We start from the raw sequence: 144,179 nt of genomic DNA on the forward strand, positions 1-144,179 counted from the left end.
ACTGCTTGCTTTAACTAAAGCGGCTCAGTTACGAGTATTCAGATTTAACGTATTGTGAAGTTAAGATTTAAGATGTACCTATGCTCAAGGTTACGCTAAACTTCAATTTCTAGATTAACAGAACAACAAAACGTCCAGGTGTCTTTTTTGTCCAGTGACTGCAATACGTGCTGTCAATGCTTTCTATGATATATTATTTAGTGTTATGTGTTTATTGTACTTTTGTCTTATGTAGCTAGTTGATACCGATACGGTATTGCAAAAATGATCATCATGTCAAACTAAGTCTAATGTATACCAAAAATAATAAATATATTTTCCGTGTCACATCTAAATGTTTCTCTTGGTGGGACCCTATTATATTTAAATTCATTATATTTTTCCGCTATTCATTTATGTTTTGGCGCTTTATCGTCATTAATAATATAATTTCAGTCAGTATTTTGATCGCGTAATTTTCTCGCGACCGAATCCTGAAATCAATTTACTCGGCATTTGTATAGGATTTTGGCCCCTGTTCATTATATACCTATTCGTTTAAATTGACATACACAGTAAGCTATAAATTCGTTAACTCGCTCTCAATACAAATTCGTAAATCGTTTAAAAGACAATGAAGTTTTACGATTTTCATTAACCGAACTTAATGGTATAATTATGTATTTACTTATTATAAACTACAAATATTTTTCCTAGCTAGTCGGTGCAGATGCTAGACTGCACGTTGGAAGTTATTTACCGCAAGTATTTTTAAAATACCTCTGTGTAGAAATAGTTAAAAAGATAAAATATGACTTCCCATTTTACGTACAAACCACACTACTTTTTTCACTGTCATTGAGATAACCATCGGATAGAACGGCCAGGCACAAGACGGACGGCAATGTAGGATGAAATTGTAATGGCTCTTTGTTGACTACGGAACCCTAAAAATGTTCTAATATAACACGCTCAATCAATCAAAAAGTTCATAATTATAGCTAATAATTAATGGATTCGAGCTTATGAGATAGTATTTATAAAGGTGGTGGAGCCTTGAGGCATCTCTGTAGGCAATATCGGGCACCCAGATATCACGCGTGATATTTATGATTTACATCCCTACATGGGTCCCTCACTGCTGCCATCAATGTTTCACTCACTCTTTGTTATGTTGTTTTAGTCATAATTATAAACTCTAAAGATATTATTATGCCTTTAAATAGCAAAAAATTAAATGCGGAATCTCCTCAGTTACGAGCATTGTACCTTTCTCAAATGATTGTTTATTTGAATGCGATAAATATCATATTTTCAAAATCGCAGTTATCTTTGGTTTACAAAACCAAGTATTTAAAATAGTAATGAACTATATAAATAGACCCACAAAAGAGATTGTATCCAAATTAAAACGTTGCACGTTCTCTTTCCCAGCTTAAATTAATGAGCCATCGAAATACAAGTCTCTCAGTACTGCACGAAGCTTAAATCCTGTTTAAGTTTAAACGGTATTTATTGTTTATAAAACAATGGGTTTGTTTGTTGTGTACCTATATGTTAACGATAAAGTGTATACCTAAGTATAATGCAGGCATTGTTTAGAATGCCGGGCTAATTTAGGCAATGACCAAAATATTAAGTCTTTCGTTGATGCTAAATGGCTTGTACACTTTTCGACAATGTATCGTAGTCATTATATGTATGTATTAAAAATTAAAGATATCTAATATTGATACAGTTTTGACACCCCCTGGCAATGACTAAAATAACCCACTTGTTATCACATTATTCATCATCATCATCATCATCATCATGTTAGCCGATAGACGTCCACTGCTGGACATAGGCCTCCCCCAAGGCTCGCCACTCCGACCGATCCTGTGCCGCTCGCAACCACCGAATTCCCGCGACCTTCACCAGGTCGTCGCTCCATCTCGTTGGAGGCCTACCGCCAGTTCGTCTTCCGGTACGCGGACGCCACTCCAGAACCTTCCGGCCCCACCGGCCATCAGTTCTGCGAGCAATATGCCCCGCTCACTGCCACTGCCACTGTTATCACATTATTATACATCTCAAAACTTTTTTGTAGTAGAAGAATTGCGTTGCAAGACTTGCATTTTTAGGGTTCCGTACCAAAAAGGTACAAAAGAAACCCTTATGGTGCGACTCTGTCCGTCTGTCTGTCTGTCACATTGCTAAATATCTCGAGAACTATTGAAGCTATCGATTTGAAATTTGGAATAGTTATGAATAACACTAACCTTAACACATTGGAAGTGTAATTTTTTTTTAATTATGAAAAATGCCTAATACAAAGAGGGAGAAAAAAGTCAAAGTCTAAGTTACTAGGTCGAGTGGGATATCATTTGAAAGAGCTCGAATTGAACATTACAAAACAATTTTTTATTTAGAATAAATCTAAAAATGGAAAAATTACTGCCATGGGTGATACTTGAACTCACGGCCTCTGTAATTTTTCCACTTTAAACTTTATTCTACTTAATAGCATCGTTCGCAGACGTTTCTGCTTGTTAATTTTTTTTTAAATTTGTTTTTCATAGTGAAAAAAAATTGACTTATGAAGGAAAATGTAAAAAAAATACAATTCGCTCCCCGCCCCCTTCCTTATCTCCGAAGTTTACCAAAGAAATTTTTTGAAATTTTTACATACTAAAAACATTATCCTACATATTACAGGAAAAATATAATCACACCTCTATCTTAAATTTTTTTTTTAATTATCAAAAAACATTTAAAACATTTGAAATAAATTAAATTAAATTGAATTTGCAATTTAAGCCCATTTGTGGGTGTTTGTTATACTTGAAATGTATGTCTATGAGATTACACTAAAAATACCTTCTTTCAAATAAAACAAAAATTGTTGAAATCGGTTCACATGATACAAAATTAAGTATCCTTGAAAAACAAACATACATACAGGTCGCGCAAATTAGTTAGTCAATTTGCCGATAGATGGCGCTGTACACAATTACGCTTAGTATACTTCTGGTCAAGTCTTTCGTGATTCGATTTACATGAGAAAATTGAACGGAAAGTTTGTACGGAACCCTCGGGGTGCGAGTTAAACGAACTCGCACTTGACCGGTTTTTTTACATGTAATGTTTTTGGTGGGATCTCATCTCTTTTTGTAGGTAGTCCTTCTTTTCGGGTACTACTTCGTGTACGTCAGCTACCACTCTTCAAACCTCATACTTATGCTCATCTATACTCGTACTCATACCTATACAATACTCATGCATGGGCATACCAAACTATACTTATACGTACTCATACAATACTCATACCTACGTAAGTACCCATCCCACACCACACCATACCCGCACTCATAGGTACCTATACCATATTCATATGCTTACCATACTCATACTATACTATTATAACTAATCTTCATACTCGTACAATTCGAACATTTTAGACCTTAACTTTACCCACTATTTGTAGTAACTACAAAAGTAACTTTGTAATAGCATATACTTATATGGGACTACAAACTTACTTATGCAGTTTATAAATCACTAAAACGTGACTGATATTGCAATATGTTTAGATTTTTTATGGCTAGATAAGCTAAAACCTACATATGTTTAAAGTTTGAAGCTTTGTAGTTCTGCTAGATGTACCGTAAAATTATGATGATCTTAAGTGAGTGAGTGTGTCAGTGACAAAACTTAGGAAATTCGACGTGCAATAATTCTTAAACTACGAGTTCAAATTGAATGTTCTTTGGAATATATTTAAACCATATTATTCCCTATATGGCACTAAAAATTCAGCGTTCTAGCTTTAGCCAGCACAAAATTACAGGACGTTGAAAATGGCCTGAATGGCTTCGAGAAAGAGGCCGTGCCTCTTTGTTTTGCTCGACTTGGCGGGGGCACTCCCTTTGCCCCCAGAAAAACAGACGGCTTTATCGCTAAAGACCAATCTCTTTCAGACAATCTTTAAGTAGTGGAGAAATAAATGATAACTTTATTGTTATACGGTTAATGATGATGGTTTTATCGGTTTTTCTCATAAAATTCAATAGGGAGCAACATCTGTATTCTCAATGCCTCTCGTTCGTCGAAATCAGAACATACCGAATTATTTTAATTGTACCTCTTCCCACACGTATTTTAATTACAATCAACGTCCTCGTAACGCAATATCCACTCCAATTCTTAAATTAAGCTTTATTGGAGCTAGACCGTAATGGATTTAATTTCCTTCGAACGCCGGGTCAAATTAACTGAGAACCAACATGTTTATCATCGATCGTGTCCATTGTGAGCATTCAAATAGAACACAATTGTGGCATCAGGTATTTCCACGTCGGGCCCGAGATCGCACTAAATTGTGAAGGCGTTTTGGCCTCTCGCAATCGGCCGAGTCACCCAGGTGGAATTAAACGATTTATCGTAGTCACGGACTCCGATTTCTGCGAAACCTTGTCACGGGTGGCAATATTGTTGTAACATGGGCTCATTCCGAATGTGTAATATCGTATTTGCGCACCTTTGAACCACCATGGGATCTAATGGGAGTACGTCTATTATGCCTGCGATTTTTATCGTTTTCAGTGATGCTTAAATAAACTAATATAAGGTAGGTATAACTATACTAACTTTTCGAACTATTTCGTACACGTAAGTTAATGATCAGCAGATATTTTAAAACTCCAAGATTATTAAAAAAACCCTAATATTTTCTACATAAATACCATACTGATTTATTATACAGCTAAAATTTATTTTATTATGATAACAACGGTTTATAGCTCTTCATGTAAAACATATTAGTAGAAATATAGGATCCCTTGAGTTCTTTCAACTGATTACACACTCGTTCTAATAACTACGAGTAAATATTTTAACATAAATAAAAATAAATTGTTTTAGCAAAGCGTCGGGAGGCACCCGCGTCACCATGCCCTGAACGACATGGTCCAGAGGGCGCTCAGGTCAGCTGGTGTTCCATCCGTGCTTGAGCCTCCACATTAAGTCGCACAGACGGCAAGCGGCCTGAAGGCCTAACTTTGGTGCCGTGCGAGAGAGGACGATGCTTGGTCTGGGACGCTACGTGCGTCAGCACCTTCGCCACGTCTCATATCAGTCGCACAGCACGCGCGGCCGGGGCGGCGGCAGAGTCTCAGGCGGCGGTGAAGCGCCAAAAGTACGCTCCATTGGGCTCGGGGTATATTTTCGTCCCTTTTGCGGTGGAAACAGCGGGTGCTGACGCGAAACAATTTGTGCGTGACATAGGCCGTCGACTTAGTCAAAAGGGAGAGGACCCCCGCTCCGAATCGTTCCTGGTGCAGAGGCTGTCCATAGCCATCCAGCGGGGTAATGCCGTGAGCATTATGGGCACTTTTGCACCGGGAGCGATAACGAACGGGGTTGACTAATAGTTACCTCATGTAATTATTTGTATTCATAGATTTAATTGTTAATTTAAATAGTAATGTATATGCGTATTGTTATACTGACATTTATTGAATAAATTTAGCAATTTAGTATAATAGTATTTTATACAATCTTATTGAGTACGAGATTGAACAGCATGATTATTCACTATTGTATACAATACTTTTTCTACGGGTCAACAAAAATAATACTTTAAACTAGTACATAGAATCATATAGGTAAACATACCAAAAGTCGGGGCCCGGCGGGTTGGTCAACGACACCTTCTCGAAGTCATGAGGCCCTGGTAGTTGCTCCTTGCCAAATTCAACTTTTAGACTTTTTTTTACTCGATTTTGGCCACCATAGCCTACGGAGACTAACAACTAGCAACGCTAAGCGGTTTTCGTAGTCTATTGTCACATGCGCGTTTTTGACTTATGAAGCGATTGTTTCTACTATACAACTTAAAATAAATAATTAATTTGAGCTATCGTTTTGATTCGGCCTCTTGACCGTGGCGAGCTGAGATTGGTCAATTTCATTAAAGTGAACTAAACCGTTTCGAAACGAATATTATAGGTAAGTTGAGAGCCCATACGTGAAAACCCAATTACAGTTTAGTATACGAAATCTTAATTCAACCATTACAGTCGACGAGTAGAAAAACAACATTTTGCTACGTCGGCAATTATAATTATGTAAGCATTGTCTCATTCATATTATTATACAGTATGTAACCAAACGTAAGGAAAAGAAATGTACCACACAATAGGGATGATGACACATGTTGAATTTTATAACAAAATCTAGTAACATAGATAGCAAATGAGCAATTTATCACAATAATGTAGATATTAAAATAATATATGGAAATTATACAGAAATACAGGACTTGAAAGTTTCAAAATTTTAGTAATTTTTCAACTTCCAAAAAGGAAAAAAGTAAGGGTACCATTCGATTCCTTACATTTTATCCAACGCAATATTTCACCGACAAAAACGCAATTTTCTTATTTTGTCCATACATTCAAAATGGGCTCTCAGTGAACTTGACGACACGTTCACTTATCGTTTTGTTAGAAGCGTTTCGCAAGTGAAGTACGACTGTCGGGGTCTGACTATCATTTCTGACTTTTGTATTGCTTTAATGCAATGGGTCCCATATAGACATTTGATCCTAAAAATAACACTGATCGATTGATACCATTAATAAAAATTTGTCATCTAGCCTATTGTTAGATCATAAATAAGAAAACGGTACCTGATTTATTGAAATCCACTTACTTTTACCGTCGGTCAAAAAAACACAATTTAATTATTTTTCAACACACTTGCTCAAAACGACGTTTTTATTCCACCGATTTTTGGCTCATAATCCTAGATATTAAACACGCGTGCTCTTTCAGTGTATTATTCCACTCGTGCTTTTTAATTATATTATCCGACTGAGTTAAGAAGGTAACTGATTGCTAGTAATATGCATGGAAAGGGAGCCTTCTTTAATTGGTCGGACTGGCGGGCACCGGCGCGCCCGACCGCCTGCGCAGTGCGCGGCCCGGCCGGCCCGCCCGCCGCCCGCGGCCGGGGCGAGCGAGTAAGTACGGGTATGACAGATGAAACACACAATACTAACTGTTTTAGCTATTAAAATTTGATTAATATGAGTTTTTTTTTTCTCGCAAGTGTATTGAAAAACGTCGTATGAAACGCGTGTGCATTGGTCATTACACACATCGGCTTTCTTATTGCGCACTCGCTTACAGCTCGCGCGCACAATATCGCCTCGTGTGTAATGACCAACTTAGCACACTTGTATCATAATGTACTATTTCAACACACTTGCTCAAAACGACGTTTTTATTCCTTCAATTTTGGCTCATAAACACGCGTGCTTTTTCAGTATATTAAACACACGTGCTTTTTCATTAGGTATATTATCTAACTGAGTTAAGAAGGTAACTGATTGCTAATAATATGCATGGAAACGGAGCCTTCTTTAATTGGTCGGACTGCCGCCCGCGGCAGGGGCGAGGGGCGGTCGGCAGTATGACAGATTTTAGACTTTTACTAACTGTTTTAACAATTAAAATTTGATTAATATGAAACTTTTTTTTCTCGCAAGTGTGTTGAACGTCGTATGAAACGCGTGTGCATTGGTCATTACACACATCGGCTTTCTTATTGCGCGCTCGCTTACAGCTCGCACGCATAATATCGCCTCGTGTGTAGTGACCTACTTAGCACACTTGTTTCACAATGTACTATTGTGTAACCTCTATTATTTGTTTACCATCTTATCATTACCAATGACAAGAACGATACAAACAGAAATGTCATAATAAATATATTCTATTCTATTCTATATTCATTAGAAATGTAAAGGGTTTTGCCTAGTTTTGCCGAAAACGGTTGATTTTATTAACCCTTAGGTGCATACGGTATCAAAAATGATACCTTATCTTTTTTCCACACCAACATTCATATTTTTTTTATCATCACGGTTTATTGACCGAAGTTAGATACCTTTGCTCCAATACTAATTAAAAAAAAACTGGCAACCACATAGTGCATCCATTTTTAAACTAAACGTCAAAAGTGTCAATTTGTGCGGTTACTTTTTCCGACAGTGAATTTTGTAAGTTTTAATTATTGTTTATCTGGTGAATGCCGTGATATCTTGAATAGGAAAAAACTGTACAAGTAAGGTTGGTATTCATATTTATCTTACATAATATGCATTTTTGTTTGATTTGTATTCTTTGAAATATTTTTTTTAGTTTTAAGTTGGTATCAAAAACGATACTCCATGTGATAACGTCTTTTTTCGTCGTATCAAAAACGATACTCCATGCAGTCTGCTCTATTTTTCTACTTGCACGGCTTGTGACATTTTTTGTATTTGTTTGTATTTTACTAATATTTGGCATGTAGTTTGGGTGTGTATATGAGTTTTTATTTTTTCTACAGCAAGGTTCGTCATAGAGCATTATAAGATAAGGACATAGAAGAATTATTTGGTACAGTTAGAAGGTGGAGAAATATCGGAAGACGATGCCGAGTCTGACGGAGATGATCTCGAGTTTTATCCAACTCTCGAAGAACTGCAAGCATCTCTTGAGGAAGATGAAGAAGGAACGTGACGAAGAAACATTCTACAACATATGCCTTCACGCGATATAGAGTTTGACGGAATTGGGCACATTCAAATAAAGGGAGATAAGGGGATGAAAAGTCAAAAGGGTTGCAAACTACTCAGCAGTGTACAGTGCAATAAGTGTAAGTTTTTTATGCTCGAAGAAGAATTCTGACTGTTTTAATGACTTCCATTTGTAGTTAACGTTTTTCTGATTGTTTAAATTCTTTATTTAAAGTTGATTATTAAAATATCTTTAAAATTACAAGAAGTTTTTTTTTGTGCTTACTCCATGGAGTATCAAATATGATACTAAGGAATTTTTTATAAAAAAATAATTTAAATATGACTATATATTTTTTTTACTATTTTTCCCATCATTGACGTACATTTTCTAATCACATATATTTTTTTTGCAAAAAAATATTAAATCATGCACCTAAGGGTTAAATTACTTCTTGAGTTCTTGACTCTTTTTAAAAACAAATTGCTTTACTCACCTCCAAAAGAAAAAATCAAGTAATGTCAGATCGGTTAATTGCGGGGCCACAAGGTCTGCAAATCTGCCAATCCACTGATTTTCAAACATTTCACGTAATCGATTCGCACTTGAACAGTCAGCAGCAGAAGTTGCTAAGCGGGCGAGGTGTTCAAAATGATCTCGACGCGACTTTATTGTTAAGAGAATAAGAGCGTGTCAAGGTAATTTTGAACACCTCGCCCGCTTAGCAACTTCTGCTGCTGACTGAACAGCGATATGAGGCGGTGCACCATCATTTTGGTACCAGGTCTGGACGTCGTGAGCGAAAGACGTTGTAGTTAGTGGTAATAAAAATCTGTTTATTTATTAGACGCGACACTCAACTTCAAATTTAGGTGTAAGTTTGAGGTTTGACGAAAGAAAGTAATTTATGGGCATAACTAAACCTCTTTACAAGCGTACAAGAGCTGCTCCAAAGAATAAAATACTCACTAGGAGCTGCTCTTACAAGAGCTGCTCTTAAATTATGATGATGATGATCTACATACTTGTCATGATTACAATGACAAATTCTAAATGTCAGATGTTTATTATTATCACGAAATATCCAAGTAAAATGTATTATTTACAAATCAGTAGGCGCGTAGAATTACACGCGGTTATGCTTTAAAATGGATGAATACAGAAATTAACGCCATCATAGTTGAAATGTGATAATAAACCGATAAACCGGGTCACTCACGTTTATAAAGTCGATGATTGCTCGACATGTTCTGCGTCGCGCCACCAACGCGAGCGCTCTTTGAAAATGCTACTCGTTATGGAGCGAAACATGTCGAGCAATCATCAACTTTATAAACGTGAGCGACCCGGTTTAATATATTTAATATGTCAGTGCCTCACGGAAGTTTTGTTATTAAAAGTGTTGTGTTTGTTGTTGGTAATCAATAATAATGATGGCTGTTTGTTTACCTTTAAGTACCTCATCCAATCAACCAATTGTGAAACTGGAAGTGAAGTAACCGATTATTTCTAATTTTTAAGAAAACATCTGTACTGAATGCATTATACATTTCAATAAACAATCCATATTCTGCTAAGCTAATTAGTTCCCTCGCTGTTACAGTACAATCCATGTTAAATAAAAGGCCATGCGACTTGCAATATAAAGCAATGTTGTCCAAAGATGCTTAGGTTTCTTTCAGTTGCTCAAACTCAGTTTGTCGGTGGCGGATATCAGCAGACTCGGTATTCCCGACACGCGCATCGCTGCGGGAGACGAAACACAAATCCCGAGAGACGCCGAGAGAATCTGTTCGCAGCATATACCTTCATGTTCACCTTAGCCTTATTTATATGCATCTCAAGGAAAAATATGTGCATGATCCTATGCGATACAAACATTCCACGAATATGTCTTCACGTCGAAATCGTGTTTCTATTTGAAACTAGGATTATTTTATCCAACTAACCTTATACACATGTTTAGACACCCGTATCTACTCGAGACACTGTGACTAAACTTACGCACTCTCCGCCTGTTCATCCGTATACCTGTTTTGTGTGTGTAGTTCTCAGTATATGTGTATTCTGTAGGCCAGACAGCGATTGGGGTGTAGCAAAAGGTACCCAGGACTTCGACTTCGTCCAGAAAATCGTCGGTGTGATGTCAAATTGTCAATTTTTATGATTATATCTTACGGAATACGTCAAAATAAGCAGGTTTTACTTGAGAAACTTTTTTCTAAAATTTAAAAATACCGAGATATTGCACTCGTTTTCACAAAATCGTTTTTTTTTCTTCAACATAACACCAACTTTTTATTACTTCATCTAAGAAATATTAAAATATGTATATTTTGTCATGTATCATTTTTCTCTAAGATGTTGATCTTATCATTATGGAGATAGGCGGGGTAGTAATCGACAATTTTTAAAGAAGTTAGGAACTTAGAAAATCTAAGTAATAGATGCAAGATAGGTGCGACGACGAGCGAAGCGAGGAGGAGTGTGTTGGGTTGACTGCAATCAAACAGTGCCAGAACCGACTTATGTTCTTGTAGGTACTATTGTCGGGTACAACATCACCTATCGCCATTATTATTGATCCTATTAGAGAAAAATGTTACATGACAAAATATACTTAATTTGACATTTCTTACACGACAAAATAGTAAAAAGTTGGGTTCGGAATGTACTTTTCGTCGAAAATTTTCGCTTTTTTCTTTGGGTCACCTTTGGTACACTGACCTATTTTTTACTGAACTCTGTGGTGCATGTCCCTAACACAAAAACTTACCTATTTTTTTCTCCGCGCTTTTCATATACTTAGAGCACTTTGCATATCCTTAGGGAACCGTTCATTTCTCGGGATAAAAAGTAAATTCTAGGTTATATTGTAGGTTAGGAAAAAAAAACCGAATGATATCCAATATGATTCAAATATCGATTTGATGTCAGGTGCACGTTCGAATTGGCCTGTCAGTCGATTGGCAATTTGTATGGGTGGACTTAATCTTTAAGAAATTACGTACCTATACTTCAAAACTATTTTCAATTTATTTTAGTATTTCAATTATTAATAATATTAACCCCCGAAATAATTATTAATGAGTAAAATGTGAATAGTTTCAACTTCCCCTCCATAATTGTCTGAACTTTGCAGTCGTATAATTAGCGTAGATTATATGTAGTATTGAAGAGTAACATAAATTTTCTTGTTTCGTTAATATTTAAATGATAACTATATCTAAGGTTCTATTATATTATAGTATTGACCCCATATAAATACCACACCTTATTAAAACCGAAACGTACATGCAGATCTTAAGCGTTCGTGGAAACGTACATTAACCTTATCCAATTGTTTCATTTTCTCTCGATATACTCGTATACCTGCTATACGTATCTACTCAAAAGCAGACACACAACCAACGATTTAAAACTAAATAAGTATGTATAATATATTCTTCCAAGCAGTACATGCATAAAATATCAGATAAGATTTCAAGCATAACTAAATTCCCTTTGTAAACTGTACTATAAAGAACCGACGATTGCCGTATTAAAAGGGCACGACTTTTCATGCCACAAAAAAGAGCTAAGTGCAGTTTCAATCTAAATTATTTTGTAATATTAAAAGCGAATTGTGATACGTCTATAACTGATTTAGGAAAAGTTGTTCAAACTAATTAAAACATTATAATGTTTTAACTAGCGACCCGCCCCGGCTACGCACGGGTAGTTCAACTAATTTACACAAAACCTTTACAAATTATACATACAAACCTTCCTCTTGAATCACTCATCTATTAAAAAAACCGGCCAAGTGCGAATCGGACTTTAGTGTGACTACTTAAAAAACAAATCAAAATATTTAATAAAATAATTTGATTTGTTCCCGAACTTGTTCTTTATTTTTTAATTTTCTCATTTACCCCTCAAAAGTGGCCCCCATGTCTAAAATTAATTTGTTTACGTTACATGTCCGTCTTTGGGTCACAAACTTACATATGTATACCAAATTTGAACTTAATTGGTCCAGTAGTTTCGGAGAAAAAAGGCTGTGACAGACGGACAGACAGACAGACGCACGAGTGATCCTATAAGGCAGGGGTCGGCAACCGGCCGAACTGCTCGCTTGCAGCCCGCGAGCCTCCGGGTTACATCAGTCCTACGTCACTAAAGTGATCTAGTGAAAAAGAAAAATCTTTCATTTCATTTTTTTTTTTGGAGTTGGGACCCATTATCACAAGATCTACATTAAATGTGCTGATTACTCAATATACACAGACGTGTCAATATGAGTGTCTGCCTATCGCAATGTAATTTAGGCGCGCTGAATGTCGGGTTTCGCCCGACCTGTAAGTGTGTAGCGGACGCCCTGGATGTAAATGCGCGCGGAGCGCGCTTCGCTGAATGTCGAGCTTCGCCAAGAGCGCGCGAAGGGCACTGAATAACTGTGAGGGACGCCGCAGGAGCCCTGCATGTAAGATAAGGGGCTTACTGTCAGAGGGGTATTTAAATATTTGGCGCCCCGGGTCATTGTGTATCTGCTGCCCCCCATGACCCATGAAGTAAACACAAAAGCATAATTTTTTCTCAGTGCCTTTCTGCAGAGCATGGAATCGAACATATAGCCAATTGTGAGCGAGGCCGACGGCCGAGCTCTGAATAGGCCGGAGGCCCGGAGCGTCTGATTGCGGTGTGCTGCCCTGTGAGGCTGAAAGCCGAATTACAAAGGAGCACAGCTAAAGAGGAAAGAGGACGGCCGCTTCTCCATACAAACGTAGTCCTTATTTTCCTCTCTGAATATTGACAAATGGAAAATATTTTTGCGTAATTTGATGTATAATAACCATAGCTATGCCCCTACGTTTGACGTTTTTCGATTTTTTTTTATTGTGAAAATTAGGAGCGACAAACTGATTTCATACAAATTTGTAAATGCTCCTAACTCTTAATCTTAGTAATTCAAAATTAGAAAACAAAACAAACGTAGGGGCATAGTTGTAGCTAATAGGTATACAACCAATTGTGTTAAAATATTTTCAATTATGTTAATATCCAGAGAGGAAAATGAGGACTACGTTGTATGAAAAGGCGATTTCGCGGAGGTCCTCCACTTTCGTCTTAAAGCAATGATCATGTCTAAAGCAAGGCTGAAGGGTACAAACATGATTAAAGTTTTTCTGCGGGCCAAAGGGACTCAAAGACGGAGCTTAGTGGAGTTGAACTGGGACAAAAACCTATGCGCAAGACGAGCTATGCATAGTGCTAACGTCACGGATCGTCCACTTGCGGCGCTCTTCCGTGCAAAGCCAAAGGTCAAGGTGGGAAAAAATCTATGTAACAATGACCAAGTTAAAGTCACACTAAAGGCCGAGCTCCGTATAAAGCGCTTCCATGCAAGGCCGAAGACCGAGCTGGAGGAGGAGAGAGCTTGGAATTGGCTTGGAGCTTGGAACCAATGTGATCTCGGCTCTCTTGCTACTCGGCCTTTGGCATTTGCTTAAAAGCGAAAGCGCGACTTGCTGGAATACTTCGGGTCTTCTGGAAGGCGCGACTTTTAAGCTTTTCAGGGCTCGCAACCTGACCTTTTAGTCCGCTATATTTTTTAATACCGAAGCATCAGCGAATTAAGGTCTCCGTTAAGTGTTTTAACTCGGGCATTTTGCTTTCTTAACCGATTCTCGTGAAATTTTGTGACCAGATTTTACGATCAAATAGATTTTTTTGTCGATCCACTTTTAGGAAATTTTTCAAAATGCGGATTTGCGACCCCGGTCGTGACGTGCGTTTAGTAGTAGGCGCGCGGAATGCTGACAACGCTTAAGCTGTCCTCATAACTGGCAATAATAGACAACGAACTTACTTTAAATTAGGTACTGTAGTAAATATATATAATTAATAAACAACTAACTTATAAAACTTGAAAAAACTAAAAATAAATAAAACTAATCTTAAAATAAATAACTAAAAACTATTCCCATGCGGCACGCGGCATGGTGCCGTAGATGCTGGCAGCATTTCCTCGCTGTATCGCAATGCTTACTCTTTGTGCGAGGAAGCTGCCAGAGCGCGCGAAGGGCGCTGAATAACTGTGAGGGACGCCGCAGGAGCCCTGCATGTAAGATAAGGGGCTTACATACAGGGGCGCCCTGTATGTAAGAGCGCGCGAAGCGCGCTGAATGTCGGGCATGGCCCGACTTTTGTAGTGTGAGGGGCGCCGCAGGCGCCCTTCATGTAAGAGCGAGCGAAGCGCGTTCTGAATTGCGGCACTCTGCATAAAAATGTATATTAAAAGTAGTCTTTTTTGACAAACGACCTTTTGTCTAATAAATTCACGAATTATTAACAGTGTGCGGCCCGCTGCAATTTTGCTAACCACTATGTGGCCCTTGGCTGCTAAAAGGTTGCCGACCCCTGCTATAAGGGTTCCGTTTTTTCCTTTTGAGGTACGAAACCCTATAAAACCGCATCAAAATTCGTTGCGTAGTTTTAAAGATCTAAGCATACATAGGGACAGACATGCAGACAGCGGGAAGCTACTTTGTTTTATACTATGTAGTGATAGTAATAATAAATGCACTGCTTACCTGGCACAGCAGTGAATGAAACATTTAACCTAACCTAAATAAGTAGAGTAAAAGTATAAATTTTCATTTATTATTTTACATTTCATCTTGTATAAATTCTTAAGAAGAAAAGGATCTATGCGTACTACGGGCTCAAAAGGCTAAAATTTCGCTTAAAAAAACGATTCACTCCAAACGGCTTTCACTTTTCACTCTGGTTAATATCCATTGCTTATTTTTCCCCTTCATAATGCCTCTGGGGATTCCGGTAGTATTCGTGATTTATGGCTTATGCAAAGAATGGGAGGATATTTTCTACACCATAATTCAGGCTAGTTGAGATTAGAGGCGGGCCGCGTATAGGATGATATTTCAATCTGTTTCGTAGGCCTTTTTATCCGCATTTACTCATTTCCCGATATTTTTTGCTCGTTATATGATGCTGTGGTTTGTCTTTTATTTTATGACTTCAGTCTGTGTTTCTATAATTTACTGACATTGGTTCTTGCATCCTTGTGCTCAGTTTAAATTACTGTTTACATCTGAGTGTCTTTTACTTTTTGCGTTAATTTCCTTATTTAAACAGGATTGTTGTTTGTTTCGAAACCGTTTAATCATTAAAATTAAACGTTGCGGCATCATAAAATATACTTACCACCCAAAAAGTTAGACTCATCAATCTAATCGCACAACAGCAATCTCGTTCCTGGGCGTATTGTTAAAACTTTCAACTCATCAGCCGTCTGTCCAAATTAAACGTTTTCGTGTCGGGACCGTGTTACTGATATTTGCTTCGAAGACTTAAAACGGTTTAAAGTTTTAATAGGTATAGGTTATTTAAGTAGCGACGTCGGAGCTTTTGTTAAGTATGTTTACACTATCTACAACCAGAATAAATTATTTAGAGATGAAGACTGTTAGTCAAATTACAGATTTAATTTTAGCTATAAGCACTTTCCATTATAAGTCATTCAGTGAACATGTACATCTGTCTGTCGTCTATCTGTGGTATCGTATCGTAGCCACCTGATGGATGGATTACGAATTTATGACTATTAAATAATAATAATTTTAATGTCGTTTTTAGTCACACAACAATTATATTTCTACAACAAATATCGTTTCAGGATTGTTACAATACACAAAATAAAACAAAGTACGGATTGCAGTCTCATTTATTTTCTCATTCAGGATTTATTAATTTAACTAAGATAGTTACATCAAACACACATTGCGTAACAATTTGGACTGGAAGATATGTACTTAATGATTCCGTGGCAGAATATTTATACAGGTAGGTTTATTGCTGTACCCTTCGCCCCATTCAAATTTATTTAACAAGAGGGGTCATGCAATGCCGTTCGAAGCAGTTGCTCTTAATTAGAGGATGCCAGAACAAACGACAATCATTTGAAATAATACAAAACCCTCTAAAGGCAACCGCGTAACAAATCCTCTTCTATTATTAAAGGTTAATTAATGAACTTCAGAAAAAAACTGAAAACTGTTTTGTTTTGCCGGTTGTTTTTTTTATGAATCGTAATTTTGCAGTATTTGGCTAAGTAATTAGAAACACTTAGATGAGCGTTTTCCAAAAAGAAAAAGACCTGATTCTTTCAGATCCTGATATTTGTGGATTCTTCCAACTACTAAAAAAATGTCCCAAAAATTAGTAGATATGGATGTTTATTTTCCACTACCCACGTTTCGCACATACAAGTAAAAAAAATACACTAAAAGGTGACGTAATGGAACGAACATTTTATTACTTACATGTATTTTAATTCTGAAGATTCTGAGTATAATGAGCCCAAGATTTATAAGAATCAGGTTTCAATTTTTTTTAGAAAACGTAGCGTTACGGCGATTAAAATAATGAATATCGATTTTTAGGTTTATCAGATAAAGGCTGCTCGACGGTCTGAATTGTTCTGCTTATTTTTTATAAATAGTATTAAAGAGTCCATTCATTTTTCCACATTTTATGAAGTCAGGTTATTTTTATTCACGTGGTAGTAATGGTGTGCGTACAGTTATATAAAATCGATTAATGTTATTTGCCACCAATTGTGTTACTTCTTGAACATAAATAAATTTAAATTTTCATGTTTCAGCTACACAGAAACATCAATCCTTGGACAGATTCCTACTCCAATTTTCTCATTTTGCACCCAATTATAATGGCAGTTGATAAGTTTAAGTATATATTATTTAATGGCGTTGGCTTTAGCTAAGATTTTAGACTCACGAAACGCAAGTCACGAAATCCGACGACAGTAAAACATACTATTATGTAAATAACATATCTAATTTTCTACGCTGATTATTCTGACATGACTCACTCATGAGTTTCGATACGGTCGTCCATCAAACAGCATGCATGGGCTTTGATAGTTAGCATGACAATAATTCCCAATCGTATTAAAAATATTATTTTGACTGAGGGAAGGGTTCTCTCATAATGTAATCACCTAAAATGGTATATGTTTCGTCGATCACGAAGCATATGTCTAACATGAAAAAAGTAACCCTACAATTCATGTTGATAAATATTTATAATATTGTCATCCTTTTATTTTAGTTAATTTTAGTATTTATAATACTATATAAGTATTCCAACTACATAATTATTATGTACTTAATACAAAATAATTTTGACAGTTTTACTCGTAAGGTAAACTAATTTGCATGAAATTGACAAAACATCTTTAAAAATCATCAATAATTTAACACTACACTCATTGACATGAACACACTTAATTACTAGTTGAAAAAAAAACCGTACGATATTATAATTTTTGGACATTCTAGTCTCCATTTAATCCAAAATAATATGTAACAGAAAATATTTTTGAATATCCCGTTATTAAATATTTCCATTGATCAATCCTAGGTATTTTTTTACCCCGTAGCGACTGTGCTGTGGTGTGTCTTAAAATACCTGGCGAGTAACGCCGGGTTAAATATTAAACATCTGATATAGTTAATGAATATTCAATACGATAGTAACATTACATTAAAAATATTATAAGCGGCTTGTAAAAAAATCTAATCTACGTATATACATCTATAGTACAAAATGTCCCTCATAAGTACGTAAAATAATTGCGCTATATCTATTTTTTAAATCTTAATAGCAGCAGGGTCAATCCACAGTAACTCGCGTTACTTCATACGTGACGATCTTATCGTATATTTCAAATCTAACGCTGCCTATATCGAAAACTTGGATAGGTAATAATATCACAAAGGACAAATTATTAAAATCGAAAAAAGTGAAAAATAACTCAGTAAGTCGCGTTACATGAAATGTACACGGGGTTTTTCACCTTATACGTTTATTGATTTGCCTTTGATTTTTGAATGAATGAATTACTAACAAAATAACAAAACAATGACATCAATAATCAAACTTATACATATAATATTTAACCAACTTAGATTAAAGATACACATTTATTGAATTAAACTACAAAATACTACGAACTCGCGTTACTTGCCACTAGCCAGAATATTATTGAATATTAATATTATTTCTAGCACACAAATAGATCATTTTTTTAACATTATTCATGGAATTAGGTATACTGTATAGTATAACAGCAAGTACTGTATAGGATATGGTCATCTTCACAGTCCGTTCGGTGTCATGTATAATGTTTTTTTTTCTTTGACCAGTGTTCTTGAACTATATTTTCGGGATTTCTCTCTTTCTTCCTGTATCAAATTGAACTTTTTTTTTCGAGGATACGCATCTAGCAACTTCTTTTTTTTTGCCTGGTTTTTGGCAGCTAGGTACTTACGCCTATGTTTTTCTTTATATTCCTCGTACTTCTGCCTTCGTCTTTTGCCCTTTCGGCCGCTGATAGAGGCATTGTGGCTACAAAATACATTTATATATTTAATTCCTCGGTTTACAGTTGCAGTACCGTGACTCGTGTTACAAGGATCTCAAGTCATGTATTACTTTAAATAAATACTTTTGCTGAGAAATAAAGTCGAGAATGTCAACATCTAAGCTCAATCATATACATAGTTAATTTATAATTTCACTTGTCCAAAAATTTATTGCAGAAAATGAAAATCTTGTTTTTTTGCGTAACTCGCGTTACTCAATGACACGCAATTTTGAATCACGTGTTACGTCATTTTCTTTCGCCTAATAAGGTTATAATAATAATTACAATTAAACTAAGGCATCAGGAGTTCAATTCTTAAGATAAATAAGGTTTACTTACCTCTTCTTGGAGTATAATTTAGTCTAATTTTTAATATTCGTGACCACTTCTTTTATTACGTTTTTGATTGCTTCCACAGGCAGCACGGATAATGACGAAAATATTGACAACGATTGACTGGTTATTGACTTAATGTCATAAAATTACGTTTAAAAACTTTCGAAATTCAATACTTTATTTTTTCGTTGTCGTGTCCGAGTTACGTGGATTGACCCGGCAAATTTCGACTTCTGGCAGCATTAATGAGGGCATCCATATCTAACCAATACAAATAAATGCTGAACAAAGCAAAAACCCTTGGCTGTCCCATAGAAATTAGCAGCATCACATCAGCCGGACTGTATGAAACAACCAAGTTTAGTTTTCGCGATTTTGGCATTGGTATGGCGCTGTATATGAACGTTACGCCAAAAACATATTTATATTTAAATTACAGTACTTCTCGAGAGCCTCCTTTTTAGTCCACTATAGTAGCAGACACACCAAGTAAAACAAATCAAACTAATCTATTCGTAGGATTATGTATAACTATTGTAATGGGAAATTGCTACACTGTACAAACTATGGCACTGTTCATAATAACTCACTTTAACTTAATCAGATTAATGGAATGTTATTTGTCTAATACAGGCAACATTTATATATCGCAGTGGAAATAGTATTAATTCTACAAGGACAACCGATTAAAAGAAGAAAAGTTTTAGATTATTGCTTTTTTTTGTAAAAGTAAAACTTTGTGATATTAGTCAAATATTTGTAAAAGTATATGTGACTGTAATCTTATTCGGTATTCACTCAACAAACATTTGAAATTGGAATTGCATGGAAAGTTACATTTGTCCATTTACCTATTTGCACGTTGCTAATAAATAAGCATTACTAATTTGTCAACAACATTATTGCATTGACATATCAATCTTCTGCGAAGAAAAAAAAAACAAGACATTGATTATATAGTTAGATGAATCAGTAGATATATTCAACACTACTCATCATGAATTTTACGAACTGGGTAAAAATACTAAATTCGTAAACAAAACTATTATTAATAATAGTAATTGAATGGAATGTTATTGTAAAGCCCGTATAATTTACCTACTCTGGATAAACATTTACAAATTTCAAATCTAATAATTATCGTGTTACATATTTTCAGCCCACATTCAGAAACCTATTATTACTAACTAATCTAAAAACTATTATATTAGGTATTTTTCTAAGTACCTCATAACAACAAAATATTAAGTATAATTTAGTAGGTACTTTTGCACATTCTATAAACCTATATATTTTTTCCAATATACCTCTGATGTGTTTTTCGAGCACCGATTTGATGAAGTAAGAATTGATTTAAATCTTATTATAAATATAATGCTAAATGTAACGTATTATGGCAACATATTATTTTGGTTACAGATATGAATACTCTTTTATCTCTAAACAGAGATATGATTACACTTATCCCTCGATACTCTTCAACAGGCACTCTACAAAAACAACTGCGAAAAAAGATATTGAAATCGCAGCCGGGTAGAGATCTGTATCAGAAACTACATTATTTATGACAGGTACAATAAACTGCTAGTCGACACAAAATCTAAAAAATAATACTTGTTATCTCACAGTGTTTTCCATTACGCTTCGTAATTTTAGCAAATAGAGTTACACAACTCGTGATTCGATTTCGTATCGTATATTATGTTAATCGCAATGTCGTATCGTCGTCGTCGGCCGTATTGGCGTAGCGATGTCGATTCGTCGACCATTTGCCTTCACACTAGCTACACAACCACGAAACCCGGTGTACAGAGCAGACGGCAATCCCAAGGGCAGTGATGGGGATCCCCCTGTTGAAATAAAATGAAATTCTTTGCTTTCATGGAATTTTAAAACAAAGTCACAGGTCGAGGCCCTACACGAAAACACCGTTCATGATGTGGCTTACTGCCCATTTGGAACTCAAATAAATTCGTGAGGAGGCGTAAAGTTACTTTGATGCGGTCGTAAAAAGGTTTATTTTCGTAACAGTGGGAATGAAAGTTATAGTTAAAAGAAAACGATAAACTGAATTAGTACTAACCAATCCATAGTTTAGGGTTTGATTTCGAGGGCACAAGCAAGGATTGCGAGTACCCCCTAATGGGAGCCGTGTCGTCCAGTTGTAGCATAGCTAGCCTTTTTCTTCTGCGCACCGTTGCCGTGTGCCACATGTCATCGTCTACTCGATTTTTAGATTCTATGTACTGGAACCATTCCTCGTGTGTGACAGAATTCATCTCCTTGACGTCAGTGTCCGTGTATATTAATTGTAATTTGCCGTTGTTTATGCCCAAGCCAATGAAATCTCGAACTCGTATACCAATTTTTCTCCTCCACATTAAAAGGCCGGAGTCGTTGTATGTGCGAAATTTAATTTCGTATCTAAAACCGCGATCGCCGCGTCTCCTAGAATATTTGAATGAGCATTAGACGTGTCACCTTAACTATAATATTATAAAGAACAACCTACAGAAGCACCATTAAATAAAGCGCATATTTGTTTATGTAATAATTACATACAGCTGTAAGCATTACTTACTACTAAACAGTGACTCTAAGTTGCGACGCCTATATGCAAATGCGCTAACTTTCAGACAGCAGCTATGTCGCCATTGCTAACTTGTAAAATGAGTTCACGAAATAAATACAAAAATACCTTTATACGCCGAAAAATTATAATTTTTTAACAATTACAAACTAGCAGAATTAAAATAAAACCAAAAACATTTTTTTTATTTACGCTTGACATTTAAAAATGTAATTAAAAACTCACAGCAACATAATTTACATATTAGAATACACAAAAAGCAAAGCTATTAAAAACTTATTTAAAAACGAATTATGGACAAATTGAAAGAATGTTACCTATTAAAAAATCACTGCAGTGACGTAATTATGACTAATAAATAATATTAATGGTTTTGATGTCCATTGAATGTTATCTTACATCATACAATCCTTCACCGTCATTGTTAGTACGAAAGCTATAAAATAAATAATGGGAACATGTTAGTTTTATTAGTACCTAAATACTGAAAGTTAAACAACAGTATAGGCGGCACACCTACGAGGAATGATTTTTTGTTATCGTATATTTTTCAGTTCAATTCATTGTTACAAACATTTCTTATGAAAGATAAGACAAAAAAAAAGAATTATTAAATTCAATTCATGATTGGCGGAGTAACAGCGTAACAAACGAACAAAAAAATATGATGAGTTGATAACGTTATCTTTTTTTAAGTCAGTTAAAATAGTACATTAAGATGCAAGTGCGAAAGATAGGAAATTCGAAACGAGCGACCATAAATTAAAACACGACCGAAGGGAGTGTTTTAAAAAGACACGAGTTGAGAATTACCTATTCGCACATGTATCGTTCAACGTTTTACAGTACATTTATGGCCCATTAAATTTTCGACATAGCTAGTTAATGCGCTTATTATCGCACTAGTGCGGTAAAGTAGCACCATATGTACATTAAATAGATATTTAATCCACATCAATCGGGCTTAGCGCAACGATTTATAATTTTATTCTCGACAACGTTTCAACCGTCGTCGCATACAGACTCGAAAAATATGACTAAGTATATGGCTAAAGTGCACATTAAAACGACAAGTAAATAAGACTACTTGATAAGTGATATCTGCACTTATCTATATTATGGCCGAGTGCAAAAACTAAAATATGGCATCGCCAAAATTGACTCGTAAAAGTAAACACAATTACATGAGCACCGGTTGCCACGTAAAATTTATGTCCGATTTACTGTATACATTAATAAATTTTATGTGGAAAACGTGGCCAAACCACGTAAGTTTCAAGTGTTAAATGAAATGGTTAAGTCAAAGACTGTGGATGGTGTTTTAATTACCTGCGGCTTCCTCGACTCCTGTACGAGTAGTAATTATTCCCGTCGAACTGGACTGGCGCTCCGTCCTTTAACATTTCGACGTTGAGTTGAATTTGAATTTCACAGTTTCTCCCTTGGAAGCCGTCGGAGCAAATGCACTTATATTCGTTCAGAAGTGGTATACAAGATCCATTGTTCTTGCACGGAGATATACCTGGTGATATATAATTGTATATTATATTACCTACATTCATATACCTACTGCACCAATCTATTTTATTTCCATTATTAAATTGTAAAACGTAAAACTTAAGTTGTTGATGTCAACAACAAGACCAAGTCTTCTCCGAGACCACGGGGACAACGCCGTCCTCGAAACGTCGGAGGTAAATCTTAAAACTTAAATACGCGATTAGGTCCTGCTTTACAATTTATTAATGTGTAGAAATCGTGAAAGTTTAAATCAGTGGTATTTTATTTTCGTTATACCTTTATCCGTATCATTAGTCGGTTTTCTGTTGAAATTACTTTCATTTCATTGACTAATTGTTATGCAAAAAAGTAATGATTAACACAAAAATTTTATGCTAACACCATGTAAACTCGACAAACCTACCTTTGTTTTGATATTGTGCTCAAACATAACAAATATACATAGAACCTATTAGGTAATATGTCATAGTGATTGCTCCTCAATACCAATTTAGATAATTGCACTGAATTATGAATTATGTACTCGTCATAATTTTGTCAAGGTACTTCATATATAAAACGTCTAAAATATCAAACTTACCAATTCCACAGGGGGATCCAACGTACTTAGTAACCCCGCTAGTAGCGCAAGGTAGCGTATCCTCCTCCTGTACTATAGCGCATTTCGCCGTGTCCCCATTGTACAAAGACAGCTGGTTGCCATTGACAAATACTTTTTGCACCGCGCCAATGAAACTGCTGATCACGCCTGACATTTTATGTGGACGGATGTAAGCACTGAAAGTGCAAAAAAGAAAGTAAATAGAAATTACGGGGCGATTCAGCCAAGCCTGAATAGATTAAATTAGTGAATGAAAGAGTAAAACTCAACAATTCACATTACTTACTTAACATATTCGCGCCGTTCGCGGGCAGCTTTTTTGAATTTATGTGTAGAGGTGTATAAATGGTGTATGTGTACTTACGGTAAAGAGCCAATAAAGAGCGGTAGTGTTAATTCCAAATGAGTAAGTGGCGGCAAAGATGACCCCCGTTGTGTGGGGTGGTGGTCCAACTGCAGGCTACCGTGGCGGCCGGCGCGGGTCACCCGAGCGCGGTGCCAACGACCCTTCTCTATCGGTACTGGAGACCTAAATCGAACAAATTCAATTTAAAACTCTTCAAGCACTGTAATCAAAATTAAAGTCAAAGAACACATCGCGTTAATTAAATAAGTTACATTCGGTAAGTTTTGTTCTCTTAATTAATTTCATGAGAGGCAATTTATCACCGAGTCTCTGTTTCCAAATTGAAAGTTTACTTACGTGATATTGGCAACACCACTCCCCAGATTGTACCTAAAGTGGAGGTATCCATTAACTAAGTTAATCGTTATGAAATCCCCCTTGGCTTTATTAGACTGGCCGGTGTAAAGGAGCATCCCTGAGAGTCTGTTCGTTAAAAACCAGATTTCAATGCGGAACGCTTTCCCTAGCCCTTCGAGTGGCAATAATTCGATGTAGCTCGTCCCATTAAACTGGGGAATCCACGACTCTTGTATAATGTTTACATCTGTAAATAAATAGGTTAGATGGTAAAGCCTTGTTTTACTATGTGCATATAAATAATATTTAATTGTTAATGCGTGATTCTGATTACTTATGTCAGGTTAACGTCAATCGGACGACGAACTTATACCATGCAACATTTACTCAAGTACCTAAACACGTAGATGTAAGTTATTTACAAAATTAGAATGCAATCACATTTGGTCATTCACCTTCTGCGGTCGCCGAATCAAAGTATGAAGTTAAAGGTTTTCAGTCGGCGAATGATCCTATTCCAGTGTGACTTCACCATAAGGAAATCAATTCATGTCTCACCGCATTACGAGTATCTTACGAGTCTATTCTAGATCTATGTAACTTGATATTCGTCATTCAGAATGAATCGCAAACATATTCATTTAAATAGACCAGTTTGCATTTTCTCGAAAATTGACAACTATACATACACACTAAGTAACTATGAAATCTCGTTGCAGTGATTAATAGGTCAAATTCTCGATTGTTTTATTTAACCCCTACACCATATCACAATAATATTAAAAATCCACAAAAATGTCTAGTGTTTTAAAATTTTACGTAACAGATTTTACGTAATTTTAGGTGGTAGTGGTTAAGCGTTATATATGTCAAACCGGCTAAATATGAATAGGGTTTATTCATGAAGGTATCGGAATGTATAGAATTATTGTATAAATACCGTTACTGCAAGTATTTCCGTTGGAGCCAATTTCGCCTCCAAACAAACAGCGACACACATGGCCGCCGTCAGGTCCGATGTCGCACAATAGCCCCTCATCATATCCACAGGGATTCGATTCACATGGATCTAATCTCTCGTCACAATTGGCTCCTTGAAATTCCATAGGGCAGATACAAGTATATTCCGTCGCCGATCCCTCTATAGATCTACACGTGGCCCCGTTCTTGCACGGCATACTCATACACGGATTAGATTGGCACTCTCGAACGTTCTCCATAGACACAACTAATGGGTCCGGTCTTCCCAATTTCTTTGTCACTTGATGACGTATTATTCTTAAGTATTTCACGCACCCGATAAAACCACTCCGGGTGCCGATATTATCGAAAACCCTGCAATAGTACATTACTAAAGAGGCCGTGAAGTAAGGGGTTGCAGGCCGAATAGAATAGGCATATATGGATAGTTATGAGGCTGGCAACCCCTTTTCACGCCGAGGTATATACATATACCTATACAGTACTTTTCTCAAACCTGCAACGGAATAAATAAAATAAAAACTCAACGAAATCAGTTTTACACTAGAAAAACTAACAGTACACTACACACAAAATATAACTAACACGTATCTTTATCACACGTATATTTTAGACGTGTCTTGTATTTTTATTACCCGTATATTTTTATATATCTGAGTTTTTTGCAACGAACATTATATCAATATTTTCATTGCATGCTTGAGAAAAGATATTTGTTATACGCCAATACCGCGTTACTGGTTTTTATAAAAAATATCAAAGGGATAATAAAAATAAGTAATAATTGATACAATAAACATACTTGGAGTAGTTAGAAGGTACGCTGCCCACGTAAGCGTCTTCGGCTAAGTCCAGAGCCTTTAGATGTCCGCTAGATTGTCCTACAACGTCTTCCATATCGTCAACAGATAATATGCCATCTCGATGATATCTTTTTGCAGATACTTTATGATACTCATTCAATGTAATCTTTTCCAACGAAGTCAGGACTAATGCTCCGTTTCCAAGATTGTACCTGATGATAAAATAACACAAAGTTATTTTCTTCACCTGTAAAATATTAGTTACAAATCAAATAAAACATCAATCACGATTTACTAAACTTACCTAAACTCTATATATCCATTTACCAAGGCGAGAGAAACAAAATCGCCCGTTCCATCGTATTTCTGCTGATTGTACAATATGACGCCATTCTCAGTGAAAGCCTTAAATTCGATATCGATATTCAGCTTGTGGTACGCCTTCAAAGGTTTAAGGCGGATGAAAGAAGAGCCGTCAAAGTATGGTGTCTCTATGTAAGGTGTCAGGGTATCTTTTATAAGATATTCGCAGTTCATTCCAGTATAAAGTCCGGTGCAGACGCAAGTGTAAGACGATCCTGGCAGGTCGACGCAGCTACCTAAGTTATAGCACGGATCTGATAGGCACGCGCTGTATTCCTCGGTCGTCTCTTGAGTCATTTGCTCTGGAATAAAACATTTATCTTACCGACCTCGATAACTTAGATATCACCGGGCTACCGTTAATTTTAATAGCATTTACGTCACGAACGTACATGTGCGATACAACTATTTCTATAGTAAGGCCAAACTATCATGGTAAACAACTTACTAAATAGTATTTTTCATATTATTCATTAATTTTACAATAGTTTTTATTTGCCTTACTTGATTTTATAATTCAACAAAAGATAAAAATCCCCCTTTGAAACTAGCAGCAGGTACAGGAGTATTCATGAAAAGTTAAATTCCCTGTATCTCGTCGCGGCATTTCATTTAACTTTGTCATGGCTGATCTAAAGCGAACATGCGGTTACTAAGAGCGAGTTCATTTCGGGACCAAGCGAGGCTTGAGCGGATGTGAAAATGGAACGAACGCGTCAGAGCTATGTAATGTATTATTAGTCCCCACGTAATGGGCTTCGTACACGGGAATTTTTATTCAAAACAATAAAATTCCTAGCACGCTTGAAGTACAAAATGTTTCGCTTAAAAAGCAACACAATGATATAGTTTCCAGAGTAATAACAAGTAATAAAACTCGTTACTTTTATGAGTTCTTTTTTTTTAATTTTCCCATTTCATTTGCAACATGTTTTTCGTCGTTGCCAACTTCCTTAGGAAGGTATTTTAATGAGGTGTGTATTTTAAGGAGTTACTATACATTTTATGAGAATAATTATTTGCACAACAAGAGAGTCCCGTGCAAGCGAAAGGAAGAGTGATAGAGAGAGATGACTACGATATTACGCTACGGAGCGTAAACACGATTGGCTCGTTGCCTACGCGCCCTAGTCGTCCAGCAGCGCGCCCACTGTGGCCGTGGTCGCTGTTTGTATAACATGGAACGTGACTCACCGATACACCCCTTTCGATGCTGCGCGGGCTGGTAGCCGGTGCGGCACACGCACGCGCTCCGGGTGCAGCGCGCGCCGGGCAGCGCGGCGCAGTCGCCGTCTTCGGAGCACAAGTCGCCCAGCAGCGCGCCCACCGCGCCCACCGTGGCCGTGGTGGCTGTTTGTGCACCTAACATTCAATTTAATGTTGCCTTTCGGTTCTGATATCAAATAATGAGTGGGTTAATAGAAAACGAAGCTTGTTTCCACGAACATTTAACATGTTATTATTGTCAATAGACCGACACGCAACACTCACAACATCCACGCACACATCCGAAGATAGATCCCTTGGCTTTAACTTCTGGATCACTGGTCCCCAATTCCAACTAACCAATCAAGTCCAACGTCGGTAAATAAAGGTAAGTTATAATATAGATTCGCGATAGATCCGGTTGTAAATGTGATTTAATATGTGTTCAAAACGCGAAAGTTTTAAATGTTATATTAATATATGCTTGATTACACACAATTGTCTTCTCGAAATCTAATTGAATTTCAACCCTATTGCATTGCAAATAATATTTAACTGTACATACAGCTATAGCTTCACGAATGTTTTCTCTTTCTAAATAACATTTCAGTCAAACATTAACGGACAATAATGCAACCTTTCGTAAAATGAGACGTGGGATTTGGAAGACCTTCAACTTCACAATAGTAACAGGTCGAGTTTTAGTCTGAAGTTGAATAAAGCTTGTGCCCTAATGAGGTCTTCGTTATCACGCGAGTTTTGTAACTAGGCAGAACTGGACCATTCCAATTCCCAGTTAAAAGTTTTAATATTGTAAACTAAGGAGTAAGGACTTTAAACTCTCGCGTTTTGTATACATCATTAACAGGTCTAACGCGATTAATTTTCATTATTTTCCTTCCTTTTTTCCAACGTTTCAGCCAGGTTGCACTAGCTGTAGACACGGAAGACTGACGTCCCAGCAAAATGTCAATTGAGATATTAGTAAACAACACTAAATCACCCGACATTAGTTTATATAAATATTAATTAGTTTATATAAAAGGTTTATTAGTTTAAATAAAGAAATTTAATCGCGTTAGTGGGTGTACGTACCTGGTACTAATTAATAAGTTACCACACGATTTTCACTCATAATTTATAAAAAAAGGCAGGTTGCCTATGACCACGGACGTAATGTCACGTTCGAAACGTCAAGCCATATAATAAACGTATGTGTACGCGATTGAGTCCCGATTCAGTTTTATAAATTAAGAATGGCACACATGCTAAGCCCTTTCACTCACTGCGTGTTTTTGCAGCATACAGTTACATTCCAGTGTTATTGCAGTAACGATATAATTTTTCACATAGTAGGTAAAGACTGTCGGTGTCGAGATTCAGTCGCGCGTTTTAATCGCTGCAAAAATCGCAGTGTGATTACACATTAACATTATCAACAATAAATTACCTATATTATAAGTGTTATAGTATTTTTCACATAGCTCGAGTATACGGTGACAGCTGTCATCTCCATATAATTTATTATCTTAAAACATAAAATATATATTGAGATGCAGCTTTCACAGTACCCACCCATGCTAATTGACAAATACTATAATTAATATGTTTAATAATTCAGTTGTCAAAATACACGCTATGTAAATAACTTTCTGATTGACCGACATACACACATCACATAAAATAAACGTTATTTACTTCTGGCAAGTGTTCCACAAATCTAGCTTTTAATGAGGAAATTACTTTTACTTACTTTAAATAATACATCACGTGTTTGACTGCTTAAATATGACATCACGTACCTACCTACTCGTATAATTGTTCCCTTTGTGTGTCGGTATTTAGCAATTATATTAAACTACTGATATTAATCAGGCGACAAAATTACATTCATTAAGGTACGTTCGATGACTGTGGTATGCTCGAAAATATGAAAATAAAAGTGTAATTGTGTGGTTTTATAAAACCACGATGCAAGTGAAACTTTTTTTCAAATTGTAGGTATTTAACTGAAAATTTTTGGAAAACTATTCGATTTAGGGGACCTTAACTTAATGAATTAATCCTCTTTAATTATCTTACAAAAGCTCGCCCAACGCCAATGTAATTCAGCTATTGCGCTGCGTAGCGCTGCGCAACACGGAATGGTGCTGTAATAGTACATTACGATACAAGTGCGATAAAAATAAGGAAATTCGTAACGAGTGGCGATAAATTAAAGCACGACCGAAGGGAGTGTTTTAAATCGACACGAGTTGCGAATTACCTATTCGCACATGTATTGTACAACGTTTCACAGTACATATGGCCTTATAGATTTTTGACATAATATATTGATTATATATAATAATATATTGATATATTGATTTTTGGCGTAATGTACTAATTATCGCACTAGTGCGGTAAAGTAGCACCATATGTACTGTAAAATTACTTATCCACACTAATAATTAATATTGCTTACTTATCATACGCGAGTCAAGGACTAAAGAAACCGGTATAAGACTAGTAAGTTCTCCGATTACGCATAGGTTGTTAAGGATCACGGTCACGTTACACTGCCGTTTTCGAGATGTCGATTGGTTCATCAACCGTTGGTAATTGTGACGTTCGAAAACAAAAAGTCGTATGTGACTTTAAACTTCTTATTATGATATGACATATGACCATGCATATGACTCATGGAGACTATATAAAGGAGCCAAATCTCTATGTATGAAAAGTGTCCATCAAAAAACAGTAATTCTATACGGACGGTATGACTATTCGCCATTCACCGTAGAATTTGACAGATAGAGTTTGACGTATTACCTTACCGTATTTAAGCTTAATAAGTTCTTAAAATTTTGTATGAAATTTCAAGCAAATATCAGCCTTCGTGAATTAAGTATTGTAACCTTAGTCCGTTAATGAAGATTATTTTAAAGACTATGAGCTCTAAGTACTAGAAATAAAGTAGAATTTTACTAATAATGTAATTACGTAATGCGACATGTTAAGGTGGTTCGACTAGGTTACCCAAAGCTTAAACCCCGCTAGATGGCGTCACTTTCGCAAATTTTCAGGTTTAATTTTTTTGTGGAATAGTGTTGGTATCTGTATACTTAAAAGTATGTTTAGCGCACTCTTTACATAAATACTGAACTATTATAATAAACATTGAATACTTCATTAGTGCAAAAAACACTTTTAAAGTCGACAGAGTGTTTCTGTCATGCTATTTCCTACTATTACTCACACATGCATACAGTGTTTCCGTGATGCTTGTAGTAGACAATTTCATGCAGTGTAAGTATGCTGCAATGGCGTTGCGGTATGTTCGTGGAAATACGTGCAAGAGGATTCGGGTTCGAGACTGGTACTTACGTCAGGGGTACTTTTTTTGTCCTTTTTGCGTTATCTTATGTTTCTTATACCTTTTATTCTTCGAATTCTTGTCCGATTCCGATATAACCGAAATATATTTCAGTGATATCGGAAACGGCTCTAACGATTTCGATGAAATTTTCTGTAAGGGGTTCGATCTAGCTAGGTCTTATCTCTGGGAAAACGAGCATTTTTGAGTTTTTACTTATGTTTTCTTTTTCTCCCAGATATTCAGTATTATTAATAAATTAGTTTATAACGTTTTATAAAAATATGTGACGTTTTGAACTAAAAGGTACCACATTGTCGGTTGTCGACTAGGTTGATTTCATTTTGAAGCTTTATGGAAATATGACAACAATAAGTAGGTACCCGTTTGGTTGCAAACGCCACATATATTGAAAACCTGACTTTCACAAATCTCACCTTTTTGGGTTCTTCCAACTCAGAAAGGATGGAGAATACTGACGATTCTTAGTAGCACTAGCCCAAGGAAGTCCAGGTTTGTAAGTGTTAGGTATCAGTTTTTTTTTAAAGGGCTAAATATAGTTCTACAAGTAAAGCAATCCCTTACTGCCCAGCCTCTATAGTATTTTTCAAACTGGAAGGGCACGATGATAGATTTCATCTCCATACAATTTATAACCTAATAGTGCCAAATGATTTTAAATCGACACGAGTTGCGAATTACCTATTCGCACGCGTGTCGTACAACGTTTTACAGTACATATGGCCCTTTAAACTTTCGACATATGCACGAAAAGTGCTCTTTTCCGCACTAGTGCGAGAAAGTAGCACCATATGTACTGTAAAATACTTTTTAGTACATATGGTGCTACATATACGTTACCGCCCTAGTGCGGTAATTAGTACAATACGTGCATATGTCGAAAATGTAAAGGGCCATAATTATGTACTGTAAAACGTTGTACAATACACGTGCGAAAAGGTAATTCGCAACTCGTGTCGATTAAAACACTTCCTTCGGTCGTGTTTCAATTTATCGCCACTCGTTGCCAATTTCCTACTTTTCGCACTTGTATCGTAATGTACTAATAATAAAGTAGTAATTGTAAAATAAAATTAAAACTTTTTTTATATATTTTTTTTTTTATTCAAGTAGGTACAGTGAGTAACAACATTGCATGGCCTTCTAATTATAACTATTATAGAAAACGGGATATTTATCATGTTTATTTATATTATTTATTTCTCGATATTTTGGCCGGTCTTGCAAGACCAGTCGTTGTGGAGATCCCTGGGGAGGCCTATGTCCAGCAGTGGATGTCTTGTTGGTGTAGATGGATTCACACAACAAATGAAATAACATTTTTTCATATTTATTATCCGTAGTTGTCCCTGTACCTGAAAGAAAAATAATATCATGATAGCACAAAATCTCTAATGTTATAGGAAGAAAGATGATGCAACAATATGGATTCTAATAAAGTTATCATTTACTTACCTAGTAATAATTGTGTTTTTCATTCATAGACAAAATTCCATAATTTTCATCCCCAGGAAATGTTTTATTTTACTTTATTGCAGTGAGGATGTCCTGATTTTTTCTGGCTAATGAAGGAAAACATTATTTCCAAGAATGCCTCTTCATTTTGCACAATACCTAAAAAAAACCTAGAGTTAGTGACACATTGACTATTCGGCAACCAAAACAGTAATAATTACATTATATAGGTATTGTTCACTGCTTATATTACGGAAGAAGTGAGAATTATTTTCTAAAAAGATCGGCACGAGAAAATTACAATGTACAATGAAGGAATGAAACTGTACCTACCTTACGAAACTTCACCATCATGAATTCCGCTTCAATTGAGTCTGAATTTTTCTGGATTTTCGCGGACCAGAACACCGATGATTTTTGTAACTTGATTTAGACGATTTTCAATTTATACAAACAAATTGATGTCACAATAAACATGACCCTATGTGTCAGTGTCAACACTGTCAAATAAAAATGCACTAAACATGACGGCACTGCAAATCCTGCCAGGCTGCCTGTCGGCCAGGCAACGTCGCCAACGTCATAGAGTGGCAACGCCGCACGCAACGTATTTGTACACGACATTTGTGACACACACATACGTAAAATTGATGAAAAAATTAGGTTGATTTATGTATGATTTCTGTATGAAACAAAGTTTTTCTATTAATTTAGCGCAAACGAATATTCGAAAGTAGATAAATGAGCAAATATTTGTGTAGTAATAGTGTGTAGTGCCTTAATTAAAGCAGATTGAATTTTGTATGAAAATCGAACCACCTTAAAGACGGACCAACAAATTTGAGGCGATAGTATAAAAGTTTCACTTTAAAATTACGATATGAACAAAATGAAAATAACTTCGAAAGAACGGAAGTCTGTCATCATTTAATACTATTAAGCTGGACGTTCGAGGTGACAATTAAATATTACACAGTAATTATTTAGATAGGTGCGTTGGTTTGGTAAAATTATTAATTTTCTTAACATTTAAAATATTAATATTAATCACCCGGAAAAATATAACATCGGTGATTTTGCTTTTCTAATATTAGGTAATTGTTTTTTTTTGGTTACGAATAAATACATGACTTGTTGCATCAAGCAGGCTGTGCTAGATGGTGCTAGTAGCGCCTCCTACGCAAAGCTTTGCATAATATTCCCTGACAAACAAAGTAATTAATTCATATAAGTATGTAGGTAGTTTTCTAAAGTACTCACCCTTAAACTTTTGTCCCATGAGGCTTCCGTCGAAGTCGCTGGGTGTTTCTTTTTTCGCCCAATCGTACTTGTTGTACTTGTCAGGGTTGAGCAGGTGCCTGGTGGACTTGGAGGCGGCGCCGTCGTCTTGTTGCGTGAACTGTATCGGCGAGGATGGCCTCGGCGGGCCCGCCGTGCCAGCCACCTCAGACAGCTTGCACGGCCCGAACGCTTGTACTACAATGTCCTCTTGCGTGCGACACGCTTGCAATTTCAGGTGACACTCTGATTCATAAGTTTTGCCATCGCTGCCGCATACCTGTTGGTTGACTCGGTATTAAATTTGCTTCAAGTAGTTCGCTACGAGAAGTTTAACAGCGTTTTCGTGAGTTCTTTAACGAGCGCTTTAGAAGTTCGTAAATAAACACTTCACATGCCCCGATAATAAGTGGAATATGAACAAGTTTGTTACCTACCTACACTAATTTTTAAAAAGATTTCGCAAATTGTTTAACTACCTGTAGATTTTTAGGAGGCATTTTTTATAAATTAAAGAAGCACTTTTTCCATAAGGCTATCTTACATCGACTGCCCCCAGTAACACGAACTACGTATTATGTGCGAGTTTTCTGGAGAGCAGCCAAATGCGTTTCTATTGCATCATTTATGTCAAAATGTTCATTGTAAAGAAAGTAACAAGTTTTAATTAATCCAATTTTCCCACGAAATGCTCCACGAGTTTCAGCTTGGTGGTTGTTTGGGTTACGATATTATTTTTTGAGTCAGGCTTAATATCCGAATCAAACCTGGGATAACTCGGGGCACGTTCTAGAGATTTGATGTCGATAAATAAGATGTCGAATTGTCGATACATATGTGCACACTGAAAAATCCTCGATTACTAAAAAGAGGTTCGATATCATGTCCGATATAGAGCCTCTTCAGATAATAAAAGTGTACCGATGTAATTTCCATCAAAATAACCACGTAGTAGGTAGTGTTTTGTTTTTACAGCACTTACCAGCATATTATTATCACTGTCGGGACAAGGTGCCGCAGTGCACTCGCAGAGCGCGCCGCCCGTGCGCTCGGTGCATACCGCGCCGAAATAGCACGACAGTTCCGCGCAAGACTGCGCTACGCCGCCGCTTTCCGCTGCGCGAAAATACAAAGGATCTAGGTATTAGCTATTTGAAATCACACTTAACTCTAATCAAATCGAAATCTTACAAACAATAAGTACAATGTTTATTATGAAAAAGTTGTATAAAGGTTATCTAATGCTCACTTAGTAATTCGACATTGGCTCGATATTTTAAGTTAATTAGTAGGTAAGTAGCTGTATTTTTTATTAAACTTATTTTTTCAACACTTACACAATAAAAATATCACCTACAAGTATCAATATTACAGTAACAGTATCACCTTGCTTTGATACGAGCTGCATTTGCCTAGGGCACTGTACTTCTTAAATCAAAGTTATTTACGCCGTGCCTAATACTTTTACGCGTTGATAAATAATAGTATTATTCTTTGATGAAAGGGAGGTGACGCCTTGTTATTGCTGCACTTACAAGTGTATGTACTTGCTTAGACGGTGTACTTCTGGTACTGCGGCAAACCAACTTGAACTCGGTATTACACGTGTCGTACTACTCACGGTCAGCACAGCCGTTGGGCCCCAAACGCCGGCGATGGTCGGCGCAGACGGTGCACTTCTGGCCCTGCACGCCGGTGCGGCATAGGCACGTGCAGCGCCCCGTCATCTGCTCGCATACGCAGCGCCTGTCATACCAACGCAGTCCTGCAACTCAAACTCGATGCTACCGGTGCTACTCACGGTCAGCACAGCCGTTGGGCCCCAAACGCCGGCGATGGTCGGCGCAGACGGTGCACTTCTGGCCCTGCACACCGGCGCGGCACACGCAGCGCCCCGTCATCTGCTCGCAGTCCTCACGCACGGACCCGAAAGCGGAGCAACCACATGCTAAAGCAATGATATACATACTTTATAATGGTATACTATCATAATGATATAATTCACAGTAATTTCGTCTACTCATGTAACTGATCCCTATGTAAATGTAACTGTGCAAATTATCAGATAGTAACCAACGTGCTTTCGCCGCTGTTACTAAGGAAACTAAGAAGAAAAAAAACCGGACAAGTGCGAGTCGGACTCGCGTTCCAAGGGTTCCGTACATTACACAATTTAAACAGTGTATTCTTCCCCTCACTAGCTCGGAAAGTTGTCTTATATCCTTTAAAACAAGCGGGTAAAAACGCATTTTATCCACTAGTGGGGAAAGTAATTTGACCTTGGATGGAACGTGTTTAAGTAGCTTGACAGATAACAAAACGTAAAACGCTCATGATAATGATTCGTTCGATATTAATTACCATTAAATAAATGGTTTCAGAATCTAATAAAAATACCAAATTTAGCTTTATTTAATGATTTTATGTCATAAACCTTAAAATTCCATAAGAAATGTTTGTTTTTTAATAATGCTGTTAAATATAAAGCCTGACCAGGAATATATGATCATTGTCAAGAAGGCGCTATTATTCTCATTTATATGGCAACAGTTCAGTATAGTCTGAACAATGTGGATTGGCAACTCGTTTGACTTACATCTACTTTTATTCACCGTAATCAAAATCAGAACCCAGGGGCGTATTTACCATAGGGCCAAGGGGGCCATGGCCCGGGGCGGCAGGCTCCGGGGGGCGGCGCAGGCCGCCGCTGCTTTTCAGTTGCTTTCAGTTTTGGGTGCCTCAGTGGCGCCCCAATTTTTTTTGTGGTGTTACTGGTACTAGACATAAACTACTTGTCTTATTCGTTGTCAACTTCCAGTAGCCATTACAATTTTTACAGTGCGTTTGCGCCCCTTTGCCTTCTACCATCTTTACCCACGTCGGATTGTCGTCGAGTTCTCATGATGTCGCCCTGTGACATCGCTCTTCACATCGCCTTAAGGCCGCGGGCTCCAGTTAATGCTTTTTAGCGCTGCATGCTTGACGGCATAAACGCTGTGAGCGACGTATAGGCGCCGGCCATTGCGTCAGCAGCCGCTATATCGTGTACGACGTCCGTACCGTAGTACCTCTGTGGCGCACAGCGTCCAGACGCTGTTGCCGACGTCAACCGGAAACCGAACACTATATATATTAATAAGCTTAGAAAATGTAAAATTGAAAAATACTTAGTTCGTTGAGTCGTTATCACAGTGAACTCCATATAAAAGCTTTTGGCGCTTAAGGGTCCCCCACTTTTGTCGACGCGGAATCGGCAAAATCCGATAGCAAAAAGCTTTATGCTTGCGCAATAAGAGAGAAAAAGTCGTCATTCGGCTCGGCTCGCATCGGTCGGCGCCTGCTTTTTCGCTCCTATTGCGCGGACATAAAGCTTTTTCCTATCGGCTTTTGCTCAATGCGCGTCGATATATCTGGGGAGACCCTAAGTCCTTTATGCCTATTCACGCATTTTGAAAAAAATCCTAAAACTGGATCGACAAAAAAATTATTTTATCATAGAATCTGGTCACAAAATTTCGGTTAAAATTTACGACGAGGAAAACACCTGGACATACGAAAGCAAAATACCCGAGTTGAAACGGAGACCTGCGCTGACGCTTCGGTCATAATAAGAATGGCGGACTAAAAGGCCAGGTTGCGAGTTGCGAGCCCTGAAAAGCTTAAAAGTCGCGCCTTCCAGAATACCCGAAGCATTCCAGCATTTCCAGCAAGTTGCGCCTTCGCTTTAATTTGAGCGAACGCCAAAGGTCGAGTAGCAGGAGAGCCGAGTTATATTAGTTATATTAGTTCCAAGCTCCAAACCAAAGAGGATATAATAAAATAGAGCGGTACTGTCATAGTAAATTTTGTAAGCACTGAAGATTCACTGCCATCTATCAACATACTTTAAAATTAAAAATGAAGATTTATAAAAATACGATAAAATGTATTTAAATATGGATAAATGATTTTTTTATTTGCATTAATTATTTTTATATGATTTGACCCATGTTCTTCAACGTATATGCGTTAAAATTATAAATAACAAACGAAACCATCAACGCCCTCTATACGAGAGTAGGCCAAAGCCAGTGGTGCCATCTGATCGAGAATCAAATTTTCGTGATTTTCGAGGCACGTTTTTTCTTTAGACTGTATCCATCAATTACGGAGTTGTATCTATCTTTGCTCCAAGCTTATTCCAAACTCTCCCCTCTTCCAGCTCGGTCTTCGGCCTTGCATAGCTCGGCCTTTGGTGTCACTTTAACTTTGCCATTGTTCCAATCCCAACATAGATTTTTTCCCACATCGACCTTTGGCTTTGCACGGAAGAACGCCGCAATTGGACGATCCGGGACTTTAGCACTATGCAGAACTCGTCTACTTGGACACAGGTTTTTGTCCCAGCTCAGTTCCACTGGAGCTAGCCCTTTAAGTCTCTTGGGCACGCAGAAAAGATTAATCCTATTCGTAGCCTTCAGCCTCCCTTAGACATGAACAGTGATTTAAGCTCTTTCTTCTGCAGTTAGGCCTTCAGCCTCACAGGGCAGCACACCGCAATCGGACGCTCCAGGCCTCCATCCTTATGCAGAGCTCGGCCGTCGGCCTCGCTCACAATCGGCTATAGGTTCGATTCCAAGCTCTGCAGAAAGGCACTAAGAAAAAAATATGCTTTTGGGTTTACTTCATGGGTGCTTCATGGGTCATGGGGGGCGGCAGGGACCCAATGGCCCGGGGCGCCAAATTTTTAAATACGCCTCTGTCAGAACCCTAAATGGGTTTGGTTTATTCTTGCCTTCTTATTCTCTTATTTTTGCCGTATATAATTCATGTATTTTCTTACGTATCACCACATAGGTCAAAATCGTCTAATTGCATCTTCTTTTTTATTTTTGGTTTGCATAAAACCTCAGGAGGTACAACCTTCTCTCGTAATCCGCGTAATCGATGCCTCCGATTTACCTAGAAATTTATATAAATTTACTTATATTTAATTTAGTCGTAACATACCAGATGGTGTGACTACTATTAGCCACACCATCAGCTCAGTTCAGCTCTATAGCTGAAAAAATATTTCGTCTATCAAGTTACTCCATTCAAGGGAAGATGTAGGCATCCAAGATTGGATCACCAAAAGGCCACATGATGATGATGATGGTCATGTTACTAGGTATTCCGTAACCTTACATAGGTTCTGCTACATTGTCAATTAACAAGATTGATCATCTCCAAAGCCCATAGTAAATATTTTTCAAACTCAAATTCATTTTTGTTACTGTGTTACCTCGCTTGTATAACATTATAACACAACAATAACTAAGTCGTAATAACCAGACTATAATGACATTTTGATTTGTTTACCTGTCAGCTCTGATGGTAATTTGGAAATGTTTCGTAGTGAAATAGTTTAATTTCCCGAACTGTTCTTTTCCAGCAGTTTATTATTTACATTATTAACAATGTTCCGCTCCGGACTATGTATACCTATAGTTTTGGGCATTTTTGTCATTTATTATTTAATATTCAACACTTAAGCATTATTCAAGTAAACCGCCACAATGACACTGACAACAGTGACAACCTATCATTAAAATTTTTGCCAGTGTAAGAAATTAGTTCCAATGAAATTCCGCAACATGGCGCATGATTATATATTTCGGGTCAGGCTTTAATTCTGAACGCACAAGTTGAGTCGATGCAATTTCAAAACGCATCATTGACATTTCATACGTCAGAAATGTCAACATTGTCAACAATTTTTTTATTTAAAAACTTCTCACGTAAAAATACAGAATTTCCAGAGTTGTTTGTTATAATATCGTAAAAAAATGAGTGATTCCAGTGATGAAGATGATCTAACGCCTGTGGATGTTGCACTTTCCTCGCTATAGTGAGGTGAAAAGTTTTGTGTTCCACACGGGTGCAAATGTATTTTACTTCTCGTGTGTTGAAACACTCGCGGGTAAAATACAACTTTGCACCCTTGTATAACAAATAACTATTTTATGTAAAAGGTCTTTAAAAAGCCCGTAGGGGTCGGATCAAAAACTAAGTAATTAACTTAAGTCCGACTCACGCTTGACTGCACATTTCTAATAGGTTTTCCTGTGATCTATAGGTAAAGATCTATTTGTGTATTTTTTTCAAAAATTTTGACCTACTGGGTAGATAAAGGGGGGGAATGGTCACTTTTTGCCTATTTACTTGAATAACTTATAAACTGTATATTATACAGTTTAGAAGTATATCTTAAAATTATAAAAAAAAATATATTTAAGTGGCCCCCGTGCTTAAAATTCATCTGTTTACTTTACATGTCCGTCTTTGGGTCACAAACTTACATATGTACCTATACCAAATTTCAACTTAATTGGCCCATTAGTTTCGGAGAAAATAGGCTGTGACAGACGGACAGACAGACAGACAGACGCACGAGTGATCCTATAAGGGTTCCGTTTTTTCCTTTTGAGGTACGGAACCCTAAAAACACTTTCATCACTAGTTTCTATTTCTATTATTTTGTACCATACTCTATCTCTGCCAGTGGGGACCTTTTTTTGAGGTAAGGAGTCATACTACTTTAGTCGTTTTAATAATTAATTAATTGTAGAGTAGTAAATTATTTACTTCAGTATACTCGTAAAAAAAACGCCTCTTTAATGTCTCGTTATTTTACCTACCAAAATCTAAGTATATTGTCCTAATAGGGGCCCGGATATCTTTTAAGAATTTAATATAAGGGTGACTTCAGTTAGTTCGTTAGGATCTTTTATTTAGGTACCATAAGAAAGGATACCTACACATAGTACTAGACTACTAGGCAAATTAAATTATTTTTAATAAACATTTTGATTCCAGCCGCGGTACAGGCGAGCTTGGTCACTTTTTCTTTTGTATAAATGACATCTATTTCAGTGTACCTAGTACCTTGCTACTGTTGAACTTCTATCAAGAGAAAATAATAATTCTGAACGCTGCAGCATTAATTTAAATATTGCTTATCTAAAATATGCGCAAGAAATAAACTAAATTGCTATGTATTCAGTTTCTTAATATTTTTTAACATACTTAGTTTGACAGTTACTCAAGTCGTTGATTAATTATTTCTCAAAAGTTGCGCCGTCCCAAAGGATTTCACTTTTGATGGAGATATTGCGATCATAACATTATTAACAAAATTTTAATTAAAAGTTTCTTAGAATCTGTAGTGCTTTATTATATAGGTAAGTACCTATTTTATGCAATTTATCCCCTCACTAGCTTCTGCCTGCTTCTTCGTCTGCGTGGAATAATGATGATGATTAATAAAAACAGTGTCTATCCTATGTCCTTCCCCAGGCCTCAAACTATCTCCATACCTAATTTCATTTAAATCGGTTCAGCGGTTTAAGCGTAAAGAGGTAACAGATAGACAAACGGACAGACAAAATTAGGTACTTTTGGATTTATAATATTAAGTAGGGATATAAAACAAAACAGTATCGACTTTTGTGGCAGCCCAAAACAATATCCGGTATAGGGCAAACGAAAAACCACAAGAGGGATTCCAGTCTAAAACGTTTAATTTAATTTGATGGAGCATACGTACGTATACATCCCGTGTGTCCTGAGCCGATCCTCGGTAGCCCCCAGTAGCCGGGCTCGCAGCGGTCGCATTTCAGCCCGCCCACTCCCGGCCGGCACGCACACTGCCCGCTCTCGTCGCACCGATCTGACACCGATCCGAGCCGGTTGCAGCCGCAACTAGAGCCAGTTATCGGACACCCCTCCTCGTTAGGACCCGCCGCCGCCGTTACGCCATCCGAGCAACACCCGAACCCGCTCTCCGAGCAACCCCCCTTCTTATCTTCATACTGCTTCGTGTCGTCTGTATAAAGTCATGAAAATAACTCAAATAGCTCGCATGTGTTTGCGGTGTCAACAAATAAAACACATGAATGTATAAGTCGGGGAAAAGGTACAAAGCGGTAACAGCTAGCGTGATTGTACCCTATTTACTTGCATTGCCGGTGCCGTTAGTATTTATTCCCTGACAAATCACCAGATATAAATGCAGAAAAGCAATAAATACAAGTTTGTATGTGAAAATAGTGTCTAAAGTGAACATTTGTTGCACAATAGCTAACATATATTAAAATGTATACTGAATTTGTTATTTCATTCGTTTATTCGTACCTAGTTATGCGTGCATATTATTTTTAATAAGATGATATTACATAAAATTAGCTAAGATGCTCGAACTAAAGTGGTTTTTACTTTACTGTAAGTTATCCGAACTTTCTTTGAAGTCCATTTTGATGTTTAAATGTTCAAATGTTCTGTGTCACAAGTTTAAACAAAAGTGTAGTATGCTTACTTTTCGGGCAACACCTTGCTGCAGTTAGGGTAATATGGCAATAGCTGCCGGCCGGACAATCTTGTCGGTGTGGACCGTTACCGCAATCTATCTCAAGTCCCGTGGTCGGCTCGACCATCGCCTTACTGTTACCGCAAGGCCGGACCTCCATGCCTGTAAAGCGAGCTTTAGGTAAACAGACTGTTAATATACTTATAATAGATTTAAACGAAACGTAATTAGTTTCTACGAGTTTCTAGTTCGCAATTAAACATGCAGACACAAACCTTTGCATAAATCAAGTGGCCGCAGCCGCAGCTCGAGTTGTTTTTGGCAGCCCTCTTTTCGCATTGCACACATACTAGGGTAAAGTCTGAAGTCGGAAGCGCAGACCGGGAAGTATTCGTCGTCTGGCGGACATTCGAATAGACAGGAGCAGCGCGGGTACTGGTCAGCGCCGATCTCGCAGCTGGCACCGAAGTCGCAGCGGATATCGCGGCAAGCCGACGGATCCGCCGTGCCGAACTGATCGGTCGCACCCGAGGAATCCGTCGACCCTTCGTCCGCCTCGGTCGTGGTCACCGCGGTCGTAGCTACCCACCCAAATATTTGCGTGTTAGTTGAGCGATAAAGCGGAAAGTTAGTTAATTGATCGAGGATGGGTCGCTTTATTGGAATTACTGGTAACAACTGAGTTGATGACGGTCTATGGTAAATATTTTGTCTGTGCCAACCCGTGAGCTTTTAGGAAATTGGATCATACTAGTTTTATTTAGTTAAAAATATTTTCCCATTCCTCATAGAAAGTTAATGAAGATGCGGCAGGAAAATTATGAATGTTTAATACGTACTCATTGCAATAGGCGGTACGACCGCAAGCCTATCTTTGCAGTCTCCATAGAAAATGACGTGAAGAGTGTTGGCGGGGGACAGCTGGCATGCGGCTTTTTGGAGTTCACACTCGTTGTAGTAGGTCTGCATATTGCTCCCGCAGACCGGCTCGCGCGCCGCGCCGGTGCAGTCGCTGGGGCAGATGCACTCGCCCGCGGCACAACGGGCACCAAAAGAGCATTGCACGTTCTCGCATAAAGCTATTAAAAAAAAACAATTAAAATGTAATGTATAAATACCTACGTAAACTCTCTCGTTTCAATATAAATTATAAAATTTTGTTTCTTTGTGGTGCAATAAAGAATATTTATTATTATTATTATTATTGCCCTTTGAGGCACATTTCAGTAGATTATTAGGGCTCCGTACTCGGAGGTTACACTCTGAACCCTTAAAATCATACAAACTTCTCACTGCTGGGCTCATTGTAAAAAAAGAGAACTTTTACTATTAGTCTCCAACCTAACTGTTTACGGTTTGGGTAGGTCCTAATACAAAAGGATGGAGGATATTTTATTTAATACTATTTTTATCCGCTGGTAGGTGCATAAGATACCATTGAGTTTACCTAATTATTAGTAATCTCTATCGACCAACTTGACAAAACTTTTAGCGAAACATTTTATCTTATAAAAACAAGATATCAAAGGTTTTCTCCGACGTTAAGTACACCGTCATAATAATAAAAGATTTTACAACGCTTGCGTTGCCGGGTTATTACGAATCTTTAAATTCCTTGTCGTCTAAGTTTGCGGACGGTACGACTTGAGGCAATCTATTTTGTCGGGCGATTTTTAGCATATTATGCTACTCATTCTATCTCGCATAACAAACAACTCTTCTCTTTCTAAAGCAAAGTAGCAAGGGAAGACATCCGTGCAAATTTAATAACGATTGTTTACCACTTCCCGCAAAATGAAAGCCTTGAGCAGCCGATTAATACTCGAGGAGAAAATGAAAGCGATATTTTACCAGATATTTAAAGTACGCTTCTGCTTGCTTGGAGAAAATATTTTTATGGCTGTTGATTCTATAGGTATACAGTCAGCAATACCAACTACTCGCTTAGCACCCTTGCATACAAACTTCTATGTAGGGGGTGGGGGGTAACCTTTTCAGTTCAGCTGACTGTACATTATTTAATAATGTAACTATTTATGTAATGTAAGGGGTAATTATAAAAAATAGTTTAAAGGAACCCATACAAATAATTGTAATCACAGTAGTTTCCTGAATACATTCCACAAAGGTGATGTCGTTACTCGTTAAGTTGGCTTCATTTCGGATATAGGTACGCCGCGATGGAGCACTTTAATCCAGTATCGATCTTTAATCCCCCTAGTACCTATAGTAAAACCGAGCGAGCTCTACAAGATACCTAGATAATAAAGGTTTCATTCAAATTCTCCTTGAAGATTTATCTGACTTAGACTTTTTGCCCTTCAGATTTCCTTTTTACTTTTTGCGTGAAAACGACGTTAAGTTACTACTTAGGTACCTAATATAGCAAAAATATAGGTCAAGGGAGAAAGGCCGATGGAAGCTAATTGTAGACGGCACTCTTCTAAATCCTATATATAAAAGAGAGAGAGACAAAGAAAAAGACAGATGGGTCTTTCAGGCCTTAACTAAATACAGAAACCATAATATATGTATATCAATCAAATATCGGTTTTTTTTTAACTAGGAGTATTCCAGCTTCCAGCGTAGCAAAACCGTCTCGTGTGATGCGGATACAACCAGGAGGCTTTTCTGATAAAAAAAAAATCTTTTAAATAAGGGGTTTTAACTCGAAAAACGGTTAATTGCCTTTTATAATACTCAAAAACTACTTCCCACTTCCCACCATAAAAAAAAAAAATTATGATTCATCGTTGGCAATGTCATTTTTACAGTTGCTTGCCTTTCTCAATAGGCAGATATGTAACCCACATGCCACCGACATACGGACGGACAGAGTGATAGACGAACATCGGATGGTTAGTAATAAGACTAATAAAGGTTATTGTATCTGCGAAACCGAAAAAAGAGTAAAATAATATTTAACTAACAAGTTTGGGAACAAATCAAATTATTTTATTAAATATCATGATTTGTGTTTTTTAAGTAGTCACACTACTATATATAAACTAAAAACTGTAATTGATGTCATATATTAAAGAAAAAGTGACGAAGCCCTCCAGTGGTGAAGGCCGGATTCGAACCGGCGTCTTTATATATCGAATATTTAACGAAGATAAACACCAGTTGTTTCCGTGTCACAAAGTATTGCAACAGTAGGTAATTCGTCCGTGTGATTTTGCGTTGTACCTATAGCATTTAGATGTTAATGGTGCAATATCCTCAATTGGGTAGTAACTTTGTGGTCACAGTCCGTAATTAGATTGAGCCAATCGTGATTATTTAGAGTGGTTTACAAACATTGTTTATGTTTAATTTTATAGGTAGTTTCAGTTTAGTATAACCAACCGTACCTACTAATTAAATTTTGTATATTTCTATATTATATATAAATCAAACACATCGGGGTTTTCGGTGCGGGGATGATTTTGATAAAAGTAGAGATAAACAAATACAATATAGTTTAGTCTGAGAAAACATCATATTATGCCTAATGAATAACGACATCTTTGTGAATTTTATACACAATATTATACATTTTTATTTTTACCACACAAGCTGGTAAAGACCGTCTTTATCATTCTAAAACGGAAGAGGAAGTTGCAGTTTATCCTCAAGTGTCGAAGTAATTTTGATTTGATTTCTGATGTCGGCAAGTAGAATTGACTTTTAAATGATGATTTTGGATGATAGGTATTAAATAAAGTACATTTGGACTTGATTTGTAATGTTTTACAGTTAGTATAATATATTTTAAATCTTTTGTTTAATTTATTATTCATTAGGTAGAAACCTGCTAGTGTACATTCTGTTTCTTAAGTAAATGCCTACTTTTTGGCTAATGTCAAACATTCCCGCACCAAAAACCCCGATGTATGGTATATAAGATTGGTCAGTCAAATAATTTAATCGTACGGCTTAACTCTACCTAACTATAACCTTTAGGAAAATAATATACTTAATCAACGTATAAAACTAAAGCCAATTACATACGTTGCTGTTCCAAAATAACGGCTGTTTAGTTTAATATTGTTTTTTTTTGTTTACTTCTAACCGGAAAACTCATAGGTTTTTCCCTATAACGTGATTAATGGGAAGAGAGGGGTCTTTTAAAAGTGCCCATTGAGATTGGGAAAATCTTGTGTTCGACAGGCATTACATGGAAAGGAAGCTCGTTAAAATGGCCAAAATTAGCTACTCAAACCCTTTTTTACAGGCAAGGTTTTATTTATGAAAGTCATTATGAGCTTACCAGAAGCAATTTAAAAAATGGAAGTCGTATTTCTATAGCAACCTTAAGTTAAAATTAGATAGATAGATAGATAGCGTTTATTCGTGGCGAAAAAGAGGAAACACAACATAAATAATATAAGCCACGAAATGGTCCCGACTCAGCATGGTGCTAGCCTGGCTGGGCTAGCGCTGATCTTCCGTCGGGGCCATGGACTAGTGCAGTTCTAAGAATACTAACACAATATAAAACAAATAATAAAAGACACGTCAATATTAATTAAAACAAACAAGATGCAAAAATAAAAATAAACAACAATTCGTTAAATAATAAAAATGAGAGTGAGTGGCGTAATGTCTCGGGACATTTAAAATTTGAATACAGAGAGCATTAGAACAGGAGTGTAGTAGTTAGCTTATATTGATCCAATTGTTTTTAACCAAATCAAAACTCGAACAACTTATTTTAATCTAGTAAAGTATTTGACTGCACCCCGGCCAGGCCGAAAAGGAGATGGCAGGACGACTTGGACGCATTTTATCCGGATTGGTGAGAAACTACAAACGACAGGGTTGAGTGGAGAAACGATGGGAGGCCATTGCCCAGCCATGGGACGTGGGACACTAAATTAAGCTAATATTTTTTTTTTTTTACTAATTCCTGCTACTTTATTGATGCAAAGTATTAGAGCTAACAAATAACTCACAATTTAAAAACAGGGGCACAATTCTATTAGTTACTTTCCTATCTACCAAAACTGTTCTAAAATTACATCAGTAAACAGCATAAATATTATTAGGAATATAGAAAGATTCAAAAGGCACTGCTTGTATCAAAATTTTCTAGGAAAACTATTTCTGTCTTTCTGAATCGAGAAATAGGAAAGTATCAGGATGTAAAAATATCTACACGTACTCAAAATACTGACATTTTATTAGCCAAGCTCATAAATCAATCAAACTTTCTTCAATGGGGGTTATCATGTCAAAAAGCCTTTAAACAGTTCCTTTACCTTAGCCCCTCTGGATACACTCACAAATAGGATAATTACTTACTTAAATCTACTGAGTACTATATGAAAAGTATATTATTTACGGGCGCATCTTGATTCGATATTCGCGAGAATTGTAATGGTCTAATGCTTTTATGGCACGCTTAGCCTTGTGCCAATCAAATGTAGCAATGTAGTCATGCACTCTTTTCGTACATCAACACAATTAATAGAATTATTGCAGTCGCCATAATAATGAAACGCCTATTTACCATTGTCAATAGCATGGTTTCGTCAGAATGTTTCATCAAATATGAGGTTTAAAATGTCGATGAGCCTTATCAGCCCGTTTAGCTTTAGGCCGATCTGGATAAATACAGTAATGTAGGTACACTTATTGTACAGCCAACAAAATGATAACGTCTATAAACTGTCACAAGCAATGCGAGCAAATCGTTTGTTTCGCGCACCGAAAGCGGTTCACGTAAATATCAACGGATAGGTTGTCAGACGATAATGGTTTCAAAGAGATCAAGCGGTCGTTTTGTTTTCAACTGAATAAATCGTCAAGTAAACGTGGATTTAGTTAGTAAAAGAATAACGGTTTTTGTTTCAACAGGTTGGACGCATATTATAATTATCATTTATCTAGATACATATTTATATTCAAATTAGGGGAATAAGGTGGTATTCATTGTTTGTCAGCGATAAGGTCGGACATATTCTTTGCCAGTTTTACACGGGCAAAACTGCAAATAAAATCTTGGTAGGTATATGTTATATTTCTATAGGTCTATTGTATTGTAGTCATGTTAGAAAATAAAATAGCTGGACTTACCACAATCGCCTTTGTAAGCAACCCGCAGATTGGTTTGTTCACGGCACGCCGTTGAGTCCAATTCGCATTGCGATAGGTACGTCTGGCCATCGGTTCCGCATACCAGGCTTGTGTCCTACCAACAGTTTATGACTGAGCCAATCGTTCATTCTGTAGTCACATTTACAAGCACAACAATAAATTGTATTGCTTTGAACATGTTATAAGTAATATTACAGGTTGTATTTTTTGAAAGATAATTAGCTACATTTTTTCTAAAATATATAACATAATATTTACAGGAAAACTTGTACTGCTCTTGTTTTTGTACAATATTCAGTCGAAACGATATCAAGTAAAAAAAAACTATTTATTATGTTATAAATTTGACTGACACTTGACTATACCAGCATAGTTATGAAAAAAAATCTAGTAAGACAGTTTTGCTGATCTTTGATAGTTTCAGATTACACTACCCCGGCCTAGTAAAAAAAAATACAATGTACATACACGGTGTTTCATGACCCACTGAAAAACCTAAAAACAGTTTGTTCAGAATCGATAGGAGAATCGATTGCGCTATAATGTGCTATATATATAGTGTAGGTACTGTTCTGTAACATAACATAGCCTGTAAGTTAATACTAACAACTATGGACTGTAACTGTAATGCAACAACATTAATAACTAGCATTTGACACGTTATTTGTCAATGAGCAACACCCTTAACTGGCCATTGGTAAACCTTATCTCGCTGCAGTAAGGTATGCAAATGGTCAGTTAACAGTGTTTACGATGGTAACTAGCAATTGTTTGATGTTACTAAAACGACGAAGTATCTTGTGTAGAATTACCAGCCGAATAGAATTGTTTAGAAAACTAAACAACGAATTTTTTTTTTATATTTATCGGATTAAAGAATAAATACTCAAGATGAGTTTAAAATAAAAAAATCTGTTGGGGTGTCTCAGGTTTTCAGTGGCTCAAGTAACACCGTGCATATACATATACATACAGTGGTTGAAGAATATACCCGTAACATGAAAACATTATCTATTCATTTAAAACAATGTAAACAAACATTTATTTCAGAATGGAACATTTAATTGATTTACACAACCTGTTGCCGGTTTGGGTATGTATTACGCGGATTCCCATGACAATTTATCCATTGGAAAGTATTATTAATTACCTGCGTCTCGGTGCAATTGTGGTTGCATCGGCATTCGGGACGACCGGTGTTTTCGTTCAGGATACAGTCGCCACCGCCCTGACACACCATATCAGCGCAAGTTTCTGGACAAAATTAAACAAGCGTTCCAATCATAGCTGCAAAATTAGGGAATAAAACAATTTGTAAAAAGTATATGGCACACAAAGAAGTAGTACCTATAACAAATAAATATATATTTCTTGATTTTGGGTCTCGTCTACACTAATAATAACACAAAAACAAACACCTCTTTTTATAAACCCACTAAAGCCACGGAAAATTACTTTTGACGCTTAGTCTTATACTTTAGTATTGCATTTGACTGTACTATATAAATAGGAATCAAAGCACTCAATGAAAATTTAAAGGCTTTGTTAGCAGATGAGAATTGCTAACTTTCAACTGTGTTGATTTATACGGCGTATGTATTTTCTTTCCATAGCTGCAATAACATCGATAGGTGATTACTTAAATTACCATGGTTGCGATCTAGCTATAAAGAATCTTTTTCATTATCACAGAAATACAAAAAAAAAGTTTTATTGATTGTAACAAAAGAGACAGACGAAAATAATTTTTAAATAAAAAAATAATCTTATTAGATAGTACCTACATGTAACGACGAAAAGAAAATAATCCAGAAATCACTACATAGTATAAAACAAAGTCGCTTTCCGCTCTGTATGTATGTCTGTCCCTATGTATGCTTAGATCTTTAAAACTAGGCAACGGATTTTGATGTGGTTTTGTTTTTGAATAGATAGAGTGATTCAAGAGGAAGGTTTATATATAATTTGTAAAGGTTTTGTGTCAATAAGTTGAACTACCCGTGCGAAGCCGGGGCGGGCCGCTAGTGCTTTATAAAAATCTGTCGGGTTTAGGACGTAGTACTTAGTATTTGCTAGAGGTATGGTAAATTAATAAAGAAGAGCCTTAACCTAATTCAGTTTGCATTACCTATTTGCGTTCTATATACATATAAAAGACAACCGGTCGTTCGAGTTTGTTTAACTCGCGCACCGAGGGTTCATACAAACTTTCAATTATCTCATGCAACTATAAACACGGAAGATTTTTGACCATGCAGAAGTACACTAAAGGGGCCCACAAAAAAAAATCAAGATAGAGGTGTGATGACAATTTTTCCTGTAGGTAATTTCATGATAATGGTACTTAATAATGTAGGTAATTTTATGATAATGGTATTTTTTGTTTGGTTAACTTCGAAAATAAGGGGTAGGGGGAAGAGAATGTTATATTTTGTACAACTTGCTACATAAATCACTGTAAAAAAACTCAATACCCTACTTGACTTAGTTACTAGATTTTATTTTTTTGCGCACTCTCATGTTGGGGTTAGCCTTGTTCGTAACTTTTTTTATTTTTATTTATCTATGTTGAAAGTTGTAGGTCCTCGCTTTCAGTACGGGCGGCCTACAACTCTTATTACTTTGTTTCTGTTTTACATTTACATAAATATTGATTACTGAATATAAAATATTAATTAAATATATATTTATATATAAGTACGATCGAGTACGAGTTATATATATATATATATATATATATATATATATATCTATATATATATATAAGTACGATCTATTTATGTATTATTAAATTTCTTTAGCGTGTTTATTATTTTTGTGATAAAATTTTCGAACGATGTTTTTGTTGTTTCTTTTTCTATTATTTTAGATACATCATACGGTTCAATTTTATGCAATTCGCAGAGAAACTCGTGGTCACTGCAAAAGTATGAATATTGTTCATAACTATTACTAGTTTTAAATTGATAGCGTAAGCAATTCTCGAGATATTTAGCGATGTGACAGACAGAGGGACGGACAGAGTGGCACGATAAGGGGTCCTTCTTTCTTACCTATTTGGTACGGAACCTTAAAAAAACGTCAAAAATAATTGCAAAACACAATTGAGATGGCAATATAAATCGTAAAAATAGGACACGTTTTCATTTATAACAGATGGTCCGTTAATTTTCCAATACAAATTTCAGGACCATTTTATGAAAACCGTTTCTGCGAAAAAATCTTCATTTCAAAATAAGTAATGTTTCAATATTCAATATTCTGGTACTTCTGAATAATAAAATTAATCCTTAGTCGGCTTCCATCAATCCATGTCTGGTTCAATTTATCATTGGAGCTGTTTTAATCCGTTTAATTGACATTTCAGCTCGTTATGTAAACGATAGATTCCGTGCAATTAATTACAGCCCCTCGGTAAACAGAATAAATGACCGATGCCTTCATGCGTCAGTGAAAACTGAAAATGTGCAAACAAACTTAGGAATCAAACGGATACTTAAATAAAACAAAACATTGTTCTTATGTCAACCAAGTGAAAATGAAACAAGCATGACACTTGAATATTAACATTATGAAAATTATTCTTTAATCCTTTTTAGGATTTCGTAGGTATCCAAAGGGTGATAGACGAAAACTTACATCAGCAAATACATAGTGAAATTTTTTTTTTATTAGACGCAAACAACAAAATTTTTTGTCTCTAAAATGATATGTTGAAATATATATAAATCATTTCTTGACTTCCTTTACGGTAACATTCATTCAATTAACTGACTTATACCTACGTAGGAAGGTACCTACAAGTCAGTCTACGGGTATCTTAAAGAATACGAAATATTGAAACAACATTTCTTTGTTAAAGTAGCTTACGACAAAGGGATCTCGAGCGCCTTTTGATTGACGATTTTCTAAGAGGGAAAGATTTTTTATCGCAGGAAATTAGAAGTTAGACAATTTATTTTCGTAGGGAATTTTTAATATCTCCATGTATTAAGATTTACCTCCGGATTACTGGTGCGGCTACGTGACTCGAATAAAGGTTGACGGATTAATACAATCTATTTATAAAGCGTCCATCTCCTTAATCTTGATAGTAAATAGAAACCTAGATTCCAAATTGAAACACACATAACAAATAAGGAACTAACTGATCGTATTAAATACCTACCTAAACGTCAAAACTGCCTTAAATTTTATGTAGGTAAATAAACGGAACTGAGCAAGATACGTCAGTCAAATATTGGTTGACTGGTTGGCTAAAGCGACCACCAATTCCTGCAAAATAAACTCCAGCGTCGAGGTAAACCTCGACTGTGTCCTAATGACTAACGTGTAGTACGTGATACACCTTGCTGTAGAAAAAAATGTGAATGATACATACGACAAGTTCCATTGTAGAGAACTCTCAGTTTCCCCTCCTGGATGCCCTCTTGGCAGGCGTGCATTCTCATCTTGCACTCGCTGCCGTGGGTGTTGTGATCAGACCCGCAGACCGGCGCAAGCATCGCGTCGCAGACAGGACATGCACACTGCGCTGCGCCTCCGCGGGAGACGCACGCGCCGCCCCATGGACATGTTGTACGGGCGCATGGGTTCGCCTCACCTATGAGGGGACGCTATTGTTAAGTTTCACTAATAATGTATACATTGTCATACATAGTTTTAAAAACTGTATCGTTTCTTATAAATTCAACTTAGCCGTATTTTTACACATTTCGTCCCGGGACCTCGACGTAAAGCGATATGGTTTAAATAGTTAGACAAAATTTACCCAATCCTCCTGAGTAACAATAACGATTTCGGACAAATAAGGTATACCCGTTAAGATCGGATGGAGGTTAAGACCGCTTAGTCGTGTCAGTCGTGTGTTACCAACGTTTAAAAAAACCGGCCAAGTGCGGGTCAGACTCGCGCACCGAGGGTTCCGTACATTACATAATTTTAACAATGTAACTTTTTATGTGAAACGTGAGTGAAAGGTAAATTGCGGTTTACGATTTATGACGTATTAAAAAAAAACTACTTACTAGATCTCGTTCAAACCAATTTTCGGTGGAAGTTTGCATGGTAATGTTATTTATTAAACATATATGGTACATCATATATTTTTTTCAGTTTTGTCATTCTCTTATTTTAGAAGTTACAGGGGGGGGGAGACACATTTTACCACTTTGGAAGTGTCTCTCGCGCAAACTATTCAGTTTAGAAAAAAATGATATTAGAAACCTCAATATACTTTTTTAAGACTTATCTATAGATACCCCACACTTCCAAGTATGGGGAACCCCCAAAATTTATTGTTTTTTTTTTTCTATTTTTGTGTGAAAATCTTAATGCGGCTCAAAGAATACATCTACTTACCAAGTTTCAACAGTATAGTTCTTATAGTTTCAGAGAAAAGTGGCTGTGACATACGGACGGACAGACGTCCAGACATGACGAATCTATGAGGGTTCCGTTTTTTGCCATTTGGCTACGGAACCTTAAAAAGTGCGGGAAAGTTAAAATTAATAGAAAGAGACCGGATTTTTTCAACGTATGCGACTTATTCTCTTTGCTTTAGAGTTCAAAATGTTCAAATTAGCAATTAGTCCGATCTTAGTCCAAGAAGGCGTTTTGGTTTAGTGTCTTGAAAAAAAAAATTTTGTGTAGATTACTCCTAAACTATTTTATTAAGGGGCATTAAGTGAATGAATAATAAAAGTTTGTTTTCTTTTTTATCATTTGACTTTTCACCCACCGAAAAATAGTCCGGTCTCACCCGGACCCTATACCTTTATACTACCCTGTATACTACAAGAAAATTTACGGTTTGCGAACAAGACGATAGTACACAAAAAAATCGTACTGTGCGAACCGCAATTACACATGATTCGTAAAGCGTTATATCTGGGCATAATCTAATCATTTCTTTTAGTAAAAAAAAAGTTTTGAATCTGTGCATGGTAGCCTTTTAGAGATAATGGTATGTTACTTATGACACTCCGACTGACATCCAATATAACTATCATGGATCGTTTCGAGACGCTCTAGCGATGGTTCCAAGAATGTCCGTTAGGCTTTGGTTTTTTAGCTGATTATTTTAGCTGTCTCCCTCATTTCCCTTGCATTAGAAATTAAAGGGAATCCAAAATGTTCCGTGAAAAGTCGATTTTACGAAAATCGCAAATTTTGTAGCAATCTCGGTGGGTATATATTTATAACCAAATTCAGCTGAATTTATTTGATTTGTTAGAGTAATTATCAGTAATATGAATCTTAGTTGATCATCTCTCTAGGAATGAATTTCAAAAATTCAAGTGCTATAAAGTACGATGCATGTTCATTTGTACCTAAATTACTATCATGACACTTACCACAGGCTCCCATATAAGCAGTCCTGACATCTCTGTTGTCACGACAGGCCGTCCGGTCCAGCAGGCAGGGGCTGTCGTACGTCCGGCCGTCAGTCCCGCACACCGGTCGCACGATGGCTTCGCATTCCGGACCGCAGCCGCAAACGGCAACGCCCCGCGAGTCCAGGGAGCAATGTTCGCGGATACCGCATTTCACCGAGTCGCATGGGTGTTGAGCTGAACAAAAACTATCATTAACGAAACAATATAACATCAGGGTATTTACCTAACCACTAAATAGCGTGAAGGAGCTTGTTAGTGATATAACTGAGCGTCCTTTCGGTGAGTTGAGGTCGCAGTGGGACTATAAACTAATTTATTAATGAAAAAAAATTCAGTTAGTGATTGTTATTTAGAGTACGACGCAACGAATAAAAGTTTTGAAAGTCATTATTGTAAGACCCTTTTTTGTGACATTCATTAAACTGTTACTGTATTTGAACATCGGGGTTTTCGGTGCGGGAATGATTTGAGTGAGAGTAGAGAATAAACAGATCATGTCTGAGAAAACATCATATTATGCCTAATGAATAACGACCTCTTTTTATACACACTATGATACAATTTTACTTTCAACACACAAGCTCGTAAAAACCCTCTTTATCTTTTAAAAACGGAAGAGAAAGTTGCATTTTATCCACAAGAGTGGCGAAGTAATTTGATGCAAATTTTGAGTTGATTTCTGATGTCGGCGAGTAGAATTCACTTTTAAATGATGATTTTGATTAATAGGTATTAAATAACGTTCATTTGGATTTGATTTGTAATGTTTTACAGTTAACCTTTTCCAGTCCTGGTGTGGTAAAAAAATTGCGTTTCACTTGGTAGCAAAGTTTGTTTAAATATAAAAAATAATATGTTTTAATTTAATCTTTAGTTTGATTAATTATTCCTTAGTTAGAAACCTGCTAGAGTACATTCTGTTTTATAAGTCAATACCTACTTTTTGGCTAATGTCAAACATTTCCGCACCGAAAATGCCGATATATGATTTGAACAGACAGCTGTTATAAACCAGCTCTTAATATTCAGGGTCCCTGATATTTTCTTGGTCTTTTAATACAGATTAGAATTCATATACAGGCTTTGGAAAGTCATGAATTTACTTTTGTAAAGAAAGTTCCTTTGAATTAATTAATTATTAATGACTAAGATTTAGATCTTTACTTATTTATAAATGAAAAGTCAATTTTGATTCAGATGATATTGAAATAATTGAAAGTGATTAAATTTGTTAGCAGCGTGTTTAGGTATTATTAATATTTTACTATTATTATTAGCCCGTTAAAGTGTCCCACTGCTGGGCAAAAGCCTCTCCCCTTGATCTCCACAATTCCCGCTGTAGTGCTTTTTCCGGCCAGTTACTGATGAAGGTGTCTAAGTCGTCCCGCCATCTCCGTCTGGGCCTGCCACGTCCGCGCTTATTTAATTTTGCGGCATCCACTTGGTGGCTATACTAGCCCACCTATCCGGATGCATGCAGCAGACGTGACCCGCCCAGTCCCACTTCAGCCTAGCGGTCTCCCCCACGTCAGCTATGCCTGTTTTGGAGCGCAATGTAGTGTTTCGGATGCGATCCGTCCTTGTGATACCTAGAATACTGCGCTCCATTGCTCGCTGGCGAATCTTCAATTTGGACTTCTGACTCTCGGTGAGTGACCATGTTTTAGGCACCGTAGGTTAGGACAGACAGAATACACATGTCAACGAGTTTACGCTTAATTGACATTGGAAGGTCGCCCTTCATTAGCTCCTTCATGGACACCTATTACATAATTATTATTTGGGGCAAATAAACTGCGTTGACTTCGAGCGCTCGGTAAGTTGGCTATATTGTTCACGTACCTTCAATATAAAACAGTTTGAAATGCTATCGCCTTAAGGTCTTGCCACCCACTGGTGTCCACTTCGCTACCTATAAGTGATGATTTCTTCACTATAGGTGGTCTGTCTGTAATATTTGAAGAATTCCCTAGACTATTTCTCATGACAATACTCGTATTCAACATAAATACGAGTAATGTGATTTATTTATTAACTATAGCTATAGCTTTCGTCCGTGTAGAAGTCGTTTAAAACTTTAACCCCATTTTCACACCTTTAATATTGTTTGTTGATGTTCTAAGCTTCCCTACTCTCAACAGTTTACACTGTGCGTTGTCTATCAGTTTCTATACAACACGATTTTCGTTGTATTTTTGTTGTTGTTATTAAATTGTATTGTAATCGGGATTATTTTTATCTTGGTCAATATCTTTCTTTATATACAACTAGGGTCCAAAATAAAATTACCTTTATTTCACCATATTAAGTAGCAAGAAAATCTATTATTATTTAGCTTTACATTTTGATAGGCAATTTATTTGTTAGCAGTAATATACGTATACGTACGTATAAGTATACAGAGCTTTATCCTAACTTATTACATGTTTGCTTTGATCTTATTCAATGAATTAATGCAAAACAATCTACAAAAAAACCGGCCAAGTGCGAGTCGGACTCGCGTTCCAAGGGTTCCGTACATTACACAATTTAAATAATGTATTTTTATGTGAAATGTCTTTAAAAAACCCGTAGGGGTCGGATCAAAAACTAAGTAATTAAGTCCGACTCACGCTTGACTACACATTTCTAATAGGTTTTCCTGTGATCTATAGGTAAATAACTATTTTGTGTATTTTTTTCAAAATTTTAAACCCAGTAGTTTCGTAGATAAAGGGGGGGAATGGTCATTTTTTGTATATTTTCTTGAATAACTTCTAAACTGTTTATCCTAAAATTATAAAAAAAAATATATTTGAGTTTCTCACAATGAGCTCTTTCATTTGATATGTAACATACCAAATTTCAACTTAATTGGTTCAGTAGTTTCGGAGAAAATAGGCTGTGACAGACGGAGAGACGGACAGACGGACAGACGGACAGACAGACAGACAGACAGACGCACGAGTGATCCTGTAAGGGTTCCGTTTTTTTCCTTTTGAGGTATCCGTACCTCAAAAACCAACCTCCTCGGGGTAGGGTTCCGACCCTAAAAACCAGCTACAAATACATGTTAAATAAATCTTTCCACGTTTTTCCATGAATATATAGGTACCAAAAAATCAGCCAAGAGCATGTCTGGCCACGTTCAGTGTATTAGTGTCGGTTTCATAAGAGTAACTGCCCGTCCGTTACAATAGATAGAAATAACAAAGGCGTTCTTAGGGCTCCGTAGCCAAAATGAAAAAACAAACGGAAGTTTTATAGTTTTTGTATCTATTTTAGAGTGAAAATAGGCGGGCAGAGATGGAACATTGAAAAGGTTGTTAAAAGCTCAAGTACCTAACATATAATTCATATATGAAACATTTTCAGTTTATAATCTTCAACATAACATGTATATGTATATTATCACATTTTATTTCGAATTACTATTTACTGAATATGTTCTCTCACAAAATTCGTAGGTACACATCACATTTCCTACTACGTTACTATCAATTGGTTTTATATATCGACGATAGCTCTACTCTCTCTCAAGTCATCCACGCGCACAAAAAAAAAACAATACATCGAAAAACGATACACAAGAGGACGAGGTTACAGCGAACGAAATAACAGGAAATTACTGATGCGCTATCAATCGATCAAGAAGTATCCCTTGCGTAGTTCTTGTAGTAGAGAAATCGACATACCGGAAGCACATTTTCCTCTGTAGGCAATCGTCAATTGCTGCCGTATGCGACACGACTCCCGCCTGAGCGCGCATTCACTGGGGTAGTCTTTGTAGTCGGACCCGCAGACTGCCGACCCTGTTCTGGCAATCAGGTCGCAGGGCGGGCCGCATCGGCAGATAGGCGCACGGGCCTCGTTCAGTTGGCAAATACCGCCGTCCGCGCACTCGTGCTCTACGCACGGATCTGCAACGAAATATTACATTAAAACTATAAACTAAAACTATTTGTATCACTGAACAACATATTAAGCAGATAACATTTGATATTACATTACAGTTAAAGTAGGTATGCAATTTTGTGAATAATACGTTGCTACTTACGCGATGTCAAATTAAGCTGAAATGCGGATTTTAATTTTGCAACATATTGATAAAGCGTAAGTGAATATAATGTATAATAACAGAAATGTATGCATTTTTATAGTAATCTATTACAGCAAGTTTATTTCACTGATGCGCCTTAATATTCAATCTGCACTTTTTAGTTCTATAAAATTAAATAACTACAATATAAAACTTAAAAATTAAAACTAAAAATAAATAAAACTAATCTTAAAATCAATAACTAAAAACTATTCCCCTGCGGCATGGTGCTGTAGATGCTGGCAGCATTTCGTCGCTGTATCGCAATGCTTACTCTTTGTGCGAGGAAGCTGCCAGCTCTACGATCACCGGTGACGTCTACTATTCTTTAAGACAAATCTTTAAATAGTGTAGACGCGTTCGGACCCCACGGGCCAAGGGTCTCGACGCCAAAAGGTACGAAAATTCAATTAATTAACATGTCTTCAAGGAACCTGCACTCAATAAGGAAACTACTACGGCAAGAAGTAGCTTTGATTTGATCTTGTTACAACGAAACAATTACAAATCTTTCTATGCAGTTTTACTAAGACTTGCCAATATCTTCAAATACCTTTAGTAGAAGCTCTGACGCAGTAACGATGAAGCGTAAAAAATCCGTATGACAACGCGGGTCAAAAAGAAAAAGGGGTATATATCCAGAAGTGAGGCAGAGTCCGAGCCGAAACAAGACGTAATTGAATAAAAGCACAAAAGCGTAGTAAAGTAAACAGAACCTCACAAAGGACGTCGGAATGTGCGGGCATTCGGTCTTGAACAAATTTAGTTCAGGTCGAATGCTCTGGGACAAGGTCCCTGAAAAGGGTTCGCGATTGTACGTTGTTGAGAAAATAAAAGAGATTAAATTACTAATATAATAAAAAACCGGACAAGTGCGAGTCGGACTCGCCCACCGAGGGTTCCGTACTTTTTAGTATTTGTTGTTATAGCGGCAACAGAAATACATCATCTGTGAAAATTTCAACTGTGTAGCTATCACGGTTGATGAGAAACAGCCTGGCGACAGACAGACGGACAGACGGACAGAGGAGTCTTAGTAATAGGTTTCCGTACCCTTTGGGTACGGAACCCTAAAAAACACCATAGAAATTAGAATGCATCTGGCTGTCGGAGTTCTTGGAAATATAAATTGTATTCGATCTTGTTTTAATTTCCGCCTTACACTTAGCTGTATTAATACGAAAGAAAAATTCAAACATTTTTCAATTTCTTGATTAAAGTGAAGTTAATTTGTAAAAACGTTAATTGGTCTATTCACGCTGTAAGAAAAACGCTGAGTTTACTTGTTTCTTCTAAATTAATTTTGCAAAAACTACGTAGTGTTTTGTTATATAAAATTATTAAGAAGCAAAAAAATGCAAAATTGCATTTAACATACTTTTTTATTATCTGTGCTAAGTTTTGTTGTGTCTTTATTACTACAGAAATACACTAAACATAACATTTTCACCTCAGCAGCTCGAACAAGCCTACTTTCGTCACTCCCTGGAGTGAAACAAAGTAGCTTTTTAATTTAGTGAAGACCATGAACTGCCACTTCATACGTTTATTACAAATTCGTTTTTTTTTCTCTGTATTGTTCTGTGTAATTCGAAATACATTTTAACCTTTAATATATTCTCACTACTGAGGTAAAAAATTATTTGTGCAACGCGAGAGCAAAGTTATTTTACATCTAGTATTTTTGAGTCCCTCGCTACGCTCAAGATTCTAACTTAGAATCTTTCGCTTTCTCGGGACTCAAAATAAACACTTGCAAGAAAAACCAACTTTCCTCTCTTGTTGCACAAATAACTATTGTTTACTTACGTGAATTGATTAATTGGTGGTGGTGGCGATTTGTTAGTGTGCCAAATGTCTAGTGTTTAAACTATTTAAATTAACAAAGATAAAAAAAAACCGGCCAAGTGCGAGTCGGCCTCACGCACCGAGGGTTCCGTACTTTTTAATAGGTATTTGTTGTTTTAGCGGCAACGTTATCACGGTTCATGAGACAGCCTGGTGACAGACAGACAGACGGATAGACGGATAGACGGACAGACGGACAGATGGACAGCGGATAGCGTCTTACTAATAGGGTCCCGTTTTTACCCTTTGGGTACGGGAACCCTAAAAAAGGGCCCATACCGCGTTTGTTACGGATTAAATGCGGGCATTTACGAGCATTTTTAAGGAAAAATATTTATCTATTTTTCAAATTTCCATTGTTTGTAGAGAACAAACAAAAAGTCAACATGACGACGAAAACCGAAAATTAACGTTATGGACATCACGTAGCAAAGGAATCTTCCTTCAATAAAGGACGAGTAACAATAGGCGTGTCGTGTCTCCTTCCTTCATAAACTACCTCCCTATAGATTCCGCATAACGCAGCCAATACTTTTAACTTACGATCAACACGCATGGTATACTTTGTAAAATAATCTGTGGCCAGACGAACTACTCAGTTTGCTACTACAGCATGTTTTTCGTAGAAAATTATTTTTGTTGATATTTTTAAATTTTCGGAGTACTCACATACTGTTTCTCGTTTGTAAGTCATGAATGCCATTCTACCCCGTCCTGATTTCATTCCCACATGCCGCGTCATCTCCCACGAGACATAAAATATTGACCGCACATTGTTACCCCCATTCTAATAAAGCTGACCTTTCACGAATTCTTTTCAAGCCGCGGCGCCCATTAGAACGTAATTTTCCTCATTCGTAATAATTAATTTTGCTCATTAAAATGAGCCGGTTTTATGTTACTGTTTGTTAAGAACATTGTTTCTTGACACTTAATTTGTAGCAGAAGAATGATATGATATTATGAGTCGTTGGATCTTTTGTTATTAATTATTGTTTTGTTCAAAATTTATACTCTCGAGTTACACTCTCACTCATGAAATATTTTGGTATGTGTGATTAGTGATTAGAAAGTACAAATTGAATTGCTTGTGTTACAAATCATACAAAAATAGATGTGATATACCTAGAACTTAATACACATCCAAACTACGTATACCCTACACATATTTGTTTATTCGTAAATTGTTTATAATGACATTGCTTATAATCACTTAGGTATTTTTGAATGAATGTTTAGAATCGAAAGCTGAACCACTCAGCGTTCAAATGTTATATCATAATATTCACTTCAAGAAGCCGAGACAATTTTACTACGATAAGCGGACAATTATATTTACATACGTGTTAAATATTTTGTCGTAAAATTGCCGTAATTTGAATTATTACGAGCTGAATGAAAATTCATACGATTTACCTCCCGCCCTAAACTGAATTTTTAAACACACGAAATTAATTTAAACAAACTACTGTCACTGTCAAAATGACACTTTCAGGCAAGTCAGGGGTTCTCAAAGTAAGGACTCGCAGAAAAACTCAAAATAAATATAGTGAAGAAATGAATTAACTCAAAAACTTTTTGTTAATGACACACTATAACCATATTTGTAATATTTACGATGGGCTAAATGAGGAAATAGAAAAAATCCACAACAAGTAGTAAAAGCATTAAGATTAGTAACCTGGGTTAGGTACAAAATAAAAATTAACATGTAGCTATAACCTCCTTAAATCTTATAGGGAAAGGCTTTCCCTACTAATATTATAAATGCGAAAGTAAGTCTGTGTGTCTGTCTGTTACCTCTTCGCGAATAAACCGCTGAAACTATTTAGATGAAATTTTATAATGGACATAGTTGGAGGCCTGAGAAAGGACATACAAAATGTTTTATCACCATCGTTATCATCCATTTACCCATCAAGATTTGAGGAGTTCCCTCAATTCCTCATGGAACTCATCATTAGAAGTGAACCTTGACAGAAAAGTATCGTTGTACCTTACTTAACGAACAAGACATATATGGCCACGGGGTCCCTTTGTTTGACATAATTATTGAAAGTCATAATGTAATGATTGTTATATTATCATTAGTTATGATTCTGAAACCGTTAACTTTTCAGGATTTTCCTCAGGTTATCCTATAGATAGGTTAGGTTAAGTTAGGTTTATTTTATGGCAATCCTGAAAAGTTACGCGTTTCTGAGAAAAAACAAATTATGACTAACGAAAATGTGGTCAAACAATACATTATGATTTAAAACTATATGGGAAACAATAGAAACCCATATGGTCACACGTGAAATAAGAGTCATTGAAGAATACCGTTCGTTCTGGTCTTCAACAGCAGTTTCACTTCATCAAATTTAATGGCACTTTTTTATTGCAAATACTATTTGCAAAGTATTTAAAGTATTTCCAATAAACGAATCCATGAACAATTGAGGGAACTCAAATCTTATTGAAGAGTTGAGGGAACTCCTCAAATCTTATTGAAGATTTAATGAGTTCCCCCAATTCTTGAATTTGATCACCAGAACTGGGTTCTGACAAAAATGGAACCATCTTTAAACTAAGTACTTATATGATTTCATAAAAAAAATATAATTTTTCTGAATCCGTCCACAAATAACGGAGTTTTGCGGTAGCATACCTACATACATACTTACAAAACAATCGATCAAATTCATAACCTACGGGAACACTCAATCTCGAACATTAGTGAAAAATAATGTTTAGCGGCCCGCAACTTGGTCGCCCGGGTGAACCTCCATAGTGATACCAGTGCAATAAATAAACTACCCGGCAAAAGCAGCTTTTGATTGACATATTTTGATGAACAAAAATATATGTTTGGTCAGCCAAAATGTGTATTTGATCAGCAACTTAAGGTTAGCAAGTATTTCAAAATCAGTTCGCAACTAATGTCATAATGAGCTGCTCTAAATTGATTTGGTTGGCAAATTAATTATTTGATCGGCAGTAAGCGATCCAACATTAACCAAATTTTGTTAAGCAGTCAGTAGGTAAGCGGACTATTTTATTTTGGATTACAATTTAACTGATCCGCAAAAATTAGTTCTAACCTAACCTATTTTTCTAGTAGCAGTTGGTTTCCGTAAAGGTCGCAGTTCTAACTTTTTTTTTTTTTCGTTGGAAAATTGCTTTATGCATACCCACACCCTCGGGGGAGAAAGTGCGGGTTATGTGGGACTCGGCAAAAGGCGCCACTACCCACTAAAAAACCAACGGTATGCCTGCGCGCCACCAATGGGGCGTGGCCACAGGTTCTCTTTGTTTCTGTAAAGGTCGCAGTTCTAACCTAACCTAACCTACTTTTCTAGTAGCAGTTTGTTTCTGTGAATGTCGTAGTTCTAACCTAACCTAACCCACTTTTCTAGTAGCAGTTGTTTTCTGTGAAGGTCGCAGTTCTAACCTACCCTAACCCACTTTTCTAGTAGCTAATATCTTCCATTTTACACCTATTATACTCTCAAAGTACTAAAACTGATAAATATCACCAACAAATACGTTAGAACACCGCAATGTGACTGCTAATAATCATCGAATGAAATGCACTCGCACGATCCCGCTCCGCCTGCAACCCTGGCGATTTTTCAAATCAAACGCAACCCATCTTATTATATCAGATTACCATTTGTTTAATATACATACGTCTCAATTAAACTGCCAACCAATTTTTAAATCTTGCTGACCAAATAATAATTTTGCAGCTCAACTATTTATTAAGCAGATGGATATTTGGTTATAATGTTGACCATAATATTGTCTTCGGTTACCGCGATAGTTACTCATGAAATAAAACTATGAAAACGGATTATATCGCGATTATTGAATTTATAATACATCCCGACGTTTCGAACTCTTTACAGCGTTCGTGGTCAACGGGTGACTGAGGAAAAATTACAATGTGCAAAAATACCCACATACTAAAATAATGAATAATCATAGACTACAAACTTTAAGGCTGGTTGTACATGCAAAATCGGTTCATAAGGCTAGTTATACGCTACAATAATTTTCAAGTAAAGATATATATATACGCGATAAAAAAAAAAAAAAACTAAGCCGGCTCCAACCCTACACCACGGACCCGAGAAGATTTAATTCCCTCCTAAATTGTAGGAGGGTATCCCAATATGGGCGCAATACCGGCAACAAACTCGGCGGGACACATCTTTTCAAAACATCAAAATGTCCAGCATCATCCAACACTAAGGTCTCACAGTCTATGTCTCGCTTGCTCCTTTATCAGATGGACTACAGGATCCCAAGCTGGTGGTAGAGAAAAGCCATCTTCCCTATTAAAGTTTGGATATTTCTTAATCTCAATGGCCTCGCGCAGCATTCTGGGTATGTAACGCTTCTCCTTGGCAAGAACCAGAGGCTTATCAAACTTGATTGAGTGATTGGCTTTATCCATGACATGCTCACAGACGCTGTAAAGAGTTCGAAACGTCGGGATGTATTATAAATTCAATATACGCGATATAATCCGTTTTCATAGTTTTATTTTATAATGTTGACCGTTTGTGAATTATTTGCTGAACAAGATTTGCAGCTCGATTATTATTTATTGCCGGCAACATATTTGTATGCTGCCCAAATGATTTAATGGCTATTTTTTTTGCAGATCAGTTTTTAAAAATGGCTGATCATTTTATTACTTCCCCTTTTGATTTGCCATTAATATACCAAAATGTATTATGTTGAAATTTAGTTTCCTTTTAACAAAGTCATTATTTCTGTAGAAGAATATAAAAAGATTTCTCATAAGTATGAAAAATATGGACAGTTTAAGTACCTTGAATGCTGCAAAAGTTTTTTGTCACCTTTGTGTACATTAATTCCGTGTATTTATAAATTCCAGTTTAGCTTATTCGGTTTACCGCAAAAAAAAAAACCGTAAATTACTTACCGTGAATCAAGCTTAAATTTACTGCGAATATCGTAAGCTCAAAGTCTCATAATAGTAGGCCTAAATAGAACAATGAAAATTTTCTTCCATAATATTTTAGCTTGAACTGATTCTCTAGTCATGAAGCTCTAGCACCGGACACATTTTAATCAAAAAAAAATTATCAATACCTGCAATAGCAATCGTTCCTTCACAGCCCAAATGAATTCATTTTAAACCAAAAGAGACCCTTTTTTTTCCAATAGATTCGTTTTTAGCTAAAACCAATATGCATTACAAAGGGCATCCAATAAAATCACAACTCCGAATGCCGTTTGCAATGGGTAATGTAGGCAATTGCCTACAACGTAAATACCTTTACCATATTTCATTTTTACAACATAAGAATAAAAACTCTTTGAACTCATTTATAAGTATAAAATAAAAACATGGCAGTAATAGACACCAATATCTGGAGCATCAAGAGCGAAAATTAGTGCATCTCGCTACTTATATAATATTGCTACAAGTGGTAGGAAGAGAAAATATTTATCATGAACGTGCTTCGCATTGATCACAGCGAATCATGGTTTCATCAATGTTTGCCATAAGTATATTCTGATCCTGATACTTAACGATTTGTACATCAATCTCACTTAAGATTCACTAATTAGTGAAATAATGTTAGCTACTTAAACGTTACTTTTACTTTTTGATTGAGTCTTACCGCATTTCCCATGGTATTTAATAGTGATGTTGAGTTGATTGTCGCACACATGCTTGTCCAAATGGCAAGCGGAGGGGTATTCCTTGCCATCAGTGCCACAAACAGTCTTCCGTCTCTGGCAACTACGGGGACATCGGCACTCGGCTTGCCCAAAGTTGACTGCACATCTAGAGCCCGTAGGGCAGGTCACGCCCACGCAGGGGTCTCCGGCCTCTGTTAAAAATAATGTGTTAGGTATTAATAACTGAGCTACACGGAGAGCGCGCCAGCCGAGGTGAGCTTGAAACACGTCTCTACGCCGTAGCATTGAAAATAAATTCGTAGCATTCTATCAACGTGTTGCCTTATTACGGACGCTCACTATTTAAATTTATTTATTTATATTTATCTTAGAATGTTAGAAAGCTAAGTTTTAGTTTGGTAACCACTTTTTTGTCTTTATTCAAAAGTCCTAAAAAAATCGTAATTTTATTTTTTTCTAAAAACACCCACTCAAGTCAGATAGTATAGAGACTGATCCGAGAAGGCCTATTGCATTCTGGCATTGAATTACCAATAAAGGTTATTAATATAACGACCTCGAAACTCTAAAATTTGATCTAATGACGACCCAAATCAGATCAAGCTAGCGAAAAGCGATAAGAAGAGCCGACCCCAAATAAACACGGGATACAAGACCGGAGGATGGATGTAATAAAATATGTATAAGTAAATATCATACCAAATTATATAATTCAATAATTCCGTATTATTATCCAGACTGCGACTTGTTTATGGATAAACCCAAAAAACTAAACTGCATACTATTACGATTATGCGAAAAACCTACTTAATGTGAACGTTTTGTCACATTTGCTACTTAGCTGAGTATTTTAATTCAAAAAAATACTTAACTAAGAGCCACTTGTACCATTCAATAACCCGGAGTTAACCTGTTAAACCTGTAGTTACCATATTTACCAGTACAATTTGACATTGGGTTAACGGCTTAACCGGTTAACCCCGGGTTAGTGAGATGGTGCAAGTGGCGCTAAGTAGCAACTGTTTAATTACTGTTTGTTTGTACAGCACATTGACGCCTAGCTGTAATGCTGTAGGTATACTAACTATTAAATTAATTAATTAATTACAAAACGTTGTGTTCCATGGCCGGGTTTATCTTATTTTTTAAGTAGGAACACAATTTACTAAACTAAATTTGTAAGAGTGTAATGTTCTAATGTTATTTTATTTTATTTACTATGAAACAAACCGTCATGCAATAATATGGTTACAATCTCTGTTCTACGTTACGTTATAATTTTTTTTTTTCAATTAGCGCTAAAGCTAAAAATATAAAATAAATATTGGATGCTACCGATACGCTTTAACAAACATTCAATTTGCTAATATTTACCTAACCGTACCTACATATGTACGCAATATTTTCCAAAACTTTTTAACTCCTTTTTTACTACAACATCATGGTATTGTCATCAAATTTGCGAGTAGGGTTGTATCTCGAGTTTTCTTGGCCAAATCTGTGTGAAGTGATCTCGAATATCTCGATATGTCTAAAGCATCCCTGAACCTATTTTCTAATATTTCTTTGACTAAACTTACCACATTCGCCATCATGCTTGACGCGCAAGTTCAGTCTGCGCTCGCATGCCTCCTTGCGCAAGTAGCAATGGTTGCGGTACGTGCGGCCAGCAGTGGAACACACGGCGGCGGGCGCGGACGGACAGCTGACCGGGCACGCGCAGTGGGCCCGCCCGTCTCCGAGCGACACGCATTCCGCACCCCAGCGACAAAAAGTTTTCTCGCACGCTTCTGGAAAATCAAGTATCGCTTAGTATGATTATTTTAGCATTCCAAGCAATTGTTTAAGGTAGGACAGCTGTGACGTGGTTATCACTAGTCTTTCTCACAAATTAACACTAAGGTGGACATAATTACAGCAGGATTACGATCTGTTTATGTGTGATAAGTCGTAATTTATCATTAATAAGAACTAATAACATACATTAGCCCTATATTATCAAAATCCCAGGTAATAAAAATAAAGTGATTATCATTTTACACAATTATTATAAGTTACATGAATCGAAATCTATTAAAGTAACTCTATTAAAGTTTTATTTTCTAATGATGCACGTGCAGCGTTACTTATTACCCGACTGCAGGATGGGTCAAGATTTTAGCAGTCTATGCATACAGTATGTATGTTGATATGTTTGTGTCGTGTGTTCCACCGTATGAATCCATAATCATCAATAGTAGAGATTGATAAAAATAAATCGATGCGGGTGACATCGACCTTTTCGCGAATTAAAAAAAAAACATCGTCAAGTTAATTCCACTTACGACTCGTCGTACGACTTTCCTCACTCCAGGAAGTGAAACAAAGTAGCTTTTTAATTTAGTGCTTTTCAATTATTATTATTTTTCTCTGTATTATTCTGTGTAATTCGAAATACATTTTAACCTTTAATATGTTCTCACTACTGAGTTGAAAAATTATATGTGCAACACGAGAGCAGTTATTTTACATCTCGTGTTTTGAGTCCCTCGCTACGCTCAAGATTCTAACTTAGAATCACTCGCTTCGCTCGTGATTATGGAATCTTTCGCTTACTCGGGACTTGATACACTCGCAGGAAAAACCAACTTTCCTCTCTTGTTGCACAAATAACTATTGTTACACTGTTGGTCGTTTTAACTTTTATTACGTTCTAATAGAAATCAATCAAATCTTATAGGAAAACACTATGACTTTCCATTTTTTTATACCAATAATTATTATATGCACAGTCATATTATTATAATTAATAAGTAGCTATTGAAAAAAAAATTTTCTGTATGTTCGTACCCACTGTTTTCAAATAAATCAATTCAGTCTTTCCCTGCAATGAAGCATAATAACAAAAACGTCAGGTCTTATAATATAAATAATTATTATATGCTCAGTCATATTATTATAATTCATAAGTAGCTATTGAAAAAAAAAAACTGTATGTTGGTACCCACTGTTTTCAAATAAATCAATTCAATCTTTCCCTGCAATGGAGCATAATAACAAAAACGTCAACGTCGTATGACTGTGCATATAACTTTGCTCTCGTGTTGTAAGCTTAAACTTACAAATTCTATTACCTACATACAAAATGTTTGATAGACGTGCTCGTGCCTAATTTTGCGAGCTCTAAAAGAGTGACACAATTTCCAATTTTCTACCTGGGGACTGCGAACCGTGACTAAATTATTAAGAAGGTCTAAAATATGATTCGAAAATCCGCTTTGGCTTCGGCATTGTATTAACTTGGGCTTCGGGGAGTACCGATCTTGATCGTCTAGTTAAAATTCCAGGCAGATTGTGGGGCGTGAAGTCACACAGCGGTTTGGCAAAAGTTAATTCACAATTTTCTTCTCAATTCAAAGTTACAAGTGGTATCCGAAGACGTAAACGAAGCCTTTTTACGTAACTCACTCGATTTATAATTTAGCTTTTCCAGGTGAAATATCTTGATTTATTTATAGTTTATGAGTTTTTAATTTATATCAATCTAGAAATTTGAAATATGTAGTACAAAATCTAGTAAACAATTAAAATACAATCACATTTCGATCGGAGTTACACACTAAGGCCGCGGTCGTAATGTATGTTCGATCCGGAGCCATTTGCGTCAGGCAATTAGCTCCGAAATGGACATTGCTAAACAAATAACAATCGACAATATTACTCGACGCAATAATTAGAGTAATAGTTTGTGATTACTTTAAACTCCATATATTTTAGACGCCAAAGATGATGTTAAAAAGTGTTACACTGACTTTAACTATTAAAACAACTGGATTGAAACCAGATAGCGGTATCAGAGTCAATAACAATCTATAAAAAGAAAGGGGCCTACGTGTTATAGCAACAAGTTCACCTCCATCAAATCCAATCTGATCATATGGGATAAGTAAAGAAGGGTCCGTATAATACATAAAAGTTCCAGTCGTTTCGAGTTATTCAATACATCAGGCAATCAAAAACACTCTAAATAAAACTCTTCGCCCGAAGAAACGAAATTACTTATAGGGCTGAACACAAATTCGATATTGAATGCCCTTAGAACACTTGAAATGTCAATATTTGAACGGCGGCTGCTGTGTGAGCACTGCATATCACCCTACCAATTGCAAAATACGACATAAAATAAATTGAACATAGAACAATTGAAATTAAATGAAAACACTTGAGAACTTTGTATAAATATAAAGGCTCATATAAAATGACCGGTTTTCATTGATTGTATTAAGTGAATTATATGTTTGGTACCTACAAATATCTTAGTGTAGGTACATTTTAGGAAACACCTAAATTATCTGGTATCTAGGCTATCTAGGCTTGTGAAATAACGCAATTGTGATCAAAAGCCAAAACCATCGTGTTTCTGAGATTTCGTTACAAATTCCTTGATGCGAAACATTAACCACCCGCAACGGCAAAGAAGGCGACAAATTGTGTTTATTATTACATTTGTCTTCACTGAAAAAGAGGTCAAGCGTCAGGATTCAGCCGCGAACTCATTTCCTTGATTTTTATTTAAAGGCCGTAGAGGAATCCGCTTCAAGAAAAGAAAGCAGTAGGAAATAACAATTTTGTAGGAGACAAATAAAATGTTAGAACGAATCGCGAAGAGACAGGAGGGGAGATAAAAATGATGGCGGATGCTTCGTGAATGGAAGAAAATTAGGAAATTCACCGCCGCGCTTTTCCAGGACCGCGCGGGCTGTTTAAATTAAATAGGTATCTAAATATAACTTGCTACTTAATGCGGGCCGAACATTCCGAAAGAGATAAGAGAGCCGGCTCCATATGAGCGCTTATTAGATGCAATAAATATCCCAGGCTAAGTTTATTTAATTAATATTTCAGTAAACGTTCTAAAATTAAAGTAATATACATATATATTTACAAAAATACACAATGCAAAAAATTATCTTTCACCAGTGAATATATCTTATAATAGAGAAACAAATATTTTTACGAATATTATTTCCATTATTCTTTACTATACCTACCTATTTATTAATTGAAACAGTTGTCTGCCCTATTTTATTCAATATAAAATCCTGACATTAAGTAAGAACGAAATGTACGAAAAAGAAAGGAATCATGCTTACATCAGATAAAGTAGTACAAAGGCGAACTAAATCACCAATCTACATATTTGAAATTTGTATGATCGTCAGAAAATATCCTCATTTTTTTCCAAAATTTGCCGACCGTCCTCGACGATACGAAAGTAGATACAAGCACAACATGGCGCCACCCAAACGTTCAGAACTACAGCTACACAAAACAAGCCCAAAAATGATGGCCATCAAGATATATAATAAACTCAGCGACGAATCAGACATCAGATAAACAATTTAATAAACTGTTGAAGAACTTATTAGTTAACAAGTGATTTAATGATTTCTGGGAAGATAAAATGATCACGAATGTTATTAGTTTTAAATATTACTCACTTTATTTATTTTTATTTTTTTATTAAACATTGCCTGACGCACAAATTCTTAATCTTGACATTATAGCTTATGGCCTTACGGTCGGGGAGCCCAAGAGGGAAGAATTTTTGTAGTTAGGTACTCGAACGCGTCAGATTAAGATATGAGTGATATCTTGCTACTCCGTGGAGTACACCTTTACCACTTTTAGCCGTCTATGTTGAGCAGTTGGTTGGTGGGATTGTGCTAAGAGTTTTGAATGATTCACGGTTAGTTTCACTAGACTTATATCGGGAGCTCATAAACAATTCAAAAGGTAATCACGGTCTATATCCCGGTCAAAATAAGTCTAGTATAATTGTGCTAAATCTGACGATTATTTGTACGCAGTTCCTTAATCTGACGGTTACAATCTGAAAATCGGGCGTCGAACTTGTGGTCGTGAGATTAAGGAAATGCGTACAAATAAGTGTCATATTCAGTTATAGAAAAATTATAGCATTAACGTGGACAAAAACGACCAAATCCACAATCTACTTAACGATTTTTTTAACCCTCCACCAACCCCCCGAATTTAAAAAAATCTGTATACGCTTTCCTGCTCGCTGGAAAAGAAAACTATATACAACCTTTTTTTCTTCTTATCATCTAATCTTTAGATTCCAATAGGTCTCTACGACGCTCGAGTAACTATACTAGCTACACATTTAGCATCGCTGGCTCCCTAGCTCCCTACCTATTATGGCGCGAGAACAGTGCACTGACATTAGGAACATAAGGAACATTTGACTACATAGTGAACGTAAGTCATGAGATGACGGATGTTCTAAGTAATAAGCCAGAAATAATAACACAACCAGTGTACAATACTCTTGGCGTGGAGTTTGCCCACGTAATGCGAGGAGCGTACGTCCTTGTGAGAGTCAGGACAAAGCAATTTTGTTGGCTCGAGACGCCGCGCCGGCGGAGTTGGCATGTCACCCACACCGCACACATGCGAACCGCTGATAAGGTCCGTGTTTTACTACTGCTTCATATAATAATTATATATAAAACAGGCTGGAGATGCTTCAGATTTAAAAAAACCGGCCAAGTGCGAGCCGGACTCGCGTTCTAAGGGTTCCGTACATTACACAATTTAAACAATGTATTTTTTATGTGAAACGTGAGTGAAATGTCTTTAAAAAACCTGTAGGGTCGGATCAAAAACTAAGTAATTAAGTCCGACTCACGCTTGACTGCAATTTCTAATAGGTTTTCCTGTAATCTATAGGTAAAGATCTATTTTGTGTATTTTTTTTCAAAATTTTAGACCCAGTAGTTTGGGAGATAAAGGGGGAATGGTCATTTTTTGCCTATTTTCTTGAATAACTTCTAAATTGTTTATCCTAAAATAATAAAAAAAAAATTTGAGATTCTCACCATGAGCTCTTTCATTTGATATACATATAACACGATATAGTTTGAAAAACTTTATTTTTTAATTTACTTATTTACCCCCCAAAAGTGGCCCCCATGTTTAGAATTCATTTGTTTACGTTACATGTCCGTCTTTGGGTCACAAACTTACATATGTTTACCAAATTTCAACTTAATTGGTCCAGTAGTTTCGGAGAAAATAGGCTGTGACAGACGGACAGACATACAGACACGCACGAGTGATCCTATAAATAAGGGTTCCGTTTTTTTCCTTTGAGATACGGAACCCTAAAAAGGTGTTACCTTGTAAATCTAAAACATCACGTTTGGTGAAAGTGTACATGGTATGGCATAAATATATATACATTACCAAAGTTTCAAAAATATGTGTACGCTCTTAGACAATAAAATCGTGTTCATATATTTTTGAGCCATTTGTCAGATCGATATTTTTGCCTTCGACTGTACACTAGTACACTGATGTTTATAAATATTTATGGACAAACACACAGATTGTCCCAGCTCTAAACTAAGCAAAGTTGTACTATGGGTACCTATTATGCAACGATAATAATGTATCCTTGTATAGATAAATACATAGACACATATAATAATTGTGATAAACACAAAAATAAATTCCTTTACCGATACGGGGGGATTCGAACCCAGACCCTTCTACTTTGTAAGCAAGATCACTACCGACTAGACAAGTAGTTTAATTGAATTTGTATTAATAATAATAAATCCAGTATTGTTGTTGTTGTTGTTGTTGTTGTTTTGCAGTTAGTATTTTGCTCGCGTGTTACAATTAGTATTTTTGTCGCCTCCAAAATTTTGACTTTTATTCGGGAGCTTGTGGGATTTAACCCTCGTGCCATAAAACCTTCGCAACGTTCAAGATTTCACTTTACGAACCACTCGCTACACTGGTGGTTCAATTTTTGGAATCTTTCGCTTGCTCGGGTATCAATATTAGCACGAGGGATTAAACAACAATGTTGTCCTCTTGTAAACAATTAACAATTTTAATGTAGGTAGTTTAGTTATGTGCTTACCCTCAGGAGCAGGTGGTCGTGGCTGATAATGTAAATCTGTAACAAAAATAATTGAATTATACTAATGGGAAAGCACATTTAATCCATACTAATATAATATCCATACTAATATTATAAATGCGAAAGTCTGTCTGTCTGTCTGTCTGTCTTTCTGTCTGTGTGTTCCCTCTTCACGCTTAAACCGCTGAACCGATTTAGATGAAATTTGGCATAGAGATAGGTTGAGTCCCTGAGAAGTACATAGGATTGTTTTTATCCCGAAAATCATCCCTTAAGAAAGTAAAAAGCGTGGTGGAATTGAGATAATTAACGAAGTGCCTGCTAATTTGTGTGCATAATATGCTCAAATTTAGATTGCTATGAAATTTTTTCCAGGCGCTATTCTTACTCTAGCTGCGGTTACTAAGTCCACGCAGACGAAGTCGCGGGCAAAAGCTAGTATTATAAATACAAAAGTGTGTCTGTCTGTCTGTTACCTCTTCACGCTTAAACCGCTGAACCGATTTACTTACTTAATATTATAAATGCGGAAGTGTGTCTGTCTGTTACCTCTTCGCGCTTAAACCGCTGAATTGATTTAGTTGAAATTTGGTATAGAGATAGTTCGAGTCCCGGGGAAGGACATAGGGTAATTTTTATCCCACAAGTCATCCTTTAAGGGAGTGAAAAGGGCGGTGGAAGTTTGTATGGGGAATCGATAAAAATCAGATTGGATAAAAAATAAGCTATGTACCCAAATTACTAACTCCACGCAGACGAAGTCGCGGGCAAAAGCAAGTATACCTATATAATATTGTCTAAGGTGGCTTAAACAGGAAACAATTATTATCCATATTACCGCAGAGTAGAGTTTATTTGCTACCATATAAATATAATATAACTAGCGACCCGCCCCGGCTTCGCAAGGGTTACACAAAACCTACACAAATTATACACTAAAACCTTCCTCTAGAATTACTCTATTGACAGGTGGAAACCGCGTCAAAATCCGTTGCGTAGTTTTAATGATCTAAGCATACATAGGGACAGACAGACAGCAGAAAGCGACTTTGCCTTATACTATGTAGTTATGACTTAGGCAAATACAATCAAGTCATTTAACCCGTTGTTGAATTATCGTTTTCCCGTACAGTAGTGTTGAATCCATTCATTTGTGATATTTGAACAATCCACTGACATAATTAACTAAACTAACTAATTATAAAACCAAACTAAGGCCGCGAGCCTGACCATTGCGCTACAGCTACATAACAGATTTAATTTAATACAGTAGACTTACCTACTGTGTTAAATTAAATCTGTTATGTTTCGTTTAAACGGTGGTATTTCTCAAAATCATTGGACGAACCAAAGATAGATATAACTCCGTAATAGATGGATACAGTCTAAGGAAAAAACGTGCGTATAGATGGCGTTGACGGTTTCGTTTGTTATTTAACAATTTAAACGCATATCAGTGAAAGAACATGGGTCAAAATCATAAAAATAATTAATGCAAATAAAAAAAATCATTTATCCATATTTAAATACATTTTATCGTATTTTTATAAATATTTATTTTTATTTTTAAAGTGTGTCGACAGATGGCAGTGAATTTACTGGGGTTACAAAATTTACTATGACAGTACCGCTCTAGTATAAGTTACTCTATGGACGAACCTATACCTACGTTATACACAATGTGTTTTTTTTTTTCGTTTATTTCAAGGGTGCATTCCTGAGCTTAAATCGAGTAACTTTCTCAAAGACACCGGTATTCTAATTACCTCAATTTCGGAGATAATCAATATTTTTTTATCTATCTCGAACGATCGATGTTCGAAATGACATTGATATGTCACAGTTTTCAATCGTAACAACAACGCTATATGCAACATTTAGGTAATTACTTTTTATAAAATAAAATAAAAATGTTTTTTTGTTTATTAACTGCCATTTAGTTTTCTTAAATATTCTTACTTAAACCATACCCCGAAGTTAACGGAATTCAATAAAAACAGGGTGTATACAGGGTGACCTTATTTAGCCATTGGACAAACCATGAAAACCCACGTAAGGTTACTTCTCAGGAATGCTCTAACGTTAATATTTTTTTAATTAGAACAAACGATAAAAAAATAAATTTTCAAACAATAGTTATTTCCAATAATCGACAACAAAAAGAAACATTCTGTATTAATCATTGGCAGTGCTTTTGACAATTTGTTCAAAAATGTGCGGCAATGATGACATTTGTCAAAACTCAGAATCGTATTAATGTCATAAATAAAAAAGATAATCAAAAAGGTCGAAGAAGGTTTCATACTATTTATTACCTCAGGAGCTACTAACACATACATGCTGCTCTAAAGTAAAAAAACGTAATTTGTTAATTTCTTCGTTACCGCTACACCGGTTGTTATGATACTTTGTATACTGGTTGTGAATACTCTAATGCATATGTACATTTCGGCTGTGTCCAATGGCTAGGGACACCCTGTATACATAGGTACTGACCTAACTAAAGTTTGTCTAAATATCATAATCGTTCAGTGCATCTATCTATCTATATATTGAAAATGTAGACCGTATGTATCACCGAAAATCATAAACATATCAGATTATACAGTTTGGCTAATAAGTGCATTCCCGTTGCCAGGGAGGTTTTGGGATTATACTGAGCAACTTTTCCTATGAGACCAACCACGAAATCGCGAAAAAAATTACCCTCCCATAGAAAATGGACCAGCCAAAATGTATGAAACAGCCAAATTTTTTTTTGTGATTTCGGGGTTGGTCCCATAATAAAAGTTGTTCAGTATAATCCCAAAACCTCCCTGGCAACAGGAATGCACTAAGTTTTTAGCCACCGTGTATAGGTACAAATTTTGTTTTAAGACGGCATGTTTGGTTGGCCATCTGATCGATGTTAACCAATTGCCGTACATATTTAATAAATCGTAGTAGTAATTACTAACTTTTACTCGTAGTAGTAAGTTCGTAACGTACGTTAAAGATAGAAACTAACGACAATTATAACTTTGTTGTGCTTAAGAATTATTAAAGAACACCAAAAAATTCGGCCCAATGTTTTGATATTGATGGGTTCTGGCCATGACGCTTTTTAGTGAAATTCGTGTTTTAAAACTACCTAATTTAATGTGATATATATTATGTCCATTGTATTGAAAAATCGGAAAAGGCTGAAAAGTCATATGACTAGAGAATCGTAATTATGTATAATGATTTAGTCACATAAGATCAGTCAGCATACTTATGATAAATAATAATTTTCTATAGATCTGTAAAGTCTCTTGGGGGAGGCCTATGTTCAGCAGTGGACGTCTATCGGCTGACATGATGATGATGATGATGATGTAAAATCTCGGTCACCTCAAACTTGAGATAAATATGTAATGTTCTGGAAAATAATTTTGTGTTTTTTTTTTGTTTTTCATGTTTTTATTTTATTAAAGTAAACAACGTTGCAAAATCGAATACCTATTGATGTACGAACCACTAATATTGTCTTCGGTTACGAACAACTAGTTTTGTGTGAAAATGGTTTAGGGGGCCGATATTTGAATTTCGAGCTCTCGATATCGTGATTTTCCCTTTAATATATCTCCACTACTAGATACTTATTTAAATTCTACTAAGTAATAGAATTGAAGAGTGGTCAATACCACTAGATTCCCAATATCTATTGCTTGTATTTCAAAATTATAAATTCGCCGTTTTCCACAGACTTTCGAGTGATGAAATCGAGCGCTCGAATATCAAAAATTGGCGCCCAGTGTACCTACCACCAGTTTGGCACTGACATATACGCTATCGAAAACGTAACTTACTTGTTATGCATCTCGCTCGTACTCGCATGAGATGCATAGAAAGTAAATTACGTAGACGTTAGCGTATATGTCAGTTTTGATACTGTCAGTGACTCATGGTACGGGTACAGGTGTATACATAATGAATGAATGAATGAATATTTTTATTGCGTGTAACACATAGACACATAATACATAATTATAAAAAGTTTACTACCTTAACCTAAGTTGAATTAATACTTGCATATTTTGTAAGAGCAGCGCTCTGCAGGAGATTCACTAGATATGAAATAGTAAAGATATGTGACGTTCCACGGCAAAAGGTACCTTATAGCGGCTGGCGCTTACGTCGCATAGCGCCGCAAATTATTGCGGCGTTATGCGCCATCCAATGTTAATTGGAGCGGCGTTAATAATAGCGTAAGCGCCAAACGTCATAAGTTACCTTTACCCGTGTGACGTCACACATCTTTACTATTTCATATCTAGTGAATCTCTAATTCATTTCCCGAATCGCGCCGAAAATAAAATGTATCATTTCAAAATGCATAGGTTTATAAAGCTTATTATAAAGATTGACGGGTAGGTTGACGACCGGTCTGGTCTAGTGGTGGGTAGTGACCCTGCCTGTGAAGCCGATGGTCCTGGGTTCGAATCCCGGTAAGGGCATTTATTTGTGTGATGAACACAAATATTTGTTTCGGAGTCATGGGTGTTTTCTATGTAGATACGTATGTATTTATTATCTATACAAGTATGTATATCGTCTCTAGTTTGGGGCTAGGTTGATCTGTGATGTCCCCTAATATTTTATTGAAATATTTATTATTTGTTTGAATTCCGAAGATATTTAAAACTTGAATGTTTCGAGCATTAATACGACGTTTCTATGAATAAATGAGATCACGTATTGCTGGCCATGCTAGCATTCGCTCGTTGCTCGTCTATTTATTGGTATCAAAAGTATTGATATTGCAAACTAAATAGATCATGTCTGGTTAGGTGGTATATATGTATATTATGTCTTAATTGCATATGTTTGGTCTATTTCCTTTTAGGTATATTCTCTTAGCTTTGGATGAAAAATGACGAACATTATTTTATTTGGTTTTACAATTACCCACATTTCATTAGGTAGTAACAAGGTTGGAACCTTTTTTTAAGTATTTATATATATTTTAGTATATACTTGTGTCAAATAACATTATTTTACTCGTATAGAAATATAAATAGAAAAAGTTTATTTGGTGTGAAATTATAACTATAAGTAGTCTCATTGAAATTGAATTTATCCTACATCAATTTTATTACTTTATATGGAAATAGTATACCTAGTCTACTCGAGTTGAAAAGTTAGTATTTTATTATAGGTGTTTTTGATTAGTAATCAATGATTACACACAAACCATACTGACTATATTGATACGGTTTTAACATCCTCTGGCACTAACTAAAATACCGACTTAGTTTCACATTACATCTCAAAACTTTATTGTAGTAGAAGAATTGCGTTGTGAGACTTGCATCTTTTTACATGTAATGTTTTTGATGGGATCTCATCTCTTTTTGTAGGCAGTCCTACTTTTCGGGTACTACTTCTTGTACGTCGCTACTACTTTTCTCAAAAGCTCATACTCATACCCATCCCACCCTATAGGTAGTCGTACTCAAACCTATACAATACTCATGGCCATACCAAACTACCGGGTGTGGCCTGTAATAGGAGCAAAAAATTAAACTGTCTGACTTTAAAAAAATGAAGACTTTAGACGTCGTATTTTTCATACAAAATAAATATTATCTTCAATGTACGCCATTATCATTGTGATTGATTGATATATACGATATATTTGAGTGATATCTTGGAAAAAACTTTAAAGTGTATTAAAAATCAAAACACAAGTTATTTTTAAAAGTCGCTGAACAAATGTTGGTCGGTATGAGGAGTACAGCCTACAGTTTAATTTTTTGCTCCTATTACAGGCCACACCGTGTATACTTGTAGGTACTCGTACAATACTCATACCCTTACCCATCCCACACCATACCCACACTCATACCTATACCATATTTATATCCTTACCAAACTCGTAGCCATACGATACTCATATACTATACACATATTAGTATAACTATACACATCTTCATACTCACATCGTACATCGTAGACCTACTATTTGTAGGAACTGCAAAAGTAACTTTGTAATAGCACATATTTATATGGGATTACAAACTAACTTATGCAGCTCTTAAATCTTTAAAACGTGACTGATATTACAATATTTTTAGGTTTTTTATGGCTTGATAAGCTAAAAACTACTTATGTTTAAAATTTGAGGCTTGTGGGTCTCCTAGAAGTACCTTAGAATTATGATGATCGGTGAGTGCGTGAGTGTGTCAGTGACAAAAGTAAGAAACTTTGGCGTGCAATAATTCTTAAACCACAAGTTCAAATTGAATGTTCTTGGGAATATAATATATCTCAGCCATATTATGCCCTATGTGTCAATGAAAATTTTAAGTTCTAGCTTTAGCCTACACAAAATTACACGACATTGTAAATGGTCTTAGTGTGTTCGAGAAAATGATGGTACGGCCATGCCTTTTTGTTTTGCTCGACTTGGCAGGGGCACTACCGTGCCCCCAGACATGGTTGAATACTTGTAACTTATATAAGCAAAATTAATAAATTGAATTGAAATTGAAATAACTAGTTAATTCTAAAATGCTTGCAAGCTCCAATATCATTCCAAAATTTCTGTGGTTAACAAATCTAATGAAGGCCTAAAATGTACGCCCAATAGACAGTTGGCAGGTCTGTATTACCAGACGTATTTTAAGCAAGTAAATATTGTTGTTTTATCATTACTATCCCGTGCAGACTGGGTGTCTACTTTGTTCTTGCATGGCTGTCACTCTTTATTTACGTTAATTAAAGCTTGTTTACTGAACTTAGTGAGTTAATTTTCTGAAATACTACACTGCTAACATATAAATAGTGTTTAAGCAAGTACTTTAAATAAATTACAGTTCACCCTTAGAAACTTTGTGAGTATACTACGAGTATATTCATGTGGTATTAAGAAATGTCATCTCATACACATGAAACGTCATTTTAGTCGACGGAATAAAAAACAGACCTTACTTGAAACTATCTGTATTTTAGAAATAAGCAATATATTCCAGGAAAACGTGTATCATGTACTTTAAATAATTACTTGTAATTTTACCATTTGTTCCATTTATTATATTACCATTATACTTAGTAAATCGTTACACCTACTTGTGTAAACTTAGATAGTAATAAAAAGATATAACGAAACAAGTTTATCTAATAGAAGAAAGCCCAAAAAATCAAATGTTATATACGTAATAAATATACATACCTACGCGTGTAACTCTGAGTACCTAACTACAGTGGAAGAACGACACAGATGCAAGCTGCAGCCATTGGAGCTGTTATTTGAAACTTACGTCATATAAATTGTTGCAGATGAATACCATTTTCGCTTTTATGAAAAAGAATTCTTCAATTGATCGACGGTATTTCTGTTCATTAATATCAAAGGGGATCGAAATAACATTTCAAATATCTGCAAAATTGGTTTCCACGCTATAAATAGGTTAGCTAAATTCGAATTCAGATCTCAAATTACAAACTTATCGGTCTAGTCAGTAAATTTGCTCGTGCTTTAGGTACCACGTATAGTCTGGTGAGTTTTTTACTAGTGTAATTAATTTCACCCCGGGCTTAGCGGCAGGCGACTGGCTCCACGAGTCACGATCAACTTTACCTTTTCAAGCGGAACGAGAATAGCTAATCGATTAATTTTCACGCCGTTTGAACAGAAAATCCTTATCCGGAATGCAGGGTCCAAATTTGGGTTCCGATATTTAAAACTTGGCTCGATTTGATTTTTGGGTTTTACGAAGCAGAAAATCCTAGTTAGGAATATTAACGACCTTTTCCCTATATATCTACCCAACTTCTGGTAGAATTTTTGAAATACAATACAATACAAATCCTCTTTATTGCACAACCTCAAAATAAATGTACATGGAAACATAAATAATACATGAGAGAGCGATCTCTTCCAGACAACCATAGTGGAGAAATGAAACTCACAAATTAACCAATTAGGAGGTGCAAGAAACTTAATTAAAACTAAATAGCATTAGAAAAAAATCCTATAAAATTTAAGTCTACAACAGTAAGACAATACATATACATGCATACTACTTATATTATATATACCTACATATACACAACACATGTATATACAATATATACATATATACAAAACTATAATTCTTGCCAAAAGTGATGCCAGTAACGCGAACACTAAGGAAGAGACAGATAATACTTCAAGTGAATGGAAATCCAATCGAATGCCACGGACTTATTAAAAAACCTAATTTTGTAACTAGACTACAATAACAATGACGAACCAATTAGAGAGATCTTTACCAAAACGGCAAATTTACCTACGAAAAATAAAAAAAACGATGGGCCCTCTTTATACCATATCCTTTATAAATGTTCCAAAGAGGAATTATACTCCCGTTTGATGCTAACAAAGCCGCCGGCAAGATCTAGTATCCTATTCAAAATTGTAGCTTCTGAGATTTAGTCCAATCCACAGCAGGAAACTGAGCAAAATCGATTCATACAATGAACGAGTAGCAACCGTTGCAGACCCGCAACAAATTGAAATTGATACCATCGGGCAGCACAGCGACCGGATATTACGAGTGTCAAGCGCAATCACGCACTTGCCCATAAGCGGCTCCTGGCCACCTGGCCACGTCTAAAGCTTTGTTAACCGTAGGCCTGTCTCCTTCGCAGGTAATCTGTTGTGATCATTATCTGTTAGAAGTTTCACGAAGGGCGAAGTTCCGCGAATGATGTGACTCGACGTTACAGCTATACGTCCAATCAAAACAATGGACGCCAAGTTTTCTCGGCATTAATGGAAAGATTTATGATACCGGCTTTGCCTTTAGCTCATTAACAAGTTTATGACGAATTGGAAAAAAATAATAATTTACTCGTGTTTGTATAATTTGCTTTTGTAAAAGTTAAGTAGGTACTTACTTATACAGAAATAAAATAATAATTAATGATCTATAAATTGTATACAGACGTATACAGACGTCTTAATTATAATAGACGTCAGAATTGTATACAGACGTCAATCACAATGAAAAAATCAACGATGATCAACTCCCACACACACACAATCCCCCAATAAAAAAGGAAAAATATATTAATAATTAATGAGTTTAAATTGCGATAAATCGTGATTATGTTGCCCCATATTTCAATGAATAAGTACTTACTATTGAAAGAATGCCAACAGAAATTGTAATAGTACAATAAAATTTGTAAACAAGTCTTCACTATATCAGTTTGTAAACAAGTTAAACTGTTTACAGAAAAAAACAGTAAACAACGTCAAGTGCATATTTATTGAAGTTTTTAGCTAAGCACTGCCTGTTTTAAAGGTCATTTCAAACACTACATTTAGATATAATTCGGTCGACTTATAGGTAAAATAGAACATTAAAAAAGAGAACAAGGCTATTCGTGACATTTTATGTGTGTGCTTTAATAATGGATTTTTAGAAATGCAAGCTCAGTGCGGGCACAAAGAAAAAGCCGCCGGCGGCGTGTGAGGGGTAATTTTTCAGGACACAGTAAACGATTTCAGGGTTCCATGGGGGCTAACTTAGTAACACGTTTACTCAACATATACTTATAGCAGTTTATAGCTAGTAATAAAATGATTTTCTTTATCTGAGTAATTGTAAGTAATACAATTTACAAGCTATTTACCTATGTAAAGATATTTTCGACAGTATCATATTGGAAACAGATCGAATAAGTAAGATCGTATATGTTATGCAGATAAAGAATAGTGACGTCGTTAATTGAATTATGTAATTGTCGTGAGAAGCATAATAGAAAGATTATCTCAAAATATGAGTAGGATCATTGATTTCATCAAATCATCAATCATGTGATTGGGTATTATGGATAGTTGCCTAAGTAACAAAGATAAGGAACAACCCACATTCATTGTCTAATTCTCCAAACCAACTCCAAAACTTAACTGTCAAAAACCATTAATATCCATGGCGCGTCACCATTGCTAAAATTTAAGGAGAACAAGCGTTACTTTAAAAAAACCAGACAAGTGCGAGTCGAACTCGCCCACCGAGGGTTCCGTACTTTTAAGTATTTGTTGGTAAAGCGGCAGCATAAATAGTTACATCATCTGTGAAAATTTCAACTCTCTAGCTACCACGGTTCATGAGATACAGCCTGGTGGCAGAGAGAAAGACAGACGGACAGATAGACGGACAGAGAAGTCTTAGTAATAGGGTACGGAACCCTAAAAAAGGCCAGTTACAGTAACTTTATTAAATTTCATTAACCATTCAACGGTCGCGCCGTCGGTTTCCGTCGGTACATAATTCAATACCCTTTGTGCGCATTTTTGTGACTGGGTGCTACTTATTAAGGTAAAAAGCTGCGTGTCAGGAAGCCGTTAGTCATATTCATTATCGTCGTAGGAATTATAGCTTCATACTCAATTATTGTATAGCAGTAGGACAACACGGTCATGGGTGCGTGATTCATAAACTTTACTAAATCCGCCGTTGACGGCTGATAATCATTACCTAGCCATATCGATTTACTCGGTTAACTTATATTTAGTCTCTTAATATGTTTATGAAAAATAATTTCATAATAATGGTTTGATTTCTTATTCTTAATAGTAGACTGTTTGAAAACTAAATAAGGTGATATTTTTTACCTACAACAAGATAGAGCTTTAATTATGTTTAAGAACAATATTAATATTATCGCCCGAATAGACCCGTTATAAGTTAAAATGATTAAATATGTAATATGCATATATCAAAATATGCGTATTAGGGTAAAACCCGGGTAGATGCCCCAGTTGGACAGGTGCCCCACTTTCAAAAAATCTTACTTCCCAATGTTTTTCTTCCTCGCGTTATCCCGGCATTTTGCCACGGCTCATGGGAGCCTGGAGTCCGCTTGACAACTAATTACAAGAATTGACGCAGACACTAGTTTTTACGAAAGCGACTGCCATCTGACCTTCCAACCGGAGGGGAAACTAGGCCTTATTGGGATTAGTCCAGTTTCCTCACGATGTTTTCCTTCACCAAAAAGTAACTAGTAAATATTAAATGATATTTCGTACATAAGTTTCAAAAAACTCATTAGTACGAGCCGGGGGAACCCGCGATCTCCGGATTGAAAGTCGCACGCTCTTACCGCTAGGCCATATTGGAACGAAAAAACCGGACTAGATTAGTGCGAGTCGGACTCGCCCACCGAGGGTTCCGTACTTTTTAGTATTTGTTGTTATAGCGGCAACAGAAATACATCATCTGTGAAAATTTCAACTGTCTAGCTATCACGGTTCATGAGATACAGCCTGGTGACATGCAGACAGACGGACAGACGGACAAAGGAATCTTCGTAATAGGGTCCCGTTTTTACCCTTTGGGTACGGAACCCTAAAAACAACAAGAAAGACCAACCCCCTCATCTCATACCTCAGTTTATCCGAAGCCGTTGCCCAGGAATGAATGCATTGTTTTTGCGATAATCTCCGCGGCGAGAGCGTAAAACGCTTCAAAATTTCGGGTACCTACTAGAATTTACAGTGGACTAACTTTTGAAGTGGTGTTAAATTAAAATGTATAATTATTGTATTGATACAATAGTGCATGAAGTACACATCCAAGTGCCAATTATCGCTATTTTATACATATATATTTTTGTTAAAAAATTAAAAGGCGTCTCACCATGGAAAAAAGGATAGTTGCCGCGATTTTTTGCGGTATAATGCCCTTAGAGATTTTATACCTCCCACACTAATTTACTCTAGGTTAATACTAACATTTAAATTTATAAAAGAAATAAAAAAAAAATATATGACATTATTATGCGATAGAATTGGATACCCACGCTGTCGCTGTAGGTATATGGTAATGAGATTGGATTGGGAAGTACTAAAACTCATTGTTTAATTCCGAGTTCGTATAACGTTTAAATTGAGCAAATAATTGGCAAAAAGAGTAACAAAACTAACTGGTTCAGCAGTTCGGACGTGGAAAATAGCCTGCCATTTGCATAGCGACTCCGATTTTTCCAAACCTTAGTTACGTGTCACGAGAGCCGTTCTCGATCTAACATTGTGTGCAGCGATCGGATTCGTTTAACACGTGACTGGACACCGGGCGTCGTTTAATAGCCTCGTATATGTAAAGGACAGGCGCGGTCTACGTCCAACCAATTTGCAATAAAACAATATGGCGCACCGCCCCAGTACACCCCAGCTTGCGGCGCGTTCTGCCAGCCTCTTCTTGTATATTTTATATATAACCGGACTACGGCCCCATTAGCCGCGACCCCGCTGTGTCACATTCCGAAATGTTATGTTACTCCCACCTAAAGCAAAGTTAATCCGCGTAGACAGAAATGTTGCGCCTTTTGTTCTCCTGTTCGGCTTTTACGACACCCGCCGAAATAAAACGTGGAACGCGACACCACAGAAGAATGCAAGCAAACCTAATTACCATGCAGTAAATTAGAACGGGAATAAAATAACTTTTAATGAACCCGTCCCTTTAATATTCATGAAAAGGTAAATTTCTAATGATACCTCAGTGGGCATAATATTCTTACTTGGAAATTATTTAAATAATCTAAAATCTGACGGTTTTACCATGAAACTGAATACATTAGGCGTACGAAATTAAAGAGATTATTTTTTGTTTGAAATAGCTTTACCCGTTCTCAAATTAAAAGTGACTGTCAGTATTTAATGAAGCTTTCAATGTTAAGGGAGATTTTATCTCAAGTAGTACCTACCTAAAAATACTTACATATATACAATAAAAACTCAGAGCGGTAATTTTATTTAAATGAATTAAAATTTAAACTAAAAAAATTTAACTATAAAACTCCCGTGATACTCAAACATATTAAATTATTTTACAGTACATATGGTGCTACTTTCTCGCACTAGTGCGTCAAATAGCACTTTTCGTGCATATGTCGAAAGTTTAAAGGGCCATATGTACTGTAAAACTTTGTACGATACACGTGTGAATAGGTAATTCGCAACTCGTGTCGATTTAAAACACTCCCTGCGGTCATGTTTTAATTTATCGCCACTCGTTTCGAATTTCCTCTTTTCCGCACTTGTATCGTAAATAACTATTTAAACACACTTGCTCAAAACGACGTCCGGGGCGAGGGGCGGCCGGCAGTATGACAGAATGCAACACTGCATACTAACTGTTTTAACAATTAAAATTGGATTATTAAAAAAGTCCTTTTTTTGTGTGCAAGTGTGTTGAAAAACGTCGTATGAAACGCGTGTGCCTTGGTCATTACACATATCGGCTTTCTTATTGCGCGCTCGCTTACAGCTCGTGGTCGAATAAGCTCGACATGTTTCGGTCCAATTTACGAGGACCGTCTTCACGGAGCAACGACATGAAACTTTTTTATTTTAAAAATTGTAGATGTAACTTTATTGACAATAAATAAATATGGTCATTTACTGATAAACTAATAGTGTTTCATACCGTATAATAAGGAAAGTGAGGCCTTAAGGGGTTTAGGGTGATTGGCGTTGGTTGCTATTGTTGCTAATAAGCGTCGCACTTGAATTCAAAAATGTAACATTACAGGTAAATGGAAGGGGGTGCGGGCTATATTATATCGCCGGTTAAATCGTACCATGTTTAGATTTCTGATTCAACAATCTAGTTTATTTACACGCGAGGTATCAAACGCACCAATGGTTAACCCTCAATTATTTAATCGAATGGCATAAAAAGTCGCAAATAAATCGAAAATACCTATATAGCAGGTATGTTACAGGTTTATATCCAAGGTTCTCAGCCATTGGGCTGCGTCAGAGGTAAGTGAGAACAGGTCATCGGGGCTTCCAGGGTAGGCTCTGAGGGGGCACTCCTGGACTATATGTTGGACAGTCTGCGACTCGGCGCCACAGTCGCATCTGGGCGAGTCGATCCACAAAGATGTTTAAAATGTGCGGTACGGCCGAACCCTGTCCGCATTCTATTCAGCTTGCACCATTCATGTCGCGGGAGACTGAACCCCTTCACTTTCACACCGGGTGAGATAAGGCTACTAACAGATAGGTCTGTCTTTGACTGCCAGTCAGAAGACCACTTTTCTTTAAGGCTGAGTCTGGATTCTGTTAGAGCCTTAGCCAGCTTACAAGGTGGGTGACGTGATTTGAGTCGATGATGACTGGGGTTAAGGGACTCTTGATGCCCGGGGAGGTCCACTCTAGTTAAAAGTTTTTGGGTTTCCCTTAAAAGGGCCTCTTCCCTTCTCAGTCTGGGAGGAGCAATGTTACATAGGACCGGGAGCCAGAAAGTTGGTGTGGGAAGAATGGTGCCTGAAATGCATCTCATCGACTTGTTGAGTTCCACGTCGACTCGAACCCTCAATAATCTTCAAAATTACATTTTTATAACAAAAAATGTGTGTGTCTTGCTCACGCCAATACATAAGAACGAACAAGTTAGAGGGAAGCAGAGCGAAATGTACGCGCGAATGATAATTAAATGACATCATTTTGACATCAAAATGTACGCTCGAATTGGCCTCAATGAGTACGAATATAATATGGCTTAAAACGAAGGAAAGAGAGAAAAAATATTATTTTCGTCGGACTTGATGTAACTTTTTAAGTGGGTTTGTAACAAATAACAATATAGTTTGTGATCTACCTAAGTTATATAATTAATTATAAATGATGCCAAAAAAGCGTTTAAACATAAAAAACGGGTTTATTACCTGGGTTTTATTTAGACTACGGTGACCGTTTATCATAGGCGGGCAGGCGTTGTATTAAAAAAAATCTCTAAATTTATTACTTCAGCTTTTTATTAACTTGCAATGTACCTATGTAAGTAAGTATGTATGTAATATGACTAATATGTAACTATGTTTGTAAGAGTCAAATCTTGTAAGTTAAATTTGACCCACTTCCCGGTTTCCGATGAAGCTGAAAATTTGCATACATATGTCAGTCGGGTGACAATGCAATATTATGGTACCATCGAGCTGATCTGATGATGGAGACAGGAGGTGGTCATAGGAACTCTGTGATAAAACAACGCAACCTAATATTTTGTGTTTGGGGTTTTTAGAATTGTCTAGATGAGGATTAGTTGCCTGTGGAAAGAAAAGTACAGTCAGCGATAAAAGCTTGTACTTACCAAAAATTATTTTTTTCCCAAAAACTTATTTATTTCCGTATTGATAATTTTAATGATACTCGAGTGTCGCGAGTTCGAGCGTCGCCCGAGACAGTGAATTTTTACACTTAATTTATTTCTAATCTTAATAGCATCATTTAATACTCAGTTGTTTACATCAAGTATTTTTAAATTTTATTAGTACGATTTCAGTTTCTGGTAATAAAAATCCCATCTAAAACATTACATGAAAAAGATGCAATGTATGCATGTATGCTGCCGTGCGATTGCCAAGTCATTATGTATATGTATTAAAAATTAAAGATATCTTATATTTTTACGGTTTTAATACCTCCTGGCACTGACTAAAATAACAGACTTGGTTTCACATTACATCTCAAAACTTTTTTGTAGAAGAATTGCGTTGCGAGACTTGCACCTTTTTAAATGTAATGTTTTTGATGGGATCTCCTCTCTTTTTGTAGGTAGTCTTGATTTTCGGTTACTACTTCTTATACTGTAGGTCAGCTACTACTTTTCTCAAAACTCATACTCATACCCATCCCACACTATACTCGTACTCATACCTATATAATACTCATGGCCATACCAAATGTATTCATACAATACTCATACCCAAGTACCTATCCATCCCACACCATACCCGCACTCATACCTATACCGTATTCATATACTTACCATACTCATTAGCCATACCATACTGATACCATACACATCTTCATACTCACATCGTCCTTTTTAGACCTTTAACTACTATTTGTAGGAACTGCAAAAGTTACTTTGTAATAGGCTATATTTATATGGGACTACAAACTTACTTATGCAGTTTTTAAATCTTTAAAACACTGATATTGGAATATTTTTAGGTTTTTATGGCTTGTTAAGCTAAAAATTACTTATGTATACCTTAGAATTAATTATGATGATCGTGAGTGAGTTGATAAATTTTTTAAATGCAATAATTTTTAAACTACAAGTTCAAATTGAATGTTCTAGGGAATATAACTAAGCCATATTATGCCCTATATTGTCAATGTAAATTCAGGGTTCTAGCTTTAGCCAGCACAAATTTACAAGACGTCGACAATTCGAGAAAAGGATGGTACGGCCGTGACTCTTTGCTTTGCTCGACTTGGCGTTTTGAGATTTGGTATTTAACCTTTTCCGCGCCGTGTCAAACACAAAAGCTGTCATCCAGACGCCACGTCACCGAAGTGTCAAAACTGAAATTGAACTTTATGCATATGCATGTAGGTCTATGTTGCTCTGTGGTCTATGACCGATTAATCGGTCGTTGGCGTCCAAAAGGTTAAACCTAAAATAAGAAAAAAACGTGCAACATGCTTCATGGATACAATTTTAATGTTGATGGTTCGATTTAATTAACTCGTCGGCTCAATCGTGCCGATTTGTCCCTTCGAAAAACAAAATCAATAAGTTTAATCTTAAAATATCTTGATACTTTAATGTAACCAACATACTATATAGTATATTGTTAAGCAAGGGTTGAAAGGCACCCATTTCTGTCGAGGTAGTTTGGCGCTCGAACGCAGTGAGACGCAGCTTTAAGTTTACCTTTAGAAGTTCTTATTTTTTTCCCATTCCCGAATCTGCCACATGAATATTTAAAGCGGTTCCCTAATTCCAGTAGTTTCACCGCAATTTGAAAATCCAGCTCTGGGTGGCGGGCAGAGTGCCACTAAAATTAATGTTCTGCCAGAGAGAAAAACGAGCGCAGCTAACCTCGCCATAAACATACCGAGACAAAACTCGACTCGTCTAAATATAATCCCGATTTAAAACAATAATACAGTTCTAAAACCATTTTAAGTGAGATCATTTTTTCTCGCCACTTCGCAATTATGTCATTTAGTGAAGAGGAATTAAATTAAAATCAATTGCCGCCTTACCATTCTGAGAACCTCTAGCTAAAGGATTTTCATTTTAATGCAATCATTTTTTTTTTCGTTTTTATCATCGAGCATTCGCTTAAACTGCTGGGTGTGGTAAAGCGAGTAATTGCAACTTCTCGAGTCAGCGTCTCGAAAAAACACTAATTTCACTTGTTTGGGAGAAATATGTTTTGCTGAATTGAGAAAATACTACCTATCGTTGAAACTATTATGAGTATTATGACTGCACATAGTAGATGCAACTTTATATGCGTGTTAGATAATAGGAAACGAGCGGAGAACGAGTTTGTTCACAAGAATTCGTTTAGTTATAAAAGAAAAAAGCATTTAGGAGGATCTCTATTACACTATGGTTTACTCTTAAACATTCTCTCCCCGCCTGTCTCCAAATTTTCTACTACACAGTTACCCAATTACAGTTACAGTACAGTTAAAATAAGCTGTCAATTAACGTAACATACCTAGGTGATAATTTTGCGGAACATCGCGACGTGTATTATTTAACTGTAAACTGTTTTACTGTTTTAAACTGTTTATTTTTCATAAGGAACAAGACTTACAATATTCTTAGCTGTAATCTTATATTTTTAACTAAGTAGGTACTAATATTACGGTGCAGTGAGTTATAAAAGCCAGCGGAGGTTTTGAAAAATCGTGGCGCTTTTTTAGATATAATACGGTTGCCCAAATGAAGAATCGCTCTCTCTCTCTCTCTCTCTCTCTCTCTCTCTCTCTCTCTCTCTCTCTCTCTCATCTGAGATGTTTCGTTATTCGGACAAAGTTACGGGCAAGGGCGAGTAATACAATGAATAAGATAAGTGAATAAACGTAAAATTACAGAGTTGGAAAATTGATACCAATCCGCCATCCACGACAACGCGCAATACTGATATTTAATGCGTCGTGTTATGTGTTTCACTACATACATTTATATCATAACATTGAATTTAAACATTTCATCGTGTATAACAGCGCAAATTGTAACATTTAGTGTCAATCTAAGCGGTGATTTTCAGTGAGCGCTTCGTTTCAGTGACACATATTCGTGTATATTAATGTTTATTCCGATAAACACAGTCATCATAATACCACTAATACTCCCGTTCCATGTTAATCCATTGCGCACGTAGGATTGCGCCAATAGTGGCGTTAATTGAATTAATAGCAGTACGAACCGCACTTGCGCAACGAAAGTACTATTATTGGATTATAGGTGTCTATCTTATCCTTGTCACATCCTTGATAATCCATTAATATTCTTTTTTTCTAAATAATCTTCGTTTGATGAATTTAGTATACATTATCTTATTATTATTATTCAATTGTATTTAAACTATTAATATAAGTAAATCAATAATAGGCTTGATGAGAAATTTTTATTAATGGTATCAATCGATCAGGTTTGTTTTTGGAATCAAATGTCTATATGGGACCCATTGCATTAAAGCAATACAAAAGTCAGAAAATAAATGATAGTCAAAGAAGCGCTCCTAACAAAACGATAAGTGAACGTGACGTCAAGGTCACTGAGCCCATCTTGAATGTAGGTATGGAAAATAAGTAAAATTGTGATTTTGTCGGTGAAATATTGCTTTTATGCATATAGTTGACGTACAATCTTTTTTTGGATATAATGCAAGGAATCGAATGGTATCTTTACTTTATTCCTTTTTGGAAAAAAAAAAACTTTAAATTTTGAAACTTAGTTCCTGTATTTTTTTATCATTTACATAAATAAATAAAATCATTTACATATATTATTTTAACACCCACATTATTGTGATAAATTGCTCATTTGCTATCTATTTTACTAGTTTTTGTTATAAAATTCAACATGTGTCATCAATGTCATCATCCCTATTGTAGCTGTCACACTGAAAGGAATCGTGTTATAAACATACATGTACACGATGAAACCCGGCCACGCATGATGTGGTACATCTTTCAAATAGAAGTACATTTTTAAGCAGCACTTTTCCCTCAATAATTTGTAATAATCATTGTACACGATGAAACCCGGCCACGCATGATGTGGTACATCTTTCAAATAGAAGTACATTTTCAAGCAGCACTTTTCCCTTAATAATTTGTAATAATCAAACTACATAATAAAACAGAAGCATAATATCTAGGTTGTCTGTGACTTTGAGCGTTATATATTCTGACAGTCTTTACCAAATTTTCCAGTAAACATATTTTATTATTTTTAATTACATATATAAACCAAATTATACCTTATTACATTTTCTTTTCACAATACCTAATATTTTTTGATTGTGTTCAGATTGAGATAGTTCTGAGGTGTTTTATTAACTTTGGTGAAACGAAAAAATGCCTCCCATATAAAACAACTTTCAGTGCTTGGAGCAAAAAGTTTTCCTGGCTACCTCAAGTAGAAAAGGGTTTCAAAAAGTATGTTTTTGGTAAGATGACATTCTAATGAGCATAATACAGCTTATGAAGATACAAATACAATTGAGGCATTGTAGTACGAAGCGAGTGAAGAATCAAAAAACGCTGGACAACATGTTTTAGGTATGATGGGATATATATTCGGCAACTCACAGAAGCCCATATATATAATATGATTGTATTTTTATTATAAATTACAATAATTACAGATAATTAACATAAAAGAACTGCTTGAATATGTGCATTCGGTAAAAAGATATACCAGATCATGCATGGCCGGCTTTCATCGTGTACAGTCTTTATTGCACTAAATGGGCATTACACAAGCTACGCGAATATCAACAAACAATAGAACACCAAACCATACCAAAGAGAATATAATAGGGTAGAGCGGTACTCTCATAGTAAATTTTGTAGCCGCAGTAAATTCACTGCCATCTATCGACACACGATTAAAACAAAAAATGAAGATGTATAAAAATTCCATTAAACGTATTTATACATGGATAAATGATTTTTTATGTGCATTAATTATTTTTATATGATTTTGACCCATGTTCTTTCACTGATATGCGTTAAAATTGTTAAATAACAAACGAAACCGTCAACGCCATCCATCCGAGAGTAGGCCAAAGGTAGTGGCGCCATCTGATCGAGAATCAAATTTTCTTGATTTTCGAGGCACGTTTTTTCCTTAGACTGAGTCCATCTATTACGGAGTTATATCTATATTTGATAATACCTACAGCCTACAGCGTAGAATTACTGGATGGATTTCTACAAATGATATATCGTTAGATTTCTCCTGATCTGAAAAACGTGTTGACGCTATTTTTAATTTAAAAAAAGAAAAAATCCGCATAAACTAATGAAAACTCAATAAATATAAAAAATCATTGTATGTTATTGATGTCCTCACTTAATACAAAAGTATTCGCAAAGGTTGGCACTGAATTTCTATCGAGCGATTAGTACAGTAAGTGTCCCAACTGTATACCCCGTCGCCATACTAGCTGTATAGCAAAGTGGGTACCTACTTAATACACTTATGTTAGGGTAGTAGGGTACCGAGCAATAGCTAACATCAAATATGCTCAGCCAAGCTTATAAATCGACCGTTACTTATAGTGGAACATTATAACCAAATCATATAAGAGGATAAGAAACTAAATTGAATTATGAGAAGAGATACTTACAGTTATTAGTTAATAAGAACCCTGTTGACACGCCCAACAAGGCTAGAAAAAACAGCAGCAAAAGGATAATTAAAGCCGGTCTACAATAATGTATCCAGCAATAGTCCTCGGAGTTAGCGGCGGGCGCATTAGAAGTCCACACACAGCACTTGCCACAAGTGTTCTCGTGTCCAGCCGTCGCCCGCACCACGGCACTGTTTCCCTGCTGGTTCACTATCACACCCTGTGTCGGGGCTTCGCTGCCCTGCCCGTAGGCCGCATTCTTCTCGGACAGCCGCGCGAATCCAGAGCTGTCATCGTCCTGCGGGTTTCCATAGACTCCATAAGAAGCTACCATATCGACACCTGACAACGATCTTGTTGTTTCGGCCCTAGCATTATCCGCCACATCGTTATTGTCAGTGCTCGGCCAACATTCACAGGAACAGCGGTCTTCTTTTCGCCTCTGTCGTGCCTGTGATGCATCGGCTCTTCTGATAGGAACATCAGTTTTCTTCTCCTCCTCTTTCTTAATTTTGGCATCTTGAGGGGTTGTATCATGATTGATTTCGTAACTTGGTTGTAAGTTTTTGTGATTTTCTATATACCAATGCCTCTCTTCAGCTCGGAGTGTTGTGTCGTTATTGCCTTCATATATATCAGCGTAATTGGATAGCGGATGCGAAGAAGGGCTGTAGAGAGGGCCGACTGCAAGCTGTCCATAGTCCCGTTCGTACTGAGGAGGTCGGTTGACAGTCTGATAGTAGGCAGTGGATGAAGGCACGGTATAATCGTAGCCCGGCCTGTTCATGTTTAACGTTTAACCGCCTCATTTGAACTTATGTTTTATGACATTCATGATTATCACTGTGAAGAAAGAAACAATTTATTTTTACGTAATGATGCTATTTACGCTCAAGTTGAGTTATTTTAAAAGTTTCTGTAGTTCAAACTAGCGTACGTGTGCCCAATACATCATGCGTGGACTGTAACGCGTCGGAAGAGATTGTAAGTTTGCAGATAAACTTGGTTGATTTTGTTACATGTTACATTCGCCGACGGAAAGTTATACAGTAGAATACACATCTGTTTATCTCAATTACCTCTCTTGTTCGACAGCAGTATTTATCTTTTGTGTTACGACAAGCCCGCGCCGCCGCCCGTGCGCACAACGCAGACAAAGAAGTAGCGGCGTGGGTAAATAAACTCGCCTAACTTAAATTAACCGTTCTTATTTTCCTGATTTTGACACGTGAGAGTTATATAACTTCATTATGGAACCCTAACACGGCGAAGACTAAGAATTACGTATCAGGGAAAGTTTTGGATCCAATAATTGTCTTAATTTTCTCCATAGCCTGGGAGTACCTCTCCTACTTAATTAACGTTTGAGACTCACGACTCTTGTTACATTTCGCATAATGAGATATTTCTCGTTTCTTCCTAATTTAATAGGTATTAAGAAAACAATTAGTACGTACACTTCTCTAATAAATTACAAGAGTTAGTAAGTTAATTTGTAACTTCATATTCATGTTAATTGAAACAAAAGAAAACATTGTTTTAAAGTTAATACGTTAATACGCAGTCGTTTAGGCACGTCATCAACAGACGCTCAGATATTTGAATAACATGAAATATTTCGGTCAAATCACTATTCCATTCCAACTACAGTGTTTTTGCAACAATTAGACTGTGGTATGTAATAAACGAACTAAAGTATCAATGTGGATGCATTAAATTTCACGGGTAGATATGAAGAAGAAAAAACGAGATTGTCATGGGAGTTATGTCTGAAACCAGGGAATCTCTAATAATACGTTTATTTTAATCTCTAAATATCATCAGAAAACATCGATGAAATCCTTCAGGATTTCTGTCGAGCAATAATAATACAGTGTTATTAATAATATTAATATATTTAATATGTCTATGTCTCACGGAAGTTTTGTTATTAATAATACAGTGGTATAATTCCTAAAGTAAAAATAACATAGATATTTAATAATTTTCTCTTAAATTGATTAATTTTCATATATTATTCTGACAATTATTACGCTTGATTCGTCTGACGCTTAATACCAAAAGATCTTTGACCTTTCCAGTAAACCAGTGAATCCCACAAATAAACGAGATAATCCGTTCCAATTAATTAAATTAAAAAAAAAAACAAAAGCCATTAATAGAAGTAAAGGGACAACAAGTTTAGTCCGTGACGGGAGCCCACTCAAGGTAAATGCTTGCCTTCAAACAACGTTACGGGATGTTCAGTAACCAATGGCGAATATTATAAGGATTCTTATAAAACAAGACTCCTTATCGAGTTTTTATATAAATTTAAAACATATACATATATATCGGTATCTAAAGACAATTCTGATTAGGATTATAAGCAACAAAAAGTTAAACATTGAAACATACAATTTAGAATATTAAAAATATGTTAATTACTAGACCGCAAGATCTATAATAAAATAGTATTATCGTTTATAAAAATAAATTTTGCATTTTTCTATTTAAACTTATTGTCAATGAATGACGGTAGGTATAATAATATTCATATACTCTTCGTTTATTGGTGTTATTATCCACTCGTCGAAAACTGGAAACTATTAAAGTAGGTATGAAAGGGTAAAATCTTATCTTGATGGCTCGCTAAGTGTGCAGAACAAATAATTAGAGTCGGGGTTCCTCATTTCGGGCCTAAGCCAGCTTCTCGTTCGACATACTTAATTCTTTTATCGTCCTGATTGATTTCGGAGTTTTATAAAATGCCTAAGCCGGCCACATCACGCCAACCATGTTGACAGTTGATCCGATGGGCTTTATTAATAAGCCGTTTTATTAACGACTTGCCAAATATCAGGCTTTTCGAAATACCGGGATTTGGCAAATTGGTGTAAGCCGCTATTGGCTTTTTAATGAAAACAAACATTTTTATCAGACTATTTTACGTTTATTATTTTTATTAATATTTAATACCTGATTTAAGAACGGAACAAACTACTTTGTTTCTATTTTATCCCCTTAGTTTCAATAAATACCGTTTTCTCTAGAAGAAATCATTTCGCGTTCAGATATAAATACAAAATAAAATATATTATATTGTTTTATCGAGAATCATACATTTTTTGATATACCTAATATTAATTAATACACCCAGTAATTCGCATGGCTCTTCATCAAAAACGTTTCAACGGAACTTATCGTCTTAAAGTATTATTTACGGGAAATCTTCAAAGAGTTTAATTTATCGGAGTATACTGGCTTTTAAACAATAGTTTAACACCGATACACAAGTTCAGACACAATATTGTATAGTTCATAGTGTTACTCTAACACTAATTCATTATATCAATATTTTAACTGCAGTTCTGATGCCGATGAAAAGTAGTTTTCCCATTTTTCTTTACCAATGCCAACATTTTAGCAGCAACGAACAGCAACGGGCGAAACACTGTTTAGTATTAAATGAGGTCCTCTCAAGTTACCCGATGTTCCCTTAGTGGCCCCTTACAATTAGTAATAGGAACCGTTTAAGATCAAGGCAGGTTACTAACACCTACAATCCTGATTATTTGGTTTATTTCTTTCATTTGACGCATTTCGTAGCCTTGCGCCGTAGCGCGTAGCATTTTATGCTTTGTAGCAACACATTGTAGCGTTTAAACGTGACGCATCATGTGCAATTACAATGTTTAAAATAGTAGATTGTACAAGAAGGGCATAAAGCGATCCATTTTTATCCGAGGCAATTTATTGATCCGAGCGCAGCGAGGACCAATATAGTCGAGGATAAAAATGGACATTTATGCCTGAGTTATGAGTGCCTGCGTGTGAGTAAAATATACAAAAATATCCAATATTTTTGGTTATTTTACCGTATTTATTCAAGACTAAAGTAAATTGTACTCGATTGTGTCGAAGGCGCGGGCACGCGCGCCGGTCGGGGGCGCCCAAGCAGGGCTGGCAGTTTGTATGGCAGATTTTGGACTTTATTGCTAAGTCAATAAGGGTCGTAATAGATGATTTTACTTTATGCTCTAGAACATAATAAACAACTTTATGTCGTCTACGCATGACTTAAAGTCGAACTTTACGAGCATGAGAAGTGAAAAAATATATTTCTACATAAACATTTATTGTCTGAAATCTATAATCGTTTCAAATGAAAGTAGCGTGTGGCGGGGTGGCCTAGGGGTTCATGGCGTTAGCCGCGATAGCTAAAGACGCCGGTTCGAATCCAGCCTTCACCACTGGAGGGCTTCGTCACTTTTTCTTTAATATATGAACATCTATTACAGTTTTTGAAAGTAGCTAATTTAATTGGACTCATTAGTACATGATTCAATTTATGCAACTGTTAATTGAACCAACAGTAATGTTCATCCAATTTGGGAAATAAAAAATTGGCTGGGTGCTTCCGTTTTCGAAGGAACGCTACAATTCCGATAAAGCACGTAATTTCCTGGCAGGGGAGTTTTTCAGCCACAGTATGAGGTATGTTCGTTTATCCATTCTGTTGAGGTAGGCTTAGGTTTTCTCTGTATGGTCGTTTATTTACATTATTAACTATTATTATATTATCCGTTGACACACAACATTCAGCGTAGCGTATAGATAGTCAGATTTAATGCTTACAAAGGGCGGATGAAATAATAAAAATGCCAGTAGATACCGGGAAATATATATGGCCGCGTAACCTTTGATATTTTTACGAGTATTCGTCATTTATGGAGTACCGCTTACATAAGAACCATGCGTTGAACCCTTAACTATGAGTATATTATATTTTAAACGGCATTACATATTAATAGCAGAAGCTACATAAGGGAGGCTAAAAATATTACGTTTCTTTTTATATGTAGAGTTTTCAGTGCCAGCACGTTAGGAGCGGCGACGCATTCTACGCCGCTGAAATGAACTGTTTACGTATTTTGAATTATGTAATGTTTACTATACTGTATAATCACCATCGTGTATAGTAAACAGGTTTTTTTTGAATTAACTTTATAGTACTCTTTAAGGATTGTTGACTAAATATTTTACAGCTAATTTCAGTAGGTAATGTGGATGATGGCATTTACCAACCACGTTAAATTTACAAGACGTTTTACACGATTTACACTTCAGCCTTTAATTCAGATTTCTAACAACGTTGTGAAATTACTTCTAAGGAGTCTCTGAACACATACCCATGATTAATCTAACTAATTGTCGCGTATCTTTTGTTTTTCTAACTGGCTACCTACTAAATGCATTATTATGTGAAGTTGGTACTAATGTTATATTTTAGTACATTCTATAATTTTTTCTACATTATATGATAACAACACGGCTTCGGTAGTTTGTTTGGGCTACATATCTGTAGGATGTAATAAAACATTTAAGAAATACTGCCTGTGCATAATAAGTATCAACGACCATAGTAGGTACATAGTAGGTACCTGAAGCTCAACTTTGTAATCTAATGTAGTCAACCATCTAACTACTATACAAATCAAGTAAATTTCTCCCGGAGGTTCCTACTTCCCCATAACGTTATTACAGAGGTATATTGTATTTATAAAGCAGCGTATACTCGGCACGGATTACGAAAAATACGTTTACTTCTGCTAAAAATGTTATGAGGGAAACGAAGCATTTCTTATATCTTCACCTTAAAAATAAAGGACTAGTAGCATATCTAAGACGGAATCACTTGGAAACTTTAATCAAGATTAGTTTCACTTCGAGGGAATGAATCAAGGCCAACAGACCGCTAGGGTAAACGAAACCTTGTCCATAGTTCGTCCGCAGTTACAGAGGAATGGTCTACTTTATATTCGAATAAGCTAATCAGTTTAGTCACAAGACAGAATATTTATATTATTGGTTCTCCTTCACCGTTTACGTAATATTCACTGGAAGTTTTCACAGAGCCACTCGTTTTATAGCTCCGACTCCTACTTGACCAGTTAAAACATGTTATAGAGCAGCCTAGTTATATCCATTTTAATTCTAGGAATTCTCTGCAAACCTATTATCACAATGCCAAGGATTGAACTGCGCGCAAAAATAAATATTAAGCTGAATGTACAATTTGTTTAATAGCTAGACTTTACAACCACTATCTAATAGGTTATAGGGGCCGTGCGGGTTGGAGGGTCTGCCATCTTGTAGCCTGAAAATCGGAAACATAAACTGTACATTGACACTTCACGCCAAAGCCAGTGCTGCACTCTACAGTCCACGTACGTTTTCTTGTGCATTGTAGGTTCTGCCATCTTGTGGGCTACATTGGAAGCTTAAACTTGACATTTGCACTTCGCGCGAATAAACAGGGAGCTCCTGTACTGCCTTCTACAGTCAATGTTACAGTTACCTATACTATAATTAGGTGCAGATGCTAAAATTATGCATACATAAGGCGAGTCTTCTGCCTGGCGTATGAAAGGCTTCGTACCAGCTCGTACTCTACGCTTCGTATTCTACTTAATACTCTCGAGGTTTAATGAAAGCGTTTATTCAAAAGCTCTAGTTTTCTGTACTACTAAACTCATTAAATAAAAGTATAAAAGAGGTAAGCAATGAGGCAGCGAGTATAAAAATGATAATATACCTATACCTACAGATTATTTTTAAACTTTTGCTCATAAATAATACATTTATCAAAATAAAAGAGGTTACTATTGATATTACCAGGTTAAATAGTTTAACTTACAGGCCAATTCGAGTTTTCGTTAAATATTCGATCTGTTTTCGATATGATACTGATCTGTCAGTGTCAAAAGCTCAAAAGTACGTTTCTTCAACCAGAAACGTCATATTGTAAACAGATCGAATAGTTATAATTGCCGAACGGCCCGATAGTTATAATTACTCTTATTTTGAATTACTTGTTATGTAAGTTTCATTTTATGTAATAAGCAAAAACACTACAGTCCATATGTTTTATTGCCTTGCCCAAGATAGCGTGGTCATTATTCATACTGTCTGGACAAAGTGATTAATCTGCAGTTTTACTCACATTGCCCACTTGACGCGGGCATTATGAATAGTGACCGGACTTATCAAGTTACCCGGAGCTTTCTAGTATAGGTAGTCAGAATCAAAAGGTTGCAGATCAACCGCGTCAAAAGTATAAGTAACCATTCTATAATATCAACAAAAAAAGATCTCTATATGTAGAACAATTACACTATGACAGATATTTTTCGACGCGAGTGGTAGAACTAATCCCAAGAATTGGCGTAGGCACTAGTTTTTACGAAAGCGACTGCCATCAGACCTATTAACCCAGAGGGGAAACTAGGCCTTGTTGGGATTAGTCCGGTTTCCTCACGATGTTTTCCTTCACCGAAAAGCGACTGGTATAAATATCAAATGATATTTCGTACATAAGTTCCGAAAAACTCATTGGTACGAGCCGGGGTTTGAACCCGCGACCCCCGGATTGCAAGTCGCACGCTCTTACCGCTAGGCCATCAGCGCTTATTTACTTTACCGCACTAGAGCGATAATTAGCACATTACGTAACTATGTCGAAAATTTAAAGGGCCAAATGTACTGTAAAACGTCTTGACCCGTCTCCCACCAGTTCCTGTCAAAGGCGTCGATGTCCTCTCGACAACGCCGTCGAGGTTTGCCGCGACCTCGGGTTCGATTTTGTGGGGCCCAATTGGTGGTTGATTTAGCCCACAAGTCATCTGGCATGACGGCAAACGTGTCCCGCCCAGACCCACTTCAGCTTGGCGGCTGTTGCAGCCACGTCTGCTAAATATTTGGGTTTTGGAGCGTACTTAGTATAGTGTTTCTGATGCGATCGGTCAACTTCACGCCGAGAATACTACGCTGCATGGCGCGTTGACAAACCTTGAGGGTGGATTTCTGAACTTTTGTCAAGGACCAAGTCTGTGCTCCGTAGGTCAGGATGGGAAGAATAACATAAAAGTAAATAGTGAGGTATAAAACGATCGGCTTCAAATAATTCAAAAAGTTATGTAGATATGTACGTAGGTATTTTAATATAAGTATTATTATGTATAACCAAGTATAACAGCTTGCAATGGGGTCCTAATTTTAAGGGATCCGTTGTATTCTGATGGACAGGCAATTACGGAACCCTATATTGGGCATGGCCTGATATGATCTTGCCCGGGTTATATATAGGTACCTACCATATACAGGGTGGAAAGGCACGACGATCCTTTCCGCAAAAGGGGGATTGTTTGGATTTAGTACTGTATTTCCTCTAAAGAAACTAGGCTCATATTCGTAACCGTTTTGAAATTATAGGCAGTTAACTTTTAATGCAAAATACTGCAAGGGACAACCCTCATTAGGTTCAGTAACATATATGGTTATATCCTCTATGCTTAGAACTACTAATATCTGTGACCCAAAGACATTTCACTGCAGGTGACAGATTTGACGTGCGGTCTACAGCCGCAGTTGCAATAATACACTAAATACGCAAAAATGGCCATGCTACGTGCAGTCGGCCTTGTCATTAATTTTACTATGGAAATTGACAATAACACCGACGTGTCGGAGCAGTAGTGCAGCTGCGGTCGGAAAAACGTTAAAATCACCATACGTGCAGTCGATATAGTCATTCATTTTACTATGGAAATTGACAATAACACCGACGCGTTCAGGCCGCTGCAGTAGTGTCGGAGCAGTAATGCAGCTGCGGTTGGAAATGGACTGTCACCTTTACCCGTGATAAAACCGTGACGCAAATAAATTGCAAATTACGCGAAGAAACCTATTTTCAAAATGCCCTTGGGAGCCCGCGATTACCTAAATTTGCTTATGTTATACGGGGAGTGTAATTATAATGCCGCCGACACGTTATGACGCACAGACAAAGATATCCTCCACCACACCCAACTAGCCGTATGTCAATTTTATGTCAAATATTTTTGTAAACATAAGTGTTACATTACACTTACATGTAGGTAGATAGTACGTAGTAATAGTAGGGTTGTCACTAAGAAGAAGATTAATTAATTAATATTTTTACTAATTGCTCGTAACAAAAATCTAAACATTACGAATCGATTGACCATCAGTTAAACTAACCCCCCTTTGCGAGAAGGATCGTCGTGTCTTTCCACCCTGTATATTATAGTAGGAATATTTATACTATTACGAATAGCATTTGACATTAATAGACGTAACTTGTGCCCATTAGGCGCCCACAGATAAACATTTGTATTTTTCTCATCCCAACAGTATTTTTACACACTGATTACGAGTAAGTATATATCTACGTTAAATGGTGGTTGTGGTGGTGGAAAATGAAAATGCCAAAGTCACAATCGTTTCACGTAAACTCTCTTAACAATAATCAAGAACTAAATGTTTCGCCACGAAACATTCAAATGTTAATTGAGCATATTTTACTCGCGATTCCTGATTTTTTCAACATATTTTACTATTATTAACATATTATTTTCTTATCATAATATTTTGTTCGTTTACTCAGTTATGATTAGTAGCCCAGCCCTATCATATGATTAGCTTTAAATGGTTGTTTCTCTACCTATAAAACGTTTTATATAGGTACCTACGAATTGAACAGGTTGTTTGGAAACGACAGCTCACATAATTTAATTCCTTATGATGAAACCAATCTGCTAGGAAGTGAGAAGTGTTATTGTCTGAAGCAATAAATGCACCAGGCGGAGCATCAGTGCAACTTTAGAAGCGTAATCATGTTAGTAATTTTTTTATTCATGTCTGATGTTTTTATTTTTGTTGACGTTTCGATAACCTAACTTGAGCGGAAAAGCATCACATACTTTTTGCTTCGTTATAACTTATCATTAAGTATATAGATACTTTACTGTCGACACAAACTGGTACGTTATAATCATCGAAAGTAGGTGACAGACCACGTCAGGCGACGAGCCAGTGCACCCATATAAACGGAACTAACGCCTTCAGCACGGTACATCAAAACACATCCACGCAGCACTGAACACATCATTAGGCCTGCACAGTCCCAACCAATTCATATTTAGATAGGTCAGTTCAAAATGTAAATAGTCCGTTGTACGCGATCGCGATTGGTTGGATATGGTTGAAGGCTGCAAGGACGTGGGGCAGCCGGGAGCGCGCGAAGCCGACTGGCACGGCTCGCGCGGGCCCCGCCCGCCCTCACGCCGCTGCCTGTGTCACCGCCACTCTTACCCAAATCCAGACGACTTTTCATTAATGTTGTTATCGGCGTAAAACTTCGGCCAAGTCAAACTTGGAGACTAGGTACAGTTTTAATTAGCTGCCCGTTAAATACACAAATAATTAGCTTCAATGAAAAAAATTATTCGAATAGACATCTAAATGACATAAAAAAATGTTAACTGCTGTTATGTACAAGTACATTCAATACACTATATAGCATATATTTAAGTTTTAGTAAGTGATCGTTCAATTGCTTGTTGATTTGACTACCGGTCTGGCCTAGTGGGTAGTGCTATGAAGCCGATGGTCCTGGGTTCAAATCCCGATAAGGGCATTTATTTGTGTGATGAGCACAGATATTTGTTCCTAAGTCATGGATGTTTTCTATGTAATACTATAGTATTTATTTGTCTATTATACACTTATATCGTTGTCTGAGTACCCAAAACACAAGCCTTCTTGAGCTTACCGTGGGACTTAGTCAATTTGTGTAAGAATGTCCTTAAAATATTTATTTATTATTTAATTGCTGAATACCTTAAAAAATCTGCGTAGCACTAATCTCGTAGCACTTGTGGTACGCTTCTTTCTATTAATACACATCAACACAGTTAGTTAATCGTTCTAAAAACGTATTAATTTTAGAATGTTTTTGTTCGGTTTCTTGTATATCAAGAAAGAACTTGAGTACCTATTACCACTAGTTTAAATGCGGCTTTACACAACAGCATATATTAATTAACTAACTAGTTGAATTTAATTTGACCTTTTCGGCCTGGCGCTATCCTATCGCTCGAAAGGTCACAAATTGTAAGAATTATTGATATCGCGGCTGGTTCGTACAAAAAGTTTATAAAAAGGAAGTGGAGCGAACAAACTTTTATGCCGGGGACGCGACGCGAACGCGAACGTTACTTATCTGGCGCCGCGCGCTGACAGCTGCAGATGAAAAATTGAAATTGTGTGAGATAAAACTACCTAACTGCAGCGCCGGCGCCCGCCGAACAATGTGGCGACAACAACGCTTTATTTTTAATCTGAATTTACATAATGTTTTCGTTGGCAACTTGGAGGTGGTTGACTTGCGAAACAATATTGTATATGTTCTTGGCACAGTTACAAAATTGTATCCTTATCATTTTCAGCAAAGTATTCCTGGAGGACAATTTCTGGAATTTTACTGTACAGGAATTTGTCCTATTTTAGTGTTTGACAGACTGCATTAAAGACGTTTCATATTGGCCAGTTACATCACTTTTAGCCTACAAAACTTTGTCAAAAATTATTTTTGGTTGGAATAGGTTCCAATTAAGTCAATTGGTTTATGCTATCCGCTATCATTAATGGGTTTGTAGTAATTTATAAAAGTATTATAAGTTGAATTCATAAAATAACTTACGTTTTTGCAAAAAAGGTTAAACAAAAATATAAACAAGTAAATTTTGGGGGATTTTGTTTTCTTGAATTTCGAATTAAAGTTAGTCTATCTTTTCAGTTAAAACCCAAACAATTGTGGTGCAATCTGCTTTGATCTCTGCGTATTTAAGATCATTATTTCCAAATCTACAATGTGTAATTTGTTACATATTGCAGGTATGCAAAATGAATATCAGAATGCAAAATAATTATCCTGTATTGCAAGCAATCATCAGGTGGAGTTTTAATTACTACTAGGTATGTATTTACAACGAACATTGTCCGTACATAATAATATAGGTAGCTGGAGTTATATCACTAATTATATTAATGTATGTACTCGTATTTTATAAAATTATTTTTGAATCGGAGACAATAACTAAATATGACTAAGGTTATAAAATACTACAGAATTCGCTAAAAACGTGAAAAATCTGGAGGTTCAATAACGAATGAACAAAACAACGTAGACGAATTTCAGACCACAACAATGGTCCTGAAGCAAGCGGAAAGTCGATATGTAAATAAGTGTGTTTCCGCTTCCAATAACAATTCAGTACGGTCGATGGATGTTGAATAGTGACATAAAAGCGAAGCTGTAGCATGCAATAATAACGGACCGTCGAAAACGTCAAGCCGTGACCCTTCTCTGTTTATGGACGAACTCCACCGTTGCACGTTGAGGGCGCTACGTGAAAAGTCTCGCGTAAATCAAAGTCATAAATTCTCCTATCGTGAATGAACATTTCTCTTTCGCGCGGACGTCTGTGCCTGAATGGATAACGTCGACCCACCCTCGCAGGATCACCTCTACTGAGTCATTTGCTTTTGTTCGCGGGGTAATTAATAACGGACAGAAGGGCGTTTTCGAACCACAGGCGCCGTTCCGTATCAGCAGATCTAGGGGCTAGACCAGCTATGCTAACCGGCAGTTGCCTCTGTCTGTCGATCATATTAATTTAATAAACTGCACATGTGAAATGACTTGAAGCAGAACTCCATCATCTGTTAGAGCCGCTTGTTCGTGAAAGGTCGTAGTTATACTATATTAATTTAAACGCTGTGCTCCACTTCTAATATGCCTGGCACTCACCTATTATTTACTCTTTGAAAGCATGTGAATGCGATTTACAAACATGGAAGTGTTGGAAATACTTTGCAGTAGCACTGATTTATTTAATTATACATTTATTATTCTTAAGAGCATAATGGACGACCGCTTCTCTATACAAACGTAGTTCCCATTTTCCGCTCCGCTGATATTATGGAATAAATATTTACACAATTTGAAATAAACTAACCATAGTTATGCCCCATGGCCCTTCATTTCACTTTTTCCGATTTTTTATTATTACAAACATCAGGAGCGAAAAATTTATAGGTAACAGTCAAGGACACAAATATATATACATTCCCAAAGTTTAAAAATATGTGTACGCTCTTACACCTTAGACAATAAAGTCGTATTCACATGTTTTTGAGCCATTTGTCTGTATCGATTTTTTGCCTTTTAATAATTAAATATTCTATAAAAATCCAACGCGAAAAAAATATTAATATTCAGAGAGGAAAATGGAGACTACATTTGTACGGAAATGTAGTTTCGTGCGATCGTCTACTTTCTTCTTAATGTTACTTTCAACTTTGTCCACGACGAAATTTAATACATTATCTACACGAGAACTATTAGGCCAGGAAATAAATGCCCAAAAACAGGTATAGAGGGAAATGCAAGGAACACAATTTTTAACTTCGTAGCTTTGTTTGGACTAGTTAGGAGATGAACATATCAAAAGTCCCCGGCCATAACCCTGGTGTACGGGTACGGGTACAACAAGATACAGCCATATTATATTATAGTATACTATATTATATTAACTAACAATCGAAACTCCGTAAGTGCGATGTAGAACATGCCAACGCCATCTGTTTGAATATTGTGGCCCGTCGTTGAACAGTGACAGAGGAAACGCCACAGATTTAACTTTTAAGTTTACTATTATTGTATGTATGTATGTTAGTCTGTCTTTAGGGCCTAGATGCCCGAAAATTAATAATATTTGATTTTATAAGTTAGGGCGGCTGGGCTATTATAATACTTCGTTAGTTCGGTCCATTTTATTATTAAAAAAAAAAGAATGAGATCTTTACTAAGCTTGCATTATATAGTTTTATTTAATAAAAACAATGTCAATAATGCAGAATCGCTAATACAACAAACCTAAAACACTTAACACGAAATATTTACCGTATTGCCAATATCCCTAAATGTCAACTTTCGATAAACTGTTTCTGTTATTAGGTAGGAATGGTAGGATCGCAACGATCCTGTCGCCCTCGTCACGTGGAGTTAATCGCCGCCGTAAAGTTTTTCGTTTAGGGCTCAGGAAACACGGGAACAATGCACGCCGATACTTTACCGGCGAAGGCTGGAGCCACATTGCCCAATAGACACTATTTCTGCCATAAAAAGCCTTTTGTCGACTTTTGCAGTTTAGGCAAATCCAAAATTACAAGTCAAAGATAAGACGAAGCAGGGTAAGTTTTTTCTAAAGAATCAATTTTGGTAGGTACAGTCAATATTTAGCTGAGTTATGAGTGAGTTTGTCCTTAAAACTTATTGCAATTCAACTAGGGAACAAATCAAATTTTTTTTTTATTTTTTTTATTTGTGTTTTTTAAGTAGTCACACTACTATACCGCGTGTTTCCTGGAACAGGAGCAATAAATTAAGCTGTAGGCTGTACTCCTCAAACTGACCAACATTTGTTCAGCAACTTTTAAAAATAACTTGTGTTTTGATTTTTATTACACTTTAAAGTTTATTCTAAGACGCAATGTATTGCACAATTTGTTATGTTGAAAGGGTGACAAGCAACGTCAAACACACAGATGGCAGCGTACATTGAAAATAATATTTAATTAGTATGAAAAAGGTATAATTTAAAAATCTCATAATTTTAAAAAGTTGCTGAACAAATGTTGGTCAGTTTGAGGCGTACAAACTCCAGTTTAATTTATTGCTCCTGTTACAGGAAACACCCGGTATATAAATTATAAACTGAACTCTTTAGTGTATGTTATCCATCTCAGTTTATTGCAATTTATTAATGTTTAAAACGGATCGACTGAGTTTTCATATACCTAAGTATCATTTTGTGTCGAGTGTAAAAATATATAAAGTTCTAATTCGACTAACTTTTGTTCGAAATTATTAGTTTCGTATTTAAATTAACGTCGCCATGAATATTTGTAAAATAGCCAGATTACCAAAATACGCTTTAATCATAGTAGGTACTTACTATATTTAAGAACCTACGTAGCTACGTAATACACAGAATACAGTATAGTGCACTGCCTTATGGGAATATAGTTCAGATCCGGAAACCTCTACCAACTTTTAGTATATTGTTGGGCATGTTATTCGGTCTACAAAACTGCCGGGAGACAGCGGCGCCGGCAATCTACTTCAGCGGAATGACGTCATCAAAATGACTCCCGCCTCGTTGCGAATATTGCATATTGCACCCAAACTATGCATTGCACATACACGTGTGGGGTATTAAATGAAAGCCAATTAAATGTTCTATATTTTATTCATACACCGTGTCTCAAATTATACAGCAATATTTAGTGCAAATTACAAAGAAATCAGAATGGTGGAAAAAATAATACGATTATTTGGGTTTTACAACCAAACAAAAAGTCGGACGTTACAGCAATGTACTACAATATTAAAGATGACGTCTCAAGCCAATAATAATAAAAAAGTTAATATCAAAAAAGTTAAAAAAATCCAAATTGGTCATATTCCAGAGAATCCGCATAAGCTTCTAGTATGTTATTAACATATGACCTCGATTCTAAAACTGTCGGGAGACCATCTCTATTGTCCCTGTTTAACAAATAATGACGCCATACAGACATTCACTGCCGAAATTCGCAAAATGTAAATTATAGCTATACCATGAGTCACACATACACGTGTGCTACATGTAATGAAAGGTTATTAAATGTATTATGATTCATCTATAACATTATTTGCAAAAAAAAATATTTGATTTAAGAGCTATAAACAAAGCAATACCACCTTTTATGAAAAACGTAGGTGTATATTGAATTTATATCTAAACTAAAAATGTTAATAAAATATTGCTTATACTATTACATAAAACAGTTATTCAGATTTAGGTTACCGCTTTCATTTTTGATTTTCGATGAAAACTGTGGAAGTTGTACAAAAAAAAAACTAAAGCGCGCCACCAATTCTTCCTTAATGCGCTCATATTATGCAAAGAATAGTACTAAGTATCGGGTATTAAATGAAAGGACATTACATAAAACACATGAAAACTATATTTTGGAGTGGAATTATAATTTATAAATTGAATTTGTTTGATAAATAAGCAAAACAACGGTTTCTTTTCGTATCTAATCTCCTCCTTTGATAGTCGGTTAAAATTTAAGTTTTAAGGCGAATGAATTGATGCCTCATTTATCAAAATCAGTTCAGTAGTTCCATGTAAACAATACATCACACGTAGACAGCAAATTCTGCCTATTTCTATTGTCTGGGAGAGGACACTGACTTCTGTAACATATTTTTTTACCTAGCTCAGAAGTCAGGGACTTCAACACCTATTTTGTACTTGCTTCTGTCAATATATTTTTTTTTATTTTTTTTTTTTCAAATTCATTTTATAAATTATAATTCCAGTCCAAAATGTCGTTTTCATGTATTTTATGTAATGTTCTTTCTTTGAATACCCCATAATTAGGACTATTCTTTGCATAATATGAGCGGATTAAGGTAGAATTGATGGCGCGCTTTAGGTTTTTTTTTACAACTTCCACAGTTTTTATCGGAAATTAAAAATTTAAGCTGTGACGTATATTTGAATAACTGGTTTCTTTTATATTAGACGCAACATTGTTATAACGTTTTTAGTTGAGCTATAAAATATATATAAACGAACTTTTCTCAAAAAAAGTGGCTTTTCTTTGTTTGTAGCTCCTAAAATATACATTTTTTTTTATAAACAATGTATTAACGAATCATAATATATTTAATAACCTTTCGTTTGATATAGCACATGTGTGACGCATGGTATAGTTATAATTTAGATTTTGCAAATTTCGGCAGCGGTCACATGTATGACGCCATTATTTGTCACTCAGGTACTATAGAGATTGTCTCCCAGCAGTTTTGTGATCCTTTTTATATTGCTAATGACATACTAGAAGCTTATGCGGATTATCCAGAAAATGACCAATTTCGATTTTTTTAACTTTAATGCATGTTCTAGAAAATACCTACATTTTGATGCATAATTTTCACATTTTTGGTCTGATTTTGATTATTTTGATATCAGTTTATGGCTTGAGATATCAGCTTTAATTTTGTAGTACATTGCTTTAATGTCCGACTTTTGGTTTGGTTGAAAAACCCAAATAATCGAATTTTTTTTTTCATCATATTGATTTATTTTTAAATTTCTCTTAAACTATTGCATATTTTGGTACATAGTGTATTAGTGAAATGTATAATATTTTATTGGCTTTCGTTTAATACTCCACACGTGTATGTGCAATGCACAGTTTGGGTGCAAAATGCAATATTCGCAACGAGGCGGGAGTCATTTTGATGACGTCATTCCGCTGAAGTAGATGGCCGGCGCCGCTATCTCCCAGCAGTTTTGGAGACCCAGTACCATGCCCAACAGCATACTAAAATTTGGTAGCGGTTTCCGGATCTGAACTATCTCTTCGACCGTTTCCCATAAGGCATAGTACTAGTATATAGTTAGTATATAGTTGCTCGTCAGTTTTATTTGTGACACTGACTGCTATAAATCATTTCATTTTCTAATTTTAAGAATTTCGGGTTAATAAAAAAGGTCAAATGTTCTAATTTAAACTCCGGTGTCATACAATATCATAATATTTATTATAACGGCTAAAGAAACGAAGACTTTAATCATAAAATTCATTTAAATCTACAGCAGTTTTCATGTTATCGTTGTCACGCAAAGATTATATTTTTAATAATTTTATGGACTGTTAGTCACACCAAAGAGGATATAATTAGATAGAGCGGTACTGTCATAGTAAATTTTGTAACCACTGTAAATTCACTGCCATCTATCGACATACTTTAAAACTAAAAATAAAGATTTATAAAAATACGTACATATGTATTTAAATATCGATAAATGATTTTTTATTTGTATTAATTATTTTTATATGATTTTGACCCATGTTCTTCAACGGATTTGCGTTAAAATTATAAATAACAAACGAAACCGTCAACGCCCTCTATACGAGAGTAGGCCAAAACTAGTGGCGCCATCTGATCGAGAATTAAATTTTCGTGATTTTCGAGGCACGTTTTTTCCTTAGACTGTATCCATCTATTACGGAGTTATATCTATCTTTGGTAACACAAAAGCCGCAAACCTTTAGCAATGTCATTAATGATAATTTGCTAAAGGTTTGCGACTTTTTCATTTTTGATAAAATATAAAACTAAATTTGATTTGACCACAATTTCAGGTTATTTTGAATAAAATACTTAGCTTACAATAATAGATTTCTACATAAAATTGTTTTACAGACATGGTAAAATTTAATATCAATAAAATCATTTTACCACCAAAAATAATAAATGATCACCAAAAGTAGAATTTTTGGTTTAGTAAATTTTTTTGGTATTTAAGAGATTTTTTATTTAGGGTACCATAATAGTATTTTTGGTGGTCATTATATTTCTAGCCATTGTTTTTAAACTGTCAAATAATTACTGGCGGTTTTCACAATTCCCACTAAAACTCGTATTTCTAACTTTCAACGCCATTAGCCAGCTGAAAATAGTAGTGAAAAATATCAACGGATTATGGTCGTTTAATGGTGCTCAAAATAGCCTACTGTGTAAAATAAACGTCGGATTTAAAAGTAAAGTTAAAAAAGCGTTAAAAGGTATTTTAATGGTAAAAGATATTCAAGCCACAAGCAACTCAATCGAGTTAGTGTGGCAGCACCTTTACACCGTCGTAGCTTATTGCGGTCATCTTACAAGTGTCTAGGGAAACTGTGAGCTAGCTGTTATTACAAGGAAATTTATGAGGTGAATTGCTCCTAGTTAGTTCCAAGTTTCCCGTAAACAACAATATGGAACTTATCCAATGTTTGGCCAGAGCACAATGTCACAGGAAAAATGGGACAAATCTGTGCTTGAAAAATTTGCCGTGGCGGAACTTTATTCCATTTGCGAACAAAGTGAACGTTAAGATTTTGAGATATTGTCGGAGTATTAAAAGTTATCATTAAGGTAACTCTTGCCGCTAACCTTCTAATTATTATTGTTGTACAATTTGAAGCAAGCGAAGTCTAGTCAAAACTAAGTAGATAGGTACTGAGATATTACTTATATCTTTGCGTTTAACGTGTCAGTACGATTTGAAACATAATAATAGGTACCGTAAAATGGGGTGAGTAGGAGCAAAACTGACATTCAAACCTCGATAACATTTTATTTTTACATAATTATGCAAACTGAATGGTATATATAATAAGTGTTCTGGACGTTTGCATTTTAGTTTTTATTTTATTTTGGGTAGTTCCATTTCATAGCTTTGACGATAAACAGGAAAATGAGATGGGTTTTTATACAAAGGTGATTTTGGAAGATTGTTGGATCGTTTTTTTTGTTATGAGTATTACTATAGCTCCATTTTAAATTGGAATACATTATTTTTGTAGCAGTAGCTTTAAAAACCCATCTCACCTCCTTTCAATCCTTCTCTCCCCATTCATAACCCAACTCTCCCCGCGAACCCTACTCACCCCATTTTACGGTACCTAAGTGGAGGTCACACATCGGTACACAGGCAAATACATTGGTAAAGGTAATTAAACATCATGTGACTATTCAAGCTTCCGATTATCTGATCAGTCACAAAAAACTGTTAGATATGGGTAGTGCACGTGAAGGTAGTGAAGATCTTAAGAAGAAGCCAAACTATATTTAGCAGTGAACGAACGTCGTGCGCTTAGGTGATAACTAATGCTGTCTGTGTACCGGTCTGTCTATGCGCAAAATAATAATTACACGGTAATGTCCGTTTGATTGATTGTACGGTGTACACTATTGTTGGTTAGGTACACATTTTTGTACAAAACTTACCTACTCGTTTTCAAATTTTAAAACATACAATCCTAGTGCAACGAAAACGGATTTAAATTCTATCAATGAAAACCGGTAAATTTGCATCATATTTCCATACAAAAATGATACTCCGATGTTCTCAATATTACTTCAACGCTGAAGTTATTCTTAAATAAATTTATTAGGGTTCGAAGTCCGAAATGGATCTCGTCCTAAGCCCTTCTGTCAATGTTTAGATAAGTGTTCCGATAACAGCCTCAGCAAAGGCGCTGATCGAGCAAAAAGCCCATCAATTCCGTATTGGATGCCAATAAAGATGTTAAAAAATTCTTATAGGTACTTGTAATAGTTATTAAAGCGTCAGATATTGTCCATGTTTGTTTGCTTGTTTTATGTAAGTACTATGATGTAGTAAATTTTAGAACCGTCACTTAATTCTAGTTATCAGGTCACGTGATATCTCAAATAGGAGCGTATGAAAACAAACTGGTTTGATTAGGAAAAGTAGTTACCTACCAAAGCATTAGGAAAGCTTATTACTATAACATATGTGAAAAAATATAATCCCTCCTTTTTCGTCGGTCCAGTATAATGACCACATTGCATCTAGAACATCTTCTATTATATATTATCTATATTTTATATACATAAATGCGTGTCCTGACTGACTGACTGATTCATCAACACAGAGCCGAAACTACAAAAGATAGAAAGTTGAAATTCGCACAGATTTCATTTATAAAGTATACAAGAGATAAGAAGCCATTTTGAGAGATTCAACTTCTAAGGGGGTTAAAATGGGGATGAAAAGTTATATGGGGATTCAAGTTTTATTTTAAGCTAGGAATGTAGAAGGGTATGTTATTAAAAAGCAAGAAAACTAATTTCAGTGTTTTTTAAAATTAATCCCCTAAGGTGGTAAAAAAGGGGTTGAAAGTTTGTATAGAGAACAAACATTATTTTGAGCGCGGGACTTGAATCTGTGTATAAAGGCATATTATTAGAATACAAGAAAAGTGATTTCAGCGTATTCGAAAATTCATCTCCTAAAAGGGTTAAAAAGGGGTTGAAAGTTTGAATCCGTTACAAATACTTTATAATTTTTTAGGAAGGCATAATTATAAGACTACAAAAAAAAAAATTCAACGTTATTAAAAATTCAACCCCTAAGGGGAGTTAAAAAGGGGATGAAAGTCGGTTAGGGTTAGGAACTTGCACTTCGTAAAAAGCGAAGAAAACTAATTTCAGCGTTTTTGAAAAGTCATTCCCTAAGTTGGTGAAAAAATGGTTGAAAGTTTTCATCGGAAACATTTTCTTTTAATAAATAGTGAACTGGAAATGTCGTAAAAAGACACAATACCTAATAGAAAACAAGAAAAGTGATTTCAGCGTTTTCAGATTTATTCCCTAAGGGAGTTAAAATGGGTTGAAAGTTTGCATCGGGAGCGAACATTTTTTTTAAATAGTTGACTTGAAAATCTTCTAAGAGGGATTATTATTGAGAACATTTTTTTTTCACTTAGGGGCTTGAAATTTCGTAATTATTAACAAAAGATTTACCGTCGCTACTGCTATATTTTGCTGCATAATGTTCCAAATCCACGCGTACGAAGTCGAGGGCAACAGCTAGTTCTCTAATAACGTTTACGTATCTTAAGCTTAAATAACCATAATATATAGCAGAGATTTATAGATATAGGTATAGTAGGTACATATATACAAGCAGAGATTAGAAGTAAAATTACCTATACTTTTGATTGAATATTTTACTAAATACATTGCCAGCTGCGAAACTACTTTACACAGTTAGCCAAATAGCGGTATCCTTGGTGAAACCATTTAATCAAGCTCGCAAGCAGTGCCTTGGGAATAAGTTTAAATTGAACGAACAAAATAAAACAAGGAGAGTATCGCGTGATCAGTCGATCGCGTTTACGAGACAACGTTCGATTGTTTCTGCTTGATACGAATATTCGTTCGTTTTAGTCACACTTAAAATGACTTTTATGATGCTAGGTATCCATGAACAGAGATAAGCCGACATCCGAGAGGCGTTAATTCAAATTCTCCGAGCTAAAATTGCGCCAACGCATAGAGCCCGATGTATATAAACTAAGATCAAAGGAAAGATAGGAAAATGACAGGTATGTCTGTATTTTAGAAAAGTAAACAACTTGGTTGTAAAATACTATGAGGAACCAACAATGAACTAATTGTTTTTGAGTTCAGTCTAATCTAGAAATGTCAGTTTCAAATCAAATCAAATCATAATAGCAAAGTTATAGGTAAACTTTGTCACTTGAGGAATAAATCCATCATGATATGGGCTTCAGTAATTTACAGAATAAATATTTGTAACAAACCGTAGGGTTTCATTAAAAAAGGACCTCTTTGTCGGATGTTAATAAAAATTTTAATTGAATGTTTATGACAGGAACGCCTTATGCATATAAGAAACTATTATCATAACATAAACCCTTAGAGCTTTTTACACTTTTCTGAATTTAGTAACTAACGACCGGGACGCAGCAATACATAGAACTAAGATGGAGATATTATGTCTACATCGTGTCTTACCTACTTATATGTATTGCAGCGTCCCTGTCTTCAAAGAAAGAAATTTTATTATTCGTAGGTACAACATTGTTGATACCTACAATTACACGATTATAATATAAAACATTTCGAGTAATATGCTTATTAAAACATAAAATAGAAGCGGTAGAAATATTTCCCAAATATTTTAACACAACTTTTTGTACTTTACATATTAGTTAAAGCTATATTTGCGTCGATTTTCCAGTCCTATGTACTAAATAGTGTCCAACAATGTATAAACAGCTATTTGTTCAATCCTTAATGGCATATTAACATTTAACTAATTTTAGCAATTAAATTTATTTAGCAATCTGCGTATTTTTGTTTTACATGTGCAATCCACTTGAACCATTTAAGTATACGGGAGAAAGTATTTGAGACGCAGTATTTAGTCGGAGCTGTAGCTCAGTCAACACACCCTCAACTTAATTAGCTAATAATTATTTCCAGGGACCATATTCACAAATTAAAAAAAAACATACTAATACAATCAATGCGTTGCGCCAGTTAGTTGGCATCTAAGAGTCCACAGCAAGCTCGGTTCCCCACACAAACGTAGTTACGCTCTCATTTCAAAACGACTAGCTGGAGGAGCTGGATGGCTCTGAAACTTTGTACTTACAATATGATAAGGCCATGCCTGTAATTAGTTTATGTAGCTTCAGATACTATACTTATTCTTTGCAAATAAATACTTACTTACTTATAGTTAAAAAACTACAGTGAATTTATGTTTTTCATAAAAAACTTGTTTTTGCTCTATTTCGTTTGTTGTATAAGCTGGAGCTATATAAATTAATCACAGGAATAGATATAAGTACCTCATGTTATTATATGTGCAAAGTTTCATTACAATCCAATACGTAGTTTTAAAATAATAATAATAATAACCCCGCGGGGGCAGCTTGTGGCGAGCTGACGGTGAGTGGCGACACCGCGGACCCCTATTACAAAGGGCCCTGTCATCTGGCCCTCGCCTCTGTGCTTGCCTTGACTGGACGGCCAGAGTGGAGTCGCAAAAGCGGGACCTGTGCTCCAGGTTGGAAGTGTAACATGTCATAACGCCGGCGGCCTGCTGAACTGATTAAGTACCGGGATCTGGCTACCGCAGACTCACCTCTAGACAAGCTCACAGCCGCTCCGAAGTGTTGCCCTATTGTCGCACTGAGCGTGCGGCCGTTGTGGGGCCCACTAAATGAGCAGGCGAGTCACTACCTGTCTTACACAATTTTGAGACTGATTGTCACGGCAGGTGTCCGCTAGTCTCCCCCCATAGCCCATTATCCAGTCCATCCAACATTCAAATCAATAGCCCATGACCTTAGTTCCCATCGCAGCGCAAAAGTGCTGCACTGCAATAGTCTTTGCACCTGGCGTGGACCATCTCCGCATGTATCACATTGTGCATTCGGGGATGGTATCCGCCACGTGTATCCCTTGCTTTTAGATTAAATTGTCTTAAGGGGCCTCTGCGCTATTGGCTTCGGCCCCACGCACGCCTCCCAAAGGTCCAGGATCCCATGGTCCCGAGATATGGAAAAGACATACAATAATAATAAAAGTTCTTTATTTAGATAACCAAGATCCACATATTTATTTAGTTACATATTTTATGTTTTACTTATAATTAAGGTTAGTAGGTTTATAATAAAAAAATAAAATAAAGGATTAAATGAGAACGACACTCCATTTGTATGGGAAGGTGAAATTCGGCCGACCTTGCTGCGAATAACACGTTACGCTCAATGATTATTTAAGAACAAGGTCTCATCTAGAATAGCAGTTTGCCAACAACATTTTTGAATACACCCTATTTACATAGTTACATATCAAACGACTTTAATGTACCTACATACTTCGGAAGTTTACTTTGACTCGTTGAAATATTTATGCGGTTTTAATAATATTTCTCATTCCACGTACGACTGGTGTGAATATTTTGGCGGTTACAAAAATGTACGCGAAAAGGCTTTTTGGATATTTATTAGGTAAGTGGGCGGCGGAGTCTTATCCGCGGGCTATTCGAACTTATAGGAATAATAACTTGTAATAGGTACTTCGAATAAAATAGTGCATTGATATTGGATCAAAATAAAATACTAAATAGATGTAGTAAACTAACTAAAATCACTTTGGCTGCTCTATTTTAGCACATTCTTGCAGTGCGATCAATACAATCCTTGTAAGCTTGTAGGGTTCACTAGTTACAAGCGCTTATAGGTTACGGTGGCTGCTTAACGTCAGGTGGTACGTACGCTTGTTTGCCACCGCCGTGGTCCAAAAAACACAAGCATAAAGTCATTATTGCGACAATTAAGTCAGAAAAGTGAATAATTATTTATATTCATTGTGTCTTGTTAAAAGCAAAGTGTTCTTTATGAAAAACCATTATAAGTAATGACTAAAATAATCAAAAAATTGATATTTGAATAAAACAACCACAACCACTTAAACCACATAAAACTTTTACTGTCGTAATTACATTATAACGTTCGCCATTATACGTTCTAAAGCTCAATATAATATTGTAAAATGAAGTCGATGAATTAATATTTGAACTTAATACTATTGCCGCTCAAGTTAACGTAATGCCACTTAGCATTAGGTAATTGACTAGACGGCGTCTCAAACTTGCTTCCTATAGGCCTCGTCAAATAAATAACCAGGTTATCTTTTGTAAAAAATTCAAATAGTGGCGGAGTATTTAGTTTCTCCTCACGTCCGGGCAGGAAGCTGACCGTAATACTGGTTCGTGAAGTCTTGCTATAAATCATAACGCCATTTCAATATACGGAGTCTAACACGGCAGTAATAGGCCAGCCGCTGCCCGCTGCCCGCTGCCCGCTGCCCTCCCTCGTTGAAAGACCTAGATTTGTATTCAACCAACGATATGATCATTAGTTACTGCAATTTTCTTCGCATCCCGTACACGAACGCTATCGTCGGGTGTTATGGAAGGAATGAATGATACTTTGTTATTACTTTTTGGATCTGACCTAAATAGGTATTAAGTTTAACTGTCAGTCCTTGATGTTTTGTATGCATGGGTATTGTCAGGTATACAATGTACCTAATACGTCGTAAATACGTAAAAAGAAGGAATGTAAATAAGTGTTCGCTTGTCTGGAAACATTCTTTAACATTATAACTTTTAGCGATCTCAATTTGCTTTGTAACTATTTTCCTGGAGATTTTTGAGTTAAATATGTTATTATGCAAAATTGAAGTAAAAACTGCGTTTATGTGGCAATACAGAAGGAAGAACCTCCACTGCTCCATAACGACTCCTTAGTTACGAGCGTTGATTGCGGCACTCCGTCCGTTCTTGAAGCGAGGCTTCAGGACGCACGTACATGTAATTTTATTGATTACAGGGTGCGGCGGTCCAGGCTGATTTGAATTTCCAATGAGCTCGTTAGAATCAGCCCGGACACGGGACTCGGACACCCGATAAAAACTTCTTTCCTTTTTAGCTGATTGTGCAAGTTCTCCTTGGAAGGATTGCGAATCGGCATAGCTTTAATCAATATTTCTAAACTTTCTTGCAGATCTTTAAAATGTGTCTGGAAAACTAAAAGCTACCTTGGGACTTTGTGGTTCATTTATGTAAGCCAGATCAGCAACTTCGACTTGAATAAATCAAAGTTGCAGTAGGTACTTTGTCTTAAATAAAAATGTCTGTAGGTACCATGGCTGGGTATAACAAAAATCTGAAGGCAAGCCGGGACCCGTTTGACTTACTCGTATTATCTTAAAATAGGTAAAATCCGGTTAAACTATACCACTATCCACCTCGCCACTAGCCTGTACGATGAAATTATGTGGACACCTAAACCTATTATTAAAAATGTAATAAGTACACATGTACGCAATAAAGTTCTGGCTTACACCTCATAGTATAAAGCAGCAGCATTTCTCCGCTTAGGTTCAATACGTAGCAATTGGAGTTTTGCAGCGCTCTTAATTAAACGCTGGCGGCGGCGCGCCTAGCGGCAAACTTCGATTGCGCTGTCAAAAATCCCAAGAATTATTCCAGTAGTAAAATAACTAGTACGATTTTAGGCTTTATCGTGCGAGTTCAGGCATATTAGCGAATTTATACTGCACGGATGCAATATGCCGCCGGATCGCGCCGCTAGTTGGACGCAGCTCTTTTATTAAAAACTGTTTTTATTTATTGACGATTCGAGGTAGCGGGGATTTCTCTAGCGATACATTTCTGAATCTGGGTTGGCAATTGATTCTTGTTTTCAAACAGGTTCTGATATTTATTCATTTTTATTGCAATCTGCGGTAAAGTTTACGAACACTTCATTTAATTTTTTGATATTTGATGTGAGTTTTTCCGGATACACATATGTGTAATGGGTCACTACTGTACTGACTAGGCTAAATTTACATGATTTTAATTATTAGAAGTATATAAAAGCGTGCTATGCCCATAAACCTTCTCAAGTTGGTCCTAAAGCTCACATGGCATTCTCTCATTCACATTATAACCTGCACATATTTTATTGGTCTCCACTCTCCACATGGTTTACTCAACACACACAGCCCCCCTATTTGACAACTGTGTGGTGTAGCCATGTACCGCGACCTGTAGTCTTGGTTGAAATAACCCTTCGACTGCCTAACTTGAGGATATAATGGGCGGTAGGGAAGGTCGTTATATTTTGGTTCGTTCCAACCTCCCTATCCTACGGTACGACTGGTACGAGTAATTAGTGGCTTTAAGATTATACCGCGGCACGGAAACCAGTAAAAAACTTGTTCACTTTCGATAAACCTTTGGTTTCTTACCATTTCGTTGATTAGTTTATGAAAATTAAGTGTTGTCTGTAAGCCGGTAATTGTACAATTTTGGTGTAATAGAGAAACTCGTAATATTCTGGTTAAATTTCATTTTAGTCCAATATAGATAGATATATCTTCTAAATATCAAAATCCCTAAAGTGAGAATAAGCCAACTAAATTGTGAAAAATTATCAAAGATCCTTTTAAATAAATTGAACCTTGTAGAATACAATAAAGATAACTTTAGGTAATTATACTAGATCATTTTATAGACCTAAATAATTCAAGACCGTACTTATTCTAGCTTCCAGTTATTGACGCGTAAAATAATTAAAGTAACCGGCGCGTCTTAATGTACAAGTTAGGGCTTAAATACGGCAAAGTTAACAACTGGTCCAGTGTAGCTAAAATGAAATGATGCCACAAAATTGGTTCTGTCGGCGCAAATTATGAAAATCATGGACAATTTACAGCAAACGCGACGCAACTTCACTGTATCTAATGTCCATAATGTGCATAGAATACGAACGACGATTAAATTATCTGGGCTCTTAATGCAAAATTGTGAACCAGTATCCGTGAGAAACTAGTACCTGTAACCCAATTCATAAAAGACCAACCAAGTGCGAGTCGAACTCGCGCAGGAAGGGTTTTTTTTTATTTTTTATTTAATTCTTAACAATATACATTGTGTCGAATATTAATTCGTGCATATAAAATGATTACATACATTAAACACTTGAAATAATCACATTAAAAAAATTAGTTATAGCGACAATAGAAATAAATACATCATCTGTGAAAATTTCAACTGTCTAATTATCACGGTTCATGAGATACAGCCTGGTGACAGACGGACAGACAGACACACAGCGGAGTCTTAATAGGGTCCCGTTTTACCTTCTGGGTACGGAACTCTAAAAAACTAAGGTAATTATGACATTTATGAGCTTATAGCTTCTGCCCGTGACTTCGTATGCGTGGAATGGTGATGACGATTGATAAAAACTATCCCATGTAAGGACATACATATGTAGTTAGGAAGGCCCCGGGCCACAAACTATCTCCATACCAAATTTTATCTAAATCGGTTCAGCGTTTTAGCGTGAATATAAAATATTACTAGCTGTTTCCCACGACTTCGTTCGCGCGGATTTTTATATTGGTTGCTGTAATTCTAGAAAAATTTTGCGCGGCTAAAAAAGCAGTAGAAAACACGTGATATTTGTGACACAATGTCTTCTCCCAAAGTTTCAACTTCCTCAATTGAAAAAAAAATGTAGTTCTCAATACAAACTGTCAATCTATTCTCAACCAGTTTGTATGGGGTAAAAACTTTCATCCCTTTTAACCCCCTTAGGGTTTGAATATCTCAAAATCTTCTTAATTCTTGTACACAATATAGATGGAACCTGATCTGCAAATTTCATGTCTATTACGCTAGGTAACGGAAATATTATAGTTTATAGGGAAACCGAAGATGAACGTGTTAGCATGTTACCACCTGCGCTTTTCGCGTGGGTTCGATACCCATTCTCACCTTCGGAGGGCTTAAACCCGCAGACAAGCCGTAACTGCTAGAAACAAGTGCACTTTACGGCCTGGCAAAACAGGCTCGCGACAGTCACGCCACATTCCTAGATAGCTCCAACGCCCACGACCATGCGAAGCCGCCCAAACGAAGAACCTACATAAACTACACAGAAGATACCTACTACGAGAACATATTATATTTAATACATTGTCATTAATATATATTTTGCCAGTGTACAAAAGTTTTAGGTATAGAAAGTGTTTTCATTGCTGCTCTTGCTCTAGTATAAATGAAATCAGTGCAACTTAAACTAGAGATAACAGTTAGCCTATTCTTAAATAAATTAATGAGTAACGACGTTATTAATTCAAGTTAAGCTAAATAATTTTGCGATAAATGCAACTTCAACTCTCTTAAAATAGCGAGTCAATTTAAAACTAGGCTAAAGTGAAGATAAGTTGACATAATAATATTTAAACTTCGATCTTCTAATGTTATTTCCGTTAATTTATACCGTAGTTTTTCTTTAAACTCGCATGTGCATACACAAATACACTTTGTAGATTTTCGGCTTAGGTATGCTTAATGATATGGAAGTTCACCGTTACAACCCTCCAATCAGATAAGACAAAGATAACGCTTCTGAGAACTTACGTTCAGCTGCCATTTCGACACACAGCCACAGTTTTGTACAATTCGTTCCTCTTAGTTTAAACTAAACTAATCTTAAGTAATTTGAAATTTTTATCTTGATATATTTTAATGCTCAACAGCGGCAAAAATTTTGAATGACTGTCCTGTATAGGTACGTACACGACACGCAAAGCGAACCGGACCTATGGAAGAATTCCCGTCCTCATTTTTATTGCTGCGACCTCTGGCCTAAGCCATAGCTTCTGTTGTTGACTCGGCATTCCACAGCGGAAGGCACAAGACAAATTTATTTCTTAGGCCACCCATATCTTTAGCCTAAAATTTCTGCTAATCTGCGAAACTGGGCGGCAAGTAAGAGAATGTTCAAAAGTTTAGTTTTATTTGTAAATCTGACTTTTTAAGTCAGTTATGTAACAGTCAGATCTTCAAATGGGTTACATAATTTTCGAAAATCGAGCAGAGTTTGAGATGCTGGGCGTGCGTTGTCCTCGTGTTACTCCTACAGCTTCCGACGAATTTGACACTTGGTCCGTGTTCTAACTATGACCGATTTCTGACCCAGCCGCACAAAGGTTCTCTACGTGCAATGTGCCCACCACTACTACTACTGTCTGAACATTTTCTGAATAAGTAGGTATCAAGGAATATTTGGGTGGGTCAACTTTTTTTGTATTGTCGTTCTGACCCGTTGTCCGAGTCAGTTGTCAGTTATCAACAACAGGGGATAACAGTTTTTGAAGAAGAAAAAGGTTGCCCCTGGGCTAGAGTTGTGCCGTTCCCGGTAACATTCCCCATTTTGAACGGGGAAATTTCTCGCTCGGTAACATTCCGCATACAAAATGGGGAATGTTACCGGGAACGGCACAACTCTACTAGGCAACGTCACATAGCAACAAATGACAAGAATGCGTAACGTAATTTCGTTAACCTTAGTAGCACCAATGTACATGTACCTATATAAAAGATTGTGCTGGATTAATAGGCTAGAAAGCAATTAGTCGTTTCTCTCGTTCAGCACAGGTAACGCGTGGCTCCCAATAAAACAGGTATTGGTATTGCCATAAACCCTTCGAACGAGCTAAAAGTGTTCTCCCTGGCGCTGGCGGAGCGCCCGGGGGGTGATTCGTTTAATTGTTAATGCCATAGTGATCTAAGTGGAGCCGGGCTTATGTGGGTTAATGAGGTCGCTTCTAATTCATAGAGTCGCTAAAGTGCCCTCCAGTTATGAAAACTCTAATTCAGTCGGCACCGTTAGTCATTTCGCTGTTAAGTGACTAAATTGTTCGCTTATCGTAAAATTCTTTATTTTTGTAATTTTTGTTACAATGTAGTAAAAAGAATCTTAACTGCAAAATTGTTTGCTTGTACAAAAGAAAACAAAATAGTGCTTCTAGCTTGTTTTTTTTTGTCGATGTTATGTTTCAAAAGTACATGCTACAGTGGGAATGTACGAAAAGTAAACCTAATAAAAGTGCCTATATTTCTATGCTTCAATCCAAATCGAAAGTACCTATTAGTTTATTATGCTTGCATAATATATGCTTACACGACATGTCACAAGTCGTAGTCGAATATTACGATAATCATACAGTGGAAAATTATGGCGGCTTGGCGGGTTTAACGGAATATAAAGGTCAGGATAAATATGACCCATTTCATTTGAGATTACCAATGATCAATAAATAATAAAAACTAACAAGCGTCATACAAAACACTAATGACGGATGCAGCAGTGCCCTCTTTGACTCAGATATGTGAAAGTTTTCAGGTTGACTGGTAGAGAATGCCGTCTAGCATTAAGTCCGCCTTTTGTCCAGTATATTTTTTACTGTGCAATAAAGTTTAAAATAAATAAAATAGAGTACACAATTAGCACGTGAGTTGTTATCGATAAGAAAAGTTAATTACTGTCCAAATTAAAAAAAAAAACATGGTATTGGTGTTCATTTCATAAACTATAAGCGACATTGCAATGTAAAAAAGGCAAAGAGTTGAATCTCATACAGATTTATGCATAATTGTCGTCATAAAACTGACAGCGATTAACTTTTCTATGTAACTATTTTCTGAAAACTCCCATTGTGTACATTATTCACCTCATCAAACTTCCATATTTTTTGAAATAGGAAATAATCTTTTAACAAAATGATAAAAACTGCGTTTTCTTCACTGAGTACAGAAGGAAAGTTACTTTTTTTAAACTGCTGACGTTTGTCATTTTATGTTCAGGATCTAATGGGTACAAACTTTATAATATTGTTAATTTATATGCGTCACACGTGACCAATGTCAATATCTAAGCTCACGAGTTCGACTTTATTAAGAAATAAATTTATCTTGTTTAGTTTTTAAAATACTAAGTTAGTATAGCACTTTGACCACCAATTACTTAATTACGCCATCTAGTGTATCATACGGATAGATAGACTATTCGTTTTTATACTGCTGTCACATATTTGACAGCAAATTTAATTTCCACCGTAACAGCCATCGGCCCGCAGGTAACTTAAATTTAACCATTGACTTGTCCGCAAAATGACAGGAATAGCAGATGAAGTGCGGTTTGCAGTACTGCTATGACATTTAAATTGGTTGAGGTTAGCGAAATTAAATTAGCTGATACTAAAATATCTCTGACGAAATTACCATCTACGATACTCCATTAAATTTTAATATAATCTCATTATTAAAAATTAAATGTTCTGGTGTGCCAATACATTGTACTTAATTATGTATTTAGATATGTATTCACATTTATAGATTAAATACGTTTTGTAAAAGCACCATGAATAGTCGGTAGTAAAGTCAGCATCAAACTGATAGTGTGAACTTAAAGTGGCCAGATTTATCGTGACAAACTTTTATTACCGTAGCACAATAGATGTGTACCGATATATTTGGCCACATTGGCAGTCACTTTTTATTTGATGCTGACTGTATAAGATACCCAAAAAAAAATCTCATTTCAAAGAATGTCTAAACTGAAAATTTTATCTATAAATTATGACGATTGATTTAATACATATTTTTTATCAGTATAGTTATGGTGGACCCAATCGACAAACACAATCGAGGAACGTTTATATACGTTCCCTCTGCATTGCCATGACACATTACTTTAAAAAACTTTGTTCTCGCTCTCTTGCGACTGTCTGTAAGCACTTAAGCAGTCAAATTTAGATTGATACAGTGTTGCTTTTGTTCTAATCAAAGAGAAGTTCTGTTAAAATCGACCTGTCTTAGCTGTCATTTTAGTTTAGTTTGCGTATCTGCCGCATGGCGCTAGTTATAATCTTAGGCATAATGTACGGCCAAGCTGAGTTCGGCCGGATATAACAGCTGTACGTAATAATAGTGTCTATTGTAATAAGTATTTTTAACTTGTCTCTGTCTTTTGCATGTTATATTATATATTAATTTTGTTGTTTTTCTTGTTACCTGTCGTGATTGTTTCACCGGATGGTCTCACCGGAAGATCAGCGCTGGAAGTCGCCAGCAACATACTGAGGTGAGACCATTTCGTGGCACTTTTTCTTTTACATATGTTTCTCTGTTCTGTATAACTTTCTATTTGTGTGTGCTAACGAATAAATTATTTCTATTCTATTCTATTATATTTATCCATTGCAATATTTCTTATATCATCCGACCATGTATAAACATATATTTTATTTACTCTTAATTAAAAACAAATCATAAAATATTTAATATTTTAACCCCAATAAGATTCTTCGGCAGAAATTGCAACAATTTGTAACGGCGAGGGTATAAAGTGTACATTCATAAATCAATAACATATTTTATAATGCACGTAAAGTACATTTTCCGCCGGTCCCCAACATCGGATCAAGAGGCTTTAGTTTGGTCTAGTTCGTTGGAGAGCACTTCTCGGAGTCCTTACCATCATTATTGGATCTCATCTCGAATGGCACTCATGTTACAACTATGTAAGCTCGCCTCAAAAATAGCTAAACATTTTTTAGTAAATACCATTTAGGCATTTTTTTGCATTCTACTGCTGGAAAAGTTAAAGTATATTGAATAGTTACTAGGTATGTAAGTCTAAAAAAATGTATATTGTTGAAACCTTTATAATATAATATTGTCTTCGGTTACTGCGATAGTTACTCATGAAATAAAACTATAACAACTGTGTTTATAAAACCTGTATTCATTACCTGTAATGCACAATTGATGAATAAATGATTCTAAATGATTCTATGAAAACGGATTATATCGCGTATATTGAATTTATATTACATCCCGACGTTTCGAACCCTTTACAGCGTTCGTGGTCAACGGGCGACTGAGGAAAATAATATACTTACTATTATTAAATTAAAGTAAACTGTTTAAATATTTTTAGTCACGTCCTGCATTTGATCCTTTTGTACGTGGGGTATAATTGTTTATAAAAATGGCGTAGAGCTTGAGTTTGGTAAATAGTCGAATAAACGACGAATCCTGTCGCGCCGGGTGCGCCAGAAGCGAGTAAAACTGGTAACAAACACGTACTCCAGCTGGATCAAACCGGCAGCGACTCCAACTAAACTTACTGTATTATTTCCTGGATATTGAGAAGTGGTCTATATAAGTTTATAAATGTAATAAACAAGAATTAACATCAAAGTTTTGGTACCTCGCAAACTGTCAGGTTTCCAATTCTCGGTTTGTAAATTTGGGTAATGCTAATGCTGGTTATAAGATTTGACCATAACCTAATACCTAAGCAGATACTCTATTTATCTTTGTTTTGATTGCTCTATAGAAATAAATCCGTACATATTTTTAACAAAATATAAAGCAATATCGTGGTAACAAATAAACATACATAAAACTAAACACTTAAAAGTAAACTTCAATATCTCTAGAATTTTCTGTACCACGCAATAAAACGTTACTGTATTCTCGTTTACTTCCAACGCAAAGCTTTACACGATCTTCAGAACATATTTAAGGCCAACCTATTTGTTCAGTATAGCGCGAAATAGATCTGTGAAACAATAATTTTCTATCGGCGAAAGAGGTTCAAAGCAACATTCCAATAAAATGTCATTTATCCGGGCACCGCGAAAGCTCGCCAGCCATCATACTGAGAACGACGAGCCAAACATGACGCAAGGCAAAAGAAACAAACATGTCAATTGTAAAATACCTACGCGAAATTACGGCTGACGCATTGCGCTTGTAGAACAACGAAAAGGCGTATACGCCCGGAACTCTGCGGGTGACAAAGCATCGAGGGTTCACCTGCTGCTGCCGTACTGTTTTTCAGAATAAATGCGAAGAAATTGTAATGGCGTGGCCAGGATCCTAACATACTCGTTGTTAATCCATTGGGTAATCCCAGTATTGAATAAAATAAGTTAGATATTTATGCGAAGATTTTATATCCTAACGTATGTATGCATAAGTAAGTATATTATAGCAATATGTACATATATTTGAAATAGTATGTTGTTTCAATTTTTCGTACTTTGTAAATATTTCTTGCACCTATTACTACTGTTTGGCCTGAGGGTTAACTGGTAGAGAATGCCTTCTGGCATTAAGTTCGCCTTTTGTACAATTTTTGTTTGTATAAATATAATGTAGAGGTAATTGGTGATCTACCTAAATTCAAATGTGGCCATGGGAATTCTACATGTCAGCAATGCCGCTTTATCGAATTTAGGTCAGTTTGGAAATTGGAATCCTATTAACAAGAATAAAATAAAATATAAGCTATATTTTGATTTACATAGCCATATGTTTTTAGAACTATTATTTAGTTAGATAAAAATAAAGCAGATAAAAGAACGCGACAGAATATAAAACACTAAAGCGTCTAGTTTACTCGAAAAGAAAGCGGAGATAAGCCACGAAGACGGAAAACATTTCCTCAGACTATTAAAAAAAGTCATCAGATATGAAGCAATAAGTAAATGACCGCGTACTATCTCCTCTGTGGGGACTTTCAGTGATGCGCCCGACATCCAGCCATTTACTATATGTACTTTATTCACTTTAAAAAATAATTGTTACACTTTTTCAGTTTTTTCTGTATTCTTTTAATTATAACTTATAATTCTTATTAGGTATCGTTATATATTTTATTAAAATCGTGCTATATTTTATAAAATAGCGCATTCTTTAAAATTTTATATGAGATTTGACAACTGCAAGATGTAACTGAAAAACAATTATAGGTACACAAACAAGAAGACGATGCTAGAGGAATTAAGGGTGGTCCGAGAAGACCGGTCTTAAAATAAACATTGGGAAAACCAAAATAATGACCAACATTCCTGAAGTCACAGACCACCAGCTTCCAGTGGAGAGAGTGGCGGAATATACATATATATTTAGGGCATAAAGTTACACTGGGCTTTGAAAACCATTGTGTTGTCAGTGTGGCTGGGGTCATTTTTGGAAGGCATTTTTCTATGGAGGGCGATGTCTTTTTATGTTCCGTCGCCTATGAAATTATAGAAAAGAGCAAGCTTAAGAACCGGGCCTTCTTTGGTGCAGGTAGGTACCTATCTGGTTGAGCATTCGTGTTGGGTGCATTTTAACAAAATAAACGATATTAAGTTAAACAATTATTTTGAACTCCGAAACCTCAGTTACTCAGGGCGCTAATGAACTAAGTTGTTTCGAACCTAGGATCTATTTGTAAGGCTTCTATTTTCATTTTCAATTGTGATTTTTTTTCTCTCTCCTCGTACGCATGTGTGTGTGCTTACGCATTGCTTTATTTTCGAATACCTGTGAGTTCCTGTATTTAATTGGCTTTCAGTTTTAATCTTGTTGTCCTATTGTACGTTTCAAGCTAGTGGTTATCCTTAACATAAATAAATAAATTAACAATATAGCAGAAGTGGCAACCCTTACCCATGCATCTAATTTAGCAAATAAATAGGCATCCTACTGATTATGTGTCGGCACTTCCCTAATACTTTTATCGGCGGGTGGTGCAACGCGATAGCATCGTGCGCCCGACCTAATTCGATCCGCCGACACCGCGACTGCCCGCGTGATCTTGCCAAGTCCCCGACACGGCCCGCCCGACCGTGTTCCAACGGGAAATGTTACAACCCCCTTATCTACTCTTAAACATGCAAACTCGGTTGTGCATCAGGACAATCAATTCTCAATTTCACTGTGCGTTTATACGGATAACATGTTTTATTATATTTAAATCACCACGTATGTTTTTATGATACAGGAGGCAAACCAGCGGACCAACTTATGAGCTATATTTAAAAATAGTTTGTGTTAGCTTCAAAATTCAGTCAAAACCAGTTCGAAACACCTGGATTTCCATAAATCTTCAACCACGAGGTTACTGTGAACACCTTTTTATAAAAATGTAAAACGTTTAATACATATATAGGTAATATGGATTATTTATATTAACGGTAGGTACCTGTGTAAAATTTGTTACTTTTTTGTCCTATTCGCTTTTGCGGAACCTTAATGGATATCATAATCCTCCTTCTTTGAAGTAGTTTCACAAGCTTAATGGAGCAAACAGAGGCAATGGTCCGTCGGCAAACCTTGAGCTTGAATATGTGAGCTTCTAGCCTTGGAGCACGTTGCGAAAGATTATAATTATTGATCACGTTGCTCGCCTCACAAATTTAAATTCACTTGTGATATTCCAATATAGATTTTAGTCAGGCTTTATTAAATGTAGTCACGTTGTGAATGCAGCTTTACGCCATAATCTTACTGTGTTATTTTGACGCAAAACAGAGCGTCCGACGAAGCTGAGAGGCGGCGGCGGCGGTCGGCACTGCTTCCGCTCCCATAACGTTAGCGTAAATTAATTCAATGATCGTCCGCATAATGACTTGCATGTGGCCACCCCTTGCGAGTGCGCCTCCAACTAACGTCCACTAATTTCCACCGCGTTAATGAAGGGAATTCTCCGCAGAGACGTTTTTGTTAGCAGACACACGGCAGAATAAGTAGACTTTTGGCACTGTCACCGCGGAGCGTTAAAACGTTTGGGCTATTAATCTTACCCCGAGTAAATTGCATTTAAAGTTTATATTAGAATTCACTGCATTTTATCTCTCCCGTGTAACACCCCCCCTTCGAAATGAGATCCTAACCGAATAAAAGCAAAGTTACTCGTTCAATTGTGCCTAGTCCTCTCGACAGAATGCGGTGAAGTGGTCAAGCCGTGGGTCTACGCCGAACCGTACAACTCGTTATTTCTCATTATACTGAAGGGATTTTCATAACAACGTTCGGCGAGTTGTAGTGGGACTGAGACTGCTTTGGGCTACTTAGAGAGCCATTTGCAGAGAGATTGGCCCGACCTACGAGGTAGATGGCGGAACTTTGCAGATAACTTCTCTAAACTTGGAACATTTTGACGCTGCAATAGTTGGATAAGGTACCTAACACGAGAAACCGGCTATGGGACGTTTAAACTTCTTGTGCATTATCAAAACTTCATAAATATATTCTGAAACGTCATACCTATTTATTAATTGATGGTATCCGTGTCGTACACTTACTATTTAGGTACCTATATGCCTATACTTACTTAGAAGTCAATAATGTAATTAGTAACTGCCACATACTCCACACACGATTCTGAACGATTTCATCAAAATAAACCCTCAAATTGAGGATTTGTTTGGCACACGCGCGACATATTATATATTCCATTTACATCTTCCACTTGGCTGATAATATTTTGATATAAAATAACATAGCTGGCCGAATTAAGGGCACTAGACCGTCGAAATGGTTCAAGTTTATTTTATAAGCTTTTTATGAGGCACAGTACTTAAGAACTCTTTTAGGTGTGTGAATATGCTAGCATATACATTAATAGGACGGTTAATATAACTTGACTGCTTGTAATATAGGTACCTTCTTGTCCGAAGTTTTAATATAAGGTTTCTTCTAGAACCTAATCAGATATACCTATTTTAGCGAAAGCAATTTTAAATATTCGGTAGATTATTGAATATGAATAAGAGCACTTTCTAATTAAACCCGTAAGTAGTTAAGTAGGTACATGACCATTACTCGACTCATCAACATAATAATAATAATAATAATAATAATAGAGTCACTCAGGAGAGTCACTCAGGCATATCATTTCCGGTTGTTCTCATCTTGCTAACGGCGAGTACTTGCACAGACATAATCTCGTAGCCAGGATTATTCACCAGCAGCTTGCTCTTCTATATGGCCTTGTGGACTGCGAAGTACCGTACTACAAGTATTTACCTGTGCCAGTTCTCGAGAATGGTCGTGCCACGCTCTATTGGGATCGATCTATTATCACTGACAGGACTATTGTAGCCAATAAGCCTGACATTGTGATAATAGATCGATCGCAGCGCCGGGCCGTGCTCGTCGACATCACCATCCCCCATGATGAGAATCTCGTGAAAGCCGAGAAGGACAAGTCCAGTAAGTACCTAGACTTGGCTCACGAGATAACCGCCATGTGGGATGTTGATTCGACGATCATTGTCCCGATAGTCGTTTCAGCGAACGGTCTCATAGCGAAGAGTCTTGACCAACACCTTGAGAGACTCTCGCTAGGTGGTTGGATCAAGGGTCAGATGCAGAAGGCGGTGATCTTGGACACGGCGCGGATAGTCCGCCGGTTCCTCTCTCTGCGGCCCTGACCACCGGCAGCTTGGGCCCTGCCCCGCTGCTGGCGGCACCCTAGGTTAGGTTTTTTATAATTTGTTTATATGTATCTTGTATTGTTTTGTAAGTGTTTTTATATTTTACTTTTATATGCATATTATAAAAAACCTAACATAAGAAAAATAATAAATAAAGAGAATAATAATAAATAATAAAAGCCTTTATTTCCCAAGTATAAGTGTTACAAAAAATTTAGTTTACATACATATTATTTTTAAAAAGTTACAGAGAAAAGAAATTAAAACTAAGTTTTACTAACTAGTATTTTATGTGGGTTTGTCCATTTTTGGACGTAGGCCTCCTCCATGTTACACCATAGTTTTCTGTCGGCGGCCAGACTGGCCCAGGCTATGCCTGCCTGCTCGGTTATGTCATCTCGCCAGCGGCGGAGCGGATGACCTTGCCCTCGCCCGCCATCTGGTGGGTACCACTGTAGAACTCTTTTGCTCCATCGGTCGTCTTTCGCTCTCGCTGTGTGTCCGGCCCATCGCCATTTGAGGCGGCATGCCATTTCCGCTGCGTCCATTATATTTGTCTTCTTACGAATATCAGTGTTTCTTACCCTGTCTTTTATTTTTATACCGAGTAGGCTTCGTTCTATGGCTCTTTGAAACTTCTGTATTTTGTCAATAATTTCTTTGTTTATCGCCCATGTTTGGCATCCGTAAAGTAGGGTCGGTGTCACTACAGTGTCGATAGCTGTTTTTTTTCAGTGTAATATCTAATTTGGATTTAAAAATATGTTTGTGTGACCAATATGAGTTCCAAGCTTTCTGAATTCTACGTTCCACTTCGTTTACATAGCGACCACTAAAAGAGATAACTTGTCCCAAGTATTTATATTCAGTCACGTATTCGATAATGGTATTTTCTACATGTATACTCTCCTTCTTATTATTTGTCATGACGCATGTTTTTTCCAAGTTCATCTCCAGACCACATTCCTTACTGTAAAAATTCAACGTTTCGATCATGTACTGGAGATCTTTGTGGCTTTCAGATAGCAAAACAACTCATCAACATACATAGGTATAAACGTCTTACCTTTTACTTGTTTTACTGATTATCATTATTATTTTCATAGTAAGATATTTTCATAGGAAATCCACGGAAGATAATATTTAAATAAAACCATCCCCTGTTATTAAAACACGTATGTCATGTGAGCGCAATCTAACTTTTTAGGCGCGAGCATACTGCACGTAAGAATATGCATTAATAGATACCAGTACGACACATAAATTACACATTTTAATAGGTTTCGCAGTGTACATTAGAGGGGTGTGGCGTAGATACATGTTTTTAATATTCATGGGCGGCCCCTCAACTTAAAAAGTACGGGTAGCTGATTACTAGGCGCTACTGACTTTTACACACTTTAAAACTTTTTTTATACCTATATCGTACTGGCAATCTTATCCACTAGGTATGACTTTACTTTCTTTTATACACCGGAAATTTAGATCCTCTTTTTATTTCAACGTAAATAAACATAACTAAAAAATAAAAGGCGAACAAACAACACGATTCTAGATTAAAATTTAAGTCGATGACGCCTTAATGATGGGGTAGGACATGTCGTGGCCCCGTAATGGTGCACAATTTCCGTAAAAGCATTGTATTAAGTCATTACTCCCCCGCCGCAATCAACTCAGCCTGAGCACATCTGAGATAAGCCATTCTGCCATACGATTTCATAATGTATTCCGTTTTTTAACACAATGGACTTTAAGTATGATTTGAAATTATGTTTTGCATCATCAATCATTACGGCGTCGCGTTTCCCAGGAAACATGCGGCTTGTAGGTTTTCCGCCATACATTTGATATTATATAGAACTCTGAAAATAAGAATTTTTATTGCCTATCCCGCTATTATAAAAGCGTCACTTCTGTCCTGATGTTGTCGTACATAAAATATTTATTAGTTTCCTTCTATTAGTATTATAGTGGTAAAAACGAATAACTACAGTATGTATTTATGAAGCTCCTGTGAAGCCTTCTATACAAAATTAGGGTTACTTCGCTCTAGGACCTACATTGCTATATACACATTCTCCTTGTTATGTTCCTACTCCTAAAGATATATTATATTATTATTTATCTCCACGGGACTTAATCGCGTAAAATAGTTTTAAATTTACCTCCGACGTTTCGAGGACGGCGTTGTCCCCGTGGTCTCGGAGAAGACCTCCTCCGTCCTCGAAACGTCGGAGGTAAATTTAAAACTATTTTACGCGATTAAGTCCCGTGGAGATAAATAATAATGAGTAAAAATCGTGAAAGTTTAAATCAGTGTTATAAAAATATTTGTCAATAATAAAGGCTGTGAAGGTTTCGAAGGAAACGCCCAGTTCTCGACACAATGCTCGGGAGCGTATTGTAAAGCGTTTCGAGAAATCGCTTTCTCAAAAGCGAGGCTCGCCTTTTTGCAATTTAAAGCGTCTCTCATCTAGATTGCATGAATACGAGCATAATCATTGAGAACGGTACATTTCTTTATTTAAGTGAGCTGAATAGGCACATAAAAGTACTCAAACACAATACATTTTAGGAGATACCTACGAAACATTTGATTATGTCATGGTATTATGCGACCACTGAACCTTGGGCGTTAGAAACATTTCGAAAATAAGATATTAATCGGTTTAACATTTTAGTAAATTGAATTCACGCCGTTGCAGTTCAATGTAGGTACATTTTAATAACAACAACAATGTAGTTGTACAGGTTGGACAATCTAGACAGATAGGACAGTGACGGAATTCATCATCTATGTAAATCAACAATAAAATCATTAGAACTAGAATTCAAATTCACACTTTGTTGATTTGTTTACTCACGGTTAAGTAAGTAGTACTTTTAAAAATTTAGTACCTAAGTGTAATCATTCGCTCGCTCGTATCCCATCTGAACTCTGTACCTATAGAATTTAACGTGGAGTGCGCGGACGGCATTTAATGATACGGTATCTTTGACTGGTATCTGGCATTTGGCGCCACTCTAGACGCGTGGGCGGACTGGCCGCCTGCGAACCAATCGCCCAAGTCAGTGATTAACTGCCTAGATGCATACACACTTAAGGTTTTTTTTTCTACTCGTCGACTGTAATGGTTGAATTAAGATTTCGTTTACCAAACTGTATTTGGGTACTTTTCATGTATTGGGCTCTCAACTCAACTATACACCGTACCCAAAGGCTAAAAACGGGACCCTATTACTAAGACTCCGCTGTCTGTCTGTCCGTCTGTCTGTCACTAGGCTGTATCTCATGAACCGTGATAGCTAGACAGTTGAAATTTTCAGAGATGATGTATTTCTGTAGCCGCTATAACAACAAATACTATAAAGTACGGCACCCTCGGTGGGCGAGGCCGACTCGTACTTGGCCGGTTTTTAAGGTATTAACTAAATCGAATTATTATTACATTATTTACATCTAGTTAGGAAACCTGTAGAAGTGTAGACAGCATACAGTTAGATTAGATGTAACCTAACTGTATGCTCGCTACAGGCTTCCTCACTAAGCTTAAAATACAAATAAGTAAATTTTAGGTAAGGTTAGGAATTGCACTTGCAATCATTACCACTGGTCATCATCATTACTGGTCCATTCCTCTTCTAAGTAGGTGTATACTCTACTCTAATTTCCACGACCAAGATTCTCAAGAGGCTTGGCGCCACCTAAACACTCGTATATTGTAACCAATTACAAAACCAGTGAGTTTATAACAGAGCTACGTTAGGTTAGATTAGATGATCATGTACATGTGTTAGGCCTACCAGATGCTAATTCTCAACTCTAACAAATTCCCTGATGCTTAAATACATTTCTAAACACACATTGTCGATCGGGTTGACAAAATTTATAAACATCCAGCGGTTAAGGGTCATTTTCAAAAACTATGTCTGCTGTCTAATTACCGCGACCCATATATTTTCATACAAAATGTATGAAACGAGTCGTGGCAATGGGGTTGGCCGGTCGAAGTATTTAGCAGATTGCGCCAGCATAGCTTGCCCTGTCAATCCCTAGATTTGTTTCAAATTTTTGTTTTTTTAATACAATTTTATGCCCAGGATACCAGCCCTCTAAGCCAAATCTAATAAAAAAGGGGCAAGCTTGGCGCCATTTATGCAAACCTTTGACAGCTACCAACACCATTAGACGCAACATTTTTTTTTATGATATAGGAGTCAAACAAGCAGACGGATCACCTGATGGTAAGCGATTACCGCCGGCCATGGACACCCGCAACCCCAGAGGGGTTGTTAGCGCGTTGTCGGCATTTAAGATGGGTGTACGCTCACATAAGGTGGGATATTCTCATAGAATGACACTTAAAACGAAATAAATATTACTTAAATTTGCAATATAAAGTGCCTTATTAGGTATTAGAGGTACAGACAGACCTGAGAAGAATTGAAATCAAATGTAACCAAGCACAACAAAATTCCTGACGCGTTACTTAGTAAAATTCTTGACGTCTGGTAACCCTATATTATATGTTTGAACCCAACAATGCAAGGGTTATATTTTCCCAACCTAATTGCCAGGCGTGGGCGATAGTATTACAATATATTTTCGTGTCGCGTGATTTATGGTTGTTTTCACGTGTGAGTGTTAAGTTATTCTATTAAATTTTAATTTAAGTGCATGTTGCTTATAAATAATGTTATTTTTTGTGATGGCACTATCCGCGTTTAATTCGTAACTCGATAAAAAAATTGTGGATGTTTATTGTTTATTCAGATTAGAGACAGACATATTATTACTTAATGATAAGATTTTATTAACATTATCATCAGTTTTATTCAGTTTTCTTTGTTTTTACGAAATGGCTGCAGACTAGGCAAAGTAATCTTTAAGATATATTACCTTCAAAGCGTTCTCAAGTAGTGAAAAATGGTTTCAAGGATGGTAAATAAATCAGGATCGAGGATCGCAAACGAGCTCGGCAGCTTCAGATTTAACCCCGTCACAGACGGAGCGATAATATATCGGCAGATACCGTAAGATATATTTTACGGACTATTTGACAGAGTCCACACACGAAGCTGTAATATATATTTTGGTATCTTACGATATCTTATCGCAAGGCATCTGCTCGGTATGTTACGATATATTTTGGCATATTTCATCTCTCTCACAATGTAGGTGCTAGACAGAGAGCGATATATATTTTGATATCGTTGGCGTCTGTGGTGCTTAGCGATACTCTAAGATATCTGTCGGTATCTTACGGTATCTGCCGATATATTATCGCTCCGTCTTTGACGGGCTTTAAACAGAAAATTGCCGATCTGAGATCTGACCGTTATTACTGGTTTATTTATTACCGAAAGTCAATTCAAAAGTGATTCAACCCGAATTGCATAGACAAGTAATTTAATTATGTATGCAAGAACTGAATGTTATTGTCGTTTTAATCTAAATTTATCGCTGATACCACAAGTTATAAACTAATAAATTCTGCCACGATAATAAGGTATTTATTGTAATACCGTTATTCTAACAGCAAGTACAATAATTAAGTCAATGTTGTGAAGTGCTCCACACCGTAAACACGTAACGCGGTGAGACGTGTGCAGATTGCGGCGTTTGATACGATGGAGTTACAGGGCTACTGTATCACACAAAGTGTATGACACTTGACCCATTTGGTACTTATTACCAGATATACTACGTTGCTTTAGCCAGTTGTAGTCGAAATTACCTTTCGCATGCGCCTATATTTAATAATTATAAATATTTTAACGGTGGTGGTTAGTAACAAAAAAAAAACAATTTTGCGTTTTCCAAAATTGTATTGGCCAATCTACTACGCATTCTATCTGGTTCTAACTAACAAATCTGTGTGTAAAATTTATCTGAAATAAAGAATTAATAATAATAATTTACCCATACAGCTAGATTGGGCTGATCATTACATTAGCCACAAGTCGAATTGAAACTTTTGTATCGAATATAGAAATACAGCATTACAAATGTTGGTACGGTACCGAGGTAGCGAGGCTTCAGTCAAACTCGATTTCCACCGTTGTTTTTGTTTAGGTATTAAACCGGTAAAAGAAAAAGGAGACGGTTTTTGCTTTCGTAAATAATCGAACATGCGACTTAGACACTGGTCCGATCTTTCTATTCTAACTAACTGAGCTGCCAAAACTTAATCGACCCGTGAATCTTTTCATCGCTTCCTTCTTTGTTGTGTGCCTTCGGGAGGCGCTCTCTCGTTGGAACCCCAGAATAATTAAAAGTTCGTAGCTAAGACTCATTAGACAAGAACGTGAGTCGTGTGGTCGGCTAGCGTTAGTTGCAAGACCACACAATAGCTATTCAGCTGCTCTGTGTGATTGACGCCCAGTGTCAACTTAAATACATTGGACACAACATAGCTACTCATGCAATTCGAGATTGTTTAGGTCACTTCATTGTCTCTAATTAACAATTTACTTATAGGTACTCCAGAACCTTTGTATATCTAGGTGTTGAAAATGTCCAAACTTTATTATACCGGCATTCGCATTAGCATTATTGTAAATGAATTTTACCCGAATAAGACATACAATACGAGATGGTACGTTTTTTACGAGTGAATTTACTTATAGGCAAATGGTTCGGATATGAGACAAAGTTGAATCTTGGTACAATTAGATTTCGTAGGATTTTGTGCACAAAATATACTTTGGTATTTATTTTGTAAATCCCAACAGTTCCAAAAAGGTGAACTGGGTTAAAAGGTCGAACAGCAGTTGCTTTTTACAACTATACCAATTCGTTGAATAAGGATTGCAACTGGGAAGGCGCTAAATTAAGGATACAAGGAATGGCAAACAATTTAGACACCTTAAGAGGAAAGTATGTTGACACAATTTGCTTTTTAACCTTAATTAAATAGCCATTCGTTTGATTTTTTTTTTTGATTTTTTGATTATTAAGTATAAAAATTAGGAGTGAAAAAATTATATACAAGTTTTTAAATGCTGGCTTATAAAAAATAAAAATTCGATAAAAATCAAACGAAGGGGCTCTATCATCTAATCTATGCTGTTACATCAAATCGTGTCAAAATATTTTCAATAATGTTAATATTCTGAGAGGAAAATGGGACCTACGTTTGTATCGAAAAGCGGTTTCGGGGTGGCCGTCCACTTTTATCTTATGTTTTAGTGTATGTAAGAAATATATTAAGTGCATTAGCAGCACTTGGACTGGGTACCCGCATCGCTTCCCGCAGCGATAGTGTAGTCTAGCAGAAAATAAAGTTCTAAAGTTCTTTACATTTTATCTATCGACTTAAGCCCCTTTTATTTACTTACTTAAAATTACTTACAGTATAGATGGACCTAGAAGTAACGAGAAAGTAATTATGTTATAGTATAAGTGTTACCTTGTATACTTAATTATTTAATCAAAAATTCAATAAACATAGTAGTAACAGTGTATTAACTTGCGGTGTCAAAACTTGATGTACCTACATTTATGCCTTGTCATGTCGAAAACGCTGGCTTTATAAACATATTTATTATTTTTTGCATTTTAATTTGTGTTCATAATTTTGAGAAAACAATAATTATCCCACAAAATAAAAATACCAATTTAAATTATTAATACCTGTGGTGTATCTATTTAATACGGCTATTTGATCAAAAGACAATTAAAATTTGTTTAGACACTATAGGTACGGATAGTAATGACAATACTCAGACTATTGGACGTATTGCTTGGCTACCTATATTATGGAAATACAACATGTTTGTGTAACTAATTATTATGATAAAAAGTTGCTGATATTTTCGACACAGTTGCAAATGGCAACTTCTCGGCGTAATAACTCACGTCCGTCTTCTCTTTTAGGAGTAAGTGGGCATATATAACTATTCCAAAATGTCGGAAACTCTTAGAGAAATGAAAATAATAAATGACCAAATTAGCTTGAAATCGTATAATGTTCATATAAACTTAGTAAAGCCCACATACTAGTAAGATCTCATTCATCATCATTGGCCTGTAACATCAATAAAATGTACCATTTTCAACCAAAAGGGCACATATTGTCAGTTGTCTGTAAGGTGCTATGTCCATAAAGCTTCAATTGGAAATCAACCTTATCGACAACCGACATTGTGGTACCTTTTAGTTGAAACGTCACAAATAATGGTTTAAACAGCGTTCATAAGTGCGGCGCAAAGTCCAATGCGAGAGCGGCAGCCGCGACCGCATAGCTGGCAGGAGATTGCCGTGCCCGGTGACGAAGGTGGGAGAACGGCGCGCTGGTGTCTCAGTTCTCAAGATCTCATTACGGATGTGGAAATCGACGGCGCCGAAAATGAGGTATCAGGACGCTGGACTAGTTGCTCTTGACTGTTGTTTACGTTTTAATGGTTATGGACTCGGTGCCTTAAGTGGGCTTACTGCCATTGTTTAGCGTTGCGGAATGTCTCAACTAATGCCGATGCTGTGTCCGAGAGTGATTGCTCATGCCTCACCTCTACCCTTTGTACATACTCTATTTTCAAGTGACTTTAAAGATTAGGTACAAAGTACAAACTTGCATTTTGGTTAGTAAATTAACTTAAAACAACTTACTTACACTATAATTCTTTCCTCTGGATATCAACATACAATTTTTTTTTAAAAAGGTGTCATTTTCGGCATGGTCTACACGATTCAGTAAAAACGCCCTTAAACATTCATTTTCCGTTGTACAAGTTATGTATATATAAGTATAACCCTTACAGTCACAGATATTGCTATTTTCCACTCTGAAATATGGTAATCCAATCCAGCGCTTCACGTTTGAATATTGTTGTCGGTATTTGAGGAGGCCTTGCACTGGAAAGGCTTTTATAAACCTGTCAATAAGTTTGCTCTTTCAATTCGAATTTATCTAAAATGTGCCCATATGTCATATTCATTTTACCAGTGAATTTGTGAATCACATTGCCTTCCGGTTGAACCTAAGAATGCGATGTAATCCGATATCCAACATTTACACGGCTAAGATTTTGATTACTTTTTCTTTACAATAGTACTTACCTAACTTACGAGTAGAAACATTGGTTTAAATAGAAAAATTTACTAAGAAATTTGCTCCAGTAAACCTTATTTGATATTTCCACCAATTGTAGGATGTGGAGAAAGCTTTTTTGCTTTTGCTTGATCGCTTGAAATGCAGTATGAGTCGGATCCTGTAAATGTACTTTTAAGTATTTATAAGACGTTTGAAAAATATTTATATGCGAACATTGCTCGATTTTAAACAATTTGCCGCTGTTAGGGATTGATAAACAAGGAAAGTAAAGGGTAAAAGTTGTCGGGCCGCGCAGAAGCAGCCCGGCGTCAGTGGCAACGGCGCACTGTCAACACGCGGGGCCGCGCGTAAACACAACTCCGCGAAAACCAACCCTAGCTCTCTAACTTATTATTTACTAAGCGAAGACTTTGCTTTAGACTAAACAAGCGAACTCCTGCCAGCGACGGTCGCATTTACGGGTGTATGCCCCCAAACGTTGAATACATTGTAATATTCCGATCCACAGGGCTTTTCATTAGCGGGCTGCTTGAAACGGTCTACAAAGCACAGCACTGCGTGGGATGCCTTCAATCGGATTAATGTTCGCCAAGATCTGTTCTAACTTGAAATGGAATATAGAACCAAACAGAATTATTAATTGAAATGGGATATAAATGTAATGTATTGGGATATTCCATGATATCTATCGGGTTTTATTTCTCGGATGCATTATTACACAGGAAGCAATTTCGTATCAAGTTCCAATATTTCGTGGTCTAAGAATATTTCGTGGCTTAAATTTACAGCTGGCATCATTCTGACACTTGTATTCATTTATAATTTTTATAACAGCAAGCCTCTAAGTTTTTTTTTTTTTCTATTTCTAACAAGAACAAATTTCTAATGAATTTTATGTGCATTTTTCTAAGGCTTTTTTTACGTGTAAAAAAAATACACGCGTTAAGTTTGGTAATAGTAGATTGTACGAGACATTAATTATGACATAGTGTAAAAGTAGCTTTGGTATGA

The 144,179-nt window shown here is 36.3% G+C and overlaps 1 protein-coding gene across 1 annotated transcript; it reads right to left on the reverse strand.

Annotated features, from left to right (window-relative positions):
* Positions 1 to 16,236: 16,236 nt before the first annotated feature.
* LOC134755855 (agrin-like) lies at positions 16,237 to 96,681 on the reverse strand. Its single transcript, XM_063692488.1, has 26 exons — positions 95,160 to 96,681; positions 74,520 to 74,555; positions 68,167 to 68,376; positions 66,565 to 66,777; positions 58,671 to 58,895; positions 54,955 to 55,170; positions 52,980 to 53,201; positions 49,749 to 49,852; positions 48,578 to 48,692; positions 43,357 to 43,596; positions 42,793 to 43,098; positions 42,527 to 42,679; positions 41,759 to 42,037; positions 35,993 to 36,139; positions 35,174 to 35,307; positions 34,174 to 34,471; positions 28,071 to 28,226; positions 26,818 to 27,178; positions 26,513 to 26,725; positions 25,670 to 26,064; positions 24,730 to 24,976; positions 24,391 to 24,555; positions 24,006 to 24,202; positions 23,234 to 23,426; positions 21,398 to 21,762; positions 16,237 to 21,164 (listed from the first exon to the last, which is right to left on the reverse strand). The coding sequence occupies exons 1-26, from the start codon at positions 95,947 to 95,949 to the stop codon at positions 21,019 to 21,021; spliced, it is 6,126 nt and encodes a 2,041-aa protein (XP_063548558.1). The 5' UTR covers positions 95,950 to 96,681; the 3' UTR covers positions 16,237 to 21,018.
* Between the last annotated feature and the right edge of the window lie 47,498 nt (positions 96,682 to 144,179).

Source organism: Cydia strobilella, chromosome 3 (assembly GCF_947568885.1).
Source record: "Cydia strobilella chromosome 3, ilCydStro3.1, whole genome shotgun sequence".
Taxonomy (NCBI): Eukaryota; Metazoa; Arthropoda; class Insecta; order Lepidoptera; family Tortricidae; genus Cydia; species Cydia strobilella.

Bases quoted from the DNA above. Each gene is read 5' to 3' on its own strand.
- LOC134755855 (XM_063692488.1), bottom strand. From the start codon at position 95,949: ATGAACAGGCCGGGCTACGATTATACCGTGCCTTCATCCACTGCCTAC. The intron at 74,556-95,159 runs GTAAGTATCTCT...TTTTTGTTACAG, and splicing joins GTTCTTATTAACTAATAACT to ATTTACATTATCAGCCACGA. The intron at 42,038-42,526 runs GTAAGCATACTA...GACTTTATACAG, and splicing joins AGCAAGGTGTTGCCCGAAAA to ACGACACGAAGCAGTATGAA.